This window comes from Coregonus lavaretus (assembly GCF_964263955.1).
Source record: "Coregonus lavaretus genome assembly, chromosome: 1".
NCBI lineage: Eukaryota > Metazoa > Chordata > Actinopteri > Salmoniformes > Salmonidae > Coregonus > Coregonus lavaretus.
Window position 1 is genome coordinate 68,007,911 of NC_139988.1, and position 144,179 is coordinate 68,152,089.

At 43.5% G+C, this 144,179-nt stretch overlaps 4 protein-coding genes across 4 annotated transcripts; 1 reads left to right on the forward strand and 3 right to left on the reverse strand.

Moving 5' to 3' along the window:
- The first annotated feature begins 19,585 nt into the window (after positions 1–19,585).
- Positions 19,586–25,918, forward strand: LOC311131717 (beclin-1-like). Its single transcript, XM_084164823.1, has 5 exons — positions 19,586–19,733; positions 19,902–19,982; positions 23,872–24,021; positions 24,201–24,261; positions 24,488–25,918. The coding sequence occupies exons 1-5, from the start codon at positions 19,729–19,731 to the stop codon at positions 24,638–24,640; spliced, it is 450 nt and encodes a 149-aa protein (XP_084020949.1). The 5' UTR covers positions 19,586–19,728; the 3' UTR covers positions 24,641–25,918.
- Positions 25,919–28,603: 2,685 nt separating this feature from the next.
- Positions 28,604–55,936, reverse strand: LOC311131706 (serine/threonine-protein kinase tousled-like 2). The gene is made up of 19 exons (XM_084164812.1): positions 55,240–55,936; positions 51,123–51,205; positions 47,846–47,917; positions 44,036–44,137; positions 43,514–43,636; positions 43,097–43,189; positions 42,396–42,506; positions 41,618–41,754; positions 41,219–41,434; positions 40,220–40,286; positions 40,011–40,108; positions 39,101–39,182; positions 38,549–38,640; positions 37,868–37,957; positions 37,524–37,693; positions 34,904–35,042; positions 33,697–33,808; positions 33,247–33,354; positions 28,604–29,632 (listed from the first exon to the last, which is right to left on the reverse strand). Exons 2-19 carry the CDS (start codon positions 51,201–51,203, stop codon positions 29,453–29,455), a joined length of 2,073 nt encoding a protein of 690 aa, XP_084020938.1. The 5' UTR covers positions 51,204–51,205; positions 55,240–55,936; the 3' UTR covers positions 28,604–29,452.
- Positions 55,937–64,407: 8,471 nt separating this feature from the next.
- Positions 64,408–95,531, reverse strand: LOC311135474 (integrin beta-3-like). Its single transcript, XM_084169447.1, has 15 exons — positions 95,431–95,531; positions 91,969–92,054; positions 89,824–90,028; positions 89,149–89,401; positions 83,091–83,253; positions 82,812–82,973; positions 81,006–81,101; positions 80,778–80,867; positions 76,389–76,523; positions 74,921–75,380; positions 72,023–72,245; positions 71,692–71,792; positions 71,070–71,189; positions 66,867–67,033; positions 64,408–65,937 (listed from the first exon to the last, which is right to left on the reverse strand). The coding sequence occupies exons 1-15, from the start codon at positions 95,510–95,512 to the stop codon at positions 65,866–65,868; spliced, it is 2,415 nt and encodes an 804-aa protein (XP_084025573.1). The 5' UTR covers positions 95,513–95,531; the 3' UTR covers positions 64,408–65,865.
- A 16,093-nt stretch (positions 95,532–111,624) lies between these two features.
- Positions 111,625–114,289, reverse strand: pnmt (phenylethanolamine N-methyltransferase; the record flags this gene model as incomplete). The annotated part of the gene is made up of 3 exons (XM_084161123.1): positions 111,625–112,066; positions 112,518–112,734; positions 114,088–114,289. The coding sequence occupies 3 exons, from the start codon at positions 114,287–114,289 to the stop codon at positions 111,625–111,627; spliced, it is 861 nt and encodes a 286-aa protein (XP_084017249.1).
- Positions 114,290–144,179: the final 29,890 nt, after the last annotated feature.

Below are 144,179 nucleotides of genomic sequence, written 5' to 3' on the forward strand. Positions count from 1 at the left end.
TGATGAGACAAAAATATAGCTTTTTGGTCTAAACTCCACTCGCCGTGTTTGGAGGAAGAAGAAGGATGAGTACAACCTCAAGAACACCATCCCAACCGTGAAGCATGGAGGTGGAAACATCATTCTTTGGGGATGCTTTTCTGCAAAGGGGACAGGACAACTGCACCGTATTGAGGGGAGGATAGATGGGGCCATGTATCGCGAGATCTTGGCCAACAACCTCCTTCCCTCAGTAAGAGCATTGAAGATGGGTCGTGGCTGGGTCTTCCAGCATGACAACGACCCGAAACACACAGCCAGGGCAACTAAGGAGTGGCTCCGTAAGAAGCATCTCAAGGTCCTGGAGTGGCCTAGCCAGTCTCCAGACCTGAACCCAATAGAAAATCTTTGGAGGGAGCTGAAAGTCCGTATTGCCCAGCGACAGCCCCGAAACCTGAAGGATCTGGAGAAGGTCTGTATGGAGGAGTGGGCCAAAATCCCTGCTGCAGTGTGTGCAAACCTGGTCAAGACCTACAGGAAACGTATGATCTCTGTAATTGCAAACAAAGGTTTCTGTAGCAAATATTAAGTTCTGCTTTTCTGATGTATCAAATACTTATGTCATGCAATAAAATGCAAATTAATTACTTAAAAATCATACAATGTGATTTTCTGGATTTTTGTTTTAGATTCTGCCTCTCACAGTTGAAGTGTACCTATGATAAAAATTACAGACCTCTACATGCTTTGCAAATAGGAAAACCTGCTAAATCGGCAGTGTATCAAATACTTGTTCTCCCCACTGTATATCATAATTTGGTTGTAATCCAGAGGTTAGAATAATTACCTAGATCCTGTATGTGGCTGTGGAAGGATCCAAATTGTGGATTTGAAAGAAAACATGAATCATCAGCGTACAATGACACCTTTGTTTTTAAGCCCTAGATTTCTAGTGCCCCTTGATATTATTTAATAGCCAACATTTCGATGGCCATAATAAATAGATATGCCAATAGTGGACAACCTTGTTTTACTCCTCGTGACAGTTTAATACTTTCTGAGAAGTAGCCATTATTTACTATTTTACACCTAGGGTTACTATACATAACCTTAACCCATTGTATAAGAGATTCTCCAAAATTGAAATATTCCAGGCATTTATATATAAATTCTAGTCGTACTTTATCAATACCATGCCTGGTTTCCCAGATTTTTCAGTATTCTATTGTTTCCAGTACTTGCCTTATACTATCTCCAATGTATCGTCCATGTAAAAAACAAGTCTGATTAGAATGAATAATATCCTACAATACCTTTTTAATTCCATACTCAATGCATTTTGCTAGAATTTTATAATACATTTGTATATATATTTTCAAAGAAGCGTGGATTATCATTATTTGGACCGTATAGATTAACGAGCCAAATCTGTTTATGGTCCAATAACATATTTAAAAGAATCCATCTACCTTGCGGATCTGTTTGAACAATTTGCACATTTTGATCAAAATTATTGTTCATTAATATCATCACCCCTTTTGAGTTTGTTTGCCCATGGGAGAAGTATATTTGCCCCCCCCCCCCCCCCCCCATCCTTTAAAAAGAGCACACAGTGCCACCCACAGAACCAATGCAGATTACCTGCCAAAAGCATTTCAACGCCCTCACCTCAATTGCATTGTATACAGTTATTTTATTTATTTACAGTTAATTTATTTCCACAATTAACTAATAATATGCATACTAATGTAGGCAGTTCATAGGAAGGATTGTTACCTATAACCAGGATAGGCATTACAAAAATTACATTTTTGGCAAGCAATTATTATTTTGGAAAACAATTGAGATTCATCCTGTAGTCCCTAACATCATTACCCTATAGCAACAGATGTGGGATACACACACTCATACACACTCTCCACAAACAACCACAAGCTCAGATGTTCAACAGTTGCTCCATTAGAGCCCAAATTAAGAGAAGACTTGATGTGTGAATGAATATACAGTTGTATCTGTTTGAGAAGTGTGAGAGAATTTTTTTTTAAGTTTGATATTAATACTTAACAAATAGTAAGTCATTTCTGTTCTACTAATGCAGTGTTTTCATGGTCTCCACTCTAGCTCCCTGCAGCTAATCTGGGCGTATGGTCACTAGAGATAGCTTGCGCTAACAAGTGTCAGCTATATAAGAACCAGCATTTTCTGTAAAGGTTCTCGGCCCAACAGTCAAGAGTGTTGGGTCGACCAGTCTCATTATTGCAATAATTAAATCGATATTGAATAAAGATGATTGTTAAAGAAATGAAAAGTCTCTCTCAGTACTAAATTGTCCACGACAGAATGCATGCAAAATTGAGCAAGAATGGGGAGATTTGATTATCCAATGTCTAGTCCTAGCTGATGGAGCTCGACACACCCCCCTACCCTGAAACACACACACGCTGGTCCCTCGTTGTGACCATTTTCCCAAGCATCAGACTTTTTGATTATTTTGTGAAGTTAAAGGAATGGTGGATGGTTCACTCACTATACAATTTAATCTGGGTAAACGATTGTGAGGAGTTAAAGAGATGGGAGTTTGATTACATGGTTTAGCGGACTGTGACAGAGTGTGTGTGTGCGAGTGAATGAAAGTTTGTGTGTGTGCGTGCGTGGAAAGAGAACGGTGGAGTGACGGAGTGTGAATGTTTGTGTGCATGCAAGTAAGTGTGTGTTTACAAATGTGTGTTGCGTACCTTGGCTTCTGTGGTGACCACAGGTTTGGGGGGAAACTGCACCTCTTTGGCTTTCAGTATGCTGGGACTGGTTGTGTCCAAACGGCTGGAGAGAGGAAGAAAAGGAATGTTAGAGATTTACGGAGAGAGACAGAAAAGCGGTAGAGGGGGAAAAGAGGGTAAATGAGGCAGGAGTTCTTTGAAAGCCTACAAACTCCAAGACTTTCAAGATCATTGTTGCTTGAAAGGACAAAAGCAGAAGGGTTGAAGGGACTAGCAAATAAATATTTATTAAATGTAGAGTTTCAGTAGCCTCACTACCAGACTTACACAACTGGTTCTAGAGTAAAGTTTCAGACAGTGACATTTGTCAGGCATGATGTTAGCAAAACATTGCAAGGACACACAGTGTGCGAAGGGGAATCCATTCAAGCGTTGTGTGTTTACCTTGCGTCCGTAGAGGCTCTGGTAGAAGATGACCCCCACCGACCACACGTCCACCTTGTTGGAGATCTTAACATGTTGGTTTCATGTTTCATGAGCTGAAATAAAAGATCCCAGAAATGTTCCATGCACAAACTGTCAGAAACCGACTCAGGGAAGGACATCTGTGTGCTCGTCGTCCTCACCAGGGTCTTGACCTGACTGCCGTTTGGCGTCGTAACAGACTTCAGTGGGCAAATGCTCACCTTCGATGGCCACTGACACCCTGGAGAAGTGTGCTCTTCAAGGATGAATCCGTTTCAACTGTACCAGACAGATGGCAGACAGTGTGTATAGCGTCATGTGGGTGAGAGGTCTGCTGATGTCAACGTTGTGAACTGAGTGCCCAATGGTGGCAGTGGGGATATGCTATGGGCAGGAATAAGCTACGGACAACGACACACTTGCATTTTATTGATGGCAATTTGAACGCACATCGATACCGTGATGAGATCCTGAGGCCCATTGTCGTGCCATTCATCCGTCGCCATGTCGGCCCCATGTCGCAAGGATCTGTACACAATTCCTGGAAGCTGAAAAAGTCCCAGTTCTTCCATGGCCTGCATACTCACACATTGAGCATGTTTGGGATGCTCTGAATCGATGTGTATGGCAGCGTGTTCCAGTTCCCGCCATTATCCAGCAACTTCGTACAGCCATTGGAGTGGGACAACATTCCACAGAACACAATCAACAGCCTGATCAACTCTATGCGAAGGAGATGTGTCGCGCTGCATGAGGCAAATGGTGTTCACACCAGATACTGACTGGTTTTCTGATCCAAGCCCCTGGTGATCTTGATCTCGCCGCATGCCGTGCTGTTCACCAAGAGGATGTTGCCTATGGAGAGGGAGATATGGGAAATGTAGTCAAACACACATTGTGATGAATCTTTTGATTATTGAGAGGTAATTTGTGAGTAAGCAGTTCATTGTATTTCATACATATGGTCAATATTCCCTCTAAGTTGCATGCGTTGCGTGGGCGCGCAGAAGCGGAGACTGCCGCGCAGAAGAAATACAATATCAGCCCACGGAGAGAAGCATGAGATTGAACTTTACTCAACTTTCTAAAGTTTTCCCTGTTAGTTAACACTATCAATGTTTCCCTTTACTGTGGCAATTGTGATTGAATCAACGCAATATTAGTCACTTTCAATGCAACATACCGAAACAAAACTAACTATGCAAGAGATTTTGTTGTAGGCAGAATGCATGGAGCAGGATTCTATTGCACTGACACGCACGACTTAGCCCGTACTCTACACAGACCGGTGCGGTATAACCAATCAGAGCTGCAGTAGACCTATATACAAATAGACCACTGCCGTATACGGATCTGTGCCACTTACTTACTCAAAGTGAGAGCTGCATGTTGCCATGTGTGCACATTTTGCTAATATCCTTTGCTAGTTAGTTATTAGCCCAGTTATAGATAATTTGTAGTCAGCATTAGGGGAGGGATTGCTTCCTACAAGAGCACAAAACGTATACATTTCTAGACATCTTTGAAAAGAGAGTCAGGTAAAGAGCTTTTTTTTTTGTATTAAAGGCAGTGTTTTGAGACAGGCTTGAATAAGCTAAGTAACCAATAGGCAAAGGGTAGCATAATTTGTCTAATTCTCTGTAATAATGGTATGGGAATAATAACGTAATTTATTTTGTAAAGTGGTTTCTTGCATCAAAAAACATTTTAAGTCACCTCAAGTGGATAAATGGGTTAATGTCAAGCCCTGCATGTTTTTTCCCCAAAAGTCTCATGGAATGTAGGTCTACATTGAACACCACACATTGGCTGCTACTTTAGGCTGAATGATAGAACAGCTATTTCCATGTTAAAATGTTATGGGATGCATTTTCGCCATAGTTGATGGTAGGCCACTCTGGTAGGCCTATGTTATGATAAAATAGCCACAGTAGCCTACTCGGCCACTTAAAACTAACTAAAAGCGGGTACAGCCTCAGTGTTTACAGTAAACGCGTGCTGGAAGTTGCACAGAATTTTCACAACGTTCAAGTTTGAGCTCAGCAGACCTGAAATTTGCTCAGTGCTGAAAAAAATTAGAGGGAACATTGCATATGATAAATACATTTTACCTAAGACAATAAACGTCAACCTGCCTTTAATCTTTGGGACCATGATCAAATCAAATCAAATTTTATTTGCCACATGCGCCGAATACAACAGGTGTAGACCTAGACCGTAGAGTGAAATTCTTACTTACAAGCCCTTAAACAACAATGCAATTAAGAAAAAAAATAGATCAGTAAAAAATACAAATGACAGATAATTAAAGAGCAGCAGTAAAATAAAATAACAGTAGGGAGACTATATACAGGGGGTACCGGTACAGAGTCAATGTGCGGGGCATAAATCAGGTGTGCTAGTGCTTTGCAGTGAGAACGAGTTTGGTAATTGGAATGGAATGCAGAAAAAGAGATGAAGGCAAAGGGGAGCGTACGTGGAGTTGTCCTCGTTGTGGATCCTCTTTAGCTCCCGGATGTGGAGGTTCCTGACACGCTCCAACCTCTCCAGCTCTGCCTGGATCTCTGCCTCCTCCTACAGGAGACACACACACTTGTTAGTCTGATGACAGTATTGTTTGGATTTATTGTGTATTGCATTTCTCCTATGTTTCTTGCAGAGATGACAGCAAAAGGAGGACAGTACCTTCTTTAGATGCCCAAGCCGGAGTTTGAAAATCTCCTCCTGCTCGTGATATTCTGCAAGCGACAACCTGTGTGGTTCAAAGACAAAGGGTCAACTTTAAAACAAAGTAATCTTCTTTCGTTTCGTGTCTACTGAACACTCTCCCAGTTAGGTGCTTAATTAATGGACCAGCTACACCTGTGTGGAAGCTTGCACCTGAACAACTTGGATGTGCATATTTTACCCTTGTTGGATTCTAGCTTGAAATAGACTTATTCATGTTACCATACTAGAACTTATTGATTACTTTACATGTATAATGAATGTATATGTTGGTGTCAATGGAGGGTGGATAATAACTATGTGTATGGAAAGTTACTGAGTGAGACAATGGGGGTATATATCTGCACGATATAATTCAATTTCACAAATGAATCCCTTATCCTCCCCTGGCCTGTGTGAGTGATGTGTGTCCGTGTGCTCCAGGTACCAGAAGGAGTACAGTGAGTTCAAGCGGCAGCAGCTGGAGCTGGATGACGAGCGTGGACAACCAGATGCGCTACTGCCAGATCCAACTGGACCACCTGAAGAAGACCAACATCCTCCCTCGTAAGCAAGCTACGCCAACCAGCCAATAAGATGCCATTTTGAGTAGGTGAAGGCAAGACAAAACCAAAAACCCATTGGCTTAACAATAAAGTGGCAAGGGGAATCACCAACATAACTATGTTACACTCCCCCCTACTGAATTCCACTTGCAAAGAAAAATAATAAAAATACAAAACGGCACTGGGCAAACATACCAAGTACAGAAACACTCAACATATGTACAGAATAATTCAGAGAGAGAAAATAAAAAAAACTTTTTATAGATATATTTTTATACTACCTAATATAGAAAACTAAAAGGTAAAGCTGTGTATATCGAGGATGCAGACCCTGCTTTAAAACAGTCACTAAATATTCCAGTCATTAGACTATTCTCCTTGAGAATTAGAGTGAAAAGCGTTTGATCAATCCCCTTAGCCCTCATAGGTAAACATGCCTGTTACATGTTAAGTACACTCAGTGACTTTAAAACATCCAAGTAATAAAATAAACAACCATAAGAGACTTTATCATATCCGTCACATTACCATCCTGCAACCTCTAATCATGGTCACAATGATGTAAAACAAAACAAATAAAAGATGTCAATACCATTCACATACTAACCTTCAAGAGCTAACTTTCTGCTGATTCATAATCTCAATCAGTCTAGACACTGGTTTAAATATTCTTCCTGCCCTTGACCTAATACGACCCCGAGTACCTTCAACTGCATAAGGGGTAACAGTGTTGTGTACTGTTGCAATAGTGGGTCTGTCAACAGAGTCAGTGCGTAACTGATCAGGTAAGGAATGGTCCGAGTTTGGTAGGTCAGTATGGATATCTTAACTGGTCAATTATCTCTCTCACTACACTGTTACGGTCTCGGTCAGATTCTTGAAGACTCTCTGATGGAGGCAGACCTTCCAGCTGCAGTATATCTTCCACAGAATCCAAAGGTGGAATATCCTGAGCTTCCAAGGATCGCACATCACCCTCCAGGCTTGTGTCACCTATTCCTTCAGAAGGCAACTCTGACACCCACACTCTTGTTCTGTACTCAGCATCATCATCCACTGCAGTGTCCATGGCAGCTGAGACCACAAAGCTGTCATTCATGTCCTCAAACTCTGTTAATCCAGACATGTCTGTTCCCTCATCAACGGCAGCATGGGGAAGAGGAAGAAAGTTGACTGGCATTATCAGGTTGCGATGTACCGTCTTCTCCTGTCCAGTGGAGCTGTTCTGAATCTTAAAAGTGTGACTGTCAGCATTCAATCCAGTGACAAGGTAGACAGTATCCTCCCAACGGTCAGCGAGCTTCCGCTTTCCTCGCTCCCCCTTGTTAGCCAGCAACACTCGATCCCCAATCTCCACTGGTGCTCCTCTGACTCTTCTGTCACAAAGGTCAGCGTGCCTCTTCAACTGCTTCGCGGCAGATGCCTGTGCTGTATTCATGGCTTCTTTCAGATCTCTCCTCAAAGACTGAACGAATTGATCAAAGTCGACAACTTCTGGGTCCTCTATGACAGAGCCAAATACTATGTCAACAGGCAGTCTTGGCAAAGCCTGTGGTCTCGTGGATGGTACAATTGTACGCAAACGTGAGGGACTTCAGCGCCTGAGGCCATCTGTGCTTTGCTCTCGTCGGCAGGGCCTGGATCATGTTTCCCAATGTCCTATTCATCCTTTCACAGGACCCGTTCCCCATCGGATGGTATGGCGTGGTGTGAGACTTCTGAACACCTGCAACACTCAACAGTTCGGCTATTAAAGCGCTCTTAAAGTTGGCTCCCTGGTCTGAGTGTATACGGCGAGGCATCCCGTAGACACAGAAATAGTTGTTCCACAACTGATGAGCTACTGACTTAGCAGACTGGTTCGGGCACAAGAAGGCATGAGCCAATTTGGTAAAGTGGTCAGTAACAACGAGCGCATCCAAGGACTTGTCTGAAGAATCTTCTGCAGACCAAAAGTCTATGCACACTAGTTCAAGAGGCTCAGTTGTTATTATGCTCTCAAGAGGAGCTCTTGCTTCCGGATCAGGAGTCTTGCTCACGACGCATCTCCTGCAGCACTTCACATATGCTTTTACCTCCCTCTCCAGGCCATGCCAGAAGAACCTCTGTCTTGTCAGGTAGACTGTTCTCTGTTGGCCCTGGTGGCCAGCTTCATCATGGACACCCTTCAACACCATTGCTTTCATGGAGGCTGGAACCACATACAGATACATCTTCCTCTTTGTAACCACATTCTTCGAAACACGATACAGTACACCCATCTTCATGGTCAACTCGTCCCTGAGAAGACACAAAACCTCAACACTCTCATGGGCACGCTCTCTCCGGGATGGTCTTCTCCCCCTCTCCACAAAGAAGATCACTCTGCTGATCACGTTGTCATCACGCTGCTTACTCATCAGTAGGTCGTGTGGCAGAACATCGACATCGGTCTGCTCTGATGGCATAACAGCCTGTGGAAGCTGTGGCAACAGTAGTGCATGTGAGCCCACTTCACCCACCCAGCACCTGTGTGAATGAAGAACAGCTGCAACTTCATGTCTTGATAAAGCACCAGATGGGGGGTCAACAGTAGCCTGACAGTTAATGACCACTTCGTTGGAGTCAGAGGCTTTGTCAAAGGGGTGGCTGGACCAGCTAAACACATCTTGCACTCTGTCTGTGCGCACAGCGTTAGCTTCAGCTAGTAAGGTCTTGTACAGGACCCTTGTCAGGCGATGGAGTGCACTGGGTCGTACGAAGGGCTCTCTGCTCAAAGCATCTGCAACAACATTTATTTTTCCAGGGATGTACTTGATGTCAAACTCGTACGGTGCCAGCTTGGCGACCCATCTCTGTTCACAAGCATCAAGCTTTGCTTTGGTCAGAATGTATGTCAAGGGATTATTATCCGTCCATTCCATGAACTGCTGTCCCCGTAGCCAGTGGTGGAACTTGTCACAGATAGCCCATTTCATGGCAAAGAACTTGAGCCGGTGCGCAGGATACCTCGACTGCGCATAACTGAGGGACTTGCTTGCGAAGGCTATAGGTCTCGCTGTAGCTCCCTGTTCCTGCACCTGGGACAGCACAGCACCTAAGCCGTTGCTGGACGCATCCACCGAGAGTAGAAAGGGTTTGTCGAAGTTGGGGTGGGCCAACAAAACCTGGTCCAGTAAGGCTTGCTTTAGCTGGAATAAGGCCTGTCTGCATTCTGTTGTCCAGTCGGCAGCCGTCAACTTCCTGACAGGTGAGCGTCGCTTCTTTTTCCAGCGTGGAGCCTTGTGTCCAGTAGTCAATCCAAAGAGAGGCTTTGCGATGGTCGAGCAACCTTCAATAAACTGTTGATAATACACCACCAAGGAATGACCTCAATTTCTTCTGAGATGGAATGTCAGTGCCATCTTCCATCAGATCAGCTTCTGTTACTCCTGTAATGGCCCTCACCTTCTCAGGGTCTGTAGCTACACCATCCGCACTAATGATATGCCCCAGAAACTTCACAGACCTCTGCAGAAAGTTACACTTTTTAGGCGCCAACTTCAGGTTGTGAGCCTTGAGACGCTCAAAAACCATTTCCAGGCGCTGTATAGCCAGATCTTCAGTGGGTGCATAGACCAAGACATCGTCAAGGTAACACAGCAGGCTAAGAAAGTTCTGATCCCCAAAGATGTTTAGCATCATCCTCATAAAGGTTGCAGGACTATTAAATCAAATAAAATTTTATTGGTCACATGCGCCGAATACAACAGGTGCAGACATTACAGTGAAATGCTTACTTACAGCCCTTAACCAACAGTACATTTATTTTTAACAAAAAAAGTAAAAATAAAACAACAACATCAAAAAGTGTTGAGAAAAAAAAGAGCAGAAGTAAAATAAAATAACAGTAGGGAGGCTATATATATACAGGGGGGTACCGTTGCAGAGTCAATGTGTGGGGGCACCGGCTAGTTGAGGCAGTTGAGGTAATATGTACATGAGGGTAGAGTTAAAGTGACTATGCATAAATAATTAACAGAGTAGCAGCAGCGTAAAAAGGATGGGGTGAGGGGGCAGTGCAAATAGTCCGGGTAGCCATGATTAGCTGTTCAGGAGTCTTATGGCTTGGGGGTAGAAGCTGTTGAGAAGTCTTTTGGACCTAGACTTGGCACTCCGGTACCGCTTGCCGTGCGGTAGCAGAGAGAACAGTCTATGACTAGGGTGGCTGGAGTCTTTGACAATTTTGAGGGCCTTCCTCTGACACCGCCTGGTATAGAGATCCTGGATGGCAGGAAGCTTGGCCCCAGTGATGTACTGGGCCGTACGCACTACCCTCTGTAGTGCCTTGCGGTCGGAGGCCAAGCAGTTGCCATACCAGGCGGTGATGCAACCAGTCAGGATGCTCTCGATGGTGCAGCTGTAGAATTTTTTGAGGATCTGAGGACCCATGCCAAATCTTTTCAGTCTCCTGAGGGGGAATAGGCTTTGTCGTGCCCTCTTCACGACTGTCTTGGTGTGTTTGGACCATGATAGTTCGTTGGTGATGTGGACACCAAGGAACTTGAAGCTCTCAACCTGTTCCACTACAGCCCCGTCGATGAGAATGGGGGAGTGCTCAGTCCTCTTTTTTTTCCTGTAGTCCACAATCATCTCCTTTGTCTTGGTCACGTTGAGGGAGAGGTTGTTGCCCTGGCACCACACGGCCAGGTCTCTGACCTCCTCCCTATAGGCTGTCTCATCGTTGTCGGTGATCAGGCCTACCACTGTTGTGTCGTCGGCAAACTTAATGATGGTGTTGGAGTCGTGCCTGGCCATGCAGTCATGGGTGAACAGAGAGTACAGGAGGGGACTGAGCATGCACCCCTGAGGGGCTCCCGTGTTGAGGATCAGTGTGGCAGATGTGTTGTTACCTACCCTTACCACCTGGGGGCGGCCCGTCAGGAAGTCCAGGATCCAGTTGCAGAGGGAGGTGTTTAGTCCCAGGATCCTTAGCTTAGTGATGAGCTTAGAGGGCACTATGGTGTTGAATGCTGAGCTGTAGTCAATGAATAGCATTCTCACGTAGGTGCTCCTCTTGTCCAGGTGGGAAAGGGCAGTGTGGAGTGCAATAGAGATTGCATCATCTGTGGATCTGTTGGGGCGGTATGCAAATTGGAGTGGGTCTAGGGTTTCTGGGATAATGCTGTTGATGTGAGCCATGACCAGCCTTTCAAAGCACTTCATGGCTACAGACGTCAGTGCTACGGGTCGGTAGTCATTTAGGCAGGTTATCTTAGAGTCCTTGGGCACGGGGACTATGGTGGTCTCCTTGAAACATGTTGGTATTACAGACTCAGTCAGGGACATGTTGAAAATGTCAGTGAAGACACTTGCCAGTTGGTCAGGACATGCTCGGAGTACACATCCTGGTAATCCGTCTGGCCCTGCGGCCTTGTGAATGTTGACCTACTTAAAAGTCTTACTCACATCGGCTACGGAGAGCGTGATCACATAGTCATCCGGAACAGCTGGTGCTCTCATGCATGCTTCAGTGTTGCTTGCCTCGAAGCGAGCATAGAAGTGGTTTAGCTCGTCTGGTAGGCTTGTGTCACTGGGCAGCTCGCGCTGTGCTTCCCTTTGTAGTCTGTAACAGTTTTCAAGCCCTGCCACATCCGACGAGCGTCAGAGCCAGTGTAATACGATTCAATCTTAGTCCTGTATTGACTCTTTGCCTGTTTGATCGTTCGTCGGAGGGCATAACAGGATTTCTTATAAGCGTCCGGGTTAGAGTCATGTTCCTTGAAAGCGGCAGCTCTACCCTTTAGCTCAGTGCGGATGTTTCCTGTAATCCATGGCTTCTGGTTGGAGTATGTACGTACGGTCACTGTGGGGACGACATCATCGATGGACTTATTGATGAAGCCAGTGACTGATGTGGTGTACTCCTCAATGCTGTCTGAAGAATCCCGGAACATGTTCCAGTCTGTGCTAGCAAAACAGTCCTGTAGCTTAGCATTACATTACATAACCCCTGTGGCATACGATTGTATTCGTACAATCCAAATGGCGACGTAAAAGCTGTGAATCTCCGGTCATCCTCATGCACTTCCACATTGTAGTAGCCAGAGGTAAGATCCATTGTCGAGAAAAAGGCATTTCCACCTAAAGCAGCCAGCGCATTAGCCTGGTGAGGGAGTGGGTGTGCGTCCTTGATGGTGCGAGCATTGAGCAAACGAAAATCAGTACAGAGTCTCAGGTCTCCAGATTTCTTCCATACAAGGACAAGGGGAGAGGTGAACTCACTACTAGACTTCCTTATGATTTCACGTTCTTCCATCTCATTCAATGCTTGCTTGCGCTTCTCATAATTATTTGGTGAAAGGCGTCGGTAGGGCATCCGAAAGGGTTTCTCATCACTCAGTTGAATGCGGTGAAGACATCCAGAAGCTTTTCCACAATCCAACTTGTGCCTGGAAAAAATGGACTGGTACTCAGCTGTGAGCTTGATGAGTTTCTTCTTACCAGCAGGGGACACTTGACAGGAGTCGACATCAATATCAGTCAAACCTAAGTCACGTAAGACCTCAGGACTGATTGAACTGTCAGGTCCGTCAGTATCGTGAAGTTGGCTGGAACCGTCATCAGTCAGTGTCAAGTCATCTTGGAAGTCAGTGAGTATATCAGCCGTTCTCTGCACTTGCTGCTGAAAAGCTGCTGATGAATCATCATTCACACACAAACAGTCAAAGTCCTCTAGAGCCATGCAAGGAAAGACATCGGCTAGAGTGGCGTTTCGTCTCAATGTCACTGTCTTCTGAGAAGGGTTTATCACTCTAACAGGGAGCCACCCATCCCCCCGCAATAGAGCTTCTGTCCTCCCTACCAGGATTGACCTTGGTGTTGACCTTGAACTGCTGGGCTCAATGAAAACAGTACTGCCCGCTGATAGATTCTGAGTGTTTCGTAGTCTGCCCCAGACTAAGTGCTCCTGCATAGGCTCTAGTCTCACAGTTCCAACTTTGTCAGGTACTTCACTATCTCTCCACATTAGCCATCATGTTGATTAGCTTGCTCTCCTCACCCCCATCACACACAGGAGTATAAACCCTCTTCCAGAGATCTCCATTAGTCTTCAGGTGGCGAATCAAGTGCTTTAGGAGATTGCTGCCCAAGATGAGGTCATCACTCTGGCCTTCATCCACCAGTGTAGGCACGGCAACTCTACAGCCGTACACCTCCATCTCCAGCTCACATACTCCCGAAGGCCTCGTCTTCAACCCACCACAACCAACCAAGACTACCTCTGTAGGACTCAATGATGGACTTTTCAACAGGTAAGACCCTAGAGCTCAAGGTACAAGCCATGGACCCACTGTCAAGCATAGCTCTCACTTCTACTTCTCCTATTAACACCTTGGCATAGAATAAATCATGATATGGGGAAAGTCTCTGTGTGTTCTGCATTATGATACTCTTCTCAGTCTCCATTTCGTCACAAACACTTTTATATACAGACTCCAAATCAACAGCTCTCGCCGATGGGGACTCTACAAAAGGCCCAACACTCTCCCCTTCTACATGCAGGCCTGCTAGTTTCCCAGGAGCTGAGCAGTGATTACTGTAGGGACTCCACCAGCTGTGCTCAGAGCTGCGGCCTTGGGGCACTGAGAGCGTGCGTGGCCAGCTACATGAAAAAGAAAGCAGAGGTGATTGGCCCTGCAGTGAAAGTAAGTATCACGTCCAGCATCCCCGCACACATTACATGGCCCATTAGACTTCAATTTGCTCCTATTCTCATTTTGGAACTTACGGTCAGACTGTTGTGGCCTCTGCTCCAGCACACGCTCCAGCATTGCAAGGATACGTTCCATCGGCTCAGCTGAGCCCTGAACAGTCTGGGCTGGAGAAGGCAACGCATTAGGTACTGTAACTGCCTCTGTCGCCAGTTTATTTCATGTATTTGCACTTTTTATTATTTAATTTCTTCTGAATTGTACGTTTACAGCAAGACGGAACTAATTATTGGTTCCGCCCGAGTGTTGTCACCCGAGCGCCTTTAGCGACGCACCGAGGAAACTTTACCGCCAAAAGCGAATTATTTTTCCACTGTTATCGTGTTTAAGTGCATACTTACAAAGAAAGTATACAGAAGAAGATAAAGGACATTTAAAAGGATGTTTAGTACCTCTGTGTGATAAGCAGCAATGAGGTTTGTTGACTACTTATTTTGCTATGAGGGTGTTTGTGTTTACGTGCGTCAGTTTTGGTGTAAAATATACATAAGTGGCTAGCTGTATGAGCTTGATTATAACGCCAGATGTGTGAGACATGCATATGGCATTATTTTGTTAATGTATTTTTTCTTTCTTTAAACCAGTTCTCACGGGTTGACCAGCATTAAAGCCCTGTATTTGAATCAAGACCTCTTGCCTCATGCCTGTCACTGGAGGAGCTACAGTGAGAACTCAACTGCTCTGCATGAGTAGACGAGGAAGACAGTACCAAAGAGCCGTGATCCATGGACAAGAAGGGACATCTCTACATCCAAGAGTGTGCATCTGCTCCTGACATTTACACAGCCGCAGCATCCACAGAAGAATCCAGGCGCCTTACCATGAATCCAGCTGATGCAAAGAAGCTTAAACTATTTCCCACAAGAGACTGACACATTTTGCCTTCATATTCATACGGTATAGTTGTGTGTATGTTTAAGTGTTAACTAAGCTACAACCAAGAGACTGAATTTTGCATTTCATAGAACAACGTGATATTGATTTGTGTGAAGTAGAAGTGAATATGTTCTAAAAAATAATATTAGTGGTAAAAATAGTATAAATGTGAATAGCTAATGGGAGCTGAATCACTTAGCTACAGGCCAAATTAGATTTAACCCAAATTTAAGTACACCAAGTAACAATGTCAGAGCCTAGTCTTACCTCTGGGAGAAAGCAGGTTAATGTAGGTGAAAGTATAGAGCAGCAGTGCATAGACATGCAACCACAGGCTACTAAAGGCACAAGAGCTAATGACCACACTTCCTCACAAGCACCACGCAGAAGCCAAAGAGACCGAAAGTTAACAGAAAAGGGCCAAGAACTGTACAATGAGCAAATAAGAAGATTTGCTCACCGTTTCACTGTGAGCTATGAGGAGTGGAAGGCTATTGCTAAAGACACCAAGCAAGCTTTGAGTGGACAATGCTCAAACAACCTGCTACATGAACACATAAGCAAAATAAGTGCTGCCTCAGAGAATCTGAACATTGCTTATGATGAGTTAAGGCGCATAGACAACCCTGACCATGACACACGTCGCAGAATTGACAACTGTGATGCAGTAACCAGGAAGATCATCCAAACTGCAAAATATCGTTTGGAGACAGAAGATAACGGTGGAGGAGATGAACAACGAAGCAACAGGGCGACATCGTCTATATTCAAGTCTGTAGCCTCAGACAAGATAAGTATCAAATCCCAATGCACTAAGTCCTCTCATGCTCAAAGCAGCTCCAGACATTCAAGTCGGATTTCTGTTAGCAGACAAGATGCCGCTGCTGAAGTTGCTGCCAATGAAGCTACTCTAGAAGTACTACTAGAACAAGAGTGTTGCATTGAGGAATTGGAAAGGCTTGAAGCTGAAGCTGCAGAGAGACAAAAGGTGCTAGATGCAAAGCGGAGACAACTGGAGCGACTAGAGATAGTTAAAAAGTTAAAGGCTGCTAAGGCACGTCAGCGAGTGTATGATCAGAGTGAGTGCTCAGATAAAGAAATAAGCAGTCTACTCCATCAAAGTGTCTGTATGAAGGAAAAGGAAGAAGTTAAACATGAAAATAATCTGTTGCAGCACCATTCTTCACCACAAGACCGGGCACATTCAAAGCAGGATGACAGCACAGCAGCTCTTGTTAGAGCACTTGCAGAGTCCATCAGTGCAGGTCGTCTTCCTATACCTGAACCAACAATATTCAATGGCGACCCACTCAGATTCAATGACTGGAAGGTTTCTTTTCAGACACTCATTGATCGGAAAAACATTCCAGCCGAAGAAAAGATATATTACTTGCGAAAGTATGTGGGTGGACCTGCTAAAAAGGCTATAGAGAGCTACTTCCTGCTTGGTTCAGAGTCAGCCTATCACGCAGCATGGAGGATTCTCGAGGAAAGATATGGAAATCCATTCCTCATAGCCAAAGCATTCAGAGATAAGCTGGAGGCATGGCCCAAGATAAGCTCCAAAGGCAGTATCGAACTTCAAGAGTTTGCTGATTTTCTTCGGAGCTGTGAGGCTGCTATGACTCAGATCAGAGGCCTCGAAGTACTTAATGACTGCAATGAGAACCAGAAGTTACTTGCAAAGCTTCCAGACTGGCTGACCTCGAGATGGAACAGAAAGGTCATAGAAGTGGAGGAAGAAAGTCACACATTCCCAAGCTTCCAGCAGTTTGTAAAGTTTCTCACACGTGAAGCTAAGATTGCAAATAACCCAATAACATCTCTCCATGCTCTGAAACCTGCTGAAGGTGAGCAGATCAATGTTTTAAAGAACAGAGCTCTCGGAGCAAAGGTACTAGCAACTAACTCAGATGAAAAAGCTTTCTCCACAAGCTGTGTTTTTTGTGAGAAGTCAGGTCACAGTCTACACAAGTGTTGGAAATTTATGAATAAAACCATCTCTGAGCGAGTCAAGTTTGTTCAGGGGATGAAGTGGTGCTTTGGCTGTCTGAAGCCTGGCCATCGCTCAAAGGAGTGTGAAAATAGAAGGATCTGTGATACTTGTGAGAAAGGACATCCAACCTGCCTACACGATAATCGCAGCAAAGAAAGAGGAATGTCAACAAGGACTGATGGAGAAATGGAGAGTGACAAGTCAAGAGAAGGAACGACAGATCGTTCACAAGAGAGGGTGACAAAACCACCACGCGAGGTAACATCTAACAGAGTTATCCAGAATGTGAAAGGCACCCATACATCCTCAGTCATTCCTGTGTGGTTGTCCACTACAAGTAAGCCAAATCATGAAGTCCTTGTGTACGCTCTTCTCGATACACAGAGTGACACGACCTTCATCCTTGAAGAGACAGCAAAGATGCTTCACACTAAAAATGAACCAGTCCAGTTAAAGCTCTCCACAATGGCTTCAAGAAATACAGTGGTGCCTAGCAGAAGGCTGACTGATCTACAAATAAGAGGATTCTACTCCGATAAGATAATCTACCTGCCAGGAACTTACTCAAGAGAATTCATCCCTGCAAACAGAGATCATATTCCCACACCAGAGACTGCCAAGGCATGGTCTCATCTTGAGCACATTGCAGATGAAATTGCTCCTCTGCAGAGCTGTGACATCGGCCTACTAATTGGCTACAACTGTCCTCAAGCTCTTGTACCAAGACAAGTGGTTGCTGGAGAAGAAAATGAGCCCTTTGCTCAGAGAACAGACTTGGGTTGGAGTGTAGTCGGCTATGGCAACCCATGTCTTGACTTTGGAGATGCCTTTGGAATAAGCCATCAAGTCATTGTGAAGCAAGTGACATCAGTTCTTCCAAATCTCCCAAACGAAGTGCACTATGTCTGTAGAACACAGATCAAAGAAGTAGTCCTTCCAACAGACGTCATCAAGGTGTTGGAATCTGATTTTGTAGAAAGGGCTTCAGAAGATGACCCAGCTGACCACGCCTCAAGGGGTGTCACAGCAGAACAACTCACAGCTTCTAACTGGTTCACAGGTCCAGACCTTCTTTGGCAAAAAGAGCTACCAACTGGAGTTGTCATGGTGGGAGAGATCGAGAGCAGTGACCCAGAGGTCAAGAAAGCTCAGGTTCATGACACTCAGGCAGAAGAAGCAAAAACAATTTTAGATCGTCTACACAAGTTCTCAGACTGGGCAAGAATGGTGAAGGCTGTTGCCAGACTCAAGCGCCGTGCTAAGGAAATCAAAGGTCTCAAGCCAAAGTCCTGTGAGGCCTCGAACTTGGAGGAAAGGAAAGAGGCGGAGCTGACCATAATCAAGATGGTCCAAGAAGCAACTCTCTCTCAAGAAATTCAACGCCTTAGACATCATAAGGAGACAAAGGTCAAAGACAAAGCCAACCAGTTGCACAAACTATGTCCGTTGTGTTCAAGAGGAGTTCACATTGAAGCACTTGATGACTTGACCTCAGATGCCTTTATCAATGCTCTGCGTTCATTCATCGCCATTCGTGGATCAGTAAGGCAGATAAGGTGTGATCAAGGGACAAACTTTGTCGGAGCAAGGCGTGAGTTCATTGAAGCACTGAAAGAGATGGATCAAGAAGAGCTCAAAGATTTGGGCTGCGAGTTCATCATGAACACCCCTGCCTCAAGTCATATGGGTGGAGTCTGGGAAAGACAAATCCGCACTATCAGAAGTGTCCTGGCGTCCATTCTAGAACAGTCGTCCAGGCAACTTGACTCCTCTTCCCTACGAACATTTCTATATGAGGTTATGGCGGTTGTGAATAGCAGACCTCTAACCACTGATCATCTGAACGATTCTACCAGTCCAGAGCCCTTGACACCAAACCACATCTTGACCATGAAATCCACAATCATTCTCCCTCCTCCTGGAAAGTTTGTCAAGGAGGATCTCTACCTCCGCAAAAGATGGCGCAGAGTTCAACTCTTAACCAACAACTTTTGGGTACGATGGAAAAAGGAGTATCTCCTGAATCTCCAACACAGACAGAAGTGGACCAAAGATCGCAGAAATGCAAAGGTCGGTGACATTGTTCTGTTACAAGATGCTGCCACACCACGAAACCAATGGAAGCTAGCAAGAGTCATCGAGGTGTATCCTGGAAGTGATGAAAGAGTGAGGAGACTCAAGTTACTCATCAGTGACTCCTCCCTGGATGGAAGAGGAAAGCGTACAGCCAAACCTGTTTACCTGGAGAGACCCATTCAGAAAACAGTTACATTGCTAGAAGCAGACTGATGGTTCTATCATACACTCACACACAGTTTATTAGTTGTTTATTAGGACAGAGTTTCATTTTATTTATTCATGCAGTAGGTTTGTCTCCAAGTTTTAAGAAATCACTTGTGATTTGGTGGGAGTGTAACTGCCTCTGTCGCCAGTTTATTTCATGTATTTGCACTTTTTATTATTTAATTTCTTCTGAATTGTACGTTTACAGCAAGACGGAACTAATTATTGGTTCCGCCCGAGTGTTGTCACCCGAGCGCCTTTAGCGACGCACCGAGGAAACTTTACCGCCAAAAGCGAATTATTTTTCCACTGTTATCGTGTTTAAGTGCATACTTACAAAGAAAGTATACAGAAGAAGATAAAGGACATTTAAAAGGATGTTTAGTACCTCTGTGTGATAAGCAGCAATGAGGTTTGTTGACTACTTATTTTGCTATGAGGGTGTTTGTGTTTACGTGCGTCAGTTTTGGTGTAAAATATACATAAGTGGCTAGCTGTATGAGCTTGATTATAACGCCAGATGTGTGAGACATGCATATGGCATTATTTTGTTAATGTATTTTTTCTTTCTTTAAACCAGTTCTCACGGGTTGACCAGCATTAAAGCCCTGTATTTGAATCAAGACCTCTTGCCTCATGCCTGTCACTGGAGGAGCTACAGGTACTACCATGTGGGGCCTCACAGCAGGCATGGTGATTGGCATGACAGCACCAACTTCCTGCTTCATTGTTGCGATGGCTGGGGTCACCTTAGATAAGTGAGAGTACCTCTGCTCCCTCCTGTATTAATCCAACCTCTCATGAACATCTGCAGCGGTCCACTGCTGTAATGGTTTGCACTTAAAGATAAGCGACAGTTCAGCGTTAGGGCAATGTCTGATGAACATGACTGTGAGCTCACGAGATGGGTCTTCAACACTTTTTTTTTTGTCTCTTTAGACAATCTTCAGCAACCTCCATAGCCCTGTTCAGTCTGAGCCAATAGTCGAATGGTTGTTCATCAGTCAGAGGTAATGTGGCATAAAAGTCAGCGAGGGGCATGCTTGAAAAAGCAGTGCCACTAAAATGTTGTTTCAGTATGTCAAAGATGGGACTCGGGCCTTTAGATAAATCAATGGAGGGATTGCTGCGTATGCCCACTTTAACAACATCATGGGCCCTTCCCATAAGCCTACCCATAACCTCATCTGCTTGGTCCATCACAGATACGCCCCTCTTACGCATGTAAACCATGACCATATCCTCCCACTCATGCACTGTGCACTTTTCAGAGCCATCCCCCCGAAAGTACACCGGTTCCCTGATATCAGACTGACACATCCATACCCCTAGAGCTGCATGCATTTCCCATTACATTGTCACCAACATGTCCAACAATTGCCTTTGACTCCAAACAGGAGGTAATGTTCTCCCCAATGGAATGACCAATCTGCTGTACTATGTCTGCTATGAAATCCATGGAGACCTCCCCACTCCCTGCATTTGGCAAAACTCTTTCATACACATCTTTGGGCGTTTCCATGGTTAAACTATCATCAAAACTCCCAAAACCCTCCAGTTTAGGCATAGGTGTAGAAGCAACTGGAATTTTGGCTGAACCCCTACCAACAGATGGTGACAGATTAAATGTCAGGAAACCCCTACCTCTCTCAACACCTTCCATCTTAACAATTGGAAATCAACACACTAATAAAAATGTAAATAGCAATATATATATATTTTTTTTTACATCACGTCAAAATCTAACCTATATTTAGTACACTGGTAAAACTCACCCTACTTATAGAATTGCAAATAAACAAGTAACACAAAAGTTATATCGTTTATCCGTGAAGAGAAAGTCTCAACCATAGAAATCATCCATTTCGATAGTAAAACGCTGCAGTAGCGCCCTCTTGTGGCGAAATGCGATATTGCCATGAACTGCACCAGCAACGTCTTATCTGATTCTTCAAAGGCAACCACGGCGAAATTCTGAGATGGAAATCCAGCGAAGTATGATCCGATCCAGAAGAACGGTCACGGCACTACTGTAATAGTACTCTTCTTGCGTTGTGTACAATCAATCATCAACACGAACTCGTGTTGGTCCTCTGTAGCTCAATTGGTAGATCATGGCGCTTGTAATTCCAGGGTAGTGGATTCGATCCCCGGGACCACCCATACGTAAAAATGTATGCACACATGACTGTAAGTCGCTTTGGATTTTTATTATATCTTGTAACACCATTCATGGAGCTTTATTCTGATAGGAACAGCACAAAATTGCACGTCATGCAATGCACGGCTCACCATCCAACTCTGCACTCACGCACTGTACAAAATATACAACCCCTCCACCAGACACAGTAAGTAGCTAGCTAGTATTAGCTGGAATTCTCTACAACAAAATGCACAACAAATATTCACCAAAAAACACTGCATCTTATGTGTGATGTTCGAATAACATTTACAAACAAATTCATATAAATTATACATTTACATCATCACTTGGGAGCATAAAAATCCCTTTTGATGTACAGTGCTTTGCAACCGCTGGTTTGGTGCTTGTTCACTGGGACGATTCTAACTGAAACATCCTCCCTCGTAAGCAAGCTACGCCAACCAGCCAATAAGATGCCATGTTGAGTAGGTGAAGGCAAGACAAAACCAAAAACCCATTGGCTTAACAATAAAGTGGCAAGGGGAATCACCAATATAACTCTGTTACATATACATACACTAAAACACACAGACACACACATTAATTATTGACCAAAGTATTCACCCCCCTTGGCATTTTTCATATTTTGTTGCCTTACAACCTGGAATTTAAATTGATTATTTGGGGGGTTTCTATCATTTCATTTACACAACATGCCTACCACTTTGAAGATGCAAAATATGTTTTATTTTGAAACAAACAAGAAATAAGACACAAAAACTGAAAACTTGAGCGTGCATAACTATTCACCCCCCAAAGTCAATACTTTGTAGAGCCACCTTTTGTAGCAATTACAGCTGCAAGTCTCTTGGAGTATGTCTCTATAAAATTTGGCACATCTAGCCACTGGGATTTTTCCCATTCTTCAAGGCAAAACTGCTCCAGCTCCTTCAAGTTGGATGGGTTCCGCTGGTGTACAGCAATCTTTAAGTCATACCACAGATTCTCAATTGGATTGAGGTCTGGGCTTTCACTAGGCCATTCCAAGACATTTAAATGTTTCCCCTTAAACCACTCGATTGATGCTTTAGCAGTATACTTAGGGTCATTGTCCTGCTGGAAGGTGAACCTCCGTCCCAGTCTCAAATCTCTGGAAGTCTGAAACAGGTTTCCCTCAAGAATTGCTGTATTTAGCGCCATCCATCATTCCTTCAATTCTGACCAGTTTCCCAGTCCCTGCCGATGAAAAACATCCCGACAGCATGATGCTGCCACCACCATGCTTCACTGTGGAGATGGTGTTCTCAGGGTGATGAGAGGTGTTGGGTTTGCGCCAGACATAGCGTTTTCCTTGATGGCCAAAAAGCTTAATTTTAGTCTCATCTGTCCAGAGTCCCTTCTTCCATATGTTTGGGGAGTCTCCCACATGCCTTTTGGTGAACACCAAACGTGTTTGCTTATTTTTTTCTTTAGCAATGGCTTTTTTCTGGCCACTCTTCTGTAAAGCCCAGCTCTGTGGAGTGTACGGCTTAAAGTGGTCCTATGGACAGATACTTCAACCTCCGCTGTGGAGCTCCTTCAGGGTTATCTTTGGTCTCTTTGTTACCTCTTTGATTAATGCCCTCCTAGCCTGGTCCGTGAGTTTTGATGGGCGGCCCTCTCTTGGCAGGTTTGTTGTGGTGCCATATTCTTTCCATTTTTTAAGAATGGATTTAATGGTGCTCTGTGGGATGTTCAAAGTTTCTGATATTTTTTTATAACCCAACCCCGATCTGTAATTCTCCACAACTTTGTCCCTGACCTGTTTGGAGAGCTCCTTGGTCTTCATGGTGCCACTTGCTTGGTGGTGCCCCTTGCTTAGTGGTGTTGCAGACTCTGGGTCCTTTCAGAACAGGTGTGTATATACTGACATCATGTGACACTTAGATTGCACACAGGTGGACTTTATTTAACTAATTATGTGACTTCTGAAGGTAATTGGTTGCACAAGATCTTATTTAGGGGCTCCATAGCAAAGGGGGTGATCGCATATGCACGCACCACTTTTCCGTTATTTATTTTTTAGAATTTTTTGAACAAGTTATTTTTTTCATTTCACTTCACCAATTTGGACTATTTTGTGTAAGTCCATTACATGAAATCCAAATAAAAATCCATAAAAATTACAGCTTGTAATGCAACAAAATAGGAAAAACGCCAAAGGGGAAGAATACTTTTGCAAGGCACTGTATGTCAGTTTAGCGACTTAAGCTCCTCTGTTTGAAGTGGTGGCGCTTGCTTGCTTGTATTTAGAATGAAAGCACAGCTGCCTCTGTCTCTCACCCCTCATCTTCACATAGAATTTTGAAGGGCATCCTTTACATTGATAGTTTCTAGTGCTGATAATAACTTTGTCTCTGGTCCCCAGGCACAGTGGCCAGTTTGGCACTATCAACAACTTCCGTCTGGGCCGACTACCCAGTGTCCCCGTAGAGTGGAACGAGATCAATGCCGCCTGGGGTCAGACCGTGCTACTGCTCCACGCCCTCGCCAACAAGATGGGGCTACGCTTCCAGAGGTCAGACATGACACACACAAGGACATAGACGTGGCACACACCCTTTTACGCCATGTAATATGTTCAATTGCCAAAGAAGTAACTGTATTTTAATCAGCTCCTTTGTCATATCCAAATAAACATGCGTCATTAAAATAATGTAAAATATCTTGGTGAATTTCTTGAACCTCTCTCTATAGATACCGCCTGGACCCATATGGAAACCACTCAAACCTGGAGTCACTTACAGACAAGTCCAAGGTAATGGTTGTTACCAACAAGTGAGGTTTCAAACCAAAAGGCACATGAACACACTTACCACTGGATACTATATGGAGACAAACAACAAAAAATGTTTCATGAGCTGTGAAAGAGTGATCTATCCTTTAAATATTATTTTGCAATACTCATTAGCCAAGCCAACCCCCGTGAATAGGCCATGTTGTAATGGTACATTCCACTCTCTCTTTCCTCTTTGTGTGTGTAGGAGCTACCACTGTACTGTTCAGGGGGCCTACGCTTCTTCTGGGACAACAAGTTTGACCATGCCATGTTGGCCTTCCTGGACTGTGCAGCAGTTCGAGGTGGAGAAGGGAGACACGGGATTCTGCCTGCCCTACAGGGCAGTCAACTAGTCTAGCAGACATCATCAAATTATAATTGTAATCATCTATGGATTATGCAGAGAAACAAAGGATTAAGCTGTCAAAAGCTGACCAACTTCAGTTATTTGTGTAAGTTTGGCATGTTATACAACTAAATCAATTAGTTTCTTTCTTCATTTTGCCAATTCATATTATAATTTTTTCACTCCTTTTCATATTCAGATTTGACAAATACATTCCCTTGTTTTTTAATATTTCATTTATTTATTTATTTAGATGAGTGTTTTACACAGGTGTTTCTGTAGATTTGAGGAACTGCTGAACACTGTTGGTTTAGATGGTTCTGGATACAATACTGCCTCCTAGTAGTACTGCCTCTTATTGGAACCCTCACAGATTCCAAAGTAGATGTCCTCTTTTGGGCAGCAGGTGGTTTAGCAGTCACTGTATGTCTGTCTGTCTGTTCAATCCAAAATACAAAAGAGCAACAGACTCTGGTCCCTTGGAAACACAACCCAGCCGCACTGCTGTTTGACACAATGCATGCTTAACCCGGAAGCACCAATGTGTCAGAGGCAACCCTGTGCACCTGGCGACCGTGTCAGCGTGCACTGCCCGCCACATGAGCAATGGGACAAGAATACCCCTGCCGGCCAAACCCTCCCCTAACCTGGACGACGCTGGTCCAATTGTGCGCCGCCCCATGGGTCTCCCGGTCGCGGCCGACGGCGACAGAGCCTGGTCTCGAACCAGGATCTCTAGTGGCACAGCTAGCACTGCGATGTTGTGCCCTAGAGCACTACGCCACTTGGGAGGCAAATTTAACTAACAGATAGTTAATCCAGAGATTCTTGCCTCTGCAGTGTCATCCACATCATCATGGCATTTGTAGTTCTTTATGATAGCCACATTAGCATCTAATTAGCATTTCATTTTGGGGGGCTAAATACAGGCGAAAATATTAAGTCACCTTGTCCTACAGCGATTTACACGGTTATCATGAAACACAGCCCTTATTTTAAGTTTTTCTAAAATCCCTTAAGGGACTGCTATGTTATATGGGTATTATGACTCATACTGTGGTACTCTGATTTAATAACTTGCCAAATTTACACAAAGAACTGGAGTTGGTCAGCTTAATCCTTTGTCTCTGCATGAACATTTGCCTCCAACTAGTCACTAGCATGAGAAATCTGCAGATTAGTTTGTCATAGCGTACTGGCTTTAGATACAAATGTTGGTGTCAGCAGCTGTAGATGTTGCGCCAGGTTCTTTCATACCCCTCTTGAGAAATAAATAAGCCTCAAACCCCCAAGTCTTTAACTACCTTTTTTCAGGATGGACGTGGAAAAGGGCAAGATTGAGGACACGGGTGGCAGGGGTGGCTCCTACTCCATCAAGACCCAGTTCAACTCGGAGGAGCAGTGGACCAAGGCGCTCAAGTTCATGTTGACCAACCTCAAGTGGGGCCTGGCGTGGGTGTCATCTCAGTTTTACAATCGATAGAGGAGGAAGATGAGGACTTACCCTGGGTGTGAAAACCCCAATTTCCTCATAATGTGTGAATCTCAAAAGTTCCTCTCCACGGATCTTCTCCTACAATGCTCTCCTTGCTTCCCTATAATGTTTTGAGTGGGTGGGGAGAAGACTGGAGAAATGACTTTTGAGATTCACCACTGGTGTGAGTTCCAATCCAATAAGTCTTGTTTCCTTGTTTGATTTCCATATTGACCATTTGAAAGGACAAGATAAAAACGGTTAAATTATACACATTCAAGTCCACCTAGACTAGTAGGTGTTATGAAGGGAGCTATCTGAAGCTTTTGGAGCACATCCCAGGATTGCATCCTAATAGTAGCTAAGTGGCTTCTGGTTGTCTCTTTTCCTTCTTATACACAGATCTTATGACACTGGATAGATGAAAGCATCAGATGTTTCCAATTGACCTGTTCAATTATTAAAGATCAGTACAAATGAAAGGAAGGGAGACTATGAGAGAAGGAGAAGTTGAACTACTGAGATGCAGCACTGGAATGGGTTCTTATTATGTATCGCATGCTTCTTACTTTGCTCCAGAAGCAAAACTGGAGTGGCACAAATCTGGTTTTCTGCCTATTTTTCTTCAAATTGTTTGTGTCTTTCTGAGGTTTAACCCCACTATAGCCACAGAATAATATAGATTGTGCATGTTTTAATAGTTTTTCTTTTACTGTGCTGATAAGGTAAAAATTGTTTAATTTCACCATGCGTTGGAACAGCATTGGAACGTTTGTCTTGTCTGTTCTCGTCTCCCCACTCGCACCAAGTGTCTATTGAAAGCTTTGACGTCGGGATTATACTATGTGCTTTTGTTCTTTGGCAAATTCAACAAGTCAATCCTTTTACTACAAGTGAATGCTTGGTGTCGATTTAAATGTAGACAAGGAGGCTTGTGATTGATTTTTCAGGTTCTTTACCCATATGAACATGGCAATGATAATGGACCAGCACAGAACACCTTACGTAAAAGGATATTTACAATTCTAACATAAGTATTCACCTCCTGAGTCAATACATGTTAAAATCACCTTTGGCAGCGATCACAGCTGTGAGACTTTCTGGGTAAGTCTCTAAATGCTTTGCACACAAGGATTGTACAATATTTGCATGTTATTCTTTTAAAAATTCTTCAAGCTCTGTCAAGTTGGTTGTTGATACAAAGCCATTTTCAAGTCTTGCCATATATTTTCAAGCCGATTTAAGTCAAATCTGTAATTAGGCCACTCGGGTACATTCAATGTCGTCTTGGTAAGCAACTCCAGTGTATATTTGGCCTTGTTTTAGGTTATTGTCCTTCTGAAAGGTGAATATCTCCCAATGTCTGTAAAGCAGACTGAAACAGGTTTTCCTCTAGGATTTTGCCACCACCATGCTTGAAAATATGAAGAGTGGTACTCACTGATGTTGTTGGATTTGCCCCAAACATAACGCTTTGTATTCAGGACATAAAGTCAATTTCTTTGCCACATTTTTTGCAGTATTACTTTACTGCCTTATTGCAAACAGGATGCATGTTTTGGAATATTTTTATTCTGTACATGCTTCCTTTTCACTCATTTAGGTTAGTATTATGGAGTAACTACAATGTTGTTGATCCATCCTTAGTTTTCTATCACAGCCATTAAACTCAGTTTTATGTCACCATTGGCCTCATGGTGAAATCCCTCAGCGGTTTCCTTACTCTCCGGCAACTGAGTTAGGAAGGACGCCTGTATCTTTCTAGTGCCTGGGTATATTGATACGCCATCCAAAGCGTAATTATTAAAATTCATCATGCTCAAAAGGGATATTTAATGTCTGTTCATTTTTTTTTACTCATCTACCAATAGGTGCCCTTCTTTGCAAGGCATTGGAAAACCTCCCTGGTCTTTGTGGTTGAATCTGTGTTTGAAATTCACTGCTCAACTGAGAGACCTTACAGATTATTAATTGTATGTGTGGGGTACAGAGATGAGGTAGTCATTCATAGAATGTCACTTGTTAAGCACATTTTTACTCCTGAACTTTATGCTTGCCATTACAAAGGGGTTGAATACTTGTTGACGCAAGACTTTCCATTAATTCATTTGTTAAAATTTCTAGAAACATAATTCCACTTTGACATTATAGGGTATTATGTATAGGTCAGTGACAAAATCTCAATTTAATCCACACAACAAAATGTGTAAAAAGTGGTGTGAATACTTTCTATAGGCACGTTATGAGATTGGCTCTTCAGGCAGTCGTTGGGTTGCTAGCTCTGTATGTCTGTGTATATTTGAGTATTACAAGTTAAGCTATTCTGCTTTTCTCTGGTATACAACAGGCCTATGCTCAAGAGTGAAATCAGGTATCACAATGTACTAAAATAACTTTGCCAATATTTAAGTCATGTTGGAATTTAGATTGTTATACTGCACGATTTGCAATGAATGAGTATTATCTTTGACATAACTCCTTGCTAACAAACCACAAAGTCATACCAAAAGTCAGTTTAATGGTTTATATGCAGTTCTATTAAGTCGCTCTCCCTCTCCATTTTGGGGGCAAGCCTCATGAAAAAAGGTGGACAACCATCCAAATAACAAAGTCAACTCCCAGTACGATTTCCAAGCAATTATTTCAAACTGATTAAAATAGTCAAAAGTGACAATCCTAGTGAAAACGATTGCTTTCTTTAGCTTGTCAGTTAGACGTGTGTATAATGTAACTGTTGTATCAACCAGGAATGCCTTCAACTTTGGTCATCAGAAACAGAAACTCCCCCTTCATTTGAACCCTTCCAAAAACTTCATGGCTCACAATTGTGTAGGGGGGGGGGGGGGTTGGACTGGCTGCAGATTATTATATTATTGGAAAAATATATAGAGTTCAACTTACGATACAACTCAAGCAAAAATGTATTTAAAAAAAGCTTTTCTCTCAAAACATCAAATGGAATGGCGCGGTTTGGTTATCCCGAAAACAGGTATGCACAGGGCACACACTATACACACACACCATGACTTTAGGCCATTTTCCAATGGCCCTGAGATGCAGCCCACTGGACAGGGCAAGTAAGGTCTTTCCCTTCTTTGTGGCAGGGGTATGTGTGTACATGTGCGTGGGCAGCCATTGGGTCTTATAGACAAGCCAGACTGGCACTGCCCCTTTGTGTCTTAGGAGGGGTGGGGAGAGGGAGGGCGCTTCAGCTATTACTCCTCCATCCCCATCCCTTGTTCTGTTTTTACCCTCTCCCCTCCATCCTCCTACCCCCATCCCTCTCTTCAGAAAGGAGGGCGTTTGAGTAATGTGGCCCCCACGGGCCCTCTAGGGTGGCGTTGGGCGCCTCAGTTTGAGGCACTGCTGTTGAAGGCGCTGGACGTGGAGGGTGTGGAGCCCGACGCCAAGGGCCCGGCTCCAGTGGCCAGGGCCTTGCGGAAGGGGGGCATGAGGAAGGGGTCTTGGGCCAGCTGCAGCACGTCGATGCGCTCCTCCTTGCGGTAGGCCAGGCAGCGGCGGATGAAGGCCTGACGGAGAGAGGGAGGTAAAGGGGGTAGATCAGCTTTAATATTGCAGATAGATTGTAGCTTCCATCAATGTAATTGTCTGCATCATTTACAATCCCCATATATACAAAATATGTGTGTGTGTGTATATATATATATGTATGTATGTCTGCATGTATGTATACATACAGTGGGGAGAACAAGTATTTGATACACTGCCGATTTTGCAGGTTTTCCTACTTACAAAGCATGTAGTGGTCTGTAATTTTTATCATAGGTACACTTCAACTGTGAGAGACAGAATCTAAAACAAAAATCCAGAAAATCACATTGTATGATTTTTAAGTAATTAATTTTCATTTTATTGCATGACATAAGTATTTGATACATCAGAAAAGCAGAACTTAATATTTGGTATAGAAACCTTTGTTTGCAATTACAGAGATCAGACGTTCCCTGTAGGTCTTGACCAGGTTTGCACACACTGCAGCAGGGATTTTGGCCCACTCCTCCATACAGACCTTCTCCAGATCCTTCAGGTTTCGGGGCTGTCGCTGGGCAATACGGACTTTCAGCTCCCTCCAAAGATTTTCTATTGGGTTCAGGTCTGGAGACTAGCTAGGCCACTCCAGGACCTTGAGATGCTTCTTACGGAGCCACTCCTTAGTTGCCCTGGCTGTGTGTTTCGGGTCGTTGTCATGCTGGAAGACCCAGCCACGACCCATCTTCAATGCTCTTACTGAGGGAAGGAGGTTGTTGGCCAAGATCTCGCGATACATGGCCCCATCCATCCTCCCCTCAATACGGTGCAGTCGCCTGTCCCCTTTGCAGAAAAGCATCCCCAAAGAATGATGTTTCCACCTCCATGCTTCACGGTTGGGATGGTGTTCTTGGGGTTGTTCTCATCCTCCTTCTTCCTCCAAACACGGCGAGTGGAGGTTAGACCAAAAAGCTCAATTTTTGTCTCATCAGACCACATGACCTTCTCCCATTCCTCCTCTGGATCATCCAGATGGTCATTGGCAAACTTCAGACGGGCCTGGACATGCGCTGGCTTGAGCAGGGGGACCTTGCGTGCGCTGCAGGAATTGAATCCATGACGGCGTAGTGTGTTACTAATGGTTTTCTTTGAGACTGTGGTCCCAGCTCTCTTCAGGTCATTGACCAGGTCCTGCCGTGTAGTTCTGGGCTGATCCCTCACCTTCGTCATGATCATTGATGCCCCACGAGGTGAGATCTTGCATGGAGACCCAGACCGAGGGTGATTGACCGTCATCTTGAACTTCTTCCATTTGTTAATAATTGCCCCAACCGTTGTTGCCTTCTCACCAAGCTGCTTGCCTATTGTCCTGTAGCCCATCCCAGCCTTGGGCAGGTCTACAATTTTATCCCTGATGTCCTTACACAGCTCTCTGGTCTTGGCCATTGTGGAGAGGTTGGAGTTTGTTTGATTGAGTGTGTGGACAGGAGTCTTTTAGACAGGTAATGAGTTCAAAAAGGTGCAGTTAATACAGATAATGAGTGGAGAACAGGAGGGCTTCTTAAAGAAAAACTAACAGGTCTGTGAGAGCCGGAATTCTTACTGGTTGGTTGGTGATCAAATACTTATGTCATGCAATAAAATGCAAATTAATTACTTAAAAATCATACAATGTGATTTTCTGGATTTTGGAAGTGTACCTATGATAAAAATTACAGACCTCTACATGCTTTGTAAGTAGGAAAACCTGCAAAATCGGCAGTGTATCAAATACTTGTTCTCCCCACTGTATATCATAATTTGGTTGTAATCCAGAGGTTAGAATAATTATCTAGATCCTGTATGTGGCTGTGGAAGGATCCAAATTGTGGATTTGAAAGAAAACATGAATCATCAGCGTACAATGACACCTTTGTTTTTAAGCCCTAGATTTCTAGTGCCCCTTGATATTATTTAATAGCCAACATTTCGATGGCCATAATAAATAGATATGCCAATAGTGGACAACCTTGTTTTACTCCTTGTGACAGTTTAATACTTTCTGAGAAGTAGCCATTATTTACTATTTTACACCTAGGGTTACTATACATAACCTTAACCCATTGTATAAGAGATTCTCCAAAATTGAAATATTCCAGGCATTTATATATAAATTCTAGTCGTTTCCAGTACTTGCCTTATACTATATCCAATGTATCGTCCATGTAAAAAACATGTGTGATTAGAATGAATAATATCCTACAATACCTTTTTAATTCCATACTCAATGCATTTTGCTAGAATTTTATAATACATTTGTATATATATTTTCAAAGAAGCGTGGATTATCATTATTTGGACCGTATAGATTAACGAGCCAAATCTGTTTATGGTCCAATAACATATTTAAAAGAATCCATCTACCTTGCGGATCTGTTTGAACAATTTGCACATTTTGATCCAAATTATTGTTCATTAATATCATCACCCCTTTTGAGTTTGTTTGCCCCATGGGAGAAGTATATTTCGCCCCCCCCCCATCCTTTAAAAAGAGCACACAGTGCCACCCACAGAACCAATGCAGATTACCTGCCAAAAGCATTTCCAACGCCCTCACCTCAATTGCATTGTATACAGTTATTTTATTTATTTACAGTTAATTTATTTCCACAATTAACGAATAATATGCATACTAATGTAGGCAGTTCATAGGAAGGATTGTTACCTATAACCAGGATAGGCATTACAAAAATTACATTTTTGGCAAGCAATTATTATTTTGGAAAACAATTGAGATTCATCCTGTAGTCCCTAACATCATTACCCTATAGCAACAGATGTGGGATACACACACTCATACACACTCCCCACAAAACAACCACAAGCTCAGATGTTCAACAGTTGCTCCATTAGAGCCCAAATTAAGAGAAGACTTGATGTGTGAATGAATATACAGTTGTATCTGTTTGAGAAGTGTGAGAGAAAAATGTGTTTGATATTAATACATAACAAATAGTAAGTCATTTCTGTTCTACGAATGCAGTGTTTTCATGGTCTCCACTCTAGCTCCCTGCAGCTAATCTGGGCGTATGGTCACTAGAGATAGCTTGCGCTAACAAGTGTCAGCTATATAAGAACCAGCATTTTCTGTAAAGGTTCTCGGCCAACAGTCAAGAATGTTGGGTCGACCAGTCTCATTATTGCAATAATTAAATCGATATTGAATAAAGATGATTGTTAAAGAAATGACAAGTCTCTCTCAGTACTAAAATTGTCCACGACAGAATGCATGCAAAATTGAGCAAGAATGGGGAGATTTGATTATCCAATGTCTAGTCCTAGCTGATGGAGCTCGACACACCCCCCTACCCTGAAACACACACACGCTGGTCCCTCGTTGTGACCATTTTCCCAAGCATCAGACTTTTGGATTATTTTGTGAAGTTAAAGGAATGGTGGATGGTTCACTCACTATACAATTTAATCTGGGTAAACGATTGTGAGGAGTTAAAGAGATGGGAGTTTGATTACATGGTTTAGCGGACTGTGACAGAGTGTGTGTGTGCGAGTGAATGAAAGTTTGTGTGTGTGCGTGGAAAGAGAACGGTAGAGTGACGGAGTGTGAATGTTTGTGTGCATGCAAGTAAGTGTGTGTTTACAAATGTGTGTTGCGTACCTTGGCTTCTGTGGTGACCACAGGTTTGGGGGGAAACTGCACCTCTTTGGCTTTCAGTATGGTGTTCTCCTGCAAGATGTCCTGCTGGGACTGGTTGTGTCCAAACGGCTGGAGAGAGGAAGAAAAGGAATGTTAGAGATTTACGGAGAGAGACAGAAAAGCGATAGAGGGGGAAAAGAGGGTAAATGAGGCAGGAGTTCTTTGAAAGCCTACAAACTCCAAGACTTTCAAGATCATTGTTGCTTGAAAGGACAAAAGCAGAAGGGTTGAAGGGACTAGCAAATAAATATTTATTAAAATGTAGAGTTTCAGTAGCCTCCCTACCAGACTTACACAACTGGTTCTAGAGTAAAGTTTCAGACAGTGACATTTGTCAGGCATGATGTTAGCAAAACATTGCAAGGACACACAGTGTGCGAAGGGGAATCAATTCAAGCGTTGTGTGTTTACCTTGCGTCCGTAGAGGCTCTGGTAGAAGATGACCCCCACCGACCACACGTCCACCTTGTTGGAGATCTTGGGGGGCTCCTTCCCCACCACAAAACACTCTGGGGGCAGGTACCTGCAGAGGGGGCATTATAATTAGTTAGTAAATTATACTGAACAAAAATATAAACGCAACATGTAAACATGTTGGTTTCATGTTTCATGAGCTGAAATAAAAGATCCCAGAAATGTTCCATGCACAAACTGTCAGAAACCGTCTCAGGGAAGGACATCTGTGTGCTCGTCGTCCTCACCAGGGTCTTGACCTGACTGCAGTTTGGCGTCGTAACAGACTTCAGTGGGCAAATGCTCACCTTCGATGGCCACTGGCACCCTGGAGAAGTGTGCTCTTCAAGGATGAATCCGTTTCAACTGTACCAGACAGATGGCAGACAGTGTGTATAGCGTCATGTGGGTGAGAGGTCTGCTGATGTCAACGTTGTGAACTGAGTGCCCAATGGTGGCAGTGGGGTTATGCTATTGGCAGGAATAAGCTACGGACAACGACACACTTGCATTTTATTGATGGCAATTTGAATGCACAGCGATACCGTGATGAGATCCTGAGGCCCATTGTCGTGCCATTCATCCGTCGCCATGTCGGCCCCATGTCGCAAGGATCTGTACACAATTCCTGGAAGCTGAAAAAGTCCCAGTTCTTCCATGGCCTGCATACTCACACATTGAGCATGTTTGGGATGCTCTGAATCGATGTGTATGGCAGCGTGTTCCAGTTCCCGCCAGTATCCAGCAACTTCGTACAGCCATTGGAGTGGGACAACATTCCACAGGCCACAATCAACAGCCTGATCAACTCTATGCGAAGGAGATGTGTCGCGCTGCATGAGGCAAATGGTGTTCACACCAGATACTGACTGGTTTTCTGATCCAAGCCCCTACCTTTTTTTAAAAAGATACAGTATATGTGACCAACAGATCATAAGGAAATCCATAGATTACGGCCTGCTGAATTTCAATTGACTGATTTCCTTATATGAACTGTAACTCAGTAAAATCTTTTAAATTGTTGCATGTAAAATGTATATATTTTTTTCAATGTAGATTGAGTGTGTGAATGTTACAACAGTCAGCAATGGAAACTTTGTGTGTATGTGTGTGTTTTGCTTGCACACGTGTATGTGTGCTTGCAAGTGTGTGTGTAAGTGCGTACCAGTAAGTCCCTGCTCCCTGGGAGGTCAGCTCCATCCCGTCCACAGAGTTGTAGCTGTCGTCGTCCATGATCTTGGACAGGCCGAAATCGGTGATCTTGATCTCGCCGCATGCCGTGCCGTTCACCAAGAGGATGTTGCCTATGGAGAGGGAGATATGGGAAATGTAGTCAAACACACATTGTGATGAATCTTTTGATTATTGAGAGGTAATTTGTGAGTAAGCAGTTCATTGTATTTCATACATATGGTCAATATTCCCTCTAAGTTGCATGCGTTGCGTGGGTGCGCAGAAGCGGAGACTGCCGCGCAGAAGAAATACAATATCAGCCCACGGAGAGAAGCATGAGATTGAACTTTACTCAACTTTCTAAAGTTTTCCCTGTTAGTTAACACTATCAATGTTTCCCTTTACTGTGGCAATTGTGATTGAATCAACGCAATATTAGTCACTTTCAATGCAACATACCGAAACAAAACTAACTATGCAAGAGATTTTGTTGTAGGCAGAATGCATGGAGTAGGATTCTATTGCATTGACACGCACGACTTAGCCCGTACTCTACACAGACCGGTGCGGTATAACCAATCAGAGCTGCAGTAGGCCTATATACAAATAGACCACTGCCGTATACGGATCTGTGCCACTTACTTACTCAAAGTGAGAGCTGCATGTTGCCATGTGTGCACATTTTGCTAATATCCTTTGCTAGTTAGTTATTAGCCCAGTTATAGATCATTTGTAGTCAGCATTAGGGGAGGGATTGCTTCCTACAAGAGCACAAAACGTATACATTTCTAGACATCTTTGAAAAGAGAGTCAGGTAAAGAGCTTTTTTTTTTGTATTAAAGGCAGTGTTGTATTTTGAGACAGGCTTGAATAAGCTAAGTAACCAATAGGCAAAGGGTAGCATAATTTGTCTAATTCTCAGTAATAATGGTATGGGAATAATAACGTAATATATTTTGTAAAGTGGTTTCTTGCATCAAAAAACATTTTAAGTCACCTCAAGTGGATAAATGGGTTAATGTCAAGCCCTGCATGTTTTTTTTCCAAAAGTCTCATGGAATGTAGGTCTACATTGAACACCACACATTGGCTGCTACTTTAGGCTGAATGATAGAACAGCTATTTCCATGTTAAAATGTTATGGGATGCATTTTCGCCATAGTTGATGGTAGGCCACTCTGGTAGGCCTATGTTATGATAAAATAGCCACAGTAGCCTACTCGGCCACTTAAAACTAACTAAAAGCGGGTACAGCCTCAGTGTTTACAGTAAACGCGTGCTGGAAGTTGCACAGAATTTTCACAACGTTCAAGTTTGAGCTCAGCAGACCTGAAATTTGCTCAGTGCTGAAAAAAATTAGAGGGAACATTGCATATGATACATACATTTTACCTTGAACTTTATTTGGTGTCTGCTACAAAATCCTATAAAAAGGGAAGACTATAGTGGACCGGCTAATTTAATACCCAGATATGCTTGGACGTCACAGCAGGGTCAAACACAATCAAATACTTTCAAATAAGCTGCGCTCTATTTAGTTTGCAAGTCGAACCAATGGAATAGTCCCAAAGGTGTAAAATCCAAGCTAAATCTAGTGCACCTCAAATACCGTCAAGTGTTTGACATATACAGTACCAGTCAAACGTTTGGACACACCTACTCTACTCATTCAAGGGTTTTTCCACCGGTCTAATGTCCATTGCTCATGTTTCTTGGCCCAAGCAGGTCTCTTCTTCTTATTGGTGTCCTTTAGTAGTGGTTTCTTTGCAGCAATTTGACCATGAAGGCCTGATTCTCACAGTCCCCTCTGAACAGTTGATGTTGAGATGTGTCTGTTACTTCAACTAAGAAACATTTATTTGGGCTGCAATTTCTGAGGCTGGTAACTCTAATGAACTTATCCTCTGCAGCAGAGTTAATTCTGGGTCTTCCATTCCTGTCGCGGTCCTCATGAGAGCCAGTTTCATCATAGCGCTTGATGGTTTTTGCGACTGCACTTGAAGAAACTTTCCGTATTGACTGACCTTCATGTCTTAAATTAATGATTTACTGGTGTTTCTCTTAGCTTATTTGAGCTGTTCTTGCAATAATATGAACATGGTATTTTACCAAATAGGGCCATCTTCTGTATACCACCCCTACCTTGTCACAACACAACTGATTGGCTCAAACGCATTAAGAAGGAAAGAAATCCCACAAATTAACTTTTAAGAAGGCACACCTGTTAATTGAAATGCATTACAGGTGACTACCTCATGAAGCTGGTTGAGAGAATGCCAAGAGTGTGCAAAGCTGTCAAGGCAAAGGGTGGCTATTTGAAGTCTCAAATATAAAATATATTTTGATTTGTTTAACACTTTTTTGGTTACTACATGATTCCATATGTGTTATTTCATAGTTTTGATGTCTTCACTATTATTCTACAATGTAGAAAATAGTAAAATTAAAGAAAAACCCTGGAATGAGTACTTGTTTCCAATCTTTTGACTGGTACTGTATATATTTGACCCGGTCACTCCTGCACAGCACAAGCCTACTGCCACAACGATTTAGGTTAGGATTATCAGGGGTTGGTTAGGGTAAGGGTTGTCAGGGACCGTGGCATGACAGACCTGGCTTGAGGTCATAGTGGATGATGGGCGGGCGGATCTCATTGAGGTACTTGAGTGCGTTGACGATCTGCATGATGATGGAGCGGCCCTCCTTCTCAGACATCAGCTTGTGCTGCTTCAGGTAGAAGTCCAGGTCGTTGCCCTCGCAGAACTCCAGTACTGTGCAGAACCTGGGGTGGAGAACACACACATTAAAGCCTTTTAAAATTAGGAGAAAACCATATAATAAAATGGGAAGCACCATACAGACACAGAACTAAGGGCTAAATTGACTAGATTGCCTACGAATAAAGGCAGGGATGAAAGTTCCTATTCATCAATGAGTTAGTGATTGAGTGACTTACGAGTCTGTGTCCAGTGAGAAATAGTCATACAGTTTGACTATTCGGGGATGGTCCAGTTCCTTGTGGATCCTGTACTCTCTGCAGGCGTGCCTGAAACAAACATGAATGCACTAAGGTCAAATACTGTAGTGATTTAACACAGTACACACACACACACACAGAGAAGATGTCTACAGCGTCGGACCTAAGCAGTCACATGAAGATATACAGCCAAGAACATCGTGGAAAATCCCAACAACCGGATAATGGATGTACAGAATAAGGGGGTATTACATCAACCAAATATGCATTAACCATCCAAGGAGTTTGTGTGTGATTAAGTTAAAAGCCTTTATTTTATGGGCAGAGCCAAATATTTAAAACACTGCCAACGACTGGAGGCAACATTTTCTGTACGCATAACACAACTGATTTACTAGTATTACCTTACTTCTAAGAATATTGTAGCGTCAATTATCTTAGAATTTCTCTTGGATGATTTCCTTGAGAAGGCAGCAATTATTTACTCAAATCTAAAGAAAAAAGCGAGAAACTGCATTGTATATGATAAAACCGCCAACAGCAGTATATCAAACTCGTTTTCCATTAAGTGCTTTCCAGTCTACTTCAAATGATTATCCTGTGCACTGCGAGGGCTGTTTGGCGGACACAACATGGTCGCCCAGCCGCAGGCTTCCTTACTTGTGGTAGTTTTCCTTCTTCTCGTCCCTCCAGTTCTTGTTGAGCTGGTGGATCTTAACCGCCACGTATCTCTGCTCGGTTAGGTCAAAGGCCTAGGGATGAACACAGAGTAAATACAGAGTCAGACCAAACCAATGGAATGATATAGAGCAATATTCAGTTCATAGCATGGATGGATGGACTTCGTAAATTGCCTCCAGTGTTACAGAGTGCGCTCTGGGTTGTTCGTAAATTCAGAGCGTTGTCAGATTGTTCGTTCACTTTGAGCGCTTAGAGCGAACACTGGACGCTCTGGCCAAGAAGTAGGGTTAATCTGAGCGTTCTAATCTCACAACGGCAGTTGAGCACCCAAGCTAACTGGCTAACGTTGGCTAGTTTGCTAGCAACTTCCAGAAACAAATGAGACAACACCACACTGACAATTTTACTTGCCCTGGCAGAGCTGGTTAGACTGTTTTCATGTTATCTAGGGTCAGTGACGGTGATGTTGGCAACAATTTTCTTCAGTTCTTTGCTGACGTTTACTGACACCAAGCCTAAAAAAGTGGTCACCTTGTAGACTTCACTGAAGCCACCTCGTCCCAGCAGATATAATAGCAGGTATCGGTCGTTCAACGTGGGGTGGTCTTTAAATCTGATGAGAGGGGGAGGCCACAGGTCAGTTTCTGAATGAGGATTGATCAAAGGAACAGGTACATGCTACATTCCAGGAGGATAAACATACAACAGGACAGCCCACTCCAAATGTTGTGTACTCTGGCTGGTTTTGGAGAGCTACAGGATGTGCTAGCTTTTGCTCCAGCCCAGCACTAAACACACTAGATTCAAATAATCAAGGTCTTCAATCTGCAGGTTGGTATTTATTGTCATGAATCTTTCCCTGGATAAAGCTCTGCAGAGTGGTCACTATCTGGTGTGGCCACAAAGTCATCAAATCGTATTTTAACCCCAACCACACTGCCAACTCTGATGCCTAACCCTAACCTTAAATTAAAGGTTACATTTTTGTTTTCATGAATTTTTACAATATAGCCAATTTTGACTTTACAGCTGGCCCAGCTAGCGGAAATCTCTCAGTTCTGCCTACAGGGCAAGATTCATGACAATAAACGTCAACCTGCCTTTAATCTTTGGGACCATGATCAAATCAAATCACATTTTATTTGCCACATGCGCCGAATACAACAGGTGTAGACATAGACCGTAGAGTGAAATTCTTACTTACAAGCCCTTAAAAAACAATGCAGTTAAGAAAAAAAATAGATCAGTAAAAAATACAAATGACAGATAATTAAAGAGCAGCAGTAAAATAAAATAACAGTAGGGAGGCTATATACAGGGGGTACCGGTACAGAGTCAATGTGCGGGGCATAAATCAGGTGTGCTAGTGCTTTGCAGTGAGAACGAGTTTGGTAATTGGAATGGAATGCAGAAAAAGAGATGAAGGCAAAGGGGAGCGTACGTGGAGTTGTCCTCGTTGTGGATCCTCTTTAGCTCCCGGATGTGGAGGTTCCTGACACGCTCCAACCTCTCCAGCTCTGCCTGGATCTCTGCCTCCTCCTACAGGAGACACACACACTTGTTAGTCTGATGACAGTATTGTTTGGATTTATTGTGTATTGCATTTCTCCTATGTTTCTTGCAGAGATGACAGCGAAAGGAGGACAGTACCTTCTTTAGATGCCCAAGCCGGAGTTTGAAAATCTCCTCCTGCTCGTGATATTCTGCAAGCGACAACCTGTGTGGTTCAATGACAAAGGGTCAACTTTAAAACAAAGTAATCTTCGTTAGTTTCGTGTCTACTGAACACTGTCCCAGTTAGGTGCTTAATTAATGGACCAGCTACACCTGTGTGGAAGCTTGCACCTGAACAACTTGGATGTGCATATTTTACCCTTGTTGGATTCTAGCTTGAAATAGACTTATTCATGTTACCATACTAGAACTTATTGATTACTTTACATGTATAATGAATGTATATGTTGGTGTCAATGGAGGGTGGATAATAACTATGTGTATGGAAAGTTACTGAGTGAGACAATGGGGGGAGGCAGGAAGTTTACATTCGGTCAAACGTTATTGTTAAATCTCATGGATCCTATGGAGGGAGGCAAAGGGCAACAATCTGGTTTTAGTCACCGATAAGGTAGGACAGCCGCGGAGTAGTGTGCGACTGTTTTTCGTGAATGACCTAAAGGTCATGAAAAATTGCTGCGACACATGAATCGTGCCACTATCGTTCCAAACTCATACTGTGGGGGCTTGACATAAGTCAACAACACTGGCCAAATCCCAAATTGACCTCTAGACCCTCTGTACTTGTGGAGATCTGAATGGATTCAACAGGTGTAAGCAATATCGTAATAGCTCCAACTTGTCCTCTGATAGGCTAGGTGGAAGTTTCACCATATTACCTATATCAATTAAATAGTCTCAAATTCCTACAAGGGCATAGGGTCGATTTGGGATTGGGACACCCTTTTCCCTATATCTGTGTCGTGTTCATAAGGACACTCAAGGGAAAACATTTTGCAACAGAAAATGAAAAGGAGTCTTTCTTACTGGACAAATTCAGGTAGTCCCTCCCCGTTTTCCTATGTTTTCTTCCATTTTGTTTCCGAATGAACATGACCCACTCAAAGATAAGCCAAAGGTACAATTCTTCCTTACGCTTCGTTGTCTTGTCCGTTGCTCTTGTTCTTGCGTTTGTTGGTGCCGGAGCTGTTGGGGGTGGTTGGAGGCTCCATGGTGTTGGGGGTGGTGAGGAGGGTGAGGCTCTGGGCCGTGGTGGTGGTGGTGGTGGAGGAGGTGGAGGGCTTCCTCTTACCCAGCAGCTTCCTTTGTCTCTCTATTTCCTCCCTCTGAGAGTTTATCCTCTCTTGCTGCCTGGGAACACACACACAGAGAGGCAGACACAATGAGGGGCAGTGAGGGTGGCACAGTGCTGGACCATAGAAATCATAGTTATTCTATTTATTTCTATGTGTTGGGTGTACAGTGTATGTATGTGTGCCTCTAAGCTGTGTGTGTGTTCACTTGAAGAGGTTGAGAGTGTGTGTTTGTACTGACTTGATGAGGTTCTGGAAGGCGTATCCGTCAGTCCACTGCTCGGTGAAGGAGGCTCCGTGTCTCACGGTGGTGAAGTGGCCCAGTCGCAGGCGGTCCTGCATGCTTTTGTCCCGGCACGTCCTCTTCTCCTGCTTCGACTGGACACACACACACACACACACACAGCTGATTACAATTCTTTAATTCCTATGAACCTCTCGCCAATTAATTAAAGGGCAATTCTGCCACTTTTCAACCTCATAATCATTATCTTCAACACCATACCATTGTCTACATATGTGAAAATGGCACGTTTCTATGATCTATGGTTAAAGAGATAAGGTCCTAAAAAATGGTTCTGGGAAGTAATAAAAAGAGTGATTTTCAAAACCTGCAATGAGTTTCTAGCCAGAGGGAGGGTCTAACTGTGAAACTCACGTTTTAAAAATCACTGTTTTAACTTTTGACGATGTCATCGGGTAGAACTTTTTAACTTGATATTTTTTTCCAACAAAACATAGAAATGCACCGTTTTCACATATGTACACACTGGTATTGTGCTGGAGATAACTAAAATGAGGTTGAAGTGGTGGAATTGCCATTTAACTACCAGGTAGCTAGTACTCCAGGGTTAGAATTTATCTTGAGCCAGGTTGTGCTTCTTCTGCTGTGTGAACAGACCCTTATGCCACTCAGCATCGATTTTGCACTAAGTACTGCTAGTTTTGAAGTTTGACCATATCAGTTTGTTGTTTGGACATTTAGGACCAAGGGTGCCCATGGAAATACAGACACTCACCTTCTCGATAAGCAGCTTTTTGCTCATGGTCACACACTTGTTGAGGCGCTCCTTGCACCGCTCCAGCGCCCTCTGTTGCTCGTCTATCTGGCGTCGCAGGTCACAGTTAGCCTTAAAAACAATGTGTGTTTGTATACAGTTATCAGTAGTAATTTTGCAACCCTAGTTATCAGACACCTACAGCTACTATCAAAGTAACTACCCAACATTTACAATTACGTCATTTAGCAGACGCTCTTATCCAGAGCGACTTACAGTTAGTGAGTGCATACATTTTTTTTTTTTTTCATACTGGCCCCCCGTGGGAATCGAACCCACAACCCTGGCATTGCAAACGCCATGCTCTACCAGCTGAGCTACATCCCTGCCAGCCATTCCCTCCCCTACCCTGGACGACGCTGGGCCAATTGTGCGCCGCCCCATGGGTCTCCCGGTCGCGGCCGGCTATGACAGAGCCTGGATTCGAACCAGGATCTCTAGTGGCACAGCGCCACTCGGGAGATATCATTTGACAAGCTGGGGAGATGTAATTAGACAAAAAAGGTAAACTCAGATGATTTGCAAATAAACAAGCAACGTTTTGGTCACATTAAACATTTTGGATTCTCCTACACACCTGTGATAAAACGTACAAAAGTTTTTATTCTACCGAGTAACTCCAAATCCGTAGAAAGAGATAAAGATGTGAAACAATGTCTTACCCTCAGTAAGTCGTCTATCCGTCCCTCCTTCTTCTCTAGGTCAGAGTTCTTGTTGTTCTCTAATGCTGTCAGCTTCTCAAGCGTCAAGTCCGACTGGAGAGACAGAGAGAGAGAGAGAGAGAGAGAGAGAGTGGGGTTTGAGAAAAGTTAATAGAAAAGGCACTAATGACAGAAGGGACAATGCATCCATCAATAGGGTTGATTAATCAACAAATGCGTAGTTAGGCTGGTGGTCAATAACCAGCTTTCCAATTATTTCCAAGTTAAGGATAGGATTACTTCAACTGCCTAGTATGGAGTGGCACAACAACAGCGCATTCTAATATGGCAGAGGTGGATGTGAGCTGTGCCAGGGGAGACCACCCTATCTAGCCATGTCAGGTAAGTTGGGAGGCCAGGCCAGGCAGGGCTGTTTACCTGAGTAGATTTGTGGCAGGACGAGGAGTGGAGTAGAGCAGGCTTCAGAGAGCTGGAGGAGGAGGAAGAGGAGGGCTCTGCGGGAGCTGCTGAGCCGGTGGATGACGGACTGCCCTGCTGCACCTAATGAGAAAGAAGGGGGGAGAGACATTTCAGACTGTTCCCATTGATCTACACTGATAGTTATGTTAGTCGTTAAGTGAGGGAGCATAAAGAGAGCTGGTGCTCACCGCCACTGGGGGGTTAGAGTGTGAGTGTTGAGAGGAAGAGAGCACCAGGGGAGGGATGCCCCACGCCGGACTGGTAGCAGGGCAACTACCACCGGCAAACTGAGCCAAAGCACGTGCGCGCAAGAGAAACAGAGAGAAATGATTGAACAATTGAAGGATGAATGTACAAGCACAGACAAAGAGTCTGAAGAAATGATCTATTTCAAATCAAGAGCGTTAATTAAAGTGCTTCACATGCAGGTAAGCCATATGTTAGCAAGAAAGCTGCGCACGTCATGAATTTTTCACTCACCTCAAAGTAATCGCTAATTTTGTGACTTCTTGCGCCTCCCTTATCGTACTGCTCTCCTTTCCTCTTCCTGGTTCTCTGGTCACTGGGCTTCTTCTCTGGTGTCTAAGCAAAGGGATCCCACAGTACACACCATTGGAAGAAAGACAACTACAGAATAACTTGTGTCCCTCTTTTCTGGGTTACCTAATTTCCATTGATTGATTGTGTGTGTGTGTGTGTGTGTGTGTGTGTGTGTGTGTGTGTGTGTGTGTGTGTGTTTAACTATATGTGTGGGGACTAGAAGTCCCCACATGAATAGTAAACAAACAAACATTTGACCAACTGGGGACATTTTGTTAGTCCCCACAAGGTCAAATGCTATTTCTAGGGGGTTTAGGGTTCAGGTTAGAATTAGGTTTAGGAGCTAGGGTTAGGAGCTAGGGCTAGGTTTAAGGTTAGGGAAAATAGTATTTTGAATGGGACTGAATTGTGTGTGTGTGTGTACATGCACGTGGAAGCTCCTAAGAGGAGGAATAGGAATACCTGGGATAGGATAAAGTAATCCTTCTACCCCCCCCCCCCCCAAAAAAATAATAATTGTAAAGTGGTTATCCCACTGGCTATAGGGTGATTGCACCAATTTGTAAGTCGCTCTGGATAAGAGCGTCTGCTAAATGACGTAAATGTGCCCTTGAGCAAGGCACTTAACCCTAATTGCTCCTGTAAGTCGCTCTGGATAAGAGCGTCTGCTAAATGACTAAAATGTAAATGTAAATGTAGGAAGGGGAGGACCATCCTCCTCAGTGAATTTAATAAAAATAAAAAGTTACATTGAAAAAAGTTATCATTTTTAGATAAAACTATAATAAATATATTCACGTTAGCAAATAATTTAATAAAACAAACTGTTTTGCCATGAAGGTCTACAGTAGCCTCAACAGCAGTCTGTAGGGTAGCACCATGTTGTAGCCGGAGAACAGCTAGTTTCCGTCCTCCTCTGGGTACATTGACTTCAATACAAAACCTAGGAGGCTCATGGTTCTCACCCCCTTCCACAGACTTCCACAGTAATTATGACAACTTTGTAGGATGCCCTCCAACCTATAAGTGCTCTTGCAGCATGAACTGACATGTTGTCCACCCAATCAAAGGATCAGAGAATGAATCTAGTACTGAAAGCATTAACTTCAGCTAGCTAGCACTGCAGTACATAACATGATTAAAGATTAAACAGTTTTGAACAAAATTATTAATAAAAAAATTAAGGAGAAGCAAGAGAGGGAGAGAGAGCAAGCTATATTTAGTAGTATTTTTTTCACTTTGCTAGCGAATGCAGCGAGCTAGTTTAGCCTACTCAAACACCCGGTTCAAACAGAGAGGGATGCTATGTTAGCTAGCTGGCTATGGCTATCCAACACTGGAACTCTTCCAAGTCAAGGTAAGCTTTTGGTTGTATTAATTTATTACCACCGGGGCCCCGCCGATGTAACTGCTAAACTGCTTGCTGACTGTACTGCATGATTGTAGCGGGTTTACTAACGCGTTAGTTCTAGTAGCTATGTTGACTATGATGTTCGCTAATACAGTTTGGTGATAAGGATGTAGGCTGTGTGTAGAGGTTAGCGGTTACGATATGAAGGTTTGGCTTGGCGTTAATTTTGCCTGGTCACAGACAGCTGATTTGCAGTGCACTGAAGTCCACAAGCAAAGGGCAAAGGTGAGAGGAGGAGAGTGAATAGATGTGAGAAGGAATTATGTGATCATGCTGTTTGTATGTGGCTGCTATGAAAGTGAACTCTGTGTGCGGGTGATCAGGGGTGTATTTATTCCGCCGATTCTTTTGAAAAACAATTGCAAGCGGAACCAAACAGGGATAAACATACCTGAATTTGTCCAATAGAAACTCTTGTTTGCAACTGTTGGACTAATAATTGCACCCTAGATCAGCTAGACGCAGGCAAGAGTGTGCAAGGTGGTATTGAATGTACAGTGGGGGAAAAAAGTATTTAGTCAGCCACCAATTGTGCAAGTTCTCCCACTTAAAAAGATGAGAGAGGCCTGTAATTTTCATCATAGGTACACGTCAACTATGACAGACAAATTGAGAAAACAAAATCTAGAAAATCACATTGTAGGATTTTTAATGAATTTATTTGCAAATTATGGTGGAAAATAAGTATTTGGTCACCTACAAACAAGCAAGATTTCTGGCTCTCACAGACCTGTAACTTCTTCTTTAAGAGGCTCCTCTGTCCTCCACTCGTTACCTGTATTAATGGCACCTGTTTGAACTTGTTATCAGTATAAAAGACACCTGTCCACAACCTCAAACAGTCACACTCCAAACTCCACTATGGCCAAGACCAAAGAGCTGTCAAAGGACACCAGAAACAAAATTGTAGACCTGCACCAGGCTGGGAAGACTGAATCTGCAATAGGTAAACAGCTTGGTTTGAAGAAATCAACAGTGGGAGCAATTATTAGGAAATGGAAGACATACAAGACCACTGATAATCTCCCTCGATCTGGGGCTCCACGCAAGATCTCACCCCGTGGGGTCAAAATTATCACAAGAACGGTGAGCAAAAATCCCAGAACCACACGGGGGGACCTAGTGAATGACCTGCAGAGAGCTGGGACCAAAGTAACAAAGCCTACCATCAGTAACACACTAAGCCGCCAGGGACTCAAATCCTGCAGTGCCAGACGTGTCCCCCTGCTTAAGCCAGTACATGTCCAGGCCCGTCTGAAGTTTTCTAGAGTGCATTTGGATGATCCAGAAGAGGATTGGGAGAATGTCATATGGTCAGATGAAACCAAAATAGAACTTTTTGGTAAAAACTCAACTCGTCGTGTTTGGAGGACAAAGAATGCTGAGTTGCATCCAAAGAACACCATACCTACTGTGAAGTATGGGGGTGGAAACATCATGCTTTGGAGCTGTTTTTCTGCAAAGGGACCAGGACGACTGATCCGTGTAAAGGAAAGAATGAATGGGGCCATGTATCGTGAGATTTTGAGTGAAAACCTCCTTCCATCAGCAAGGGCATTGAAGATGAAACGTGGCTGGGTCTTTCAGCATGACAATGATCCCAAACACACCGCCCGGGCAACGAAGGATTGGCTTCGTAAGAAGCATTTCAAGGTCCTGGAGTGGCCTAGCCAGTCTCCAGATCTCAACCCCATAGAAAATCTTTGGAGGGAGTTGAAAGTCTGTGTTGCCCAGCGACAGCCCCAAAACATCACTGCTCTAGAGGAGATCTGCATGGAGGAATGGGCCAAAATACCAGCAACAGTGTGTGAAAACCTTGTGAAGACTTACAGAAAACGTTTGACCTGTGTCATTGCCAACAAAGGGTATATAACAAAGTATTGAGAAACTTTTGTTATTGACCAAATACTTATTTTCCACCATAATTTGCAAATAAATTCATTAAAAATCCTACAATGTGATTTTCTGGATTTTTTTTCTCATTTTGTCTGTCATAGTTGACGTGTACCTATGATGAAAATTACAGGCCTCTCTCATCTTTTTAAGTGGGAGAATTTGCACAATTGGTGGCTGACTAAATACTTTTTTTCCCCACTGTATCACTGTCTGGATTACTCATATTTCTCTCTCTACCTGTTGTAGCGACCTCATGATTGGTATACATGAACATTTTAGTATCATGTAGTAGCCTAATCTTATCGATGTTACATTGAGCTGGGTTAATGGAATATGAATGAGTCATCCAATATGCTGTACTAGAAATAAGGCCATGCTCATAAAAAATAAAAATAAAGTGTCCTCCCTCACCGCCACACGCACAGGTGTGTAGTCATACTGACCTCCAGCTCCTTGTCGCTCAGAGAGCCAACGCTGCACAGGCTCTGGTTGGACGACTCGTTTATTCCTGAACCCTGGAGGAAACAACAACACATTGGTCAACAAGAAAATGGATGTCAAATGCTTCTATGTGCTGCAATGATTTCAGAAAGTATTCACACCACTTTACTTTTTCCACATTTTGCTGTGTTACAGACTGAATTTTAAATGGACCTTTTTACATTTTAAAACCTTTTTGTGCTGAATACAAAGCGTTATGTTTGGGGCAAAGCCAAAACAACACTTCATTGAGTACCACCGGTCATATTTTCAAGCATGGTGGTGGCTGCATCATGTTATGGGTATGCTTGTCATCGGCAAGAACTAGAGTTCTTTAGGATAAAAATAAACTAAATACAGCTATAAGCACAGGCACAGGTTCAGAAGGCTTTCCACGAGACACTGGGAGATGAATTCACCTTTCAGCAGCACAATAACCTAAAACACAAGGCCAAATCTACACTGGAGTTGCTTTCCAAGAAAACAGTGAAATGTTCCTGAATAGTCGAGTTACAGATTAGACTTAAATCTACTTAAAAATCTATTGCAAGACCTGAAAATGGTCTTCTAGCAATAATCAACAACCAATTTGACAGCGCTTGGAGAATTTCTAAATGGGCAACTATTGTATAATCCACGTGTGCACAGCTCTTAGTGATTTACCCAAAAAGACTCACAGCTGTAATTGCCACCAGGTGCTTCTACAAAGTATTGACTCAGGGGTGTGAATGTAATTATGTAATTTAGATATTTCTGTATTTCATTTTCTATACGTTTGCTAAAATTTCTAAAAACCTTGTTTTTACTTTCTCATTATGGGGTATTGTGTGTAGATGGTTGAGGAAAAAAAATACATTTAATCAATTTTTAATTCAGGCTGTAACAAAATGTGGAATAAGTCAAGGGGTATGAATACTTTCTGAAGGCCCTGTATGTAAGACAGGTTAACTAAATGAGTATCACACAATAAAGTATTTAAAAACACACAGAGATATTAATATATATATATATATATATATATATATATATATATATACACACTGCTCAAAAAAATAAAGGGAACACTTAAACAACACAATGTAAATCCAAGTCAATCACACTTCTGTGAAATCAAACTGTCCACTTAGGAAGCAACACTGATTGACAATACATTTCACATGCTGTTTTGCAAATGGAATAGACAACAGGTGGAAATTATAGGCAATTAGCAAGACACCCCCAATAAAGAAGTGGTTCTGCAGGTGGTGACCACAGACCACTTCTCAGTTCCTATGCTTCCTGGCTGATGTTTTGGTCACTTTTGAATGTTGGCGGTGCTTTCACTCTAGTGGTAGCATGAGACGGAGTCTACAACCCACACAAGTGGCTCAGGTAGTGCAGCTCATCCAGGATGGCACATCAATGCGAGCTGTGGCAAGAAGGTTTGCTGTGTCTGTCAGCGTAGTGTCCAGAGCATGGAGGCGCTACCAGGAGACAGGCCAGTACATCAGGAGATGTGGATTTTGTGATTTCCTGATGAGGTGGCGGATGGTCTCCTGAGGGATCTCCTCCCAGACCTGGACTAAAGCATCCGCCAACTCCTGGGCAGTCTGTGGTGCAACGTGGCGTTGGTGGATGGAGCGAGACATGATGTCCCAGATGTGCTCAATTGGATTCAGGTCTGGGGAATGGGCGGTCCATAGCATCAATGCCTTCCTCTTGCAGGAACTGCTGACACACTCCAGCCACATTAGGTCTAGCATTGTCTTGCATTAGGAGGAACCCAGGGCCAACCGCACCAGCATATGGTCTCACAAGGGGTCTGAGGATCTCATCTCGGTACCTAATGGCAGTCAGGCTACCTCTGGCGAGCACATGGAGGGCTATGCGGCCCCCCAAAGAAATGCCACCCCACACCATGACTGACCCACCGCCAAACCGGTCATGCTGGAGGATGTTGCAGGCAGCAGAACGTTCTCCACGGCGTCTCCAGACTCTGTCACATCTGTCACGTGCTCAGTGTGAACCTGCTTTCATCTGTGAAGAGCACAGGGCGCCAGTGGCGAATTTGCCAATCTTGGTGTTCTCTGGCAAATGCCAAACGTCCTGCACTGTGTTGGGCTGTAAGCACAACCCCCACCTGTGGACGTCGGGCCCTCACAGAGTCTGTTTCTGACCGTTTGAGCAGACACATGCACATTTGTGGCCTGCTGGAGGTCATTTTGCATGGCTCTGGCAGTGCTCCTCCTGCTCCTCCTTGAACAAAGGCGGAGGTAGCAGTCCTGCTGCTGGGTTGTTGCCCTCCTACGGCCTCCTCCACGTCTCCTGATGTACTGGCCTGTCTCCTGGTAGCGCCTCCATGCTCTGGACACTACGCTGACAGACACAGCAAACCTTCTTGCCACAGCTCGCATTGATGTGCCATCCTGAATGAGCTGCACTACCTGAGCCACTTGTGTGGGTTGTAGACTCCGTCTCATGCTACCACTAGAGTGAAAGCACCGCCAACATTCAAAAGTGATCAAAACATCAGCCAGGAAGCATAGGAACTGAGAAGTGGTCTGTGGTCACCACCTGCAGAACCACTTCTTTATTGGGGGTGTCTTGCTAATTGCCTATAATTTCCACCTGTTGTCTATTCCATTTGCACAACAGCATGTGAAATGTATTGTCAATCAGTGTTGCTTCCTAAGTGGACAGTTTGATTTCACAGAAGTGTGATTGACTTGGAGTTACATTGTGTTGTTTAAGTGTTCCCTTTATTTTTTTGAGCAGTGTATATATATATATATATATATATATATATATATATATATATATATATAAACAAGTTTCAGGCATAAACGTTGCGTGTTATTTATTGTGACAGTAGCAACTGAACTAGTATCAAAATGAAAGTTTGTCAGACCTCAAAAGCAGTCTACCACACCTTCTGTGTACCCTAATTCCAGCTAACCCCAAATGAAAGTGAATGAAATTACTTAATATGGTGAGAGTCTGTCTTCCCTATTCATTTGGGGTTGGAATGTACTTTAATTAGCAACACAGGCCCTTGGTAACATCAAGCAGTAGGGCTCCTTGTCCTTGGCTTGCTGACTATTCCATTATTGGGTGGGTGGGTGGGTGGGTGTGCCCGGTGGGGTGCCTTGCCATGGAGTGCTACTGAGACAGATTATGATTGATACACAGGAAACTGGATGCCAGGGCAGCACTGTCACACACAGAGAATGGATGCAGACACAATTGAATGGAGAGACAGACCTTGGCCACTCCGGCTCCTGTGAAGCGAGCCTCAAGCAGCTCCTGCCGTCGAGGGTCCAGGCTGTGCAGTTCTTCCATCATGTCTACGGAGAGAGAGAGAGAATGTGTTCGTTAAAGAGTTCAATCTTGGTTTCATCAGACCAGAGAATCTTGTTTCTCATGGTCTGAGAGTCCTTTAGGTGCCTTTTGGCAAACTCCAAGTGGGCTGTCATGTGCCTTTTACTGAGGAGTGGTTTCCGTCTGTCCACTCTACACGGTTGTCAAAAAGTCCCGCCAGGGAAAGCGTACATGAAACAGACCTTGTTGGAAGTAGTTCTAAAATCCCCTATAGGAAGAAATGAATGGCGAAAAAAGTATTGCAACCATTTCCGTGTTTGACCGCAAGGTTTTATGGGTATTACAACGAAAACACTGTGGTATCAAAGACAGTACAGTATGAAGATAGGCAGAAACTGCTTCTCCAATAGAAATCCCTGATCACACTTGTAGGCGATGTCATGGAGAAGTTGGCTAGCTAAGCTCATGCGCAGAAACACGTCATCGGGTCTAACGGTCGTCTCGCGCCGAACTGTGCATGTGCAGGCCATCAAATCTGTTTTCACTTTAACAAGATTAGAGTAATAACATGTTGAACTACTTAAGACATTGGCTCGAATCTAGATTGTGCATTTAGATTGACAAAATTAACAACCAAGGAAGAATTTTTCACTTCTCTCATTGACTTTTCAAACCCCAAACCCCAGCCTGGACTGCTTGGTCTGTTTCGCAAGCTTTCCCAGAAGTCTTGCGATGTTGCGCCTCTGGGTTTACAAACTCTGTGGTGGTACTCTATTACACTTTGCCAACTGGAAGCCCCATAGACATTCATCACATTACTAGAAGGGATGGGTCGTGGTCGAGTTAGTTTTGCATGGCCTGGTGCCCCGGGTGGCAGAGTTAGCTAATTTTAGACTATTCCATTGGTCCCTAAGTGAAATCTCCAACCACCCGGGGCACCAGGCCATGCAAAATGAACTCCACCGTCAGGGTGGCTATGTTCGCAGTTTTTTATTGCAAAATTGGGCTACTTTGAAAAACGATGTCGCGGGTGAAAATGTTTTGCTTGCATGTTGCGTGTGACCTGCTGCTGCTGACTATCAGGCAGTGAGGCTGTTGCTGAGTGGTGGGGAGGGCCGGAGGGGTGTGTGTGTGTTGAGAGAGCTTAGTCCATTATTGGCTGGGTCACGTGAGTGAGATGAGACAAAGCAGCACACACGCATGTCTTGACAACTTTTTACCAGTTGTAGGAAGGCTATTTAACTTGTCATTATGCGCGAGTGGAAATTTGAAATGGAAGTTATGGAACTCCTTCGCGTGCTTCTGTTATGGGGAAAAGTCCTTAATGAAACTGACATTAAAATGTGGCAAATGATACATTTGTATCTGTTGGCCATCAAGTAGCCTATACTTTTATATGCCATTGTAGGCTACCATTCAAAACAATAAATATGTTGAAATGACGAGTCATTGTAAATCAATTTGTGCCACTTGTGTAGCCTACCTGGAGCTGGCAAACGGATTTAATAAATAGCCTATAACTTGAGTGTATTGTTGTTTTAACCTTGTGTTATTATGCAATTCATAATGGCCATGTTCAGTTAATTAAATTGGAAGTTATCAAAGCTCTATCGCAATTGCCGATCAGTTGTTAGAAGCATTAGATTGATTTAACAGTCAGTCAGATTAGGCTACAGGTTAATATATATATATATAAATAACACTGGCTGTTGTTGACAAGCATATTCAGTTCATATACATATTATTAATATTTAATTCAGTGATTGAAATTACGACCCCATCCTCAGCCTATTCCAGCAGGCTATTGGAAAACACAAGCACTTCTTACCTCGAAAATCGCCTAACTATTCATGTTGAATAAATTAGTCTGTTAATTTGAACTAAGCAAGCTGCTAAATAGTTCAGTTTACATCTTGCCTAGGTTCCTCATGTAGGCCTATCTGGGGCTATAGGCTACCTGCATCTATCCAAGCAAACCATGCAAGTTGAAATACAATCATAAACCCAGATTTTTGTCTGTAGCCTATGCCTATTGAACTAACAAGTCAATCTCGCAAATGGGCCATTTATAACTGTTTGTAGTCTTAACTGGCACATAATAATGGCACAATTGCGAGAAAATAGCCTAACATTCATTTTTTAAAAGGTTGTCCAGGTGTTTCTTGCTCAGAGATTGAGCTCCTCTGTCCAACTTTCATCACTCAAACTCCCCTTTCAGATATATCTATAGTTATGTACATGCGCAAAAGGGATTTATTGAAGCATAAGGCCAGAGGTGTGGTATATGGCCAATATAACACGGCTAAGGGCTGTTCTTAAGCATGACTCAACACGGAGTGCCTGGACACAGCCCTTAGCCGTGGTATATTGGCCATATATCACAAACCCCAGAGGAGCCTTATTGCTATTATAAACTGGTTACCAACGTAATTAGAGCAGTAAAACTAAATGTTTTGTCATACCTGTGGTATACGGTCTGATATACCATGGCTTTCAGCCAATCAGAATTCAGGGCTCAAACCACCCCGTTTATAATTATAAAGCAGATTCGAGCCCTGAAAGCTGATTGGCTGAAAGCTGTGGTATATCAGACCAAATCAAATCAAATGGTATTTGTCACATGCGCTGAATACAACAGGTGTAGACCTTACAGTGAAATGCTTACTTACAAGCCCTTAACCAACAATGCAAACCATATACCATGGGTATGACAAAAAAATGACTTTTACGTTGGTAACCAGTTTATACTAGCAATAAGGCACCCTGGGGGTTTGTGGTATATGGCCAATATACCACAGCTAACGGCTGTATCCAGGCACCCCGCATTGCGTCATGCTTAAGAATAGCCCTTAGCCGTGGCATATTAGCCATATGCCATACCTTATTGCTTAATCATAGCAGTCAAACAAGTTAAATCGACAACCATTGATGGAAAATGACCTGGCGAATAAGGGTGAATTATCTTTTCTCTTGCGACATATTCAAATTAGTTTATTATGTCATGTCATAGGTCACAAGAATGATAATTTAGATGAAAACCGAATTTTGCTTCTAAAGTTGTTACAAGTTATGTTGATATTCCTTCTTAATTGGCTCGATAATGTTATGGGGAAAAAAATTATTGTATAAATGTGGCAACTCCTCTCTTGCTATGGGAGAAAAAAGAAGAAGCTTGTTTTCAGCCCTTTTGGACAGGTTTGAATGGTTATTGGATTAGACATTTTAGCTACAACTTGCAACCCTGTCCACCATTGAGATTTCAACAAAACACTTCTTGTGGCCCTGTGCCCAAATTACTTTCTAGGACAAATGTATTTTGACTAATGTTTTGTCTAAACACAGTCTAATCTGTTATGATCCACCTGGCTAAAAATGTATCAAAGCCAAATACTCCTAAAACATATGAAGCTAGAAAATCCCATCACCATCAACCATAAAAGTTAGGTAGTTAGTTTGATAACTAAATAAATGTAGTTAGCTAGATGCTAGATGGTACTCTCACACCCAGAACTAAAATCTCGTGTTATTGCGTCAAATGCCCGATTGTGTTAACTAAATGCATCTGTCCACGAGAGATTATGGTAAACTAGTCATTATAAAATTGACATGTCAATGTATGACATTGGGCCTACTACATTTTGTCTTCTGAGGATGCTCTGCCTGGTGTGGCACTCACATACACTGTGGTGGTCAGCTGTGTAGAACATTTGCCATGTTCTTAGTCAGGCTATCTAACTAGATCTGAGATTTCTGTTTTCAATGCAAGGCTAACGAAACTCAGCAAGGTCAGCAACTTGTGGGTACTAGCTTGCAAGCCTAGTAGCAAGTGTCAAGTTAGTTAACTAACCAAGTCAGTGCTAACTAGCTAGCTAATACATAACGTTAGCTACAGCCACATATGGATTGTCGGATTGGGGAAAAAATAATTACTTCTTTATTTTGCTAGTTATAATTACGTTAGCCATCTGTCTAAAGCACTGCTTTGATAGCTAGGCTAACTATAGTTAGCTATTGAGGAGGCTAGCTAACGCATGTAGTCAGTCAAAACAACTTTGTTTACCTGTAGCGCTGTCGCTTGCAAGGTTCGTGGGGGTCTTTCTCAGATTCCTCGAGCTCAGGCGATAGCTAACTAGTTGCTGATGTCCCGTTCTCTCTCAAAAAGTCCATACACTTCAAAAAGACCCGTTCACATCAGCATTGTCCATCTGGTGGCTTCAGGTGACGACTCTTTCCCTCTGAACACCAGTGTTGATGGACGCTCGCGAGGAGGCCGAGAATCCTCGGGGTTTCCAAGCCCGCCTTGCAGGCTGTAGCCCCTGCACATGCAACCCCGAGCTCGAGGGTTGTTGTTGTATTTTCTTTGGAAATTGCCTTTCTTCTTTGGAAAAAAAATAGTTTTATTCATATGTATTTTGTTTTGGTGAATTAATGTACAAATCCTTATTTTGCCGCTGAAAGAATAAAACGCTAACTTTTTTCTCTTGCGATAAGTTGGTTAACATTAGCTTGAATTAGCTACCCATCTAACAATTAGCTAGCTAACATTCGCGAGTCAGCGATGAAAGACCAGAGACGGGTGGGTTCAATCCAGCTGCGAGCTCGACAGACAGGTTGTGCTAGTTACCTCACATCGAGAGTCTGCTGCGTACATGACCCTGAACTCACACCCAAATTCAGTCAGATCAAATAGATTCTAATCAGACTCCGAGACTGTTTATGCAATGTAAACAACAAGTATGATACAATGTGTTCGGTCTGAATACCACAGGAAGTGAGGGAGCGAGGGGGCACTGGCTGCGTTTACACAGGCAGCCCAATTCTGATCTTTTTTTCACTCATTGGTCTTTTGACCACTCAGATCAGCTCTGTAAAATATTTGATAAAAAAATATCTAATGTCATTGTTCAAAAGACCAATTAGTGGAAACAAATATCAGAATTGGGTTCCCTGTGTAAACGCTGCCTAAGAGAGCGCACAACCCAAAACCACATTCAGAAATATGAAGTTGTAGTAGAACGTACATGGGCTATAGGATGATTTAATATGACTGAGCTCTGTCAAAGTGTTCCTGGATTACATGATCATATCAGGAATGATGTTGCTCAATGTTCGCCTGTCCAGACAGAATGGACTATTCCCCTATTCACACTACTGAGTGGCAACCCAGACAAAATGGTTTTATGCACTAATAGCACAAACTCATGGCGCAACGAACGCAATCAATGCCACGCCCCTTTTGAATTCCTTAACTCGATGCTCTCAGAGTTCTTGCTATTAGTTCAAATAAACATAACTGCATATTTGGACGTAGTTAGCTATTTTACAGTGAAAGCGAGGTAAGTTATCGGATAAGAAATGACCAATAATCTAGTATTTTCTGTAATTCTAGACTTTTATTTTAATCAGTTATGTGTATTGCTTTATCATCTTGTACACTGGAAGTGATCTTTACTCTGGCCAACATTGTTGTTGTATGCTAACGTTAACGTTAACTTGTTGGTTCCTTGAAGCGTGTAGGCGTTTTAGTTACAGTAGCTGTTTAAAAATCTACTCGCTGTTAATATCCTTTATGTAAAAAGACAATCAATAATATCAATCGTGTAAGCACATGGAAATACTTTTTTGCGAATTATTTATTTCAGACTCATGACTTAATTGGCGGGTTGTGAGTGACGGACTGTGAAACTCAATCTCCCATGATTCCGTAGTAACGGAACTGACCGTGTCATTTGCAATATAATTAATAAACTTAATTGTGTTGAATTCTGCACCAAACTTTAGAAAAAACATTGACTCTGCATATATTTTTTGGCATATAATAGTAGAAGAACAATTGTATTTTTCATTTTAATTAGATCTGTGATAGTGTAGCTAGTTTCTTTATTGGCCTGTATGTGTCCAATATACAAATTACTGGTATGTCTTGTCTGTACAACCATTAAAATTATCAGAGAGAAAAAAATGAGAAAATCCTTTGTGCCTTAGTAGTTGCTCAGTGAAACATTATTGACAGTATATTGAGATGTTATTCACAGTACACTCAGAAAAGAAAGAGTGCTTTGGGACACCATTTGTACTTGTAGGGCAGGGTTCTTCCATTCCGGTCCTGGAGGGCCGAAACACCTCTGTTTTTCATCCTCTCCTTCTAATCAGGGGCTAATTCAGACCTGGGACACCAGGTGAGTGCAATTAACTACCAGGTAGAAATAAAAAAACAGAAGTGTTTCGGCCCTCCAGGACCGGAATTGAAGAACCCTGCTGTAGGGGAACCCTCTTAAAAAAAAAAATCCAGATGAACCATTTAAGATCAGATAATACTCTTTATTTTTTAGAGTGTTTATGATTCATTGTCCCACAGCTCACTGTCTTTATTGATGATCAGGTCGAACACAAAATGACTGTTGTAGCCTAAGTTTGTGTGCTGGGACAGCATCAGTGGACTAGACTGGGAAGGCTTACTGTCCAAGTCTACAGGGGCAACAGGGATGTGACCTGGCAATAGTGTAACCAGTAACACTATGACTTTGGCAAGACTGCCCTACAAAGGCAAAATACAGTAACTACAAATTTGGTAAAACATCTTTGATCTGTTTCCTGACACAAGAACAAGCCAGATGATCAAAATATATCATGGATTATCAGAAATTGCTGTCTGTCTAGAAAGAAAATTGTTTATAGTCAGATTGTGCAGTAAAAAACATTGCGTCTTTCCTGCGTTTTGCCTTTGTAGGGCAGAAGTGGGAGCCTAATAATAATATCTTACTACCAATATATAGCAACTATACAATCAAATATAGGCCTACAACATTTTACAATCATGGCGGAACCCAGTCTAAGTAGGCTACCCCTCAAGTAAGGTCATAGAAAAAAACAAAATAAAACTGTTGCATTAGGTCAAACGGACCTCCTAAATCTTTCTGTTGAGCACTTTCGCATTACAAGCCAGTTGCTAATAGTACTCCTAGAGTCATTGGAAGTACTATACAGATATCCAGTTTCTGTCTGGTTCTCTGCTCTGTCATGACCTCCAGAGAGTCTGGAGTCAGTCAAATAACTAACTCCAATAACTGAATCTGCCTTCTTAATCAGTTTATTGATCTTGTTTGTGATGTGGACAATTTAATATCCTCTACTTACTAAATAATCTAAATAATAAATAATCTAAATAATCCTCTACTTACTACCTCATTATGGAATTATGATTAACATAATATGACATGATGGTATGAGTATGATATTAAACAATTAGCCTTTTGTGTTCATATTGACAGATTTTAAAGATGCACATTGTCCTCAATTTCAGAAATGCCGGGATCAACAACAACAAAAAAGTGTCCAAGCTGTGCCCAAACCCTTGGGGTGAGGGCAAAAAAAAGAAAGAAAAAAATGGAGGCTTGAAAAAATATAAGAAGGGGTCCAGGACTGACGCTAAATTCGTCAGACTGTGGATAATGAATACCTCCATATGAGTGAAAATATTGTCGTCACAAGCATATCGGTTGATATTTTGTTTGTTGAGGCAGACACATCCACCAGCAAGGAGACTTGTGTGACTTTCCTTTGAAATTGTACAGAAATAATGAACATAACATACTTTGTAGCTTCAGCTTCTTAGTCTAAAGGCAGCAGGGTATGTCCCCATCCTGCTTCTGGGGGAAAAGAAGAAGGGGTTTAAAGCCCAGGTGGGGGTTTAAAGCCCAGGTCCTCACCTCCTCTAGGAACCTGTCAGAGGAGGAGACGGTGGATCACACTGCCCTTAGATTTTGTTTGAGAAGTTACTCTACTCTAAGTATACTTGATTGATATACACTGAGTGTATAGTGTGTATCTATTTTCTTTGTCTCCACTGTCCACAATGTGAGTGTAGTCATCTCTATGGTACAGCACATTATCTTAGTTTTTTGTCAGTGTACCAGCAATGACAGTGAAAGTCGACTAAGTTATCAACAGCATGTATTGCTATGTTTGAGGCAACGACTAAAATACATGACCATTCGATCAGGTTTAAGAATAAAGTGAATGATGACTGAAATAAAATATGAATACCAAATTAGTCTCTTCCCTCACCCCTCCATTTGTGCATTCACGCGCGTCTCTGTCATATGCACGTGTCTCAACACAGAGTAGTATGTAAGTCAGGAAAAAATTCTAACATAAAAGTTTTTTCTTGAATTCTTCCATTTCACCTAACTTGATGTGGTTTGTTCATTTTGTTGTTGTTGTTGTTGGTGGTGGTGGTGGTGGTGGTGGTGTCATTGCAGTGGCAGAATATGGCGGAGCACCTGGGTCCACCTACCCACCATCACATAAAACCCACTCCTATCCCTACACCTGTGAAGGAGCTCTCTCTCTCTTGTCATGTTGAAAGACCCAGCCACGTTTCATCTTCAATGCCCTTGCTGATGGAAGGAGGTTTTCACTCAAAATCTCACGATACATGGCCCCATTCATTCTTTCCTTTACACGGATCAGTCGTCCTGGTCCCTTTGCAGAAAAACAGCCCCAAAGCATGATGTTTCCACCCCCATGCTTCACAGTAGGTATGGTGTTCTTTGGATGCAACTCAGCATTCTTTGTCCTCCAAACACGACGAGTTGAGTTTTTACCAAAAAGTTCTATTTTGGTTTCATCTGACCATATGACATTCTCCCAATCGTCTTCTGGATCATCCAAATGCACTCTAGCAAACTTCAGACGGGCCTGGACATGTACTGGCTTAAGCAGGGGGACACGTCTGGCACTGCAGGATTTGAGTCCCTGGCGGCGTAGTGTGTTACTGATGGTAGGCTTTGCTACTTTGGTCCCAGCTCTCTGCAGGTCATTCACTAGGTCCCCCCGTGTGGTTCTGGGATTTTTGCTCACCGTTCTTGTGATCATTTTGACTCCACGGGGTGAGATCTTGCGTGGAGCCCCAGATCGAGGGAGATTATCAGTGGTCTTGTATGTCTTCCATTTCCTAATAATTGCTCCCACAGTTGATTTCTTCAAACCAAGCTGCTTACCTATTGCAGATTCAGTCTTCCCAGCCTGGTGCAGGTCTACAATTTTGTTTCTTGTGTCCTTTGACAGCTCTTTGGTCTTGGCCATAGTGGAGTTTGGAGTGTGACTGTTTGAGGTTGTGGACAGGTATCTTTTATACTGATAACAAGTTCAAACAGGTGCCATTAATACAGGTAACGAGTGGAGGACAGAGGAGCCTCTTAAAGAAGAAGTTACAGGTCTGTGAGAGCCAGAAATCTTGCTTGTTTGTAGGTGACCAAATACTTATTTCCCACCATAATTTGCAAATAAATTCATTAAAAATCCTACAATGTGATTTTCTGGAATTTTTTTCCTCAATTTGTCTGTCATAGTTGACGTGTACCTATGATGAAAATTACAGGCCTCTCTTATCTTTTTAAGTGGGAGAACTTGCACAATTGGTGGCTGACTAAATACTTCCCCCCCCCCCACTGTATAGGGCATACATTCATTAGCTGGCAATAAGTCATACTTCATCGGTATGTTTCTGGTCAATTTTGAATTATTGTTATAGTTTGATTGTACCACAGACACGATTGCCTCTACACAAAACATTTCTACATGACCGTTCTGTAACGTTGTGCCCTGCTGAACAGCTCCCGTATTTTTGGCAACAGCGACGTTTGATAGTAAAGCTCGCAATTATTACAATTAGAGGAAATTAATTGTACATTTTACAGGTTATGATCATAACTACAACTAAGTATCTGACATATAAAGAGGGAGAATGGTAAATATGCATTTCGAACAGTGTTGTCTTTGTGGTTTGGGTCACTGCTGTGTTTTTTCGGAACTGTGACGTTGATGCTTCCTTTGTTGGAAGGGTATCATGTGATCCTGTCACGTTTGTATTATTACTTTTTGATAGTATTCATAAATTATTGTAGCTGCATCTGTCTTTAATTTGAATCATGTTGACTTTTTCTTATGCAATATATGTTTTTTATTAAATGTATGTAAAAATAATGACAAATGACATATTATCTCCCCTAAAACTGAAAAGTTGTGAACTACAAATATGGTGCCATTTTGTAGTTTATTTTTCTAACCCGAACCCTAATCGGATTCTTATCAATATCTTCGCCAATATCATTCTAATATGCGTGTAATGTACCTCCATTAAAACCTACCTAACGCTGTGCTGCATCAGCACATACCAACTCAATGTTTGAAGTGTTGCACTTTTTAAAAAGTGTTTTTCAGTCATTCATATTTAAGCTTGAAATGTGGGAGCCTCATAATTTAATTAAATCCCTTAGTAAACATTCATGTCAAGTAATGTTTGGATATGTTCATCAGTTCTTGACTTACAAATCACTAAAGTTAGGAAAATTGCACCTTTGGGGGGCGCTAGTGAGCACCCCATGGCCAGCAGGGGTATGGGATTGCACAGATATGTTTGATTCATCCCAAAGTCTGTGCTACAAAAAACAACTGTAAGCGGTGACTAACAGAGCCAAACTGAGCTGGCCTCATTGCTAGGCCTAATTTCTAACATATCAGCTTTGCACACTCTTGGCATTCTCTCAACCAGCTTAACCTGGAATGCTTTTCCAACAGTCTTGAAAGAGTTCCCACATATGCTGAGCACTTGTTGGATGCTTTTCCTTCACTCTGTGGTCCAACTCATCCCAAACCATCTCAATTGGGTTGAGGTCGGGGGATTGTGGAGGCCAGGTCATCTGATGGAGCACTCCATCACTCTCCTTCTTGGTCAAATAGCCCTTACACAGCCTGGATGATAGTCCCACTAAGCGCAAACCAGATGGGATGGCGTATCGCTGCAGAATGCTGTGGTAGCCATGCTGGTTAAGTGTGCCTTGAATTCTAAATAAATCACAGACAGTGTCACCAGCAAAGCACCCCCACACCATCACACCTCCTTCTCCATGCTTCACGGTGGGAACCACACATGCAGAGATCATCTGTTCACCTACTCTGCGACTCACAAAGACAAAGCGGTTGGAACCAAAAATCACTAATTTGGACTCATCAGACCAAAGGACAGATTTCCACTGTTCTAAATAAATGTCCATTGCTCGTGTTTCTTGGCCCAAGCAAGTCTCTTCTTCCTATTGGTGTCCTTCAGTAGTGGTTATTTTGCAGCAATTCGACCATGAAGGCCTGATTCACTCAGTCCCCTCTAAACAGTTGATGTTGAGATGTGTCTGTTACTTGAACTCTGTGAAGCATTTATTTGGGCTGCAATTTCTGAGGCTGGTAACTCTAATGAACTTATCCTCTGCAGCAGAGGTAACTCTGGGTCTTCCATTCCTGTGTCGGTCCTCATGAGAGCCAGTTTCACCATAGCGCTTGATGGTTTTTGCGACTGCACTTGAAGAAACGTTCAAAGTTCTTCACATTTTCCGGATTGACTGACCTTCATGTCTTAAAGTAATGATGGATTGTCGTTTCTCTCTGCTTATTTGAGCTGTTCTTGCCATAATATGGACTTGGTCTTTTACCAAATAGGGCTATCTTCTGTATACCAACCCTTTTATTTTACCTAAAGGGGTCCTAAAATTCAAAATGAAATAGCTAAATTATCCATAATATGACCATCTTAAAACAATTCCATATGTCAGCTTAGAACCCCCGGCAACAAGAGTGGAGAAATATGATGTCTTTCAGCATATCAGCATCTCTTCAGAAAACGCCAACGCAAGTGTAATGTGTTATCTTTGACACTGTTATGGAAGCAGACAGTATTTCAACCACATAAAATATGCAAACTGTAGTCTTATCAGAAACGTATTTTTATCGTTTTTTCTGCTTTTAATTTCCTTAGAACTGGTCAAACCGATGACATTTGGACATTTTACACAGGGCCAATCTTTCCTTTGTTTTGGAGTTATTGCGTTTTCTCCCCGGTCCCTAAACGAAACTGACAACTTTACCATTGTTAATTAGATTCGGTCTACTAATGCATTAATTCTATCAATGTAAGACATTATTCTGGTGAGCACTACTTTATTTATTGTTCTGGGGCAACAAGTTATGACAGAAGAGAAGCTGCATGTATTTAACTTGAGTTAACAAACAAATGTCCTACCAAATGTCAGAAATTATAAGCAGAAAGTTGTCCAAATTAGGGGTGAAAGTAGCCAGTAGGCTATACGACCCAGTCAATCAGCAAAATATATTATTGTGGATTGAACTGCCCAGGTAACCTACTTTTTTACGTGATTTGTTTGACAATCAGATGAAAACATCATCACACAACACCCGTGATATGCGAAACTGAACCTGCGCAGACCGCGAAAAACAACAGTAAACGGGATAATATGTTTACATACCACAGTATCCCGTCGTAAAATCAGCATATCCCAGGCATTTTATCCGGGTTTCTCGTAACCGTTATACAAGTCTTTTCGGGTTATTGTAAACAGGATATGATGTTTATGTGTCAACTCAAAAACAGAATACTTGAGTAGGCCTATCCCGAATAATACCGGGATATTGGTGTGCATGTAAACGTGGTCACTAACGGAATACATCGCTGATTCCAGAGGTTTGGACTGAATACATCACTTATTCCAGGGTTTGGGGTGGTCATCAGTCATCGACATTTTCTGCGGTGTATGAAGTGTCCAACAAAAGGCCTGCAATATGCATACAGGCCAGAAGAGGGCAGCATTGTTCTACACAATATGAATAATATGCTTAACAAACTGGCCCTTGGCCTCCTCGCTTTGGCCCCAGAGACACAAGCCCAGAGAGGATGGAAGGCTCTTTGACAAGCCCATCTCACAAGTAAAAAAGATTGAGTGGTTTATTTAACCAAAACTGCTAACCCCATTTCAGGGGTAAACTAAACAAGTCTTCACACACTGCAAGAAACCATAATCAACCTAATATATTGTTAATATATTAATTTAGTTTTACTCTGTAAACACTATTTTGTTGAGTATTCCTGTCATGCACTCTCACAGCGCAATATCAAAGTTGTTTTTAATTTTAAAACCCAGTAACCAATCATTCTGCATGCAGTGTTCTGCAATATTTAACTTTACAACAATTATATACTTAAGCAATAAATAGCAATTGCTATTATAAACTGGTTATAAATGTAATTAGAACAGTAAAAATAAATGTTTTGTCATACCCGTGGTATACGGTCTAATATACCGTGGCTTTCAGTCAATCAGCATTCAGGGCTTGAACCACCCTGTTTATAATAAGAAACACATATCACACAAATTCAGTATCCATTTAAACCCATTATTTATTTATTTAAATGTTTCCCTTGCAAAAGTGGATATGAAAAACAATGTAAAAGAATTGCAAACATTTTTAAAACACAGACCCTGTGAATTTGATATGGAACGATGTCGTCATAGTAAGCGTAAGAGCGTACTCTGTGCTTCCTTCCTTTTCTGGTAATGGGATGTTTTGAGCAAATAAAAACAGTGTCCGGTGTCAGTGAAACCTATCATCAGTGACATCTTGGGGGCTGGAGGTCTAGTTAAAGTTAGGTCTTACAAATGATTGACAGCTTAACTGACCCATAATCAACAAGGGCAGTTGATTAAAGTAAACAAGTGCAACAATATATACAGTGAGCAAATATCTTAATAACACGTCACATTTATGAATACAAGACACTGACTATGATGCTAAAGGAGTAAATATACCATGTGATTGAGAGATGATTTGTGGTGTTGTGTCTGAAGAATGGTATACCTGAACATTATATTGACAATAACTGGGAATGTAAGAAGGCAGTGCTGGTTTCACATACAAACAAAGACTCCACACCTCTTTACCAATAGGTCATCTCACAGTAGGAGTGCCGATCTAGGATCAGGTTCCCCCTATCCATGTAATCGTATTCATTATGATCTGATCCTAAATCAGCACTCCTACTCTAATACGCTATAGATATGGGCCAATGTGCAGTACATAGAATCATAATGTACACCATAGCTGACGTAAAAACATTTAAGCATAATACTTTTGCATATCTGAGAGATATGTTACAAGTCAATGTCAACAGCTGAAGGAAACTATCTGTGAAATGTGAAAGCGAGAGAACCCAGAGGCGTTTTTCTTTTTTTAGCAAAGTGACAGATCGCTAAACCACATCTCAGAAATGTTATTTGGCCAATGTGCTTATCATGTATACAGGAAATTACAACACGCTGATGAGTAAGTGATGTCAAGCGTGTGCTATGCTTATCATGTAGACAGGAAATTACAACACGCTGATGAGTAAGTGATGTCAAGCGTGTGCTATGAGTATCATTATTTGGCCTTCGCTTCTCTGTCACTAAAGAAAGAAATGTGCCTTATTCGAGTCACGTCTACCGTCGTACATTTATCTCTCAATGTAGCCTACTCTACTTTCATTAATGGACAGCTTAAGTTATATTTATGGATCGTGATAGAACTCAAAATTATGGATCGTGATAGAACTTGATGGTAGTTATTGTTGAAATGCCTCCTAAAACATATTTGGTATCGTTTAAATACATATTTACAACAAACCACTACACAAATATTACATCTTCTTCTTGTGACAGTAGAGCCAGCACATGAAATCATAACATTCCAGAGGACATTGAAAGAATCCAATGGATGCAGTTATTTTAGTGATCCTTCAAATGATGCAGTCATTTCAGTGATCCTTCAAATGTTGCAGTCATTTCAGTGATCCTGGTTGCCATCACTCCTTGTTGCCTCTGTATGTGATGTTTGTGAAGGTTGAGGTGGCTCCTTTGTACAGGGGGTTATGGCCCTACAATTCAAAACAGAGAGTTTCAGAATGAATGTTATGGGGTCTACTACAGTTCAGCGCAAGTCAATTCAGTTGATGAATAGACATTTGTTTCTGGAAATGATTATTGTGCATTAGATTTCAAGATCCACCCATTCCTGAATTGACTTGAATGTGGGTTGTGAGTTGAACGTGGGCCTCAATTCAGGAGCTCTATGACGAGTTATGAACAGTAGCCTTACTTCAGACACATGGTACACCCGCCCGGCACTTGAGTTACAACAAATTGAGCACCTTTATGCAAGGAGGATTATGTGAGTTCTGGCATCCCATGCGCAGGATTAGGGGCACCAGATGAGGTCAGGACGGGACGTCTGATGGGAAGAGTGTGTGTGTGAGGCAGCCCCTGCCACTGCCAGTAAAGGCTAATTAGCCTAAGCTAATTTCAGTGCCAACCAAGCCACCCCTGGGGAGTGGAGGCTGCCTTTTCTTTCTGTATAGGGAGGAACATTGCAGCAAAAAAAATAATAAAAAGCATAATGAGAGAGAGAGTGAGAGAGAGATCCGACCTCCGCTTCCAACCAAACAATAGAAGTTTCAACAACACAAATGAACAAATATTTATTCTATTTTTTCTTCTATAATACATTGCCTTGTATGGTAGGGGAGCAGTAGACACCATAGTATACCTGGTAGTTCATAGCCTTGCACTGTGACATCCTCAAATACAAAATTAAGTATAGAAAGCTGGCTGATTAATTGAATCCCACATCCGATTAATCTACTTCTGTTCTAAATGGTAGATTGTGCCCAGTTGAATGGTTGTAGCTCCCCTGGACCAGCGTTGTTGGCCACCCCTGGGCTATGGGTTAGTTTCAGCCTAGCAAGCCAAGAGTGTGTGTGTGTGTGTGTGTGCACAAGAGTGTGTGTGTGTGCATGTGCCCTCTTACCGTATCCCACTTGGCGCGGGCACGCTCCTCCACGAACTTGGCGAACTCACGGCGGTCATGAATGGTGACCAGTAGCTTCCAGATGAGCAGGCCAGCCAGACCCAGAAACAAGATGGCCCCGGCTACGGACAGCAGCACCACCAGGATGTCTGGACCTTTAGGGCAGTCTGGGGAAAGAGGGGCAACCAATGGATGTCTATTTTATTTATCTTTTATTTACTCTGGTGAAATCCCATTGAGATAGGAATCTCTTTTGTGAGAGAGCCCTGTCTACAATAATAAAATGTCAGCAAACTTCCACATAACACAATAGGGCAATACACGAGGGCATCAAATATTAGTTGTCAGAAGCACAGAAAGACAAGCTTTTAACATTTGAGCCCTTAACAAAGCCTATTGTCCCTAAGCACTGTTTGCGAGTCAGTTTTACGCTTTTCGCATATGGTTAGGATTTAGGTAGGAGAAGCTGTTCTTAGATCAGGCTGAAAACAATTCCAAATGTCTCCAATAACTTTGTTGAAGAAGTGGGAGAGCTGTATCTGGTCTAAATATGTTTACATTATAAAGGCATTATATTAAGGCATTATACCATGGCATTGTTGAATACTCATTTCTGATACTGAGCTAACTGTTAAATACTTAACCAAATAGCTACCCGGACTATCTGCATTGACCCTTGCACTAACCTTTTTGACTCATCACATACAGTGCATTCGTCCTGTGTAGCTCAGTTGGTAGAGCATGGCGTTTGTAACACCAGGGTTGTGGGTTCAATTCCCACGGGGGGCCAGTATGAAAAATATATGCACTCACTAACTGTAAGTTGCTCTGGATAAGAGCGTCTGCTAAATGACTAAAATGTAAAAATGTAATTCGGAAAGTATTCAGACCCCTTGACTTTTTCTACAGCCTTATTCTAAAATTGATTACATTATTTTTTTCCTCATCAATCTACACACAATACCACATAATGACAAAGTGAAAACAAGTTTTTAGAAGAAAGAAAAACAGAAATACCTTAATTACATAAGTATTCAGACCCCTTGCTATGATATTTGAAATTGAGCTCAGGTGCATCTTGTTTCCATTGATCATCCTTGATGTTTCTACAACTTGATTGTAGTCCACCTGTGGTAAATTCAATTGATTGGACATGATTTCGAAAGGCAAACACTTGTCTATATAAGGTCCCACAATTGCATGTCAGAGCAAAAACCAAGCCATGAGGTCGAAGGAATTGTCAGAGACAGAGACAACTCTTTGGCATCAATTCCAAGTGTCACGTCTGGAGGAAACCTGGCACCATCCCTACGGTGAAGCATGGTGGTGGCAGCATCATGCTGTGGGGATGTCTTTCAGCAGCGGGACTGGGAGACTAGTCAGAATTTAGGGAAAGATGAACGGAGCAAAGTACAGAGACATCCTTGATGAAAAACTGCTCCAGAGCGCTCAGGACCTCAGACTGGGGTGAAGGTTCACCTTCCAACAGGACAACAACCCTAAGCACACAGCCAAGACAAATAGGAGTGGCTTCCGGACAAGTCTCTGAATGTCCTTGAGTGGCCCAGCCAGAGCCCGGACTTGAACCCGATCGAACATCTCTGGAGAGACCTGAAAATAGCTGTGTAGCGACGCTCCCCATCCAACCTGACAGAGATTGAGAGGATCTGCAGAGAAGAATGGGAGAAACTCCCCAAATACAGGTGTGCCAAGCTTATAGCGTCATACCCAAGAAGACCCGAGGCTGTAATTGCTGCCAAAGGTGCTTCAACAAAGTACTGAGTAAAGGGTCTGAATACTTCTGTAAATGTGATATTTCTGTTTTTTTATAAAAAAAAAAAAACTGTTTTGCTTTGTCATTATGGGATAGTGTGTATAGATTGATGAGGGGAAAAAACTATTTAATCAATTTTAGAATAAGGCTGTAACGTAAAACAAAATGTGGAAAAAGTCAAGGGGTCTGAATACTTTCCGAATGCACTGTCTATCCTCCAAACACCGGCTTCTCAGGCATTATCACTTAAATAATGCACGGTCTAATTCAATGGCTATGAAGTTCATTCTTACAATGTTCTATGTTGGAGCTGCTTTTGAAAGCCAAAGTTGAATCGAAAACATGATTGGCATTGTTGAATTATATTTTCACAACAGTAAACTAGGACTGATGGTTTGGTTAGCTAAGCTAGCAGGTCTGTTTGGTTGGTTACCACGGCAATTAATGTAGCTATCTAGTAAACTTGCTAGTTAGCTACTTCAGTGGATGTTGAACACATTTCTACTGGCAAATGAACAAATAATACAACGTTTTCCATAGAACGCATAGCCCCTCGTTGATTATCCCTTACATAGCAAAACGGCTAGTGATGGACATGAGGAAGGGATGACCCATACCAGATGAGTTATACCTACTCCCCCTCACTCTGGTCTCTCGTTAGGGTCCATCCGTGTGTGTGTCTGTGTGTTTGTGGGTGTGCGTGTGTGTGTGTGTGCGTTTGTTGCGCAACATTCCGAGGAAGCAGGCAGGGGTGTACTTTTACAGCTACATCAAAGCAACTTCTTTGCTCCTACCTTCCAACTTCCCCTCTATGCATCATTCTTCTCATTCTATACCTGCCTCGCTCTAACTCAATTTCCTGTTGCTCTACCTCTCCTACTATCTTCTCTTATCTCACGGCTCTATCCATCATCCCATCTTCATGGCTGAATAAGATGAGCCTGGACAATGTTAGGATATGATTATAGGATATGATTATAAATATTGGACATACAGTTACACTGGTTAAAAGTTCCCTTTTTTGTACTGCGTCGCGACTTAAATCAGTAAGTCTTACCCCATTCTAGCATTTCAAGTGTCTTTGTATGGCTTTGAATGGGTGATATGGTCCCCGACTCCTCATCAGAATACTCCACATTTTGATTCCACAAGTCAGTTTTATTTAGCCTGGTCTCAGATCTGTCTGTGCTGTTTTGCCAACTCCTACAGTATTGACAATAGAAGTTGGCTACACAGCACAAGCAGATCTGGGACCAGGCTAGGTTTCATTAGTGTCTGTTTATAAAACGTAGGAGTCTGTACCGATTTTGTATGGGATGATGTTTCAGATTAAACATGCCTTGTTTATGGCAATATATACCATATGAGTATACACTCTTAGAAAAAAGGGTTCCAAACAGGTTCTTTGGCTGTCCCCATAGGAGAACCCTTTTTGGTTACAGTTAGAACTCTTTTGGGTAAAACCTTTCCCCAGAGGGTTCTACATGGAACCCAATAGGGTTCTACCTGGAACCAAAAACGGTTCTTTAAAGGGTTCTCCTATGGGGACAGCTGGAGAACCCTTTTAGGTTCTAGATAGCACATTTTTAAGTGGAGGATATAGTAATTTTGTGCTAACCAAAGGTTTGTTTATTCTACCTCTGCTTATGTGAGTTGGACTTCAGGACTTCCAGTTCTGGCAGGCCCTACACATCAACTAAACCTAATACAAACCAAAATATGCGAGGCGGGTTCAACGTTTCTGTTTTCTATTTCTCCCTCTTTAACTCTCCCCCCCCCCCCACCACCACCACCACCACTACCACTACCCCGCCACCTCTCTTTCCCTCATCCCTCCTTCCTCCCCAGAGGATTGTGAAGCGTCAGCGAGTTCCTCGGGAGCTGGGATGCTTGTTTACGAGCGTCTTTTTACAAGGTAGGACCGGTGCTTTGTGTTCAAGGGAATGTTTGGCTGCTACTTCCCTGCTACCCAAGTCGCGCCTAAATTGCACACGTGGGTCGATTAAAAGCAGGCCCAGGGACAGGCTTTCTCTGCGGGCTGTGGCTGTTAACAGCTTTTTGCAACCGACGACTCTTTCAACATGGCCGCTTAACAAGCAGATGGATGGATGGGGATGGATGGGGATGGATGGGGGTAGGTGGGATCAAAAGGGAGCACTGATTGAACACGAGGCTCCAGAGTGGGCCTGGATGTGTTGGTTGGTGGTTGTGGTCTCATGTAGTCACTTTTACATTTGGTACGCAAAATAATAACAGCCATTAGTTCTTTTGTTCACAACATTTCAAACACACTTCTACTTTTGTCCAGTTTAGCATTTTGGCAAATACCGTTTAGCATTTTGTGGACACAAAAGATGTCCTCAAATATGTGTGTGTGTGTGTGTGTGTGTGAGTGCGCATTTGTGTGCGTGTGTATATATGATTCTTACCAGGCTCTTTGACCACAAATAGGATGGACTTGCCACTGGCATCCTCATAATACTGGAAGCGCTCCACACAGTCATCCTCGTCCTTATAGGTGCAGTTCACAGCATTTTTATCATGGAACTCTGGGAGGCAGAGAGAAGGAAGAGGGAATCATCTTTCTCTTATCTTTACACAAAGTAGTCATATCATTTGATACGATGTCAGCCATCATGACAGTGGATAGTGTCATGCTAATTACAATTTCAAGACAGCTTCATGATGTTCATTTGGGTATTTATGTTGGGTATTAAACAGTGGTGGTTTGAAGCGTGTTTTTTCAGTCAATGATTTGGTGTCTTATTTGCTTAAATGGACAACCATTTGGCTTTGTTGGTCACATGCTGTGAACTGTCTGGACTAGATGGACATTTATACTCCAACCTTCGACCTGGCACAGTCAGAGGAGGATGGGCCTCACCTCTGAGTCTGGTTCCACTCATGGTTTCTTTCTTCTAGGGAGTTTTGCCTTACTACTGTGCTGCTGCTTGCTTTGGGGGTCAAGGTCGGGTTACTGTAAAGTACTTTGTGAATGTAGCTGTAAAAAGCAATTGAAATCGAATTGGATCAGAAATTGATTTGTCTTACCAAGGTCATCCACTAGCTGAATCTCGTCTCTGCAGATGCGGGTGCAGGTGTTGTCATTGAACAGCTTCCCTCTCTTGAAATGTTTACATTCCACACACTCTCTGTATCATTCCAGACACACACACACACACGCACGTCACCGTCTATTACTCACATTCTTCTCAACATGGGGCAATTACACATTCAATGACTCAACTGTCTGCGAGTCAGTTTAGTCTGAGTTGAACTGTACAGTACTTTATCTTAGGCACGACACTGTAGACGTCTTCTGTGTGTGTGTGTGTGTGTGTGTGTCTGTCTGTCTGTGAGTGTGTGTGGATACCGCACTCACTTCTTCATGGTGCAGGCATCGGGGCAGGTGGGGCACTTGTCGCAGGTGGCCCCGTAGGCCCCCGGCTGGGTGCACTCGCAGGCCCCGCAAACACACTGGCCCCGGCCGCTACACAGCAGGCCAAGGCTGGACATACAGGTGTCAGTACGGCGGGAGCAGTTACAGTTCTCCCCCTGCCAGTCCGAGTCACACTGGCAGAACCCACAGTCACAGGTGCCGTGGCCTGGGGAGGAGAGAGAGAGGGAAGGAAGGAAGTAATGGGGGAGGAGGAAACGGAGGATGCAGAAATATGGGTGATGGGGGTGAGGGAACGATAGAGGGAAGAGGAGAAGAAGAAGAATAGGGTATAGCAAAGACAGGAAGGTGAGAGAGGTGAGGGAGACGAGGAAGGTGAGTAGGGTTAAGGGAGAAGGAAGGGTGGAAAGTTGAGAGGGGGAGGAGAAAGCCAAAACATGGGTAATCGTTCAGGTGACTATAGTCTCAAATGTGTTCTTCCTATAATATATTTACAGAAGTTCATAATATTTCTGTGTACTTTTTGATGAATCCCAGTGAATGTGACATTAGAGATTGGTACGAATGAACACTATTTCTGAACCATGTTGAATACAGTCTTTTCATCAACAATCTATTTGCATTTCCAATCTCTTGATAACATATATGATAAATCATTGGTTACATAAGGAGATTTGCCATACATTCCACACATGTTCCAAATGGCACTCTATTCCCTATATAGTGCACTACTTTTCACCAGAGCCCTATGGGCCCGGTCAAAAGTGGGCACTGGTCAAAAGTAGTGCACTCAATAGGGAATAGGGTACCATTTTGGACGCAATGCATTGAACCCTATAAAGCATACTTGCGTGTTATCAAAAATCGCTAATGCACCCTAAATCCATCTGATAAAAAAAAGAAAAATGGGATTGGAATGGTGAGGAATTCCAGGAATTTAAAGCCAAATACTGGGAGGTAGCAAGTCCTGTTTCTGTAATAGTCGGAGCGCTGGAAGTGGAACTAATTCCATTGTTGTTTCTCTAGAACATGATGTGTCAGCGGTGTCTGGGTGCTTTTTTTGCCTCTGTGTGTGTGTGTGTGTGTGTGTGTGTGTATGTGTGTGTTATTTTGGTCCCAGTGCCAGTATGACAGTGACAGTGCAGAACATACATCTGTTGTTGTTGGTATATCACCACAAACCAGACTCCAGCTAAACAACAAGACAGGAAAACAATGAATGCAAGTGAGTGAACCGCCTCGATAACAAAATGACTAGTCAAAAACATACATTAAGGAAACCACAAGCCTTCCAACCACCACTCTCCTGTCATTATGCCATTCTCTAACTGCTTCTCTCTAAAACTGGTAAGCGGGCATTGTTCCCCACTCTGAACAATACACAACACACATACGCAGATACACACACCAGACCAGGTTTATTTTTAGCTCTATGACAGCATCAGCCAATGACAAAGCAGATAGGTATTTTCTCGATTATCATTGCACATTGGGAAATAGAGCAAATAAGGTTGTGAGAATTGGATTGGAGAGGGTAAATGTACGACTAAGCAGGCAGAGTACATGTTTTGCAGTGATGATGTTGGTTATAAGGGGATACAGGAATATGGGATACAAGCTAGTGACTTAGTGCTTGTGAGTGGATTTCAGTGAATGTAATGCTTTAAATCAAGAGTTATCAGAGCACTGGCCTAAAAGTGAATAGATTTACAGTACCCCAAATCCAGCATTACAGAAGGCCTTAATCCACTATTTGACAGGGGCACAGATAATGTAGGCCTTTACATGTGTTCCCTGTGTTCAGTAGCCTTTTCGCCTTACCTCACAAGGCAGCCACTCTGGCATCGCTTACAGTTAATGACCTCAACCATTAGAGCTAAACTCTAAGGATGGTCATACATTAGAAATGTGCTTTCGTTGAACCACCCAAACTGAAGCTCAAATTGACACCACACTAACTACTTACTGTAAGAACTACTGTTAACACATTACTTAAAGCTTTCTTAAACTTGTGGTGCAGTTATAATGTATTGTAATACTTGACATAAGCATGATTAGCCTTTTTAGATCAAACTCAACCCACACTAACTACTTACACACAAACAATAAACCTTTAACTACTTGTTCTTTCTACGCGACATATGCAAAGTCTGAGCTTGGCAGGCACTTGTTCTATCATTACCTCAGGAGCTCAGCTCAAACACAAACACACCCGTCGAACGCATGGCTTAGCCCACACAGCTGCGGCACACAGCACAGAGCCACATGGTTGTTGTGAATGGAGCTAGCCCTTAGCAGAACAGAGAGAGAGAGAGAGAGAGAGAGAGAGAGTTAGCAGAACAGAGAGAGAGCGAGAGAGAGAGAGTTAGCAGAACAGAGAGAGAGAGAGCAAGAGAGCGAGAGAGAGAGAGAGAGAGAGAGAGAGAGAGAGAGAGAGAGAGAGAGAGACTGGCTGGCTGGCTGGCTGGCTGGCTGGCTGGCTGGCTGGCTGGCTGGCTGGCTGGCTGTTATTGTTGGTAATTCCTCCCAGTAAGGTGGGGATTGAGGATGGCTAATACTGGCCTGGAAAAAGCTCAAAGATTTTTCCCTAGAAACTCTGACAGAAACAACTGAATTTCTTCTGAGAATGTCTAAGTTTATCTTGGGAAATAGTGTTATAGAAGTTGTCTGAAGGTAAATCCCACCACATTAAAGGTCAGATTGTGATGAAAGATTATAGGGCAAAAACACTGAAATACCTATACAGTTATAGAACTTGCCGGAAATAAATTCCCAGCTAACTGAAATGTAAACATGTGACCAGACCAGGAAAAAGTCTGGGCTGTAGTTATAAGCACTTTGAAACCCCATCCTCCCATCCTCCCTCCTTCCCTCTACTCTCACCTGAGCACAGCTCGCCCTTGTAGCGCAGGCAGTTGAAGTCATCGCACTCGCACAACTTGCCCCACACCTTGCCAAAGTCGCTGCTGTGGCACACGCATTGGCCGCACACGCAGTCGCCCCTCCCAGTGCACACCGCTGCCCCAGGACCCCCTGCCCCCCCAATGCCCCCGGTGGAGGGAACACTACACCGGTCCTGTTCCTTGGCGCTGTAGTCACCCTCGGCACACTCGCACCGCGGCCCCAGTCGCCCCGGGTGACACAGGCAGATGCCGCACTCGTAGGTGCCGTTGCCATTGTTACAGACAGGGCTGAGTGGCTGGGCGTGGGCCTGGCACTTGCACTCGCACTCGAAGGTGACGGTGACGGTCAGAGAGTCCTTGAAGCCCACAGGCTTGATGACGAATGTCTTGCGCTTGTCCTTGGGGCAGCCGCGCGCCCGCGCCTCCACGCTGAAGGAGACCTGGGTGGAGGAGTGGAGAAGTAGAAGGGAGGAGGAGTGGAGGTAGAAGAGGTTAGGACAGTGAGTAGATGGGTAGCACACAGGAGGAATTTGTAATGTGAATATGTGGTTCTAGAGAAGGGGATGTTTAGTGTGTTTTTTTGTTTAGTAAGTTAAGTGTGTGTGTCTTGGGTGCGGGACTGCGGGTGTCTATGAGTATACGAGAAGTGTGCAGTGTATATGAGCATCTCTCTTTTCTGATGTTTTCTGTGTGTATATGACTGACCCCCTCCACATGCGAGTGCGCGTGTGTGACTGTCCTAAGCTAGACAGTTGGACATGGATCATGAGGCTGGCACGAGTGAGTCAGAGCACTGGGGCAGTGTGTAGGAAACGGGCTGGTGCCAGGCCCAGACACACACACAGACAAACACACACACACACACACACACACACACACACACACACACACACACACACACGAGTAACACACCCATCAAATGACAAGGCGAAAGAAAGAAATGTACCCCCTCCCCCATAATAGGAGAAAACAAATAAAGAGAATAAAAGAGGGAAGGAAGCAAGCTCCCTGGAGGAGCGCATGCAGATCTGTAATGACCTCTCAGGAAAATGAAATAATAATAAGGACGGAGTGAGAAAAGAGAGTATAGAGTTCCTTGACCCCGTTTGAATCCTTAAAAAATACACCCTTCCTTCGTCCCTTCCTTGAAGTAATCATTGATCTGACATGACTAGCTAGGTGAAAGTGTTTTAATGGAACCCTTCCTAATCTATCAATTTGTGCTAGATCAGTGATTACTTCAAGGAAGAGAGGAGGGAAGGGTGCATAATTATTATTATTTTTAAAAAGTATTATTTGTTAAGGGCCCCGGAGAGGACCATGTCTTCTATTTTGAGTCTAGCAGGAGCGTATAGGCTAGGGATGACCTCTCAGGAAAAGGAGAAAAAATAAGGAAAGATGAAGTGATAGGAAGAACAGTTAAAAGAGAGGCGAAAATGCCCTCTTACCGTGTCTCCTATCTTGAGTCCAGAGCAGGACTTGATGCCAGGGATGACCTCTCCGTTAAGACAGGTGGCGCTGAAGGACAGAGACAGCTCCTCAGGTACCCCCTGTGTCTCCATGTCAATCACCGAGCGGATTTTCTGTCCGCAGAAATACACACAGATGAAACAAGCCATAAAACACACACATGAAACATAAAACACTAATATGTCTGGATTGGATAAGTATTCAACCCCCTGAGTCAGTACATGTTAGAATCACCTTTGCAGCCATTACAGCTATGAGTCTTTCTGGGTAAGTCTCTAAGAGCTTTCCACACCTGGATTGTGCAACATTTGCCTATTATTCTTTTCAAAATTCTTCAAGCTCTGTTGAATTGGTTGTTGATCATTGCTAGACAACCATTTTCAGGTCTTGCCATAGATTTTCAAGCAGATTTAAGTCAACACCGTAACTTGGCCAGTCGGGAACATTCACTGTCTTCTTGGTAAGCGACTCCAGTGTAGATTTGACCTTGTGTTTTAGGTTATTGTCCTGCTGAAAGGTGAATTCATCTCCCAGTGTCTGGTGGAAAGCAGACTGAACCAGGTTTTCTTCTAGAATTTTGCCTCTGCTTAGCTCCATTCCATTTATTTTTTATCCTGAAAAACTTCCCAGTCCTTAGTACAGACTGGGATATGTTCCAGGATTAATCCGATAACATTGAGGAGTTTACCACAACAGTCACGGGCTTCATCAATAATCAATAGGGCATAGACGATGTCATCCCCACAGTGACTATAAGAACGTATTCCAACCAAAAACCATGGATTACAGGCAACATCCACACTGGGCTAAAGGCTAGAGCTACCAGCTTACAATAAATGGGACACAGACATGGACGTATACAAGAAATCCCACTACGTCCTCCGACGAGACATCAAACATGCAAAATGACAATATAGGAGGAAGGTGGAAACCTATTACACCGGCTACGACGCTCGTCGTATGTGGCAGGGCTTGCAGTGTCAGAGGAAGGCCCCAAAAAATTGCCTAAGACTCCAGCCACCCAAGCCATAGACTGTTCACTCTGCTACCGTCTGGCAAACAGTACCGGAGCATCGGCTCTCGGACCAACAGGCTCTAAGACAGTGTCTACCCCCAAGCCATAAGACTGCTAAATAGCCAGACTGCTAAATAGCCAGACTGCTAAATAGTCAATAGTCAATTAATGGTACCCAAACTATCTGCACTGACTCTATCTTGCACTGACCCTACACCCACTCACTAGACTTTATATACACACCATATATATGTAGACACTCACACACACACACACTACACTGTCGCTCCCACACAAATCCCTAACACATTCAAACACTACATACACACACACATACCGACACAACACAAACAAACATACACACACTCACTTTCACACTCGTCATTTGCTGCTGCTACTCTGTTCTTTATTTTACTGTTATTATTATCTATCCGGATGCGTAGTCACTTTACCCTGCCTTTATGTACATATCTACCTCAAGTACCTTGTACCTCTGCACATTGATCTGGTACTGGTACAGTGGGGAAAAAAAGTATTTAGTCAGCCACCAATTGTGCATGTTCTCCCACTTAAAAAGATGAGAGAGGCCTGTAATTTTCATCATAGGTACACGTCAACTATGACAGACAAAATGAGATTTTTTTCCCCAGAAAATCACATAGTAGGATTTTTAATGAATTTATTTGCAAATTATGGTGGAAAATAAGTATTTGGTCAATAACAAAAGTTTCTCAATACTTTGTTATATACCCTTTGTTGGCAATGACACAGGTCAAACGTTTTCTGTAAGTCTTCACAAGGTTTTCACACACTGTTGCTGGTATTTTGGCCCATTCCTCCATGCAGATCTCCTCTAGAGCAGTGATGTTTTGGGGCTGTCGCTGGGCAACACGGACTTTCAACTCCCTCCAAAGATTTTCTATGGGGTTGAGATCTGGAGACTGGCTAGGCCACTCCAGGACCTAGAAATGCTTCTTACGAAGCCACTCCTTCGTTGCCCGGGCGGTGTGTTTGGGATCATTGTCATGCTGAAAGACCCAGCCACGTTCAATGCCCTTGCTGATGGAAGGAGGTTTTCACTCAAAATCTCACGATACATGGCCCCATTCATTCTTTCCTTTACACGGATCAGTCGTCCTGGTCCCTCTGCAGAAAAACAGCCCCAAAGCATGATGTTTCCACCCCCATGCTTCACAGTAGGTATGGTGTTCTTTGGATGCAACTCAGCATTCTTTGTCCTCCAAACACGACGAGTTGAGTTTTTACCAAAAAGTTATATTTTGGTTTCATCTGACCATATGACATTCTCCCAATCCTCTTCTGGATCATCCAAATGCACTCTAGTAAACTTCAGACGGGCCTAGACATGTACTGGCTTAAGCAGGGGGACACGTCTGGCACTGCAGGATTTGAGTCCCTGGCGGCGTAGTGTGTTACTGATGGTAGGCTTTGTTACTTTGGTCCCAGCTCTCTGCAGGTCATTCACTAGGTCCCCCCGTGTGGTTCTGGGATTTTTGCTCACCGTTCTTGTGATCATTTTGACCCCACGGGGTAAGATCTTGCATGGAGCCCCAGATCGAGGGAGATTATCAGTGGTCTTGTATGTCTTCCATTTCCTAATAATTGCTCCCACAGTTGATTTCTTCAAACCAAGCTGCTTACCTATTGCAGATTCAGTCTTCCCAGCCTGGTGCAGGTCTACAATTTTGTTTCTGGTGTCCTTTGACAGCTCTTTGGTCTTGGCCATAGTGGAGTTTGGAGTGTGACTGTTTGTGGTTGTGGACAGGTGTCTTTTATACTGATAACAAGTTCAAACAGGTGCCATTAATACAGGTAACGAGTGGAGGACAGAGGAGCCTCTTAAAGAAGAAGTTACAGGTCTGTGAGAGCCAGAAATCTTGCTTGTTTGTAGGTGACCAAATACTTATTTTCACCATAATTTGCAAATAAATTCATAAAAAATCCTACAATGTGATTTCCTGGATTTTTTCCCCCTCAGTTTGTCTGTCATAGTTGACGTGTACCTATGATGAAAATTACAGGCCTCTCTCATATTTTTAAGTGGGAGAACTTGCACAATTGGTGGCTGACTAAATACTTTTTTCCCCCACTGTATATAGCTGGTACTGTATATAGCTCCATTCTATTTTATTCCTCTTGTGTTAGTTACTATTGTATTATTTTTTTAAATACTTTTTTAAAACTCTGCATCGTTGGGAAAAGTTTGTAAGCAAGCATTTCACTGTAAAGTCTACACCAGTTGTATTCGGCGCATGTGATAAATAACATTTTATTTTGATTTGATAACATGATGCAGCTACCACTATGCTTGAAAATATGGAGAGTGGTACTCAGTAATGTGTTGTATTGGATTTGCCCCAAACATAACATTAACAAAAAGTTAATTGCTTTGCCACATTTTTTTGCAGTATTACTTTAGTGCCTTGTTGCAAACAGAATGTATGTTTTGGAATATTTTTATTCTGTACAGGCTTCCTTCTTTTCGCTCTGTCAATTAGGTTAGTATTGTGGATTAACTACAAGGTTGTTGATCCATTCTCAGTTTTCTGCTATCACAGCCATTAAACTCTATAACAGTGTTAAAGTCACCATTGGCATCATGGTGAAATCCCTAAGCGGTTTCCTTCCTCTCCGACAACTGAGTTAGGAAGGACGCCTGTATCTGTGACTAGGTGTATTGATACACCATCCAAAGTGTAATTAATAACTTCACCATGCTCAAAGGGATATTCAATGCTTGCTTTTTTAAAAACCCATTTACCAATAGGTGCCCTTCTTTGCGAGGCATTGGAAAACCTCCCTGGTCTTTGTGATTGAATCTCTGTTTGAAATTCACTGCTTGACTGAGGGACCTTACAAATAATTGTATGGGTGGGGTACAGAGATGAGGTAGTCATTCAAAACTCATGTTAAACACTATTATTGCACACAGAGTGAGTCCATGCAACTTATGATGTGACTTGTTAAGCACATTTTTACTGAACTTATTTAGGCTGGCCATAACAAAGGAGTTGAATACTTAATAACTCAAGACATTTCAGCTTTTCATTTTGTATTAATTTGTAAAGATTTCTAAAAACATATTCCACTACGACATTATGGGTTATTGTGTGTAGGCCAGTGACAAATTTTTTTTCGAAATTCGAAATTCAGGCTGTAACACAACAAAATGTGGAAAAGGTCAAGGGGTGTGAATATGTCTGAAGGCACTGTAGATACAAACACATACACACACACACAGAGACTCATGCACGCACCTACCCACACGCAGACACACACACAGACACAGACACAGACACACACACACGCACACACACGCAGGCCCACTCACCGCATAGGCATTCAATATGAGCTGGATGACATTGCCTGAGTCATTGGACAGGGTGCCCACAGTGGTCCCAGGAATCAGCTCACTGTAGTTCTGTCAAACAAATAATTGAATACATTTTAATTCCATTGTAAGTCAAAACATGTGAAGATTGGTGGAAACTTTCCAAGGACACTGTAAATCAAATGTGATTGATTGGTTGGTTGGATGGATGAATGAATTGTTACTGACCTGGTAGAGGGGCACCACAGGACTGGTGACAGCAAAGATGAGGTTGATGTTGTTCTCTGACATCTTCTCTGTGATCAGAGCCAGTGACGGGTAGTCCTGGAAGAGGGAGAGCAGGGTGAGGAGTTTTAAACACACGAGCACACACATGCATATACAGTGAGGGAAAAACGTATTTGATCCCCTGCTGATTTTGTACGTTTGCCCACTGTCAAATAAATGATCAGTCTATAATTTTAATGGTAGGTTTATTTGAACAGTGAGAGACAGAATAACAACAAAAAAACCCAGAAATAAATGTTATAAATTGATTTGCATTTTAATGAGGGAAATAAGTATTTGACCCCCCTCTCAATCAGAAAGATTTCTCGCTCCCAGGTGTCTTTTATACAGGTAACCAGCTGAGATTAGGAGCACACTCTTAAGGGAGTGCTCCTAATCTCAGCTTTTTACCTGTATAAAAGACACCTGTCCACAGAAGTATTTAATCAATCAGATTCCAAACTCTCCACCATGGCCAAGACCAAAGAGCTCTCCAAGGATGTCAGGGACAAGATTGTAGACCTACACAAGGCTGGAATGGGCTACAAGACCATCGCCAAGCAGCTTGGTGAGAAGGTGACAACAGTTGGTGCGATTATTCGCAAATGGAAGAAACACAAAATAACTGTCAATCTCCCTCAGCCTGGGGCTCCATGCAAGATCTCACCTTGTGGAGTTGCAATGATCATGAGAACGGTGAGGAATCAGCCCAGAACTACACGGGAGGATCTTGTCAATGATCTCAAGGCAGCTGGGACCATAGTCACCAAGAAAACAATTGGTAACACACTACGCCTTGAAGGACTGAAATCCTGCAGCGCCCGCAAGGTCCCCCTGCTCAAGAAAACACATATACAGGCCCGTCTGAAGTTTGCCAATGAACATCTGAATGATTCAGAGGAGAACTGGGTGAGTAGTGTTGTGGTCAGATGAGACCAATATCGAGCTCTTTGGCATCAACTCAACTCGCCGTGTTTGGAGGAGGAGGAATGCTGCCTATGACCCCAAGAACACCATCCCCACCATCAAACATGGAGGTGGAAACATTATGCTTTGGGGGTGTTTTTCTGCTAAGGGGACAGGACAACTTCACCGCATCAAAGGGATGATGGACGGGGCCATGTACCGTCAAATCTTGGGTGAGAACCTCCTTCCCTCAGCCAGGGCATTGAAAATGGGTCGTGGATGGGGTATTCCAGCATGACAATGACACAAAACACACGGCCAAGGCAACAAAGGAGTGGCTCAAGAAGAAGCACATTAAGGTCCTGGAGTGGCCTAGCCAGTCTCCAGACCTTAATCCCATAGAAAATCTGTGGAGGGAGCTGAAGGTTCGAGTTGCCAAACATCAGCCTCGAAACCTTAATGACTTGGAGAGGATCTGCAAAGAGGAGTGGGACAAAATCCCTCCTGAGATGTGTGCAAACCTGGTGGCCAACTACAAGAAACGTCTGACCTCTGTGATTGCCAACAAGGGTTTTGCCACCAAGTACTAAGTCATGTTTTGCAGAGGGGTCAAATACTTATTTCCCTCATTAAAATGCAAATCAATTTATAACATTTTTGCTATGCGTTTTTCTGGATTTTTTTGTTGTTATTCTGTCTCTCACTGTTCAGATAAACCTACCACTAAAATTATAGACTGATCATGTCTTTGTCAGTTGGCAAACGTCAAAATCAACAGGGGATCAAATACTTTTTTCCCTCACTGTACACATGCACATGCACACACACACAAACGACACATGATGCGCCAACCCGACTGACCATGATAGTAGACATGCTGTACATGTTCTCTGAGTTGAGGTGGCACTGCCCGTCATTGGGCTGCACGATACCCGCCAGGCGCCCGTCCAGCGCCACGTGGGTCTTGGCATCGGTGGTGAAGATCAGGAGGTGAGAGGCACCCTGACGCCAGCCGATCTTCTCCTGAGGTTGACCAACAGAGGATGGGTGAGTGAACAAAAATGGTAAAAAGATAAAGAGTTAGACACTGTGTGTGTGTGTGTGTGTGTGTGTGTGTGTGTGATGTTACACTGGCCTCACATTACACACAGCAGCCTGTATGATGGCGTCGAAGCCTCCCTCAGGGGCATCTCTGTTCCTGGACACGATCTGTTTCTTCACTTCCTCAGTGAAGCGGCCCACCTCCTCAGTCAGAGACAGCACATGCTTGTAGCCAAACTGGGGCAGGCATGTGGTGTTGATCCTGCCAATCAATTAATTCATTAATTAATCAATCAGAATCAATTAATTAATCAATCAATCCATCCATCCATTCAACCCACTGTTCTATTTGTACAAAGAGGGATTTTTTAAAAATATATTTACATCAGTGGAGGCTCCTCAGAGGAGGGGAGGACAATCCTCTGTGAATTTTTTTTTTTTTTTATAGTAAAACATTAAAAAAGTTATCCTTTTTAGATAAAACTATATTAAATATATTCATGTCACCAAATAATTGATTAAAACACACTGTTTTGCAATGAAGGTCTACAGTAGCCTCAAAAGCACTCTGTGGGGTAGCACCATGGTGTAGCCGGAGGACAGCTAGTTTCCGTCCTCCTCTGGGTACATTGATTTCAATACAAAACCTAGGAGGCTCATGGGTCTCACCCCCTTCCATACACTTACACAGTAAGTATGACAACTTCCGGAGGATGTCCTCCAACCTATCAAAGCTCTTGCAGCATGAACTGAGATGTTGTCCACCCAATCAAAGGATCAGAGAACGAATCTAGTACTGAAAGCAAAAGCTACAGCTAGCTAGCCCTGCAGTGCATAAAATGTGGTGAGTAGTTGACTCAAAGCAAGAGAAAGACAATATTTAAACAGTTTTGAACAAATTAATTTCTTTAAAAATGAAGGAGAAGCAAGAGAGAGAGAGAGACAGCTAGCTATATTTTGTTGTAATTTGTTCACTTTCATTTACATTTTACATTTACGTCATTTAGCAGACGCTCTTATCCAGAGCGACTTACATTATTATTCTTTTTTCATACCCCCTGTGGGAATCAAACCCACAACCCTGGCGTTGCAAACGCCATGCTCTATCAACTGAGCTCCCTCCCTGCCGGCCCTGCCTCCCCTACCCTGGACGATGCTGGGCCAATTGCGCGCCGCCCCATGGGTCTCCCGGTCACGGCCAGCTACGACAGAGCCTGGATTCGAACCAGGATCTCTAGTGGCACAGCTAGCACTGCGATGCAGTGCCTTAGACCACTGCGCCACTCAGGAGACACTTTCACTTCGCTAGCGAATGCAGTTAGCTAGTTTAGCCTACTAAAAATACCTGGCTCAAAACAGAGAGGGATGCTATGTTAACTAGCTGGCTATGGCTATCCAACACTGGAACTCTTCCAAGTCAAGGTAAGCATTTGCTTTTATTAATTTATTGCCACCGGGGCCCACAGGTGTAACTGCTAAACTGCTTGCTGACTGTACACTGTACTACATGAGTGTAGCAGGTTTACTAGCTAGTTGTTATGTTGACTATGACGTTATTAGCTGATATGGTGAAAACTACAGTGAGGGAAAATAATATTTGATCCCCTGCTGATTTTTTACGTTTGCCCACTGACAAAGAAATGATCAGTCTATAATTTTAATGGTAGGTTTATTTGAACAGTTAGAGAAAGAATAACAACAAAGAAATCCAGAAAAACGTATGTCAAAAATGTGATAAATTGATTTGCATTTTAATGAGGGAAATAAGTATTTGACCCCTTCTCAATCAGAAGGATTTCTGGCTCCCAGGTGTCTTTTATACAGGTAACAAGCTGAGATTAAGAGCACACTCTTAAAGGGAGTGCTCCTAATCTCAGTTTGTTACCTGTATAAAAGACACCTGTCCACAGAAGCAATCAATCAATCAGATTCCAAACTCTCCACCATGGCCAAGACCAAAGAGCTCTCCAACGATGTCAGGGACAAGATTGTAGACCTACACAAGGCTGGAATGGGCTACAAGACCATCGCCAAGCAGCTTGGTGAGAAGGTGACAACAGTTGGTGTGATTATTCGCAAATGGAAGAAACACAAAATAACTGTCAATCTCCCTCGGCCTGGGGCTCAATGCAAGATCTCACCTTGTGGAGTTGCAATGATCATGAGAACAGTGAGGAATCAGCCCAGAACTACACGGGAAGATCTTGTCAATGATCTCAAGGCAGCTGGGACCATAGTCACCAAGAAAACAATTGGTAACACACTATGCCGTGAAGGACTGAAATCCTGCAGCGCCCACAAGGTCCCCCTGCTCAAGAAAGCACATATACAGGGCCGTCTGAAGTTTGCCAATGAACATCTGAATGATTCAGAGGAGAACTGGGTGAAAGTGTTGTGGTCAGATGAGACCAAAATCGAGCTCTTTGGCATCAACTGAACTCGCCGTGTTTGGAGGAGAAGGAATGCTGCCTATGACCCCAAGAACACCATCCCCACCGTCAAACATGGAGGTGGAAACATTATGCTTTGGGGGTGTTTTTCTACTAAGGGGACAGGACAACTTCACAGCATCAAAGGGACGATGGACGGGGCCATGTACCGTCAAATCTTGGGTGAGAACCTCCTTCCCTCAGCCAGGGCATTGAAAATGGGTCGTAGATGGGTATTCCAGCATGACAATGACCCAAAACACATGGCCAAGGCAACAAAGGAGTGGCTCAAGAAGAAGCACTTTAAGGTCCTGGAGTGGCCTAGCCAGTCTCCAGACCTTAATCCCATAGAAAATCTGTGGAGGGAGCTGAAGGTTTGAGTTACCAAACGTCAGCCTCAAAACCTTAATGACTTGGAGAAGATCTGCAAAGAGGAGTGGGACAAAATCCCTCCTGAGATGTGTGCAAACCTGGTGGCCAACTACAAGAAACGTCTGACCTCTGTGATTGCCAACAAGGGTTTTGCCACCAAGTACTAAGTCATGTTTTGCAGAGGGGTCAAATACTTATTTCCCTCATTAAAATGCAAATCAATTCATAAAATTTCTGACATGCGTTTTTCTGGATTTTTTGTTGTTGTTATTCTGTCTCTCACTGTTCAAATAACCCTACCATTAAAATTATAGACTGATCATGTCTTTGTCAGTGGGCAAACGTACAAAATCAGCAGGGGATCAAATACTTTTTTTTCCCCTCACTGTATGTAGACTGTGTGTACCAGATAGCTGTTATGATATGAAGGTTTGTCTTGGAAAGGTTTTTTCGCATGGTCACGGACAGCTGATGTATTGTGCACTGAAGTCTACAAGCAAAGGGAAAAGGTCAGAGGAGGAGAGTGTGTAGATGCTAGAAGGAATTATGCAACGAGCAAAATGTTCATGCTGTAAGTATGTGGCTACTATGAAAGTGAACCGTGTTTGCGTGTGATCAGGGGTGTATTCATTCCGCCGATTCTGTTGATGCAGGCAAGAGTGTGCAAGGCGGTATTGAATGTGTCACTGTCTGTCTCCTTCATTACGTTGTAAACTTTCATTGATAGGCTAGGTTGTAGCAACCTCATGATGGGTATAGGGAAAATTTGAGAACCATGTACATTTTTACATTACATTTTACGTCATTTAGCAGACGCTCTTATCCAGAGCGACTTACAGGAGCAATTAGGGTTAAGTGCCTTGCTCAAGGGCAGATCGACAGATTTTTCACCTAGTCGGCTCGGGGATTAGAACCAGCGACTTTTTGGTTACTGGCACAACGCTCTTAACCACTAAGCTACCTGTCGCCCCAATGTAGTAGCCTAAACCTATCGATGTTACATTGAGCTGGGTGAATGGAATATGAATGACAGTCATCCATTGTGCTGTAATAGAAATAAGGCCATGCTCATTAAAAAAAATATTGTCTTCCCTCATTTTAAACGTCACCGACCGCCATTGATTTACATTGCATTCGGAAAGTATTCAGACCCCTTGACTTTTTCTGCATTTTGTTACGTTACAGCCTTATTCTAAAATGGATTAAATTGTCGTCCCCCCCCCCCCCCCATCAATATACACACAATACCCCATAATGACAAAGAAAAAACAGGTTTTTAGACATTTTTGCAAATGTATTATTGTATATATTGTGTACAGACAAAGTATATTACCTACATACAGTGCCTTCGGAAAGTATTCAGACCCCTTGACTTTTTCCACGTTTTGTTAGCTTACAGCCTTATTCTAAAATTAATTAAAAACATTTATTTCCCCTCATCAATCACACAATACCCCATAATGAGAAAGCAAAAACAGTTTTTTGTAAATGTTTGCTAATTTACTACAAATAAAAAACTGAAATATCACATTTTACATAAGTATTCAGACCCTTTACTAATTACTTTGTTGAAGCACCTTTGGCAGTGATTACAGCCTCGAGTCTTCTTGGGTACGACGCTACAAGCTTGGCACACCTGTATTTGGGGAGTTTCTCCTATTCTTCTCTGCAGATCCTCTCAAGCTCTGTCAGGTTGGATGGGGAGCGTCGCTGCACAGCTATTTTCAGGTCTCTCCAGAGATGTTCGATCCAGTTCAAGTCCGTCCTCTGGCTGGGCCACTCAAGGACATTCAGTCACTTGTCCCAAAGCCACTCCTGCATTGTCTTGGCTGTGTGCTTAGGGTCATTGTCCTGTAGGAAGGTGAACCTTCGCCCCAGTCTGAGGTCCTGAGCGCTCCAGAGCAAGTTTTAGGTGTCTTTTGGCAAACTCCAAGCGGGCTGTCATGTGCCTTTTACTGAGGAGTGACTTCCGTCTGGCCACTCTACCATGAAGGCCTGATTGGTGGAGTGCTGCAGAGATGGTTGTCCTTGTGGAATGTTCTTCCATCTCCACAGAGGAACACTGGAGCTCTGTCAGAGCGACCGTCACGTTCTTGGTCACCTCCCTGACCAAGGCCCTTCTCCCTTGATTGCGCAGTTTGACCGGGCGGCCAGCTCTAGTAAGAGTCTTGGTGGTTCCAAACTTCTTCCATTTAAGAATGATGGAGGCCACTGTGTTCTTGGGGACCTTCAATGCTGCAGAAATGTTTTGGTACCCTTCCCCAGTTCTGTGCCTCGACACAATCCTGCCTCGGAGTTCTACGGACAATTCCTTCGACCTCATGGCTTGGTTTTGCTCTGACATGCACTGTCAACTGTGGGACCTTATATAGACAGGCGTGTGCTTCTCCAAATAATGTCCAATCAATTGAATTTACCACAGGTGGACTCCAATGAAGTTGTAGAAAAACATCTCCAGGATGATCAATGGAAACAGGATGATAAGTATCCAGATCCTTTGCTATGAGACTCGAAATTGAGCTCAGGTGCATCCTGTTTCCATTGATCATCCTGGAGATGTTTTTCTACAACTTCATTGGAGTCCACATAAGGTTTTCTGTTTTTTATTTTTAATACATTTGCAAAAATGTTCGACAGACCTGTTTTTGCTTTGTCATTATGGGTTATTGTGTTTACATTGATGCTGATTATTCTTTTTTTAATCAATTTTAGAATAAGGCTGTAACGTAACAAAATGTGGGAAAATTGAAAGGGTCTGAATACTTTCCGAATGCACTGTAGATATACAGTCCTGTTCTATTTTGGAGAGAGAGCGAGCGAGATAGAGAGACAGAAATAGAGAGAGTGAATGATAATGTGGGTGTGAGAGGAAGCAAAGCCTCAAATCTGTGAAAAGCGAGTTCAACTAAACCAGGGTGGAGTCAGACAATCTTGTAATTGCTGCTTAAACCCCTGTTGAGATCTCTGGATTACCTCTGTCTGACTCCTACATGCTGACTAAGCATCATCACCCACAGAGTCTCACAATGACTCAACAACAACAGCTAGCTTTTACACAAAACAGTTTAAAGGCACAACCTACAATTTCAACAGCCTGACCTTGCCACTGTTTGGTGAGATGAAGGACTGGGCTGGGGAAATGTAACCACTCTCAAGTTTAAAGAGGGAGTTATACAAGGACTGATAGTTCTTGGTGTTTTATTGAGAGAAGTGTGCAAATGGGTGTCAATGTGGTTGAACAGAGCTTTCCTCTTCCCTATTCTAAAATATATATTTCCCATCTTAATGTTATTAACCTGTATAAATTAAGGATAAACTAAAACAAAGTTAACCCTAGTTTAATAACCCTGGTTTACCCGTGACAGGGGTTGAGCAGGGCCTCCTTGGGGGAGATGTACATGTAAGGCGACAGTGGCTTGTCCACGAAGGCTCCGAAGCCCATGCGCAGGTTGCTGGTGGTGCGTCCCATTTCCTTGGCCAGGCCTTTCCCCAGGGTGCGGAGGCGGAACAGGTCGTCGTTCATGGAAAAGGACAGGTCCATGAGGTAGTACAGGTCCACCGGGTAGTCCTCTACCTGGCGCACCTTCACTGTGAACCGCTTGGAGTCGTCTGACAGGGGGAGAGGTGGAAATTTGGGATGAGCTGGTCTGTATGTAATGACCTCACCGGGTCTCATGTAATAATATCACCTGGTCTGAGGGTGATGGAGTCTCAGTCTAATAATCTCACCTGGTGTGAGGGTGATGTGAAGTCTCACTTGGTCTGAGTGTGTAATAATCTCACCTGTTTTGAGTGCAATAATACCACCTAGTATCAGTGTAATAATCTCACCTAGTTTGAGTGTAATGATTTTACCTGTTGTCAGTGTAATAATCTCACCTGGTCTGGGGATTTAATAATCTCACTTGGTCTGAGTGTAATAATCCCACCTGGTCTCATTGTGTTAATCCCACTTGGCCAAAATGTAATAGGCATAATCTCTTTTGATCTGAGTGTAATAATCTCACCTGGTCTCAATCTAATAATCTCACCTGGTCTGAGGGTGATGTGAAGTCTCTGAGGTTGGATCTGGGTGGCGTCGACCGTGTCTCCGGCTGCCTTGTCGCTGAGGGGCCGGTCCTCTTTCACCTGCAGCTTGCTGGTGGGGAACTCAAGGGCGGTCTGATCACAGCCCGCCGCCACCAGGTTACGCTTCAGGTCACAACGAGAAGAGCCTGCCACCCCCTGCCCAAAGTCCTGATGGAACAATCCAGGAAGTTAGTTAGAGAAACAGGAAGTGTTTACTGATGGTTGATAGTTTGGCAACACTTTGTATAAAGTGTGACTTTTTGGGGCTCTTGAAGTATTAAGTAGCAGTACACATCATGAACAATATAGTTCCTGAAATGGCGTGCTGCAGTGCAGTGATCTCTCCCCTTCCTTCCCTTCAACAAAGCTAAAAGTAGCAGTTATAACACTGCCTATGTGTTGTGTGGGGAAGGCCATCTTGTTTTTAGCCAGGCCATGGAGGTGAAAGGGCAAGTCCTGACATGCCCCATACCATAGAAGGGTCGTTCCACGAATAGAGTACTTTTGCATCACTTTGATATTTTGATTAGAAATTGTGGACCAATATTGAATTTAAAAGCCTGTTATATTAAACGAAATGCCCTTTAATATAGACCACATGGAGAATTCAAAAAATCATATTTTTTATATGAATAAATGCTTGCTAAAGTGCCAAAATCCTTCATTTTAACATGTCAACCACCGTCAACCGGTGTCACTTCTAGGAAGATTTTAACCTACTTAATCCCAAAATGTCTCCAAATTTCACCATCATTGTAAGACCCTAGTTATTTTGTTGCTTTGACAAAGTCATTTCTGAAGATGATTATTTATTTCATGTGATTAGTGATTGATTTACTTCTGTCCCACATTTTAAGGTCAACCCTGTTACATGAACTGAACTCTTGTTTTAAAGGGATACTTTGGGATTTTGGCAGTGAAGCCCTTTATCTACTTCCCCAGAGTCTGATGAACTCATGAATATCATTTTTATGTCTCTGCATCTGGTATGAAGGAAGTTAGAGGTAGTTTCGCGAGCCAATGCTAACTAGCATGCTAGCAGTTATCATAGACTTCCAGTCATTGTGCTAACACTAGTTATCAATTGCGCTAACGCTAGTTAGCAACTTGCTTCAAACAGAGAAATAAAAATGTTATCCACGAGTTCATCTGACTCTGGGGAAGTAGATAAAGGGCTTCATTGCCAAAATCCTGAAGTATCTCTTTAATATGGTGAAACTATTCCTTTTTAAATATTTTTTTCAAAAGAAACACTGAACATCTAATAATCAAATCATAGAGTAAAAGGTGTGCTGGTTGTACTCTTTTTGGCAATTTCTGGTGTTTTGTGGTGGAAAACTGAGCAGGCCGAGCATAACACGTAAACCCTGTTACCCATAAATAGACAGGCTAGAACTGTTTTAACAATTTCATATTATTTTTTTAAAAGCTTGCATTCAATTGCCACTCCCTGCTGCACACAACACGCTTCAATTCCCCCTGTCATAAGTGGATTCATGGCTGATTTAAGAAGAAATCGTCAACCCTGTTACTTTATTTGGCACTTAACAGGCACTTACTTGAGAGTTGAACATGTGCTTTTTCTAACACAATGTTAAAATTAGGTCAATTAACGTTTTATTTTACCAAGTTACACTTCTCAAAAGACACTGAATTGGTGGAACGACCCAGAAATAGAATCATAGGGAGAATTCATGGAGAAAATGAATAAACATTTCAGGGAGGAAGGGACTAACACATGCCAGGGAGTTGCCAAAGGGCAGTCCCCAGCCATTGCCAGTAATTACAATTACAACACTATTCTGTGGCCCAACTAACGTCATGTCATACAATGAGAATTCATTGCTCTAACCATTTCCTGTGATTCATCACCAGATTGATTACAACATGTCCAAACAGGAGTCATCTGCGTGCTACAAGACTGTGTTAGCCTTCTGAGCTAAGCCTAGGCATTAGATCAGGGGACCTAGCATGAGTCTTTAGGTTATAGGCAAGCTTATTTTTACTCATCATGTAATCTATATTCACCAAACCATCTCTGTTACACAGGACAGTGATCCCTCAGGAAAGGAGAATTGAAGGACAAATTAGGGAGAATTTAGGCCCACCTCTTGGAAGCACCACGCACAGGTAGGATGTACAGCCAGACACTGCTTACATGTGCTGGCCCCTCGGGATGTACAGATGTTGGAACCTGGAATGACAGTGGAGTCACTCACCAAACTCTACGTAAACATAGCATGTAGACACACATGCACACACATATGCATAGTACACATACAGCAATCATACATATAGAAACGTGCAAGGTCGCACACAAACAAACAGGTTTCATAACAACAGAAAGAAGCACAATCTGCTAAATGTATTACTGACCCAATTCGGTGTGTGTGGCTCTTACAAAAAAGTCCTACAGGAATCATGCAGGAATTCGACCCTTTGTGAAGGAATTGTGAAGGTGTTGAAATTCCTGCAGGACCATGACAATTGCTGCAGGAATCCTGCAGGACCGAAACCTGCAGGATTCTGATATTCCTGCAGGATATGGAAATTCCTGCTGGACCAAGTAAATTCCAGCACGAATCCTGCAGGACTGAATCCTGATGTTGTTGGTGTACCAGCCATATTAAAACCAACTATCACCAAGTTTACCATAGCAGACATTCGTTTCCCTTTACACCAATACACATAAGCTGTTCATGTGATGTCACCATTACTCTCACTCTTTTACCTATGCTTTTACCATTTTTATTAAAAATCGCATATTTTCTTTCTCCTAGGAATCATATTTTATGCAATGCTGGTGAAATGGAACATGCCCGCTGTTGCTGCATTGAATAATACAATTGCTATGCAATCAGATATCTTGTGCTTTATGTGGATGAGGAAGGGATCCCGCGGGTTGTACTACAGGAAAATGGCCCTGCAAATCTTTTAGAATTACCGTCAGGAATCTTACCTACAGGATGTCCAACAGCATTGTGGGTCCATTTTGCTGTAGGTAGTGCTTCAGGAAATAATCCTGCAGGATTTATTTGAGGACTATTTTCAGGATTCCTGCTGGATTGTTTTCTTGAAGGACTACCTGCATGATTCCTACAGTTTCCTGTCCTACAGGAAAATGGCTCTGAAAATCCAGTGGGATATCCTGCAGGAATAGGAAGTCCTGCAGGATATACAGTGGGGAGAACAAGTATTTGATACACTGCCAATTTTGCAGGTTTTCCTACTTACAAAGCATATAGAGGTCTGTAATTTTTATCATAGGTACACTTCAACTGTGAGAGACGGAATCTAAAACAGAAATCCAGAAAATCACATTGTATGATTTTTAAGTAATTAATGTGCATTTTATTGCATGACATAAGTATTTGATACATCAGAAAAGCAGAACTTAATATTCGGTACAGAAACCTTTGTTTGCAATTACAGAGATCATACGTTTCCTGTAGGTCTTGACCAGGTTTGCACACACTGCAGCAGGGATTTTGGCCTACTCCTCCATACAGACCTTCTCCAGATCCTTCAGGTTTCGGGGCTGTCGCTGGGCAATACGGACTTTCAGCTCCCTCCAAAGATTTTCTATTGGGTTCAGGTCTGGAGACTGGCTAGGCCACTCCAGGACCTTGAGATGCTTCTTACGGAGCCACTCCTTAGTTGCCCTGGCTGTGTATTTCGGGTCGTTCTCATGCTGGAAGACCCAGCCACGACCCATCTTCAATGCTCTTACTGAGGGAAGGAGGTTGTTGGCCAAGATCTCACGATACATGGCCCCATCCATCCTCCCCTCAATACGGTGCAGTCGCCCTGTCCCCTTTGCAGAAAAGCATCCCCAAGGAATGATGTCTCCACCTCCATGCTTCACGGTTGGGATGGTGTTCTTGGGGTTGTACTCATCCTTCTTCTTCCTCCAAACATGGCGAGTGGAGTTTAGACCAAAAAGCTCTATTTTTGTCTCATCAGACCACATGACCTTCTCCCATTCCGCCTCTGGATCATCCAGATGGTCATTGGCAAACTTCAGACGGGCCTGGACATGCGCTGGCTTGAGCAGGGGGACCTTGCATGCGCTGCAGGATTTTAATCCATGACGGCGTAGTGTGTTACTAATGGTTTTCTTTGAGACTGTGGTCCTAGCTCTCTTCAGGTCATTGACCAGGTCCTGCCGTGTAGTTCTGGGCTGATCCCTCACCTTCCTCATGATCATTGATGCCCCACGAGGTGAGATCTTGCATGGAGCCCCAGACCGAGGGTGATTGACCGTCATCTTGAACTTCTTAAATTTTCTAATAATTGCGCCAACAGTTGTTGCCTTCTCACCAAGCTGCTTGCCTATTGTCCTGTAGCCCATCCCAGCCTTGTGCAGGTCTACAATTTTATCCCTGATGTCCTTACACAGCTCTCTGGTCTTGGCCATTGTGGAGAGGTTGGAGTCTGTTTGATTGAGTGTGTGGACAGGTGTCTTTTATATAGGTAACGAGTTCAAACAGGTGCAGTTAATACAAGTAATGAGTGGAGAACAGGAGGGCTTCTTAAAGAAAAACTAACAGGTCTGTGAGAGCCGGAATTCTTACTGGTTGGTAGGTGATCAAATACTTATGCCATGCAATAAAATGCAAATTAATTACTTAAAAATCATACAATGTGATTTTCTGGATTTTTGTTTTAGATTCCGTCTCTCACAGTTGAAGTGTACTACCTATGATAAAAATTACAGACCTCTACATGCTTTGTAAGTAGGAAAACCTGCAAAATCGGCAGTGTATCAAATACTTGTTCTCCCCACTGTATACTCTGCAGGATTCCTGTAGGATTTTTCATGCAGGATTCCTGTAGGACTTTTTTGTAAGGGTGTAGATAGCCTAATTCGGTGTGTGTGTACATGTGTGTGTTTGACATAAGACACCTTTTTAATAAATAGTGATTCTTCTTTGCAATCAATCAAATCACTTTTGGCATGCTTATTGAACTTCAAGGAATGGGACACACCTGCACACAAGCTCGCATGCACACACACACACGCACACACACACACACACACACACACACACACACTATTAACATGATGAAGCTACTTATGACTGATGGTCCTCTTACTAGCACAATGCTAAGCCTATAATTCCCCTTTGTCATCTCATCAGGTGGTAAGGAATCATAATGGGAAACATGGAAACTGGAGGCCAGTCTCAAACAGTCTGAGGAGAGCACGGAGAGCGATGTGGACAGATTTAGGCAAATTACAACAAAACGAGTTTGGGGTTAAATTATTTTATCCATTTATCCAGTTATAATTAATTTAGTTTGATCAAATATAATGATTCTCTATAATAATATCCAAAATTATGTTACTGAATCTATGAAATGTTCATCTTTGTAACGATCTTACCATTTCATGGGACCGTTTAGAAACTACAGTGTCAAACTTGTGCTTGTAGCTGTAGCCTATTTCCCTGTCTCAACTGCGTTTTGCGCCCTCTCCCAACAATTATTAATTATTACACCGATGTTGAAAATGCAGCAAAAGCACACGGCTAGAAGTAGTACATTTAGATCACATAGTTCAAACTTACCCAAAACATCAATAACTGCAAATAAAACTAAATAACATATCCAAAGTTTAATCCTTTGCGTTATGTGAGTAGGGCTACACATCTTGGCGAGGGCACTTCGTCAGGACGAACGGCGCAGGCGTTTGGCAAGACAGTTCGTTTGGGCTACTTTAAATGCCCCCCTCCCTTCCGCCTTCGCTCAGTCTGCGATCCCATACAACTCCAAATAGAGTAAACTCAAAAGCACTTTTTTCCTCTATCCGGAAAAGCCTACTGCCTTTTGAGAAAAAAAAGCACAAGCATTTTATGCCCTTTTCTTATCCAAAAATAATATTCATCTGAATGTAGGCCTACCAGTCAATATACAATTATGAAGCACATTTTAGAACACTATATTTTAATGTTTAAGCTTTGTAAATACTTTTTGTCTTCAATATGTTGAATATTTGTATTAGGCCTATATCATAGCTATAATAGCTATAATAATATATAGTATTAAGTCTTATTATATTACATAACGTTTTTAAATACGATTGAAATACATGTATGACACATATGGAGTAACTTGATACTATGTTAGGTAGGTTTAAAATGGTCGGGTTTGAAGTTGAAATTTGGAATTTTCTTTGGTTTACTCAAGTCAACTAATATTTTAAAGATATTACCTACAGTATTGCTACAAATCGTCCTAGTAGTATTACAGACCACTACTTAGTTAAATAAAGTTTACAGTCAGAACAATATCCCATTGTGAACACAGTTATGAGTCAATTCTGCTGACATGGTCGCAATGAGTCAGTATGATAAGGTGTTGATTATGAAGCTGCTTTATGGCCCATCCGGAGTACTTCAGTTATTGCAGTGACACCGACACACACACCCACACACACACACACACACACACACACACACACACACACACACACACACACACACACACACACACACACAGTCCATTGTCATATGTATGAAGAGTCCATTGTTATACAATCATTTGATGTACAATGTGTTATATGTTTTCAGTAAGTGCAGTAGCACACTTTCCCCTCAAGGAAATATGAGATGAGGGCAAGCAGTTCAACACAGGTAGGTCACATTAGGCTATTCACAATTTTGGGCATTTTTGGTCCATTATGACATCACAACTACATATTAATGTGAGCCCATAGAATTAGAATTGTCATTCTTATTCTATGTGTGAGCCAGCCAATTAGGTAGAACGGGAAACTTAAATCCATTCTACCTAATTTCTACCAGCATGTTAAATGTGCAACCAGAGGGAAAAAAACTCTAGACCACCTTTACTCCACACACAGAGACGCATACAAAGCTCTCCCTCGCCCTCCATTTGGCAAATCTGACCATAACTCTATCGTCCTGATTCCTGCTTATAAGCAAAAACTAAAGCAGGAAGCACCAGTGACTCGGTTAATAAAAAAGTGGTCAGATGACGCAGATGCTAAGCTACAGGACTGTTTTGCTAGCACAGACTGGAACATGTTCCGGGATTCTTCAGACCGCATTGAGGAGTACACCATATCAGTCACTGGCTTCATCAATAAGTGCATCGATGATGTCGTCCCCACAGTGACCGTACGTACATACCCCAACCAGAAGCCATGCATTACAGGAAACATCCGCACTGAGCTAAAGGGTAGAGCTGCCGCTTTCAAGGAACGGGACTCTAACCCGGACGCTTATAAGAAATCCCGCTATGACCTCCGACGAACCATCAAACAGGCAAAGAGTCAATACAGGTCTAAGATTGAATCGTACTACACTGGCTCTGACGCTCGTCGGATGTGGCAGGGCTTGAAAACTATTACAGACTACAAAGGGAAGCACAGCCGCGAGCTGCCCAGTGACACAAACCTACCAGACGAGCTAAACCACTTCTATGCTCGCTTCGAGGCAAGCAACACTGAAGCATGCATGAGAGCACCAGCTGTTCCGGATGACTATGTGATCACGCTCTCCGTAGCCGATGTGAGTAAGACTTTTAAGCAGGTCAACATTCACAAGGCCGCAGGGCCAGACGGATTACCAGGACGTGTACTCCGAGCATGTGCTGACCAACTGGCAAGTGTCTTCACTGACATTTTCAACATGTCCCTGACTGAGTCTGTAATACCAACATGTTTCAAGCAGACCACCATAGTCCCCGTGCCCAAGGACTCTAAGATAACTTGCCTAAATGACTACCGACCCGTAGCACTGACGTCTGTAGCCATGAAGTGCTTTGAAAGGCTGGTCATGGCTCACATCAACAGAATTATCCCAGAAATCCTAGACCCACTCCAATTTGCATACCGCCCCAACAGATCCACAGATGATGCAATCTCTATTGCACTCCACACTGCCCTTTCCCACCTGGACAAGAGGAACACCTACGTGAGAATGCTATTCATTGACTACAGCTCAGCATTCAACACCATAGTGCCCTCTAAGCTCATCACTAAGCTAAGGATCCTGGGACTAAACACCTCTCTCTGCAACTGGATCCTGGACTTCCTGACGGGCCGCCCCCAGGTGGTAAGGGTAGGTAACAACACATCTGCCACACTGATCCTCAACACGGGGGCCCCTCAGGGGTGCGTGCTCAGTCCCCTCCTGTACTCTCTGTTCACCCATGACTGCATGGCCAGGCACGACTCCAACACCATCATTAAGTTTGCCGACGACACAACAGTGGTAGGCCTGATCACCGACAACGATGAGACAGCCTATAGGGAGGAGGTCAGAGATCTGGCCGTGTGGTGCCAGGACAACAACCTCTCCCTCAACGTGACCAAGACAAACGAGATGATTGTGGACTACAGGAAAAAAAAGAGGACTGAGCACGCCCCCATTCTCATCGACGGGGCTGTAGTGGAACAGGTTGAGAGCTTCAAGTTCCTTGGTGTCCACATCACCAACAAACTATCATGGTCCAAACACACCAAGACAGTCGTGAAGAGGGCACGACAAAGCCTATTCCCCCTCAGGAGACTGAAAAGATTTGGCATGGGTCCTCAGATCCTCAAAAGGTTCTACAGCTGCACCATCGAGAGCATCCTGACTGGTTGCATCACCGCCTGGTATGGCAACTGCTTGGCCTCCGACCGCAAGGCACTACAGAGGGTAGTGCGTACGGCCCAGTACATCACTGGGGCAAAGCTTCCTGCCATCCAGGACCTCTATACCAGGCGGTGTCAGAGGAAGGCCCTCAAAATTGTCAAAGACTCCAGCCACCCTAGTCATAGACTGTTCTCTCTGCTACCGCACGGCAAGCGGTACCGGAGTGCCAAGTCTAGGTCCAAAAGACTTCTCAACTGCTTCTACCCCCAAGCCATAAGACTCCTGAACAGCTAATCATGGCTACCCGGACTATTTGCACTGCCCCCCCACCCCATCCTTTTACGCTGCTGCTACTCTGTTAAGTATTTATGCATAGTCACTTTAACTCTACCCACATGTACATATTACCTCAACTACCTCAACTAGCCGGTGCCCCCGCACATTGACTCTGCAACGGTACCCCCCTGTATATATAGCCTCCCTACTGTCACTTTATTTTACTTCTGCTCTTCTTTTTCTCAACACTTTTTTTGTTGTTGTTTTATTTTTACTTTTTTTTGTTTAAAATAAATGCACTGTTGGTTAAGGGCTGTAAGTAAGCATTTCACTGTAATGTCTGCACCTGTTGTATTCGGCGCATGTGACCAATACAATTTGATTTGATTTGATTTGATTTGATTTGATGTCACAACTGATCAATACATTCCAAATGTCAATTTGAACATTCTGGTGACTGACTACTGAACATAAAACACCAGTACCAAGCCAATCTACCAGAATCCCCCTGAGATATAGTTATTACAGTAAATCACAATAAAATATAGAAAGTGTTACCAGATAAAAGATGCTGCTTTCAATCTCCTTAATGCTGAGGAGATTCCTGCAGCCGCTACAGGAAGATAATGCTTTAACAGGGAACCTTGGTGCTGCCAGTGACAACTCTCTTCAGCCTACCACACCATCTCAACCCAAGGCCACTGAGAGGCTTCCAGACCTCAACCAGAAGGTTCTACACATCTCGCATTCACTCTCCAGAATCGCAGTACTGGAGGAAGAAGGCCATCTGCAATGGGAAGAGTCAAGGACTGCATGTAGCTCCAACATCTCAGCAGAGCGGGGAGGCTACTGTTCCTCCCATCCGGAAGCTACTGCATCCCATCCGCAACAAGAGGGATCAAACCTGTGTGGTGAAAGACATCTACCTCCATTTCACCAAGCCATTGAAGGCAGTCCATGGAGCCAAAATAGTCGCCAAGATGCCACTGCCTCCCATTAGAGCCAGAGTGCCAAACAATGATGCCAAGAAGGAGCCATTCCAGCCAGTCAGACCAGAGGGCAGCCCTCGTCCTGCTGCTTCAAAGTTCAGAAGGCAGGTTGTGAAGAAACACATTCAGTTCAAGACCCTAACTGTACAGGATCTATCACCATGCCCCGATGAGATGGTATGGGTTGTCTTCAATTCGGAGGCTGAGCAGGTAATGGCATATCTGAAGGCCAAGCTGATCAGTGTCACCCAGGAATTAAACCTGATCAAGGGTGTGGCCAAGATGGATGCTCAGGCTTTGGAGGAGAAAAATGCAAAGGAACAAGGTGAAGAAGTACATCTGGGAGATCTGCCTGATGAAGGTGGATACTGACCTATGGGAGATGATGAGATAATGAAGAGGAGGAAGAAAGGAGGAAAGAGGTGATGAAAAACGGAGGAGAAGAGGGCAGTGTGGCAAGTAAGCCAAAGCAGACAGCAGCCAAGAGATACGTGAGCAGGGACAGGGTCCAAGTCAAGAAGAGTGTGAATGAGGAGGATGAGAAAAAGAAGAACGGAGAGGTAAATTAGTCTACTGCTGATCTAGTTCAGTGTTGTGATCATGTTTAGGCTTATTTGTATTACATACTGTATGTTGTATAGTTTGCCCATCTGATAACGAGGATGACCACAATGGAAATAAGTCTGTTGACTTTGTGTTTTTATCCTTGAGCATTTTAATGTGTGTAGTGTTGTATTCACAATGGCTGAAGCAACTCAATGTGGCCTATTTTAAATTTGTCACATAAATAAACAAATTCATTCCTTCATTCAGGTGGTAACAAAACATAGATTTGAAGCCGTGTGAGCACTGCGGCCGGTGCTTTGATCCTAGCCGCCTGGAGAAACACAGCAAGATCTGTGCCAAGCTCTCCTCCAAGAGCTCTAGACGGGGGGTCTATGAATCCACCAAGCACCGGCTCAAGGGCACTGAACTGGCCGGCTACGTGAAGCGATCTGTGGTGTGATGTACCAAGGGACCTGGGTCTGTCTGGAAATTACCACTCTTTTTGATTGAACAGAGAGAGAGGACAGACAGATAGACAGACAGACAGAAAGGAGGAGGAGATAGACAGGACAGAGAGGAAGAGCAGTGGGGCTGGGATTCGAGAACACGCCAAAACAGACATAGATGTGCTGTGGGCATCGGCGGTGACTGCTATAGACCAATGTCTGACCAACTGCTAGACCACCTGTTATTCAAAAGATGACCTCTACTTTGGAATCGGCGACAATTCCAATAAGAGGCAGTACTACTAGGAGGCAGTATTCTACCCAGAACCATCTAAATCAACAGTGTTCAGCAGTTCCTCAAATACACAGAAACACCTGTAGTTCTCCAATAAAATAAGGAATCCAAAGAACTCATTCAAAATGTTTCAGTCAGATGTGTTGCAGGAAAGTAAAGGAAATTCAATATTATTGCATAGTATTCCTTTAATAACTTCTGCTCTCCATACCTGTGCATTTCAAATCAAATCAAATCCCCGGTACAGAGTCAATGTGCGGGGGCACAGGTTAGTTGAGGTAATTGAGGTAATATGTACATATGGGTAGAGTTAAAGTGACTATGCATAGATAATAAACAGAGAGTAGCAGCAGCGTAAAGAAGGGGTGGGGTGGACAATGCAAATAGTCCGGGTAGCCATGATTATCTGTTCAGGAGTCTTATGGCTTGGGGTAGAAGCTGTTAAGAAGCCTTTTGGACATAGACCTGACGCTCCGGTACTGCTTGCCGTGCGGTAGCAGAGAGAACAGTCTATGACTAGGGTGGCTGGAGTCTTTGACATTTTTTAGGCCCTTCCTCTGACACCGCCTGGTATAGAGGTCCTGGATTGCAGGAAGCTTGGCCCCAGTGATGTACTGGGCCGTACGCACTACCCTCTGTAGTGCCTTGCGGTCGGAGGCCGGGCAGTTGCCATACCAGGCAGTGATGCAACCAGTCAGGATGCTCTCGATGGTGCAGCTGTAGAACCTTTTGAGGATCTGAGGACCCATGCCAAATCTTTTCAGTCTCCTGAGGGGGTATAGGCTTTGTCGTGCCCTCTTCACGACTGTCTTGGTGTGTTTGGACCATGATAGTTCATTGGTGATGTGGACACCAAGGAACTTGAAGCTCTCAACCTGTTCCACTACAGCCCCGCCGATGAGAATGGGGGCGTGCTCAGTCCTCTTTTTTTCCCTGTAGTCGACAATCATCTCCTTTGTCTTGATCATGTTGAGGGAGAGGTTGTTATCCTGGCACCACAAGGCCAGCTCTCTGACCTCCTCTCTATAGGCTGTCTCATCGTTGTCGGTGATCAGGCCTACCACTGTTGTGTCGTTGGCAAACTTAATGATGTGTTGGAGTCGTGCCTGGCCATGCAGTCATGGGTGAACAGGGAGTACAGGAGGGGACTGAGCACGTGTTTAGTCCCAGGGTCCTTAGCTTAGTGATGAGCTTTGAGTGTACTATGGTGTTGAACGCTGAGCTGTAGTCAGTGAATAGTATTCTCACACAGGAAGCATTCCACTTCCTTGTCACCTGTGTGCTTTTATGTGAACCTTAATTGGAACAGCGCCGGAGAAGATGGCTGCCGTTTTACAGCCCTCTAACCATTTGTACTATTATGTGTGTTTTTCCGCGTTATTTGTAATTTATTTTGTACATAATGTTTCTGCCATCGTCTCTTATATCCAAAAAGAGCTTCTGGATATCAGGACAGCGATTACTCACCTCGTATTGGACGAAGATTTTTTCTTCAACGAGGCGGCAGCGAAGGATATCATACAGACACCCGACAAGGCCCAAATCCCCGTCATTCGCGTGAGGAAGAGACGGAGATATCGTGGACGTAGATCGGGGTGCCGTGTACGGATCCGACGGCGAGCGAGTAAACTGCCTCTTCCATCAATCCTATTAGCCAATCTTCAATCATTGGATAACAAATTGGATGACCTAAGATTACGGTTATCCTACCAACGGGACATTAAAAACTGTAATATCTTATGTTTCACCGACTCGTGGCTGAACGACGACATGGATAACATACAGCTAGTGGGATATACGCTACATCGGCAGGATAGAACGGCTGACTCCGGTAAGACAAGGGGTGGCGGTCTGTGTATATTTGTAAACAACAGCTGGTGCACAAAATCAAATACTAAGGAAGTCTCGAGGTTTTGCTCGCCTGAGGTAGAGTATCTTATGATAAGCTGTAGACCACACTATTTACCAAGAGAGTTTTCATCTATATATTTTCATAGCTGTCTATTTACCACCACAAACCAATGCTGGCATTAATATTGCACTGAATGAGTTGTACAAGGCCATAAATCAACAGGAAAACGCTCATCCAGATGCAGCGCTCCTAGTGGCCGGGGACTTTAATGAAGGGAAACTTAAATCAGTTCTACCTCATTTCTACCAGCATGTTAAATGTGAAACCAGAGGAAAAAAAAATCTAGACCACCTTTACTCCACACACAGAGACGCATACAAAGCTCTCCCTCGCCCTCCATTTGGCAAATCTGACCATAACTCTATCCTCCTGATTCCTGCTTATAAGCAAAAACTAAAGCAGGAAGCACCAGTGACTTGGTTAATAAAAAAGTGGTCAGATGACACAGATGCTAAGCTACAGGACTGTTTTGCTAGCACAGACTGGAACATGTTCCGGGATTCTTCAGACAGCATTGAGGAGTACACCACATCAGTCACTGGCTTCATCAATAAGTGCATCGATGATGTCGTCCCCACAGTGACCGTACGTACATACCCCAACCAGAAGCCATGGATTACAGGAAACATCCGCACTGAGCTAAAGGGTAGAGCTGCCGCTTTCAAGGAACGGGACTCTAACCCGGACGCTTATAAGAAATCCCGCTATGCCCTCCGACGAACCATCAAACAGGCAAAGAGTCAATACAGGACTAAGATTGAATCGTATTACACTGGCTCTGACGCTCGTCGGATGTGGCAGGGCTTGAAAACTATTACAGACTACAAAGGGAAGCACAGCCGCGAGCTGCCCAGTGACACAAGCCTACCAGACGAGCTAAACCACTTCTATGCTCGCTTCGAGGCAAGCAACACTGAAACATGCATGAGAGCACCAGCTGTTCCGGATGACTATGTGATCACGCTCTCCGTAGCCGATGTGAATAAGACTTTTAAGCAGGTCAACATTCACAAGGCCGCAGGGCCAGATGGATTACCAGGACGTGTACTCCGAGCATGTGCTGACCAACTGGCAAGTGTCTTCACTGACATTTTCAACATGTCCCTGACTGAGTCTGTAATACCAACATGTTTCAAGCAGACCACCATAGTCCCCGTGCCCAAGGACTCTAAGATAACCTGCCTAAATGACTACCAACCCGTAGCACTGACGTCTGTAGCCATGAAGTGCTTTGAAAGACTGGTCATGGCTCACATCAACAGCATTATCCCAGAAACCCTAGACCCACTCCAATTTGCATACCGCCCCAACAGATCCACAGATGATGCAATCTCTATTGCACTCCACACTTCCCTTTCCCACCTGGACAAGAGGAACACCTACGTGAGAATGCTATTCATTGACTACAGCTCAGCATTCAACACCATAGTGCCCTCTAAGCTCATCACTAAGCTAAGGATCCTGGGACTAAACACCTCCCTCTGCAACTGGATCCTGAACTTCCTGACGGGCCGCCCCCCAGGTGGTAAGGGTAGGTAACAACACATCTGCCACACTGATCCTCAACACGGGGGCCCCTCAGGGGTGCGTGCCCAGTCCCCTCCTGTACTCTCTGTTCACCCATGACTGCATGGCCAGGCACGACTCCAACACCATCATTAAGTTTGCCGACGACACAACAGTGGTAGGCCTGATCACCGACAACGATGAGACAGCCTATAGGGAGGAGGTCAGAGACCTGGCCGTGTGGTGCCAGGACAACAACCTCTCTCTCAACGTGACCAAGACAAAGGAGATGATTGTGGACTACAGGAAAAAAAAGAGGACTGAGCACGCCCCCATTCTCATCGACAGGGCTGTAGTGGACAAGGTTGAGAGCTTTAAGTTCCTTGGTTTCCACATCACCAACGAACGATCATGGTCCAAACACACCAAGACAGTCGTGAAGAGGGCACGACAAAGCCTATTCCCCCTCAGGAGACTGAAAAGATTTGGCATGGGTCCTCAGATCCTCAAAAAATTCTACAGCTGCACCATCGAGAGCATCCTGACTGGTTGCATCACCACCTGGTATGGCAACTGCTTGGCCTCCGACCGCAAGGCACTACAGAGGGTAGTGCGTACGGCCCAGTACATCACTGGGGCCAAGCTTCCTGCCATCCAGGACCTCTATACCAGGTGGTGTCAGAGGAAGGCCCTCAAAATTGTCAAAGACTCCAGCCACCCTAGTCATAGACTGTTCTCTCTGCTACCGCACGGCAAGCGGTACCGGAGTGCCAAGTCTAGGTCCAAAAGACTTCTCAACAGCTTCTACCCCCAAGCCATAAGACACCTGAACAGCTAATCATTGCTACCCGGACTATTTGCACTGCCCCCCCACCCCATCCTTTTTACGCTGCTGCTACTCTGTTAATTATTTATGCATAGTCACTTTAACTCTACCCACATGTACATATTACTTCAACTACCTCAACTAGCCGGTGCCCCCGCACATTGACTCTGCACCGGTACCCCCCTGTATATATAGCCTCCCTACTGTTATTTTATTTTACTTCTGCTCTTTTTTTCTCAACACTTTTTTTGTTGTTGTTTTATTTTTACTTTTTTTGTTAAAAATAAATGAACTGTTGGTTAAGGGCTGTAAGTAAGCATTTCACTGTAATGTCTGCACCTGTTGTATTCGGCGCATGTGACCAACATTTTTTGATTTGATTTGACAAGTGACCCATGACCCAACATATATTGCTCTCTAGTGCAGGGGTTCCTTTTTTCTTCGTTACTCACCAATTAAGGTGTCTATAGCGTTGTGAACCACCATAAGTGTTGAGCGGTGAAAACACATACTAAGACCAAAAAATTATAAAAATTACAATACCAGTCAAAAGTTTGGACACACCTACTTATTCAAGGGTTTTTCTTTATTTTTACTATTTTCTACATTGTAGAATGGCACCGGAGAATAGAATGGTGCTGGAGAAGATGGCTGCCGTTTTACAGCCCTCTAACCAATTTTACTATTATGTGTGTTTTTCCGCGTTATTTGTAATTTATTCTGTACGTAATGTTTCTGCTATCGTCTCTTATAACCAAAAAGAGCTTCTGGATATCAGGACAGCGATTACTCACTTCGTATTGGACGAAGATGATTTATTCAACAAGTCGGACACGAAGGATATCCTACAGACACCCGACAAGGCCCAAATCCCCGTCATTCGCATGAGAAAGAGACGGAGATATCGTGGACGTAGGTCGGGGTGCCTTGTAAGGATCCGACAGCGAGCGAGTAAACTGCCACTTCCATCAATCCTATTAGCCAATGTTCAATCATTTGAAAATAAATTAGATGACCTAAGATTACGGTTATCCTACCAACGGGACATTAAAAACTGTAATATATTATGTTTCACCGAGTCGTGGCTGAACGACGACATGGACAACATACAGCTAGCAGGCTATACACTACATCGGCTGGATAGAACGGCTGACTCCGGTAAGACAAGGGGTGGCGGTCTGTGTATATTTGTAAACAACAGCTGGTGCACAAAATCAAATACTAAGGAAGTCTCGAGGTTTTGCTCGCCTGAGGTAGAGTATCTTATGATAAGCTGTAGACCACACTATTTACCAAGAGAGTTTTCATCTACATTTTTCATAGCTGTCTATTTACCACCACAAACCAATGTTGGCATTAAGATTGCACCGAATGAGCTGTTTAAGGCCATAAGTGAACAGGAAAACGCTCATCCAGAGGCAGCGCTCCTAGTGGCCGGGGACTTAAATGCAGGGAAACTTAAATCAGTTCTACCTAATTTCTACCAGCATGTTAAATGTGCAACCAGAGGAAAAAAAACTTTTGACCACCTTTACTCCACACACAGAGACGCATACAAAGCTCTCCCTCGTCCTCCATTTGGCAAATCTGACCATAACTCTATCCTCCTGATTCCTGCTTATAAGAAAAAACTAAAGCAGGAAGCACCAGTGACTCGGTTAATAAAAAAGTGGTCAGATGACGCAGATGCTAAGCTACAGGACTGTTTTGCTAGCACAAACTGGAACATGTTCCGGGATTCTTCAGATAGCATTGAGGAGTACACCACATCAGTCACTGGCTTCATCAATAAGTGCATCGATGACGTCGTCCCCACAGTGACCGTATGTACATACCCCAACCAGAAGCCAAGGATTACAGGCAACATCCGCACTGAGCTAAAGGGTAGAGCTTCCGCTTTCAAGGAGCGGTACTCTAACCCGGACGCTTATAAGAAATCCCGCTATGCCCTCCGATGAACCATCAAACAGGCAAAGAGTCAGTACATGACTAGATTTAATCGTACTACACTGGCTCTGACGCTCGTCAGATGTGGCAGGGCTAAAAAAAACTATTACAGACTACAAAGGGAAGCACAGCCACGAGCTGCCCAGTGACACAAGACTTCCAGACGAGCTAAACCACTTCTATGCTCGCTTCGAGGCAAGCAACACTGAAGCATGCATGAGAGCACCAGCTGTTCCGGATGACTATGTGATCACGCTCTCCGTAGCCAATGAGAGTAAGACTTTTAAGCAGGTCAACATTCACAAGGCTGCAGGGCCAGACGGATTACCAGGATGTGTACTCCGAGCATGTGCTGACCAACTGGCAAGTGTTTTTACTGACATTTTCAACATGTCCCTGACTGAGTCTGTAATACCAACATGTTTCAAGCAGATCACCATAGTCCCCGTGCCCACGGACAATAAGATAACCTGCCTAAATGACTACCAACCCGTAGCACTGACGTCTGTAGCCATGAAGTGCTTTGAAAGGCTGGTCATGGCTCACATCAACAGCATTATCCCAGAAACCCTAGACCCACTCCAATTTGCATACCGCCCCAACAGATCCACAGATGATGCAATCTCTATTGCACTCCACACTGCCCTTTCCCACCTGGACAAGAGGAACACCTACGGGAGAATAAGATTCATTGACTACAGCTCAGCATTCAACACCATAGTGCCCTCAAAGCTCATCACTAAGCTAAGGATCCTGGGACTAAACACCTCCCTCTGCAACTGGCTCCTGTACTTCCTGACGGGCCGCCCCCAGGTGGTAAGGGTAGGTAACAACACATCTGTCACACTGATGCTCAACACGGGGGCCCCTCAGGTGTGCATGCTCAGTCCCCTCCTGTACTCCCTGTTCACCCATGACTGCATGGCCAGGCACAATTCCAACACCATCATTAAGTTTGCAGACGACACAACAGTGGTAGGCCTGATCACTGACAACGATGAGACAGCCTATAGGGAGGAGGTCAGAGACCTGGCCGTGTGGTGCCAGGATAACAACCGCTCACTCAACGTGACCAAGACAAAGGAGATGATTGTGGACTACAGGAAAAAAAAGAGGACTGAGCATGCCCCCATTCTCATCGACGGGGCTGTAGTGGAACAGGTTGAGAGCTTCAAGTTCCTTGGTGTCCATTTCACCAATGAACTATCATGGTCCAAACACACCAAGACAGTCGTGAAGAGGGCATGACAAAGCCTATTCCCCCTCAGGAGACTGAAAATATTTGGTATGGGTCCTCAGATCCTCAAAAAATTCTACAGCTGCACCATCGAGAGCATCCTGACTGGTTGCATCACCGCCTGGTATGGCAACTGCTCGGCCTCCGACCGCAAGGCACTACAGAGGGTAGTGCATATGGCCCAGTACATCACTGGTGCCAAGCTTCCTGCCATCCAGGACCTCTATACCAGGCGGTGTCAGAGGAAGGCCCTCAGAACAGTCAAAGACTCCAGCCACCCTAGTCATAGACTGTTCTCTCTGCTACCGCATGGCAAGCGGTACCGGAGTGCCAAGTCTAGGTCCAAAAGACTTCTCAACAGCTTCTACCCCCAAGCCATAAGCCTCCTGAACAGCTAATCATGGCTACCCAAACTATTTGCACTGCAATATGTAGTAATCAAAAAAGTGTTAAACAAATCATAATATATTTTATATTTGAGATTTTTCAAATAGCCACCCTTTGCCTTGACGACAGCTTTGCACACTCTTGGCATTTTCTCAACCAGCTTCACCTGGAATGCTTTTCCAACAGTCTTGAAGGAGTTCCCACATATGCTGAGCACTTGTTGGCTGCTTTTCCTTCACTCTGCAGTCCGACTCATCCCAAACCATCTCAATTGGGTTGAGGTCGGGGGATTGTGGAGACCAGGTATAATAATAATATAATAATAATAATAATATGCCATTTAGCAGACGCTTTTATCCAAAGCGACTTACAGTCATGCGTGCATACATTATTTTGTGCATGGGTGGTCCCGGGGATCGAACCCACTACCCTGTTGTTACAAGCGCCGTGCTCTACCAGCTGAGCTACAGAGGACCAGGTCTTCTGATGCAGCACTCCATCACTCGCCTTCTTGGTCAAATAGCCCTTACACAGCCTGGAGGTGTGTTGGGTCATTGTCCTGTTGAAAAACAAATGATAGTCCCACTAAGCCCAAACCAGATGGGATAGCGTATCGCTGCAGAATGCTGTGGTAGCCATGCTGGTTATGTGTGCCTTTAATTCTAAATAAATCACAGACAGAGTCCCCAGCAAAGCACCCCCACACCATGACACCTCATCCTCCATGCTTCACAGTGGGAACTACACATGCGGAGATCATCTGTTCACCCACACCGTGTCTCACAAAGACATTAAATTTGGACTCCAGACCAAAGGACAAATTTCCACCAGTCTAATGTCCATTGCTCGTGTTTCTTGGCCCAAGCAGGTCTCTTTTTCTTATTGGTGTCCTTTAGTAGTGGTTTCTTTGCAGCAATTTGACCATGAAGGCCTGATTCACACATTCCCCTCTGAACAGTTGATTTTGAGATGTGTCTGTGACTTGAACTCTGTGAAGCATTTATTTGGGATGCAATTTCTGAGGCTGGTAACTCTAATGAACTTATCCTCTGCAGCATAGGTAACTCTGGGTCTTCCATTCCTGTGGCAATCCTCATGAGAGCCAGTTTCATCATAGCGCTTGATGGTTTTTGCGACTGCACTTGAAGAAACTATCAAAGTTCTTGAAATGTTTTGTATTGACTGACCTTTATGTCTTAAATTAATGATGGACTGTCGTTTCGATTTGCTTATTTGAGCTGTTCTTGACATAATATGGACTTGGTCTTTTACCAAATATGGCTGTCTTCTGAATACCACCCCTACCGTGTCACAACACGACTGATTGGCTCAAACGCATTAAGAAGGAACGAAATTCCACAATTTAACTTTTAAGAAGGCACACCTGTTAATTGAAATGCATTCCAGGTGACTACCTCATGAAGCTGGTTGAGAGTATGCCAAGAGTGTGCAAAGCTTTCATTTTTTGTAACAATGCACACAAAAGTTCATCCCCTGACCTACCTGGATATCTGCTGCTATCCACAAGTGGAACCACTGCTCTAGTGTACAAATTAAGTGGAATATACAAATTATTTTGTAGTTGAGAACAGACTGGAATGAAATAGGACAGTCAGAAACAGGTAACAGTTCAATGTTTTTATTTAACTTCAGGCAAAGTCAGTGAAGCCCCAAGCCAAGTTAACGTTGACCAACAAGCCAAAAGTAGCCAGAGAGAATAATACATAACCCAATAAGAGACCACAATAAAAATACATTTTAAACATACAAAGTGGTTGGTTAATGGTTTGGAGAGCATGGAACTTTGATGTAAAAAACAATCCAAATCAATTGAGACTTAAAGCCTATTTAGTCCTATCTGTGACAAACAAACACTTTTTTAAACAGCCAACAACATTGCCAATCGCTGACTAAACCTAAAAGACTAACCTTAACCCTCATAGAAAATAACTTAATTGTTAGATTTACATGACTTCTCGGGTCGAAGTTGAAGTACGAAAACATACTTGGGTCTTCCACCAACCTATCAAATTCAGGCTCTATGAAGTAACTGCCTTTGAATGCATTGGTAGCAAACCCAAATACTCAGTGGCTGCATTTACACAGGCAGTCCAATTCTTTTGACCAATCAGATCAGCTCTTTTGAGAATAATTGGGCAAAAGATCAGAATTGGACTGCCTATGTAAACGCAGCCAGTGGGTTCAAGACTAAGATCAAGATGCTGCAGGTAGTTCATTTCAACAGCAGAGGGCAGAAGTATACCTTTTATTCTTGAAGTCAAATGTCAGTGAAGGGCCGTAAATGTTAATTGGATTTCTATTGTGGAAATTGTTAACAATCTTCCTCTCCTACTCTTTCTCTCATTCACTTTTCCCATTCAAAATGCTATTTTATTTATGTGTTTTAATCTTATTTTATTGTTTACTTCCTCACTCTTCTGATCCAATCTTTCCCCTCTCTCCTCCTCTTTTTAAATACAGTTTGCCTTATCACTAATCCAACATCCTCCACCTCTTCTTCACTTTTTTCATTCCTTATCTTCCTCATCATCTATTGTTTACCTTCTGACCACATCTATTTTAGACTTTGACTCATCCTAGTCCCATCCAACCTCTCCTCCTCCTCCTCCTCCTCCTCCTCCTCCTCCTCCTCCTCCTCCTCCTCCCCTCCCCTCCCACCTCCACCCACCCACCTATCTTCCTCCTCCTCCTCCTCCTCCTCCCCTCCCACCTCCACCCACCTACTTTCCTCCTCCTCTCCTTTCCTCCTCCCCCTCCTCCTCCTTCTCCTCTATGGCTTCCTGGCCTTCACAAAGAACACGCCCGTCACGTCGTCCACCCCCACCTTCATGCCCTGGGGCAGCGTGTACACCTCCAGCCTCACCAACGTGTACCCACTGGCCCTCACGCTGGCACACACCTGGGCCTCATCCAGGGGCACCACAGGGATGCGCACACCGGGCCCCCCCATGTAGTAGCTCTCACCCAGGGCCCCAATCAGGAGCAGGTGGCCCCCGGGCCGGAGGAGGCCCCTGATGTGACCCAGGGCCCGGGTGAAGGAGGCCAGGTCGGGGCTGACGCTTTCTAGGCAGAAGCAGGACACCAGGCAGTCGGCGCCGGCTGTGGGGAGCTGGGAGTCAAGGGGGAGGGGGCGGGGGAGGTGCACGTCGATGGGGAGAATGTCGGAGACAACCGAACGCAGGCGTGCAGCTTTCTCGGTCCATGCTGAAGGGCTGATCAGAACAATAAAACAATTAACAACAATAAACATAGATTATTTAATGGAGACCTGACGTTTTCAACCCAGATCTGGACAGGTGTCAAACGTCAGTCCTCGAGAGCCAGTCCCTTGCACTTACTTGACCAATCAATTTCATTGATATGCTAGGAAGTCAGTCCCCGCACCTGGTTTCCCAGGTCTAAATCTGAATTAGAGTTTATAGGCAAGAGTGAAAACCAACAGACACTTCTAATGCGTCCCTCAAGGAGTTGAGTTTAACACTTCAAATCATATTCATTAGGCACCAAATGGAAGAAAACTGACTGAAACAGGAAGGGACAACCTGTTCAACCTGTTTAACTTGTCCAATATGAAACGCTTCTTTTCGTTTTCCGTTGCAAATCTTTTGCGACGGTGTGCACTAATTAGTACGACCCTTGTCTAACACTAACATCAGCACCCACCTTCGGCCTTCCAGCTTGCAGACATGCTGCAGGTAGGGCGTCCAGTCCAGGCTGCTGTAGCCCTTGCCCTCGCCCTGCAGCCAACGCCTCAGCTCCTGCCTGTTCACCTCCAGGAAGTCTGTGAGGAACACCGTGTCGAACACCTCGCAAGCGCTCAACACCTGGTATAGAGTGGGCCCTGAGCCCACATCCACCAACACCTCACCTCCCACGTCACCTGACAGTAGATAGAAGGAAGGGGAAAAAGGGAGGTAGAAAGAAAGGGTAGAGATAGATTACAGTTTAGTAGACACTCTTATCCAGAGCGACTTACAAGTATGGTTAAGTGCCTTGCTCAAGTGCCTTGCTCAAGGGCACATCGACAGATTTTTCACCTAGTCGGCTCGGGATTAGAACCAGCAACCATTCGGTTACTGGCACAACGCTCTTAACCACTAAGCTACCTGCCGCCCCCCACTTCATTGCTTCCACTTACAGTCCATTCAGATCTGTGCACCCTAAAGGGCTAGGGGGAAGGTGTAGGGACGCATGGTGGGTCACTGATCAGCACTGACCAATGAGATGGATGCTATTTGAACAAACCTGATTGGTAGTGTAAAAGGGTGGGAGAGAGAGGGAGAGGAGGGTAGGGGAGGAAATAGAGAGAGTAAGGGTGGGAGAGAGAGGGAGAGGAGGGGGGAGTAACGGTGGGAGAGAGGGAGATGACCGAAGGGGTCGACAGAACGAGGTGTAGAGAGAGAGATGTGATACAACATTAAACACACTCACCCCTCTCCATTTACAAATATACTGTACGTGCACAAAAACACAGATATAGTACATATTTCATATATCACACCCTCAGTGAAAAATGTAATTCATACTGCCGCTGATAGACAAACAGACAGATGCACACACACACACACACACACACACAAACAGGAGTTGAGTTTAACACCTCAAATTGTATCCATTAGGCACCAAATGGAAGAAAACTGACTGAAACAGTTTTCTTCCACACACACACAGACTCAAACAAGCACGCACACACGCACGTGTAACGGAGTTAAGAACGTACCGTAAGGTCTCTCCACAGCAAGCTTGAAATGTCGCTGATGGAGCTATCGAATTAGATATTTTTCGGTAGCTCAAACCATTGCAACATTGTCAAGGAGAGCAGTCACGTGTGTTTGTGAAGCAGAGGATCACTGGTTCGAGCCCAGTATGGGGCAGTCGGAACATGTAGTTAGCTGTTAGCAACATGCTGACCCCTGTTACAGTGGTACCGTGGCCCGGCTTGGCAGTTTGGCTCAACTCAACGACTGGAGTAGCTCACTGTGTAGCGAGTTTAGAAGGGACGAGTGTAACAGAGTTAAGAACGTACCGTAAGATCACTCCACATCAAGCTTGAAATGTCGCGGATGGAGCTATCGAAATAGACAAACCGTTGGAACGTTGTCAAGGAGGGCGGTCACTTGTGTTTGTGAAGCAGAGGATCACTGATTCAAGCTCAGTATAGGGCAGTCGGACAGTGGAGTAAGCTAAGCTGTTAGCAGCACACTGATCCCGTTACACACACACGCTCACTCACCCTCGGTAAAAGCTCTGTGCAGACATCCTAGTTTCCAGGGTACGATGCTGTCTTGCCGGTCAAAGTCCGCCCGCGGTGGCATGTAGTTATACTGTAGATAGGCTGCCGGGTCAAAGCCTTGGTAACAAGCTACCATAGCCGCCACACCCTTCTCTCTCTCTCTCTCAATCTCTTCTTTTAACTTTTTCACCTCCCTGTCCATGCCTTTTTTCTCTATCAGAACCCCTCTTTCCCACGGTTTCCACTCCTTTTCAGTTCTCCCTTTTCTGCCTTTCTATCAGTGGGTCAGCAGGTGAGTGGAAAACGGTCTCTGTCTCCCCCAGTATTAATACCTGTGTGTGTGTTGTGTTGTGCGTGTGTGTTCAGTGTGTGCGTGTGCTTTGTCTATGTCTGTCTGTGTTCCTAAGCTTTGGGGCAGTCTCTCTCTTTCTCTTTCTCTTTCTCTCTCTTTCTCTTTCTCTTTCTCTTTTTTTTTCTCTCTCTCTCTCTCTCTCTCTCTCTCTCTCTCTCTTTCTCTTTTTTTTTCTCTCTCTCTCTCTCTCTCTCTCTCTCTCTCTCTCTCTCTCTTATCAGACAAGATAGCGATCCCCTCAGCCTCTTTCTGGGACGGTGTGACCACCTGATACCTTTGGGCCATCCACTATTCCACTTCCCCTAGCCCAGGGGGACTGATACCATCACACAGAGGGCTTTCTCCCCAAGGAAATCCACTAATGGCTGCCCACACAAGCACTTCAAGGCCCCCAACCCCTTATAGACTCTCTTATCTCCCCCATCGCAAAAAGGAGCTCTCAGGCAAAAACAAACATAGAGGTTTAATCACTGTCAATTATCAGTCAGGCGGCCATTTTGTTTTGCTGTACAGGGGGAAAGAGAGGAAAGAGAGGAAAGTTGGGATGTTTAGAGAGATTGAAGTGGAAGGCAAAGATTGTTGTATGGATGAGGTAAGAAATTTAGCTTAAGACTTCTGTACTAACAAAGACAGCTACAACTCAAATGAACAATGTCTGGTGAAATGTTGTGTCCATTTTAACCCTCATGCTACCAACATATTTTACATACAGTGGGGAAAACAAGTATTTGATACACTGCCGATTTTGCAGGTTTTCCTACTTACAAAGCATGTAGAGGTCTGTAATTTTTATCATAGGTACACTTCAACAGTGAGACGGAATCTAAAACAAAAATCCAGAAAATCACATTGTATGATTTTTAAGTAATTAATTTGCATTTTATTGCATGACATAAGTATTTGATCACCTACCAACCAGTAAGAATTCCGGCTCTCACAGACTTGTTAGTTTTTCTTTAAGAAGCCCTACTGTTCTCCACTCATTACCTGTATTAACTGCACCTGTTTGAACTCGTTACCTGTATAAAAGACACCTGTCCACACACTCAATCAAACAGACTCCAACCTCTCCACAATGGCCAAGACCAGAGAGCTGTGTAAGGACATCAGGGATAAAATTGTAGACCTGCACAAGGCTGGGATGGGCTACAGGACAATAGGCAAGCAGCTTGGTGAGAAGGCAACAACTGTTGGCGCAATTATTAGAAAATGGAAGAAGTTCAAGATGACGGTCAATCACCCTCGGTCTGGGGCTCCATGCAAGATCTCACCTCGTGGGGCATCAATGATCATGAGGAAGGTGAGGGATCAGCCCAGAACTACACGGCAGGACCTGGTCAATGACCTGAAGAGAGCTGGGACCACAGTCTCAAAGAAAACCATTAGTAACACACTACGCTGTCATGGATTAAAATCCTGCAGTGCACGCAAGGTCCCCCTGCTCAAGCCAGCGCATGTCCAGGCCCGTCTGAAGTTTGCCAATGACCATCTGGATGATCCAGAGGAGGAATGGGAGAAGGTCATGTGGTCTGATGAGACAAAAATAGAGCTTTTTGGTCTAAACTCCACTTGCCGTGTTTGGAGGAAGAAGAAGGATGAGTACAACCCCCTAGAACACCATCCCAACCGTGAAGCATGGAGGTGGAAACATCATTCTTTGGGGATACTTTTCTGCAAAGGGGACAGGACGACTGCGCTGTATTGAGGGGAGGATGGAAGGGGCCATGTATCGCGAGATCTTGGCCAACAACCTCCTTCCCTCAGTAAGAGCATTGAAGATGGGTCGTGGCTGGGTCTTCCAGCATGACAACGACCCGAAACACACAGCCAGGGCAACTAAGGAGTGGCTCCGTAAGAAGCATCTCAAGGTCCTGGAGTGGCCTAGCCAGTCTCCAGACCTGAACCCAATAGAAAATCTTTGGAGGGAGCTGAAAGTCTGTATTGCCCAGTGACAGCCCCGAAACCTAAAGGATCTGGAGAAGGTCTGTGTGGAGGAGTGGGCCAAAATCCCTGCTGCAGTGTGTGCAAACCTGGTCAAGACCTACAGGAAACGTCTGATCTCTGTAATTGCAAACAAAGGTTTCTGTACCAAATATTAAGTTCTGCTTTTCTGATGTATTAAATACTTATGTCATGCAATAAAATGCAAATGAATTACTTAAAAATCATACAATGTGATTTTCTGGATTTTTGTTTTAGATTCCGTCTCTCACAGTTGAAGTGTACCTATGATACAAATTACAGACCTCTACATGCTTTGTAAGTAGGAAAACCTGCAAAATCGGCAGTGTATCAAATACTTGTTCTCCCCACTGTATACTCTGCAGGATTCCTGTAGGATTTTTCATGCAGGATTCCTGTAGGACTTTTTTGTAAGGGTGTAGATAGCCTAATTCGGTGTGTGTGTACATGTGTGTGTTTGACATAAGACACCTTTTTAATAAATAGTGATTCTATTGTGGGGTCATTTTGACCCCAAGACGAAACCATCGGAAAAAGCAACAATCATAGCAAAATATTAACTTAATTCTTATCAAAACATCATTATACATGTAATTAATGTAATCTGAAGAAAAAAACAGGGAAAAAACAGACTGTTATTTTAGCAAAATTACAGTTCATTTGCATATTCTGTCAAACGAAGATATAAATGTTTCCCTTAAGTAATGTGCAGCTTTTTTCAAAGTACAATCCACATTAGTACTAAAAAGCTGATTTACCACAATTTGTTGTAGTATCATTTAGTTTTTAGAATTTTGAAGTACATTTTCATTTTGTCATATTTCTTTAGTAGAAACGACTGCTATAAAGGGGTGGTACACCTACATTTGAAATATACAATACCAGTCAAAAGTTTGGACACACCTACTCATTCAAGGGTTTTTCTTTATTTTTACTATTTTCTATATTGTAGAATAATAGTGAAGACATCAAAACTATGAAATAACACATATGGAATCAGGTAGTAACCAAAAAAGTGTTAAACAAATCAAAATATATTTTATATTTGAGATTCTTCAAATAGCCACCCTTTGCCTTGATGAAAGCTTTGCACACTCTTGGCATTCTCTCAACCAGCTTCACCTGGAATGCTTTTCCAACAGTCCTGAAGGAGTTCCCACATATGCTGAGCACTTGTTGGCTGCTTTTCCTTCACTCTGCCGTCTGACTCATCCCAAACCATCTAAATTGGGTTGAGGTCGGGGGACTGTGGAGGCCAGGTAATCTGATGGAGCACTCCATCACTCTCTTTCTTGGTCAAATAGCCCTTACACAGCCTGGAGGTGTGTTGGGTCATTGTCCTGTTGAAAAACAAATTATAATCCCACTAAGCCCAAACCAGATGGAATGGCGTATTGCTGTAGAATGCTGTGGAAGCCATGCTGGTTATGTGTGCCTTGAATTCTAAATAAATCACAAACAGTGTCACCAGCAAAGCACCGCCACACCATAACACTTCCTCCTCCATGCTTTACGGTGGGAACTACACATGCGGAGATCATCGTTCACCCACACCGCTCTCACAAAGACACGGCGGTTGGAACCAAAAATCTCACATTTGGACTGCAGACCAAATAACACATTTGTCCATTGCTCGTGTTTCTTGGCCCAAGCAGGTCTCTTTTTCTTATTGGTGTCCTTTAGTAGTGGTTTCTGATTCACACAGTCACCTCTGATCATGTTGATATGTGTCTGTGACTTGAACTCTGTGAAGCATTTTTCTGGGATGCAATTTCTGAGGCTGGTAACTCTAATGAACTCATCATCTGCAGCAGAGGTAACTCTAGGTCTTACATTCCTGTGGTGGACCTCATGAGAGCCAGTTTCATCATAGCGCTTGATGGTTTTTGTGACTGCACTTGAAGAAACTTTAAAAGTTCTTGAAATGTTCCGTATTGACTGACCTTTATGTCTTAAATTAATGATGGACTGTCGTTCCGCTTTGCTTATTTGAGCTGTTCTTGCCATAATATGGACTTGGTCTTTTACCAAATAGGGCTATCTTCTGTATACCCCTCCTACCTTGTCACAACACAACTGATTGGCTCAAACGCATTAAGAAGGAAAGACATTCCACAAATTAACTTTTAAGAAGGCATACCTGTTAATTGAAATGCATTCCAGGTGACTACCTCATGAAGCTGGTTGAGAGAATGCCAAGCGTGTGCAAAGCTGTCATCAAGGCAAAGGGTGGATATTTGAAAAATATAAAATATATTTTCATTTGTTTAACACTTTTTTGGTTACTACATGATTCCATATGTGTTATTTCATAGTTTTGATGTCTTCACTATTATTCCTCAATGTAGAAAATAGTAAAAATAACGAAAAACCCTTGAATGAGTAGGTGTGTCCAAACTTTTGACTGGTAGTGTACGTAATTTCATTGACAAAAAGTGATTCATCCATTGATCTTGAGAGACAATGACCAAAAATATGGCTTTATTTACTCACCCCACAGCCAGCATTAGCATCGCTGGTAGTGAAACAATGGGAGTGGTTGGGCGGGACCTATGGCAGGATGCTTCAAAAAGCCTGCCCGAATCCTCAAAATCACTTCAAACCATACATTTACATTTACATCATTTAGCAGACGCTCTTATCCAGAGTGACTTACAAATTGGTGCATTCAATTTATGATAGCCAGTGGGACAACCACCTTTTTCTTCGGGGGGATTGGATCAAGAAGATCATTCTGAGAGAGATAGCAGGAGAGTTGGCTAGAGATGGCACGCTCAAGAGTTTTGCAGAGAAAAGAAAGAAGGGATACTGGTCTGTAGTTGTTGACATCGGAGGGATTGAGTGTAGGTTTTTTGAGGAGGGGTGCAACTCTCGCTCTCTTGAAGACGGAAGGGACATGGCCAGCAGTCAGGGATGAGTTGATGAGCGAGGTGAGGTAAGGGAGAAGGTCTCCGGAAATGGTCTGGAGAAGAAAGGAGGGGATAGGGTCAAGCGGGCAGGTTGTTGGGCGGCCGGCCGTCACAAGTCGCAAGATTTCATCTGGAGAGAGAGGGGAGAAAGAAGTCAAAGCATAGGGTAGGGCAGTGTGAGCAGGACCAGCGGTGTCATTTGACTTAATAAATGAGGATCGGATGTCGTCAACCTTCTTTTCAAAATGGTTGACGAAGTCATCCACAGAGAGGGATGAGGGAGGGGGAGGAGGAGGGGGATACAGCAGGGAGGAGAAGGTGGCAAAGAGCTACACAGGGATTTGTAAGTCGCTCTGGATAAGAGCGTCTGCTAAATGATGTAAATGTAAATGTAAATGTAAATGGTTAGAGGCAGAGGCTTGAAATTTAGAGTGGTAGAACGTGGCTTTAGCAGCGGAAACAGAATGTAGAGAAGAGGGAGTGAAAAGATGACAGGTCCGCAGGAAGTCTAGTTTTCCTCAATTTCCGCTCGGCTGCCCGGAGCCCTCTTCTGTGAGTTTGCAATGAGTCGTCAAGCCATGGAGCAGGAGGGGAGGACCGAGCCGCCCGGGAGGATAGGGGACATGGAGAGTCAAAAGATGCAGAAAGGGAGGAGAGGATTGTTGAGGAGGCAGAATCAGGAGATCAGAGGGAGAAGGATTTAGCAGAGGGAAGAGATGATAGGATGGAAGAGGAGAGAGTAGCGGGAGAGAGAGAGCGAAGGTTGCGACGGCACATTACCATCGGAGTAGAGGCAGAGTGAGTAGTGTTGGAGGAGAGCGAGAGAGAAAAGGATACAAAGTAGTGGTCGTAGACTTGGAGGGGAGTTGCAGTGAGATTAGTAGAAGAACATAATTTAGTAAAGATGAGGTCAAGCGTATTGCCTGCCTTGTGAGTAGGGGGGGATGGTGAGAGGGTGAGGTCAAAAGAGGAAAGGAGTGGAAAGAAGGAGGCAGAGAGAAATGAGTCAAAGGCAGACATAGGGAGGTTAAAGTCACCCAGAACTGTGAGGGGTGAGCCATCCTCAGGAAAGGAACTTATCAAGGCGTCAAGCTCATTGATGAACTCTCCAAGGGAACCTGGAGGGCAAGGATGTTAAGCTTGAATGGGCTAGTGACTGTGACAGCATGGAATTCAAATGAGGAGATAGACAGAGGGGAAAAAGAGAGAATGTCCACTTGGGAGAGATGAGGATTCCTGTGCCACCGCCGCGCTGACCAGATGCTCTCGGGATGTGCGAGAACACATGGTCAGACGAGGAGAGAGCAGTAGGAGTAGCAGTGTTTTCTTTGGTAATCCATGTTTCCGTCAGCGCCAAGAAGTCGAGGGACTGGAGGGTAGCATAGGCTGAGATTAACTCTGCCTTGTTGGCCGCAGAACGGCAGTTCCAGAGGCTGCCGGAGACGCGGTGTGAAGCGTTTGTATAGCCTGTGCAGAGAGGAAAGAACAGGGATAGACAGACACATAGTTGACAGGCCACAGAAAAAGGCTACAATAATGCAAAGGAGATCGGAATGAAATTAACTAAACATCTGGGAAAGCGAGAGAGCGGGGCCTCCCTCACTTATGTTTTACTGAAACACTCAAATATAACTCTCCCAACTTCCACTTTAGAAATGATAATTGTTGTAAACTACAGCGGTTCAATGTTTTCTAGGAATAGACTCTAACTTCGTTTATTCAGCTAGCTAACTTGGTACACTATTCTTCAGTGAAAACCGTCCAGGGCACCGAATCCTATGACGCCATAGCCAACTAGCATGCCAGCCTCCAATTACACGGTTTAGCACCAATACTCGGTTACAACAAACCAGTGTGTTAACACGCCAAACAGATCATTCGTGTCCGTGTAAGTTGTGTAAAGTTTTGGGTTAGTTTTGACAGTTTGAGTGAGCATGTCATCAACTTATTCAGCCAGTTAGTTAGCTAGAATAGTTAGCATACTAGCTAGCCATTGCTCTCTGTCAACGAACCCCCCCTCCTCCGATGGCACGAAACACACAGAGAGAGCCAAGCTAACGTTAACTAGTCACCCATGTCCCGAATTCCCTTAAACGACTCTTGTTACCAGTATGTAAAAACAAAACAAAAATAAATGTAGGTTATTAATTACCCTTAGTAGCTACTGTTAGCCAGTTAAGTGCAAAGCTAGCCACTGAATCGATTCAGCCAGTTCGCGTCTGTCCCAACGGAGAGAAAGCGTCTCCAAATATTACAGCTAGGTTGTTCCAGCTATTGTTTAGTTAGCTATCCAGGTAGCAACAAGCTAGCTACATTTTGAGTACAGTAGCTACTAACTACCTAACGTTAACGCTTCAGATAATGAGGTTAGAAAAACAGCTGAATGGTAGGTAGCTAGCTGGCATAATTACAGGTACTCTTAAGCGTGAAATAACATTGGAAACAACTATCCACAGTTGCTAATAGTTACCAGTAGCTACCCGCTAGCTAGCTAGCTTTATTGGTCCAGGTAGTGGGTTAGCTAGCCTCGTGCTTCACCGGGCTAAGTCGAATACAATACTTACCTACAATAATTACCTACAATAACCTACAATAACTACCTAGATAAACTACCTACAATACCTACCTACAATCTAAATACATGGTTTAAGCTTTACTCGACACCATATAAGAAGCCAAGTTTACCTCCCGCTAGAGCAACCAAAATACCATAAAAATATGCATATATAGAATATTTGAGGATATTATAGGAGAATAAACACCAACACAGCACTATGTGTACACATACCAGGGTATCTGGTTTCTGTATTACAATTATATTAAGTATTCATACCACTGACAGACTTTTATGAGCTGTTTTGACTGCAACTAAGCATATGTAAGGTAATTTGAATTTTGTACAGGTCATAGTCTTTTTTTCATTTTTTTCAGTTATAACCATAGGTGAATACACAAGGTGCTCCATCTCTGCAAGTGATCTGTCTATGTGGTCAGAATCTCTGATACAGATCCCCCTCCACCCTCTGGACGAATGTATAACTTAATATTATGTCTCCAGAGAAACCTGGATTCAAATAATACTTATCTTTTTATTTTCCCTAGAATAACTACTTTTCGGAGAATACACACCAATACAGCTTTCTATGTACAGTGCCGTGAAAAAGTTTTTGCCCCCTTTCTGATTTTCTCTATTTTTGCATATTTTTGATACTGAATGTTATTAGATCTTCAACCAAAACCTAATATTAGATAAACGGTACCTAAGTTTACAAATAACCCCAAAAAAGTATACCTATTTTATTTATTTAATTAACAAAGTTATGCAACACCCAATTCCTCTGTGTGGAAAAGTAATTGCCCCCTTACACTCAATAATGGTTGTGCCACCTTTAGCTGCAATGACTGCAACCAAATGCTTCCTGTAGTTGTTGATCAGTCTCACATTGCTGTGGAGGAATGTTGGCCCACTCTTGCATGCAGAACTGCTTTAACTCAGCAACATTTGTGGGTTTTCAAGCATGAATTGCTCGTTTCAAGTCTTGCAACAACATCTCAATTGGGATTAGGTCTGGACTTTGACAAGGCTATTCCAAAACTTCAAATTAGTTGCTTTTTAACCATTTTCATGTAGACTTGATTGTGTATTTTGGATCATTGTCTTGCTGCATGACCCAGCTGTGCATCAGCTTCAGCTCACAGACAGATGGCCTGACATTCTCCTGTAGAATTCTATGATACAGAGCAGAATTCATGGTTCCTTCTATTAAGGCAAGTATTGTACACTGTCATGTGATAAGTTGTATAGAAAAAGTAAAATCTTAGGCGAGTACATGGGGAGCTATGTCCAGTGGTGTACAGTACTTAAATAAAATTCTTTACACCATACATTATCCCTGCCAAAAGTACTTGTTACATTTTGAATGTTTAGCGGGACAGGAAGATGGTCCAATTCATGCACTTATCAAGAAAACATCACTGGTCATCCCTACTGCCTCTGATCTGGCGGACTCACTAAACACACATGCTTCGTTGGTAAAGGATTGTCTAAGTGTTGGAGTGTGCTGCTGGCTCTCCATAAGATTTTTTTTTTTTTTAACAATTGTGCCGTCTGGTTAATATAAGGAATTTGAAATGATTTTTACTTTTGCTTTTACTTTTGATACTCAAGTATATTTTAGCAATTACATTTACTTTTGATACTTAACTATATTTAAAACCAAATACTGTTTGACTTTTATTCAAGTAGTATTTTACTGGGTGACTTTCACTTTTACTTGAGTCATTTTCTATTAAGGTATCTTTACTTTTACTCAAGTATGACAATTAAGTCATTTTTCCACCACTGGCTATATCTCTGCAGATTATCTGTCTATCTGGTCTTGGAAGAAATAGAGACTCGCGCACTGTCTAAAAAATGAATAAATCCAAACCTGAGGCTTGAATGCAAAATAAAAATGTTTATTGAAACATCATAGTGCCCAATGAATATATAATAGTGCAAGAAAGTGCATAAATAAAAGGTCAAAACAAAATCACTGATACAGGTCCCCCTCCACCCTCTGGTGGTATAGATAACTTGTAATGGTGTCTCCAGAGAAACCTAGATTCAAATAAAGGTCCTTTCTATCAAATTATTATAGGCGTAATTAGGTGTTAGGCGCAAAATTACCCTAAAGGACTTGCATTTGTTTAAAGTCAATTCAGATTTTTTTATTAAGAACAAGTTGATTGACAAAGTCATGAAAAAATTGAAGAATTTAATAAACACCTTTGGGCTATGATCAAAAATATGCTTCTGGTAGTATGATAGTTAAATACATGTCTGTGTGTGTTTGTAGGTCTTTCAGAAGGGTTGGGGTAAAGAAGAGGATGGATTTCCGTGCACTGTAAGGAAAATACAGGAGATTATTTTTCTAAAAGGTTAAAAGAGCAGCAGTATTTATTTAACAATCTACCATTACAGCTTCATTGACATTTTTTGCTAATTTTGTTTATGTTTTATTAAAATATAAATTGTAAAAAAATCTACATTGAAGTAATCTATGTCAAATATGGTGGTGTCCTTGGTAATAAAATGATGTGCAAGTGTGTATTTGGTGATAGCAAGGCTACGGTAATGTTTTCCTTTTATTCTACATACTGTACATCTTTGTCAGTCATTATGAGAGAGGTTCTGCAAAAAGATGATTCTGACATAATTGGTTTTAAAGTTCCAAACCCTCATAACACAATCCCAGTCCCATCCACCAGATATGGATAACTGTATTATAATAAAGCTACGGTCTGGGTTTTGGGAAGCTGTTCAGTCATTCTTGATATTTACTCATTTATATTTTGAAGGATATAACTTAATTCAACTCATGAGCTTAGTTCAACCGTCGGTCTTTATCATAACCCAAAATATAAGGTTTTATTACTCCATTTTTTACAAAGAAGAAGTCTGTAAACATACAATGTATAGCTTCAAACTATAATTATTGTGATCTCATGGAAGCCCAGCACAGGCTATCCCACACTAAGCCCACACCAAGCCCACACCAGCCCAACACGGGCTAGCTCAGCACAGGCTAGCCCACACCAAGCCAAACATGGGCTAGCACGTGCTGGTTCAACGGTTACGGGGCCCTCATTGGAACCATGCGGGTGCGGTAGAATAGCATCATCCCAATGGGGGAAAGAATTTTATACTGTTCCACTCACTTGTAGCAGTGGGGGTTAATTCGAATTTGGGGGCGTAGTTTACACACAGTTATTTTTGTGCACCAGTCACTGAGAATGTTGTTCCAGTTTAAGTTTTCTGTTGTATGATTCCAATAAATGTTGAACGCTTGTACACTGCCATTCAAAAGCTTTTTAAAGGCTAAAATAAATGCATGTGACATTTTACAAACTTATGTTGCTAGATAGTAAAATTCAAGGCTCGTAAATGTTACAATTTATGAAGTACTGTGACAGTATTTGAATAAACTTTTTTATTTTGACCCCTAATTGGTAGTTACAGTCTTGTCCCATCACTGCAACTCCTGTACGGACTCGGAAGAGGTGAAGGTCGAGAGCCATGCCCCCTCTTCAACACAACCCTGCCAAGCTGCACTACTCGCTTAACCCGGAAGCCAGCCGCACCAATGTCTTGGAGGAAACACTGTACAACTGGCGACCTAAGTCAGTGTGCATGCGCCCGGCCCGCCACAAGGAGTCGCTAGAGCGCGATGGGACAAGGACATACCGGCAGGGTAAACCCTCCCCTAACCCGGATGTAGCTCTCTTCACGACAACAGACATAGGCTGGTTCCTTGAAACGGGCGTTTATTGCCTTGCACATCTTTTTCTCCGATGCATCCACGTCACGCCGTGAGAACTCGTTGGCTGCTTGTACTGAAAATAGGTTATTGAATCCTTAAAGTCCCTTGAAAGTCCCTTTACTGTCTTTCTTGGCCTCTGCCATCAACAATAATAACTCAGACTAAGATCTGCTTGGAACATAAAAACACAAACAATGGCCCAACGTTAATTTGACCTGTTACATCACATTTAAATTCTTACCTATACATCAATAAATTATTTATTTATTTACTACATCAAATAAACCATTAATTATGTATTAATCATGCATCGTGAACACAGCATCTACGTAACACCACCTACACTCCCACCAAATCACTCATTGACTTGGAATGTGGGATTTTCTTTTAAACAAAAATTATGAAATAATTAATTAAATGTTTTAAGTCTGAATGAACGTGATGAACGTATGTGATTTAGTTAGCCTCTAGTAAGGTAACTACCTTGTGAATAAGCCTTTCAAGGTGGACTGATCTAGTGTGTGGTTTTCCTTTACCAAGTGTAGTGTCACTGACTAGGATGAGCTTCTACAACCCTGGCAAGCTTCCACTCGTTTCTTGGTGAGCTGTCTTTTGAATTCCCTGACAAATTTCTGGAGCCTGGCGATGGCTCTCACTGCTCTGGACCAGTCAGAAAACTTAATGAAGCGATTCGCTATTGAATTCACTTCTTTCGTCTTGACTCCGCTGCCAAAGAAAGTCGGGTCCTTTCAGCCAGTTAGACTCTTTCAGCTGAACTGCACTCAGCCCTCTTGAGGCGTAGTCGGCTGGGTTATTTTCAGAGCTGACATATCGCCATTGTTCAGGGTTTGTGCTTGATCTTATGCGTTGGATCCGGTTTGCTACAAACGTGTGAAACCTCTTGGCGTCGTTGTTCACTTAGCCAAGGACCAGCTTTGAGTCCGTCCAGTAACACTCTTGCAGGTTTTCAATCTCAAGCTCTCTTTTGACGACATCACCATTACGGACTGAAGTCACAGCTGATGACAATTCAAGTCTTGGGATAGTTGTTAGTTTGGTAGGGGCTACTCTTGCCTTCCCCATGACAAGTGAGCAACTGATGTGTCCTGTTTCACTTATAGCTCTGAGATACGAACATGCACCATATCCATTGAGACTTGCATCTGAAAAGTTGTGAAGCTCGTATCGCTTGACCTCGCCAAAGCTTGATAAAAGGTGGCTTCTTGGAATCTTCTGGGCTGCAAGGTGAGGCAAAACCTTAAGCCATGACTCCCATTGTGGCAGAATGTGCTCGGGGAGATCTTCGTCCCAGCTTACTTTGTCTCTGCATAGCGTCTGAAGGATCTGTTTGCCAGCTAGTATGAAGGGAGCCACAAACCCCAGCGGATCATAGACGGAAGCGACGGTTGAGAGAACACCTCTCCTTGTCAGTGGATTTTCCTTAACTACGACCCTGCACAAGGCTCTTGCCTCTTCCACCAAATGTATGGCTTCAGCAGGTGACTTTACGCTTATTAAGCCATCGTTGACGTAAAAGCTTCTCTGGATGAACTTGATGGACTCTTCACTGAACCTTCCATGACCCTGCGATGCCAGATGCTTGAGTCCAAAGTTGGAGCAGCCAGGGGATGAAGCTGCCCCAAATAAGTGCACCTTCATTCTGTACACAGAGGGTTTGGAGTCTAGATCGCCTTTGTCCCACCAGAGGAACCTTAGGTGGTCTTGGTGTTCATTTGCAACGTGAAACTGATGAAACATCTTTTCAACATCACACATTATGGCGACTGGACCTTTTCTAAATCGACATAGCACTCCAACTAATATGTTAGTCAGGTCTGGCCCGGTCAAGAGATGCTCGTTTAGGGAGGTTTCTTGACAGCATGCCGAACAGTCGAAAACCACACGGATCTTCCCAGGTTTGTGGGGGTGGTAGACTCCGTGGTGCGGAATGTACCATGCTGGTTGGTTATCTAGTTCAGGCTGTGGAACCTTCTCAGCATCTCCTCGGGTTATTATGTCATTCATGAAATGGACATAATCCTCATAATACTGCTTATTTCTCCTCAGTCGTCGCTCTAATGAGGTGAGCCTATGAACTGCACATCTTTTATTGTCTGGGAGGTTAGTCCGTCTTGAAAGGAAGTGGGAGTTCATAGTGGCCGTCTTCCTTCTGCCTTATACTTTCTTTCACTTTAAACAAGAAGAGAAGGTTTTCCTGAGAAACTGGGTTGTCATCTGCAGTGTGATCTGTGAAATCAGATTCGAGGACCTTGATTATGTCTGTTGGATTGATCTCTTTGACTTGAGTTTTGCACACAAAGTGTACTTCTCTCTTCAGCTCAACTGATGGCTGCACGGCAGGTGTCACTTGTCGCACTATGATTCTGTGACTGGTTCCTATTGCATTACCGTAGTCACTTGCTTGAGTCGAGCAGCCAACAATGCTCCAGCCGAGATCAATTCGCTGTGCATATGGATGATTTTCTTCACCGGACAGGATCTCCCTTGGAAGAAGGGCTTGTTGACAGTTATAGCCGATCAGAAGGCCTACTTCGCAATCCAGTGGTGGTGGAATCTTGTCTGCCAATTGTTCCAGATGAGGCCATTTTAGTGCTGTTTCAGCAGTTGGAATGTGCGACCTGTCTGCTGGAATGAATTCTCATGTGAAATGTGGTGGCAATGGGATTATTTTCTCTAAGTTGTACCCTCTCACTTGTAGACTTGTCAGTTTCTGACAGGGTATGACTGTTGACCTTGTAGACAGCCGCAAACTGACATTCTCTTTGTTTGTGTTGAGGTCTTGGGCCACTTCATCTAAGATGAAAGTCGTATCGCTTTGTGTGTCTAAGAGCGCGTAGACGAGAACTTCTTGATCTGGCTGTTTTGTGGACGAGACCGAGACTGGTATGATTGAGGACGTTTGTGTGCTTAGGCCTTCTTGAATGACTCTGCTGGTAATTGCTGCTGCAGCTATTTATTTGGTGTCTGCTCTGTGCTTTGAGTAGTCGTCTACCTTTGGAGGTGTTGACCTTTGATGTTCCTTGAACTTGTCATCATGCAAACATGTCGGGTGTCTCTTCTGACATCTTTCACATGTACTCTTGTTATCACACATTCTTGAGTGATGACCAGTCTTCAAACATCCAAAGCAAAGCTTTTCTGCTTGCATAAACTTGACACGTTCTTGAACCGTCTGTTCACTGAACTTTCTGCACTTGACGAGGACATGTCCTGTTCTTTTGCAAAAAATGCATGATGGGATGTTGCTCTGTGTTGTGTTTGTGGACAGTGTCTTTGCTTGAATGGTTTGACTTCATGGATGCTTTGGTTTCTCGCTTTCCACAATCTTGAGCGCTTGTATTGAGGATATAGGATTGCAAGCGAGATCTGCTTCCTTCGACAGAAAGTCTACAAACACTTTGAATGGTGGGTACCCAGCGTTTGCTTGTCTGACTTCCATCGTTTTGCGGTTCCAACTGGATACCAGCCAATCTGGCAACTTCAGCAGAATCTTTTGACTCTCATTGCAGTCATTGAGAACTTCCAATGTCTTAATGTGGGGCATTGCAGCCTCGCAGCTCTTGAGGAAGTCTGCAAAGTCTCTTAGTTCACAACCATCCTTAGAGCTCATCTTTGGCCATCCATGCAGCTTGTCTCTGAAGGACTTCCCAATTATGAATGGGTCTCCGAAACGTTTTTGCAACAGCTGCCAGACTGAGTTGTATGCTGCTTCAGTGCCTAGTAGGAAAAATCCTTCAACAGCTTTCTTTGCGGCACCACCTAAGTACTTTCTTAGGTAATACAGTTTTTCATTCTTTGGAATGTTTTTAATGTTTCGAAAGATAGCTGCCAGTTCTTGAATTTCAAAGGATCTCCAGTGAATAATGCAGGCTCTGGTGTTGGGAGACGATTGGCACTTATAGCTTCTGCTAGCATGTTGACCAGATCAGAGCTGTTCTGCACTTGATGCATGGACACTGAAGTTGGTGGAGCTTGAGGTACCAATTGTGGACTTTGGGGACTAGGAGCTTGACTTGTAACTGGTAGAGGTTGAGGAATGAATGAGGGACTTGAGGCATAGAGGGCTTGCATTGTGACTGGTAGAGATTGAGGGCGGTCTGGAGGAACTGTGAGGTTAAGAACTTGAAGTTCTCCTGCTGGTTCAACATCATGCAGAAAGTCAGTTGTCTCAAAATTGTCTTCGACTTGATCGTAGACCTTTACTCGAGCTCTTGCAGCGTTCAACTTCTTCACTTCCTCTAGACGTTCAAGCTTTCTATGCTTGTCTTGCATTGCCTGTTGTCTGGCTAGGTTCTCAGATTCAAATTGTGTCAGCCGCTGTTTTCCTTCAGCCTCTAGCCTTTGAAGTTCTAACGCTTCCCTTTCTTGTTCATCCAACATTGCCAAAATCTCCTTGGATGCGGCAGCTTCAACTGCAGCCTCATTTCTTTTGACTGAGTGGATCCTAGAGTGGATAGAACCACATTTTGATCGACGAGACGGTGGCCTTGATAGAGAACCTGTTGAGTCTCGGATCGAGCCAACATCAGGCCAAGGTTCTTCCTCCTCATCTGCTGTATGCCCTTTAAGTTGCCTTTCTGCCTTTTGAATGATAAATCCTGAAATCGAAATGCACGTGTCAACTCTGCGTCGCAGGTTTGGTTCAGGAGTTTGCATTCTACGTAACTCTTCATAAATTACCTGTACATCAGAACAGGTGCTTTTCATGTTCTCAATCAGCTCATTTAATTTGTCCTCGGAGGCCGAATCAGTCAATATTTCCTTGCCTATTCTTGCATGATACTTCCACTTCTCATGGATGATCCTGTACCGACGTTGTACACTCTTCAGCCTTTCTTCTTTAAGTTATTTTCCTTTCTCTGTTAGGGATCGGGTTCTTTCACTTCTTCATAGCCTTTCCACTTCTTCTGCAGACTCTGTGTCTGTCGCGTCGGGTTGAGCAGGTGATTTGGTAATTTCACGGCATGTCTCAGTGCTTGTATCTGACATTTTGAGATGGATGTGGTATATGTGTCTCAACTATTGAGCTTGAATTGGATTTATATTAGGCTATGGGTGAATGTAAGCTACAGTAGGCCTAAATGTGATTAGCCAGGAAGGTTAATAACTGTATGAATTGCTTAATTGTGTGAAAACTAGGTGGGTAGCCTAACTTCTAAATATAAACTTCAATATGGCATCAAGATAACTATCAGCATTTAAACTTAGCTAGACTTCAATTTCAAAATAAAAAAGATTGAAAATTACTTTGGTACAAATAAACGTAGTATAAACCTTAATCACAGAATGAATATGCGTATAATGCATTAAATCACGTATCACTTCACATAATAAAAGAATTTCACATCAGTGGAGGTACCCTTTAAACTTTGCTTAAATTGCTCTTTAAGCTTGGCTAACACCACTTTTCATAAAACACTAATCTTAATTTCAATTTATGATTATCTTTTATCTTTACTCAAAACGTGTTCACTTGCTTATGGAGTTAAGTTTCCCTTTAAATCTCGTAACACGTAACAACCACAAACACCAGCACATTCGATTTATCCCCAAAACATGTAGGCTAAGCACAGTATGTAAGATTCATAGAGCTGAGTCCTTAGTTGCAATTTCCAAGTTGAACCACTTCTCATCCCATATTAACTTGATTGTTGTGGTACAGTGCTTTTGGCCTGAAAAGTTGCGCTTTCAACACAGTCCAATCACCGTTGCTTGCATTCGCTATGCCGACAATGTCATGGGCTTTGCTTATCTGATCTGCTGGATCTTCGTTGCATCGTTACCCGCGGCGGTCTTGTTGTCTCTCCTACCTGTGTTGAGCAGGCGAGTTCTCACTGTAGCTCTCTTCACGACAACAGACACAGGTTGGTTCCTTGAAACGGGCGTTTATTGCCTTGCACGTCTTTTTCTCCGATGCATCCACGTCACGCCGTGAGAACTCGTTGGCTGCTTGTCCTGAAAAGAGGTTCTTGAATCCTTAAAGTCCCTTGAAAGTCCCTTTACTGTCTTTCTTGGCCTCTGCCATCAACAATTATAACTCAGACTAAGATCTGCTTAAATTAGATTGCACACAGTCAATTAACAAATTCCGTAGCAGTAACACAACAGAGAACATAAAAACACAAACAATGGCCTAACGTTAATTGTACCTGTTACATCACATTTAAGTTCTTACCTATACATCGTTTATTTATTTACTACATCAAATAAACCATTAATTATGTATTAATCATGCATCGTGAACACAGCATCTATGTAACACCACTTACACCAGACGACGCTGTGCCAATTGCGCACCACCTCATGGGTCTCCCGGTAGTGGCCGGCTGCGATATAGCCTGGGATCGAACCCGGGTCTGTAGTGACGCCTCAAGCACTTCGATGCAGTGCGTTAGACCGCTGCGCCACTCAGGAGGCCCTGTAATACATTTACAGCTATAAATAATACCTGCTTCCCCCTCCAATCTCATCAGCACTGAGAGTGTCTAAGATTTCTTTGTCTCACACACACGCCAAACACACACACACACACGCACGCATGCACACACACGGTCTCTATTGACATTCATTTAATAATGCTATAAAAGACAACATTGTGAGGCATCAAAGCACGACAGGAAAAATGTGTATAGCTCATTCAATTTGCAGCACAGTCAACGATGGCACTGTCTCCACATTTTCCCATTACTCAGAAAATCCCCTCAATCAGATGCCACAGAGATCCAATTTAAAGGGCTTACTCTGGGCTTCACTGGTATGAGGTCATATCATAGAGAGGTCAATGCGTGTGCATCATATTTGTATAGACTGAGTGTCCTGTCAAAACATAAAGCTTGCATAGATCCGGGTATGAAACTAGCCATAAACATACTGTAGACAAGGGGCAGAGTGAAAAGAGTACACATACATCTGTTTGACATTAAGTTTGACAGCCATCTGTTTGACAGCCTGAACAGTGGAAAACATAGATAGACAATTGAATCCAGCCCAAAGTACACAACAACAGTTGAGAGCTAGTAAGCATAAATAAATATTTTCTCCAAAATCTGTTTTATATATCAAAGAAGAGGTCCAGGGTCGTATTCATTAGGCAGGAAGGACTACCTGAACAACTGTCGTATCCCATCACAACCCAAAATATAATCTTGATCTACTCCAATGTTAGTTCACAATGTAAACAAACACTGTCTAGCCTCAAAACATGGTTAAAACTATAATTTTGATATCATGGATGGTCAGTCCTTGCATCCATACAGTGAGGGAAAAAAAGTATTTGATCCTGTGGTGGCCGAACAACGATGCTGCAATGCTGTGTTGACAAGGAATCCGCTGACACTGTAACTTTTATTATATCAAGGATTTCAGCATCAATTTACAGACTTCTGCAGAATCTGGAGAGCAACAAACCCAATCTCAAATATGATCACTCTCCTCGTCCCTTTGTTCAAACATTACATTTACATTTACGTCATTTAGCAGACGCTCTTATCCAGAGCGACTTACAAATAGGTGCATTCACCTTATAGCCAGTGGGATAACCACTTTACAATGTTATTTTTTTTTGTTTGTGTTTTTATTTGTTTAGTTATTTTATTTTTTATTTTATTTTTTATTTTTATTTTATTTTTTTGGGGGGGGTGGGTTGGGGTAAGGGGGGGTAGAAGGATTACTTTATCCTATCCCAGGTATTCCTTAAAGAGGTGGGGTTTCAAATGTCTCCGGAAGGTGGTGAGTGACTCCGCTGTCCTGGCGTCGTGAGGGAGCTTGTTCCACCATTGGGGTGCCAGAGCAGCGAACAGTTTTGACTGGGCTGAGCGGGAACTATGCTTCCGCAGAGGTAGGGGAGCCAGCAGGCCAGAGGTGGATGAACGCAATGCCCTCGTTTGGGTGTAGGGACTGATCAGAGCCTGAAGGTACGGAGGTGCCGTTCCCCTCACAGCTCCGTAGGCAAGCACCATGGTCTTGTAGCAGATGCGAGCTTCAACTGGAAGCCAGTGGAGTGTGCGGAGGAGCGGGGTGACGTGAGAGAACTTGGGAAGGTTGAACACCAGACGGGCTGCGGCATTCTGGATGAGTTGTAGGGGTTTAATGGCACAGGCAGGGAGCCCAGCCAACAGCGAGTTGCAGTAATCCAGACGGGAGATGACAAGTGCCTGGATTAGGACCTGTGCCGCTTCCTGTGTAAGGCAGGTTCGTACTCTCCGAATGTTGTAGAGCATGAACCTACAGGATCGGGTCACCGCCTTGATGTTAGCGGAGAACGACAGGGTGTTGTCCAGGGTCACGCCAAGGCTCTTCGCACTCTGGGAGGAGGACACAACGGAGTTGTCAACCGTGATGGCGAGATCATGGAACAGGCAGTCCTTCCCCGGGAGGAAGAGCAGCTCCGTCTTGCCAAGGTTCAGCTTGAGGTGTTGATCCGTCATCCATACTGATATGTCTGCCAGACATGCAGAGATGCGATTCGCCACCTGGTTATCAGAAGGGGGAAAGGAGAAGATTAGTTGTGTGTCGTCAGCGTAGCAATGATAGGAGAGGCCATGTGAGGATATGACAGAGCCAAGTGACTTGGTGTATAGCGAGAATAGGAGAGGGCCTAGAACTGAGCCCTGGGGGACACCAGTGGTGAGAGCACGTGGTGCGGAGACAGCTTCTCGCCACGCCACTTGGTAGGAGCGACCGGTCAGGTAGGACGCAATCCAAGAGTGAGCTGCGCCGGAGATGCCCTGCTCGGAGAGGGTGGAGAGGAGGATCTGATGGTTCACAGTATCAAAGGCAGCAGACAGGTCTAGAAGGACAAGAGCAGAGGAGAGAGAGTTAGCTTTAGCAGTGCGGAGAGCCTCCGTGACACAGAGAAGAGCAGTCTCAGTTGAATGACCAGTCTTGAAACCTGACTGGTTTGGATCAAGAAGGTCATTCTGAGAGAGATAGCAAGAGAGTTGGCTAAAGACAGCACGCTCAATAGTTTTGGAGAGAAAAGAAAGAAGGGATACTGGTCTGTAGTTGTTGACATCAGAGGGATCGAGTGTTGGTTTTTTGAGAAGGGGTGCAACTCTCGCTCTCTTGAAGACGGAAGGGACATAGCCAGTGGTCAAGGATGAGTTGATCAGCGAGGTGAGGTAAGGGAGAAGGTCACCGGAGATGGTCTGGAGAAGAGAGGAGGGGACAGGGTCAAGCGGGCAGGTTGTTGGGCGGCCTGCCGTCACAAGTCGCAAGATTTTATCTGGAGAGAGAGGGGAGAAAGAAGTCAAAGCATAGGGTAGGGCAGTGTGAGCAGGACCAGCAGTGTCATTTGACTTAACAAACGAGGATCGGATGTCGTCAACCTTCTTTTCAAAATGGTTGACGAAGTCATCCACAGAAAGGGAGGGTGGGGGGGGGGATTCAGCAGTGAGGAGAATGTGGCATAGAGCTTCCTAGGTTTAGAGGCAGATGCTTGGAATTTAGAGTGGTAGAAAGTGGCCTTAGCAGCAGAAACAGATGAAGAAAATGTAGAGAGGAGGGAGTGAAAAGATGCCAGGTCCGCAGGGAGTCTAGTTTTCTTCCATTTCCGCTCAGCTGCCCGGAGCTCTGTTCTGTGAGCTCGCAATGAGTCATCAAGCCACGGAGCTGGAGGGGAGGACCGAGCCGGCCGGGAGGATAGGGGACATAGAGAGTCAAAGTATGCAGAAAGGGAGGAGAGGAGGGTTGAGGAGGCAGAATCAGGAGATTGGAGGGAGAAGGATTGAGCAGAGGGAAGAGATGATAGGATGGAAGAGGAGAGAGTAGCGGGAGAGAGAGAGCGAAGGTTGCGACGGCGCATTACCATCTGAGTAGGGGCAGAGTGAGTAGTGTTGGAGGAGAGGGAGAGAGAAAAGGATACAAAGTAGTGGTCGGAGACATGGAGGGGAGTTGCAGTGAGATTAGTAGAACAACAGCATCCAGTAAAGATGAGGTCAAGCGTATTGCCTGCCTTGTGAGTAGGGGGGGACGGTGAGAGGGTGAGGTCAAAAGAGGAGAGGAGTGGAAAGAAGGAGGCAGAGAGAAATGAGTCAAATGTAGACGTAGGGAGGTTGAAATCCCCCAGAACTGTGAGGGGTGAGCCATCCTCAGGAAAGGAACTTATCAAGGCGTCAAGCTCATTGATGAACTCTCCAAGGGAACCTGGAGGGCGATAGATGACAAGGATATTAAGCTTAAATGGGCTAGTGACTGTGACAGCATGGAATTCAAATGAGGAGATAGACAGATGGGTCAGGGGAAAAATTGAGAATGTCCACTTGGGAGAGATGAGGATTCCTGTGCCACCACCCCGCTGACCAGATGCTCTCGGGGTATGCGAGAACACATGGTCAGACGAGGAGAGAGCAGCAGGAGTAGCAGTGTTTTCAATGGTAATCCATGTTTCCGTCAGCGCCAAGAAGTCGAGGGATTGAAGGGTAGCATAGGCTGAGATGAACTCTGCCTTGTTGGCAGCAGAACGGCAGTTCCAGAGGCTGCCTGAGACCTGGAACTCCACGTGGGTGGTGCGTACAGGGACCACCAGGTTAGAGAGGCAGCAGCCACGCGGTGTGAGGCGTTTGTGTAGCCTGTGCAGAGAGGAGAGAACAGGGATAGGCAGAGGCATAGTTGACAGGCTGCAGCAGATGGCTTCAATAATGCAGAGGAGATCGGAATGAAATGAACTAAACATCTGGGAAAGGAGAGAGCGGGGCCTCCCTCACCACAACTCCCAAATATAACTCTCCCAACTTCCACCTCAGAAACTATAATTGTTGTAAACTACAGCGGTTCAATGTTTTCTAGGAATAGACTAACTTAGTTTATTCAGCTAGCTAACTAGGTGCAGTATTATTCCGTGAAAATCGTCCGGGCACCTCGTCATAAGACGCCACAGCCAGCTAGCATGCCGGACTCCAACAACACGGTTTAGCGCCAATACTCGGCCACAACAAACCACCAGTGTATCAACACGCAAGCAGATCGTTCGTGTCCGTGTCTAACGTTGTGGGTTAGTCCCGACAGCTTGAGCGAGTCCGTCGTCAACTTATTCAGCCAGTTAGTTAGCTAGAATAGTTAGCAAACTAGCTAGCCATTGCTTTCAGACAAAGAAGAACCCCTCCTTTCACGGCACGAACACACAGAGAGAGCCAAACTAACGTTAACTAGTCACCCATGTCCCGAATTCCTTGAACGACTCGGGCTATCAATATGTAGAAAAACAAAACACAAATGTAGGTTATGACTTACCCCTAGCAGCTACTGTTAGCTAGCCAAGTGCAAAGCTAGCCACTGAATTGACTCAGCCAGTTCGCGTCTGTTCGCTCGGTCGTTCCAGCTATTGTTTACTAGTAGCTATCCAGGTAGCAACAAGCTAGCTAAATTTCAAGCACAGTAGCCACTTGCTACCTAACGTTAACGGTTCAGACAATGAGGTTAGAAAACAGCTGAATGGTAGGCAATTATTGTATGTAATTATTGTAGGCAGCCAGCTGGCGTAATTACAGGCACTCTCAGGCGTGAAACTACTATACCGTTGCTAATAGCTACTCGCCAGCTAGTCCAGGTGGTGGGTTAGCTAGCTAGCTTCGTGCTACACCTGGCACAGCCGAATACATTACTAACCTACAATAATTACATACAACAACCCACGATAACTACCTACAATACCTAACTACAATCTAAATACATAGTTTAAGCCTTACTCGACAAAGCCCAAGCTATGTATAAAGCCAAGCTTACCCGACGCCAAGCTTACCCGACGACCTCCTCCTGATAAGTCCGGCACTTATCAGTAACACAAGATGGCGTGTTTTGAATAGACCAATCCCTGGCCTCCACATATCCCAATGTCCACTGTCTTAGGGGGCCCCTATAGTAATACTTTCCAGATGTTTCAGCAAAGCAAAGTAGAGTTCATTTAACCAACAATAATAGCCAAAGCTATAAATGTTCAGATACTACAATCCCCTGCTGATTTTGTACGTTTGCCCACTGACAAAGACATGATCAGTCTATAATTTTAATGGTAGGTTTATTTGAACAGTGAGAGACAGAATAACAACAAAAAGATCCAGAAAAACGCATGTTATAAATTGATTTGCATTTTAATGAGGGAAATAAGTATTTGACCCCTCTGCAAAACATGACTTAGTACTTGGTGGCAAAACCCTTGTTGGCAATCACAGAGGTCAGACGTTTCTTGTAGTTGGCCACCAGGTTTACACACATCTCAGGAGGGATTTTGTCCCACTCCTCTTTGCAGATCTTCTCCAAGTCATTAAGGTTTCAAGCCTGACGTTTGGCAACTCGAACCTTCAGCTCCCTCCACAGATTTTCTATGGGATTACGGTCTGGAGACTGGCTAGGCCACTCCAGGACCTTAATGTGCTTCTTCTTGAGCCACTCCTTTGTTGCCTTGGCCGTGTGTTTTGGGTCATTGTCATGCTGGAATACCCATCCACGACCCATTTCCAATGCCCAGGCTGAGGGAAGGAGGTTCTCACCCAAGATTTGACGGTACATGGCCCCGTCCATTGTCCCTTTGATGCGGTGAAGTTGTCCTGTCCACTTAGCAGAAAAACACCCCCAAAGCATAATGTTTCCACCTCCATGTTTGACGGTGGGGATGGTGTTCTTGGGGTAATAGGCAGCATTCCTCCTCCTCCAAACACGGCGAGTTGAGTTGATGCCAAAGAGCTCAATTTTGGTCTCATCTGACCACAACACTTTCACCCAGTTCTCCTCTGAATCATTCAGAAGTTCATTGGCAAACTTCAGACGGCCCTGTATATGTGCTTTCTTGAGCAGGGGGACATTGCGGGCGCTGCAGGATTTCAGTCCTTCACGGCGTAGTGTGTTACCAATTGTTTTCTTGGTGACTATGGTCCCAGCTGCCTTGAGATCATTGACAAGATCCTCCCGTGTAGTTCTGGGCTGATTCCTCACCGTTCTCATGATTATTGCAACTCCACGAGGTGAGAGCTTGCATGGAGCCCCAGGCCGAGGGAGATTGACAGTTATTTTGTGTTTCTTCCATTTGCGAATAATCGCACCAACTGTTGTCACCTTCTCACCAAGCTGCTTGGAGATGGTCTTGTAGCCCATTCCAGCCTTGTGTAGGTCTACAATCTTGTCCCTGACATCCTTGGAGAGCTCTTTGGTCTTGGCCATGGTGGAGAGTTTGGAATCTGATTGATTGATTGCTTCTGTGGACAGGTGTCTTTTATACAGGTAACAAGCTGAGATTAGGAGCACTCCCTTTAAGAGTGTGCTCCTAATCTCAGCTCGTTACCTGTATAAAAGTCACCTGGGAGCCAGAAATCTTTCTGATTGAGAGGGGGTCAAATACTTATTTCCCTCATTAAAATGCAAATCAATTTATAACATTTTTGACATGCGTTTTTCTGGATTTTGTTGTTGTTATTCTGTCTCTCACTGTTCAAATAAACCTACCATTAAAATTATAGACTGATCATTTCTTTGTCAGTGGGCAAACGTACAAAATCAGCAGGGGATCAAATACTTTTTTCCCCTCACTGTAGCTCTGTCAATTAAATTGGTTACATTTCTCCAGCCCCATCCCTCGGCTTTTTACTAAAACCGTGGTGGGGTGACAGCTTTGCTATTGTTTCAAATGCAGATTGCCCCTTGTTTTGATTTTGCGTTGCAATTTTTTTTTTTACCCTGGTTAATTCCTCTAGCTCAGGGATGGCAAAATGAGTAGAATAACATGAAATTAGTTATAAAATTGCAAAATCTTCTCTCAGCCACAAAGAATAATGTGTAGAATTGCAGCAAACTTGCTTTAAAACTGCACCATTTTCTCTATGCCCTATGGCAAAATGTGTAGAATTGCAGGTAATTCATTTTTTTCTCTACACTCTCAAGAGGGGAGACGCTAAAATGTTTTGCTCGAAAGGTGGGGTGGGCCCCCAACAACATTTTGCTTAGGGCCCCCAAAAGGCTCAGGCCGGCTCTGACTGCATGTGTGGGTATGGATGTGGGTACACAGACCAAAGAACCACAGCTGCTCCTCATGAGTTTTTGTGGCCCCCACCCCCTTCAGAACTGCCCATCCTCCTCTACTGTGTCCATTCTAGGACACCCTCAGCATATCGATTATAGAATGGCAGTTGAATTGGCAACAGTCTCAGTGAAGTACTTCTAACACCTCTCTCATCCTTAGTGTCTGACCCAGAATCTGCGCTGTGATAAGCTATATAGGATAAGCTTTCATCAAACACACCATTGAGTGTCCCGATGAACACGTCCAAACGTGCCACAGTCAGCGTCCAATCAGGTCATGCCATTTTGGGTGTGTGGGTGGAGTTCGGAACATGATGCTAGATGATATTAGGATATTTAGTATACGAATCACATTACTATTTGAATGGGAGAGGTAAGGTTTTATTGAGAGCTGTAATATACATTTTGTTTTTTAATCCATATTTACACAGTCACCAATTCAGGGCCGGACTTAGCCTTTTGGGGGCCCTAAATGAGATTTGGTTGGGGGGCCCCCTCCCTCGCGAGCTAAACCTTTTAGTGGCCCCCCTCTTCACGGCAGAGAGAAAAGTTTGAAAGTTAATTTCCTGCAATTCTACACATTTAGCTAAGGGATGTACAGAAAATGTTTCAGTTTTAAAGCAAGCTTTCTGCAATTCTACACATTTTTCCATGGGTCAGAGAGAAAAAGTTAGCAGTTTTACAGCTATTTTCCTGGAATTCTACCTATTTTGCCATGGGGGTGAAGATATTTTTTTTGCAGTTTTAAAGCTAATTTCCTGCAATTCTACACATTTTGCCAAGACTTACAGTTGAAGTCGGAAGTTTACATACACTTAGGTTGGAGTCATTAAAACTAGTTTTTCAACCACGTTTTGGCACGTCGGTTAGGACATCTACTTTGTGCATGACACAAGTAATTTTTCTAACAATTGTTTATGGACAGATTATTTCACTTATAATTCACTGTATCACAATTCCAGTGGGTCAGAAGTTTACATACATTAAACAGCTTGGAAAATTCCAGAAAATGATGTCATGCTTTAGAAGCTTCTGATAGGCTAATTGACATCATTTTAGTCAATTGGAGGTGAACGTGTGGATGTCTTTCAAGGCATACCTTCAAACTCAGTGCCTCTTTGCTTGACATAATGGGAAAATCAAAAGAAATCAGCCAAGACCTAAGAAAAAAAATTGTAGACCTCCACAAGTCTGGTTCATCCTTGGGAGCAATTTCCAAACGCCTGAACATACCACGTTCATCTGTACAAACAATAGTACGCAAGTATAAACACTATGGGACCACGCAGCCAACGCTCAGGAAGGAGACGCATTCTGTCTCCTAGTGATGAACGTACTTTGGTGCGAAAAGTGCAAATCAATCCCAGAACAACAGCAAAGGACCTTGTGAAGATGCTGGAGGAAACAGGTACAAAAGTATCTATATCCACATTAAAACTAGTCCTATATCGACATAACCTGAAAGGCCGCTCAGCAAGGAAGAAGCCACTGCTCCAAAACCGCCATAAAAAAGCCAGACTACGGTTTGCAACTGCACATGGGGACAAAGATCATACTTTTTGGAGAAAGGTCCTCTGGTCTGATGAAACAAAAATAGAACTGTTTGGCCCTAATGACCATCGTTATGTTTGGAGGAAAAAGGGGGGTCCTTGCAAGCCGAAGAACACCATCCCAACCGTGAAGCACGGGGGTGGCAGCATCATGATGTGGGGGTGCTTTGCTGCAGGAGGGACTGGTGGACTTAAAAAAATAGATGGCATCATGAGGAAGGAAAATGATGTGGATATATTGACGCAACATCTCAAGACATCAGTCAGGAAGTTAAAGCTTGGTCGCAAATGGGTCTTCCAAATGTACAATGACCCCAAGCATACTTCCAAAGTTGTGGCAAAATGGCTTAAGGACAACAAAGTCAAGGTATTGGAGTGGCCATCACAAAGCCCTGACCTCAATCCTATAAAAAATGTGTGGGCAGAACTGAAAAGGCGTGCGCGAGCAAGGAGGCCTACAAACCTGACTCACCAGCTCTGTCAGGAGGAATGGGCCAAAATTCACCCAACGTATTGCGGGAAGCTTGTGGAAGGCTACCTGAAACGTTTGACCCAAGTTAAACAATTTAAAGGCAATGCTACCAAATACTAATTGAGTGTATGTGAACTTCTGACCCACTGGGAATGTGATGAAAGAAATAAAAGCTGAAATAAATCATTCTCTCTACTATTATTCTGAAATTTCATATTCTTAAAATAAAGTGGTGATCCTAACTGACCTAAGACAGGGAACTTTTACTAGGATAAATGTCAGGAATTGTGAAAAACTGAGTTTAAATGTATTTGGCTAAGGTGTATGTAAACTTCCGACTTCAACTGTATACCATGTTGAAGAGCGACTGCCCCTAAAAAGCAACTTCTGGTTTTCAAATTACCTATGTAGCATCGATATGAGTCAGAAACATTTATTCTAATGTCAAAATTGACTGCAAAATGTAAATAGGATAATCTTGGTCATAAAGTCAGTCTCGTCCAAGCCTGAGATTTGCGAGATTATAGAAAAAAATGGTATGTCACGTAATGAAGGGTACCGTAACAGTTTTATTTGGGTTGGGTTTATTTCAATCCTGCTCACATGCCCACAGCTGGCAGTGGCAGCACCCAAGTAATCATCAATTCGGAGCACAGCTGCACGCGACCCGATCGTAATGCCCATGGTCAATTTGGTTTGGCATTCAATATCCCTATGGGGCAAGTTAGGGACCATCAGTTAATTACACAATGTGCAGCGCGTGGTCTGCATATAGGAAGCGGCTCTACACACACACACACACACACACACTAACAGAGCCAGGTACGAGTTGGGTTACCCTTAGGACAGAGGGAGATGGAGAGATAGACAGCGAGCGGCAGGGAGGTAGAGGAAGGAGGAAGATAAGAAACAGGCAGACAATGAGAATAGAGCAGAAATGGACAGATGAAAAAGAGAGGGCAGATAAAGAAATAATGGACGTTAATTAGACTCCATAACCTGAAAGCAGACGTCGACTTCATTTCTGAAAGGGATTGTGCAGCTCAGTGACTTTGAAGTTACTTTGAGATGATTTGAGTATGAAATGTAACACATGCTAACTGGTGGGATATTGACTTAAAGTGGTTTTTGATTAAACAATTCTAAATATTAGCAGTTGCTGGCAGTTACTTGTTTTGCAAAACCAATTGCAGTGTCTCCTTGACCATAGGTAAGAAAACAAATGTGTAAATGTGTAATTTGGCTGAACTATTCCTTTAATATCACTGATTGGCCAGATTCCAGTCACATAGGGTGCAGTCAGCTCAATTATGATGTTTTCCACCAATTGTTATTTTGACCAATCACATCAGGTCTTTTCACATCAGCTCTTTTTCAGATCTGATATGATTGGTCAAAAGACCAATTAGTGAAAAAATATGGCTGCCTGCATGACCCTTGTGTCCCAGGTCTGAAACAATCCCTGATTAGAGAGAAGAATGGCTGGGGTGAAGTTTCCCCCAGGTACAGATCTAGGATCAGCTTCCCCTCCACCAATCCTAACCTTAACCATTATTGCGGTGAATGAACCCAAGATCAGTGTCTAGGGGTAACGTCACCCTACAGAGAAGATCAGCTGCACTGACTTGAGAAGAGGGGGAGTATAGTGTCAATAATTTGCCCTACTACTGTACTAGACTGACATCTAGTGGCCAACAGTGATATCATACATAGATTGTACTGGGAATGTAACACGCACGCACGCACACAACCACACCCACACACATTATAATAGTATCATAGTAATTTTATCATTAACAAACATGGGAGTATTCATATATTTAAAAAAATGCAGACAATGCACATGGTTAAACAAAAAACTAACTTTTCTTTAGTATCATGCACAACATGCTAGGCTACGTGCTAACTGTGCACAGAGCATGCAGTGTGAACTCAGTATCCCTTTCATCAATGTCACAAAAAAATACTCCTTCTACATATCGAAGCAGACTAAACTAGTGCTCAATTTAATGGTTGCGTTCCAGGCTGTGTTTATTGCATATGCACTGTGCAGAATATCAGACCTTTTCCTAGTGAAGACAAGCTTTATTGTGGAAAACAATCATACAGCAAACTGTTCTTGAAAAGTGCTTAATCAGTGCTAATATAAAATCCTATACGTTTATAGCGATCACCGCAATAAAACATTTGCTTGTTTATTTATTTTATGATAGCAAATGAAAGTTGCTATCAAAAGGCTATCACAGTAATGCAAAATAGAAGGCTGTAACACTGCAATTCAGCTCTTACCTGCCAATGTTGTACATCATGAAAATAAGCTAAACCGTACTATATTAAAGGCTGATTGAAGTTTATTGCAAGTGACTGATACTCAATCTTACAGTAAAACAATATACACTCGCAAAACAGATGCAGTCTTAAACCCTTGAACTAAGTGGTTGGAACAGTACAACTGCATATCTGCCATTTTTAGCATGGCTGATGAGGCTCTAAAGCTCTATCTAGAAAAGGGACAGC

Coding starts and splice junctions, on each gene's coding strand:
- LOC311131706 (XM_084164812.1), bottom strand. CDS start 51,203: ATGATGGAAGAACTGCACAGCCTGGACCCTCGACGGCAGGAGCTGCTT. Junction 40,287..41,218: donor AACGGACAAGACAACGAAGC/GTAAGGAAGAAT, acceptor TGAACCACACAG/GTTGTCGCTTGCAGAATATC. Junction 33,809..34,903: donor CAGGGAGCAGGGACTTACTG/GTACGCACTTAC, acceptor CCCCCTCTGCAG/GTACCTGCCCCCAGAGTGTT.
- LOC311135474 (XM_084169447.1), bottom strand. CDS start 95,512: ATGTGTAGCCCTACTCACATAACGCAAAGGATTAAACTTTGGATATGT. Junction 92,055..95,430: donor TGCAGTTATTGATGTTTTGG/GTAAGTTTGAAC, acceptor CTGTCATTCCAG/GTTCCAACATCTGTACATCC. Junction 83,254..89,148: donor CTGCTCAACCCCTGTCACGG/GTAAACCAGGGT, acceptor ATTGATTGGCAG/GATCAACACCACATGCCTGC.
- LOC311131717 (XM_084164823.1), top strand. Junction 19,983..23,871: donor TGTCACTGGAGGAGCTACAG/GTACTACCATGT, acceptor TCTGGTCCCCAG/GCACAGTGGCCAGTTTGGCA. Junction 24,022..24,200: donor ATGGGGCTACGCTTCCAGAG/GTCAGACATGAC, acceptor CTCTCTCTATAG/ATACCGCCTGGACCCATATG.